Source organism: Panicum hallii, chromosome 9 (assembly GCF_002211085.1).
Source record: "Panicum hallii strain FIL2 chromosome 9, PHallii_v3.1, whole genome shotgun sequence".
NCBI lineage: Eukaryota > Viridiplantae > Streptophyta > Magnoliopsida > Poales > Poaceae > Panicum > Panicum hallii.
The window spans coordinates 71986464-72120237 of NC_038050.1; the positions used below are offsets into that span (position 1 = coordinate 71986464).

A 133774-nucleotide genomic window follows, 5' to 3' on the forward strand; every position below is an offset into this window, starting at 1 on the left:
CTATTGCTGCTTGCTCGGGGAAAGGTGGCTCTGGTCATCGCCGGCCCTGAGCTTCGCACACCGCCGACAGTTGCGCCTCGGGCTCACTAAACCTGCACGCCGCAGCTCCCGCGTTGCTGGCCCGTTCTAGCATTTGTGCCGTGCTCTGCTCTGCCGCGCACGCGTTGCTCCACCCACGCGCTTACACCACTCCGCGCGCTACCGCTTGCTCCGGCTACTCGCCTCCGCGCGAGTGCGGGTCTCGCACCTGCCGCACCCTCGTCGGCTCCCTGTGTCCGCACTCCAACCGAGTCGCCCTGCATCGCCGGTTTCCCCCCGCTTGTCTTGCTCTGGCGTCACTTCTTCCTCGGGCTCACCCGCACCTCAGCCGTGCCGCACCTGCTCCTGCGAGCCGCTCCTCCTTTCTGTGCGCCAACACGCCTCCACTCGCCCGCGCACACGCGCTTGCTTGCGCCACCAGAGCCTGCTTCTGAGCCGCGCCAACCCTGCTGCCACTCGCCTGGGAACCGCCCGAGCCCGCCGCTGCTCACCGCGCGCATCCAACCCGTCAGCGCCTAGCCGGCCTTGCTCCGCTCCTGCACCACCGCCTACGTGCCGCTCACGCCATCGCGCTGCACAGCTCCTCCTCCTCCGCGCCACTGCCGGACTCGTGGGCCCCGATTTGCTGTGCCGTTCCAGCGTCCGCACACGCGTTCCCGCGCTGCTCGCGCCCCACACGTTCCTGCCCAGCTCCAAGTCTGAGCCGTCCCTGCTCCGTTCACCACCATGCGCCAGCTCGCGAGCTACCACGCCGCGCCTGCCTCCGCGTGCTGCCGGCCTGCGACGCGCTTCACCCGCCTGGGCCCAGCTCGCCTGGGCCGCGACCTGGTGCCGCGCCGCCAACGCCACTCGGCCCTGCACACCGGCTCGCACCCGCGGCGCACGCCTGCCCCGCTCAGCCTCCGGCTGCGCGCCGCGCGCTGCAGCCGCGCCGCCCGCACATCCGCTCGGCCGCCTGCTCCCGCGCGCCGGCTCCCGCAGCCGCCAGCCGCCAGCCGCGCAATCGCGCCGCGCCTGGGCTGCGCTCGCGCCCCGCTCGGGCCCTTGCGCGCGCGCCGCTGTGCCGCCGGCCGCTGCTCGCCCAGCGCCCGCTCCTGGGCCGCCGCCCCGGGCCCGCTTGCGCTGGCGCCTGCTCCCACGCGCCGTGCGCCGCTCGCCTGCTGCTATGGCTGTTACTGCCTGTGCTGGATTGGTTGGAGGAAGGGGTAGACGGGAGAGAGAGGAAGAACAGATGCAGTCACCAGTAAATGAAGGGGAGGACCAAATAGGAGATGAACAGAGATAAAAGGAGGAGGAAAAGAGGAACTTTAACAGTGCTGCTGCCGGTGGAAACGGATAAGTCAGAGACGCAGGGGGAGAAAAGAAATAGAGGAGAATTGTGAACAGACTTCCCCAAGGACCTTTTTGTAAATATAGAAAACTACAAGGGCCTATCTGTAAAATAAAATTTCCCGTTGATTTAAAACCCAAATGAAGAAATGCCCAAAACGAAAGTTGGAGAGTTTTTCAAACTCTACAACATTGCTTTAGGGCCCAAGTTCAAAAACTCAAAATTTATATTTTTACGCGTGAAGTTTTGAGTAGAAGTTGGATTTGAATTGCTTTTGTCCTAGAAATGTAATTCATAAAATTTCAGGACTTAAATGCAAGTATTTATGACACGTCATAATGACGGGATATATTCGTCATAATGGTTGGATAGACATGTCATGATGACTTGCACTTTTTACACTTTAGTCCTGAGTAAATTTTGAAAGTTACTTTTGTAAATCAAACATTTGCATAAAAGGACTTGTACTTTTATAAAATTACATAAATATCCTTATTTTTACCATTTTACCCAAAATTTTTACACACTTCAACATACACATTTCCAATGAAACTTTTGGATAAATAAATATATATTTTTACAAGGGATAAAATAAGAAAAACATGTTTACAAAACCACCTTTCACTTATTTTGAAATTACCCTAATCCAAATACATTTTACAAAAACAACCCTAGGTTTTTCTGTAATTACAAAAATACCCTTTTTATTTGCACTTTTAAATTTTCAAAAGCTTCACATAAACTCACATAAGCTTTATATAAACAATACATATTTCACACTAACAAATTATATGCCTAGTTTACAAACACATGAACTGTCACAGGACCGTTCATCGTTAAGAGGGTTACCAGACCAGGATCTTATCGACTACAACACCCTGATGGTCAGGATGTACCCAATTCATGGAATATCCAACACCTGCGACGGTTCTTCCCCTAAGCAGACTTGTTTTCAATTCTTGTACGCGCCGAGGGCACCTTTTTCTTTTCTAGGTCAATATGGTGGCTTTCTGCCATATGACCCGAAATGTAAATTCTTGAATACAATGCGGAGGCTTTGGCCACGCTCAAATTTTATACAAATCGAATACTTGCTACAGGCATACGGGTCGTCGCGATGATAATCGTGTTTTTTCAAACTGGTTAGGCTCGTCTGGTTCGGGTTCTATCTAACTTGTTTGACATGTCCACATGATGGGCTATATCGACTACACCTGAAGTCGTTGCACTCAGGGTAGTTTTCGACTATTTGCTACGGGCATCCTAGTCGTTGCGCCACAAACCGCGCATTCCGGGTACGTTGGATCCCCCTGGTCGGATCTTACCTAACTTACCTGATAAGCTCACGTGACGAGCTATATCGACTACTTTCTGAGTCGTGGCACTCAGATGCAGCATGTCTCCGCTACAGAGCAGACGGGGCTCTCAGACTTCATATAAGGCTATAGGAGGACAAAGGCGGTTTTTTATATTACAAAAGTCATAAACACTAAGGGTTCAATCCTGGACCATATTTTTTACAATTTTTTCAGCTACTGGCCGGACCTCTAGCAAGTACTCGCAGAAGTTTTCATCGGTGCAATCAGCAGTTGCGCCCCCTGCGAGTACTTCTAGCCGAGCCTTTGGCCAGAAGGATTTTACAAGGTCTAAAGCATGACCCACGTATGTTGTGGCGGCCTCGGTGACAAAGTTGAGGATCTTTTGCGGTGCCCCGCGAAGCCGATCAAGCAGTGGTGGCTCATCTTCAGCGCCGTCTTCCCGAGGGTCCACCATCTCTACGAGTTCCTGGGCTGCTGTTTTTAAATCGTCGACTTCTTTCTGGCACTGCTCCTTTTCTTCGCCTAGAGTCTTGATTTGTTGCAGGCAGTCGACAAACTGGTGTTCCATGTCGGCAGATACCTTCCGCAGCTTCTCGACTTCATCTGCACGGCGATTGAGCATGTTCTTCAAATCAGTAAGCAACCCCTCTTTATAATTTAAGAGTTTCTTAAGTTCTGCGGTGATGAGCAGGTTTCAGACCAAGGAGTTATCGACTACGGGTACGATTCCGAGAACGGAATTCAACATACCTTGATGGGCCTTTCGCTGCTCCTTGAGTCGGCCTTGGAGCTCAGTGATGGTTCGCTCGAAGCTGGCCCGCACCTGCATTAGCTCGTTAATTCGCTTGGCGGACTCTTCCAGCTTCACAGCCTGCTCATCGGCGTTCCGGCTCATATCCTGCACGTTTCTGGACGTCAGAGACTGACAACTCGAGCATACAGCTACCAGTGGTTTAGTCCAGACTTACCAAGGCAAACTTATCAATCGCCTTGATCATTTGCCGCACGCGGTTTAGGTCATCCATTGGGAGGTGCATCACTTGGAGTGTGTCGTCGATCTCTCCTCCAGGGGTTGGTAGCACGGTTGCTTCGCCAGAAGTACCCGCACCCTCAAAGACTAATGGCTGCGTGGTCTCTGCAAAGGACAAGTGTTTAACACAGCGACGATTACGGCAGAAGGCAGCTGCATCATCTACCTGCAACCTCCGCGGGCGCGGCAACGGCGGCCTCGACTTGCTCATCACCGCCAGCTTCGATTTCCGCATGATGGAGCTCGGGCGGCGGTGAGTCAAGCAAGGCCACATCTGCCCCCTCTGCTGGTTCCGGTGCGTCGGCTTGCTCGGGCGAGGGCTCGGGGGCTGGAGGAGCCAACTCGAGTTCTGGCTCGTCCAGCGTCACCGCTGCTGCTGATCTGTTCAAGACAACAGTAACGCATCATTACTGTGATTACCATACATGGCTAAGGGCAAGATCCAGAGTATTACTTACACTTGGGATCGGATTATCGTTGGTTTCCTCAACACCAGTTTCCACGGCTTCTTCACCACGGTGTTTGCGGTCGGAGGTGTGCGGGAACCAACCGAGGGCGCTAGTGGCTCGGGCGTGGCGCTCGTCGCGGCGATGCCCATGGCACTCGTCGCCGGTAGCAGGGCTGTCCTAGCTGAGGGCGCGAGCTGCCCCGGCGCAGCACCCGCCACGATGATGGTCACGTCGTTCGCAGGAGAGGACGACGGGTCCGCCCTAGCAGCTCCTGCAGACACGGCTGCTGGCGCATCATTCCCGGTTGGGGATGTTTCGACTACCCTTTGTCGTTGGGGGCTGGGCAAAGAAGACGAAGAACTACAAAACAAAGTTGTTACCAGTATTCAACAGAACAACTTGATACCTTTATAGTTTGACAAGCACTTACCCGGCGAGGTCGGCGGTGCTGGCTTTGCGTTTCCGCATCTCCCGGCGCCGCTGGGGATTAGCGGTGCGTCGTCAGATAACTCCATGGATGACCCGGAGGAGTTGTTTGCTTGCGCCCTCTCCCCGGTCGCCCGGCTGCCCTCGGCCGACTCGTTGCCAGCGGTTCTTGCTCTTTTTGCTTCGGCCGCGGCGCTGGGCAACAAGTGATATGGTCTGGGCAGATCAGGTTGCGGCGGGTAATTCCGATATAACGCCACTCGATCCTGTGACAAGTTCATCAGTCAGTTATACTCCACAATATCAAAGAAGAAGTCGAGAGGTCGACTACTTACTGATGGTGGCCGGTTCTGGGCTGAAAATCCTGCTGGAACGTATGGGACGGTTTCCACGTCCAGTAGAATTCACTTGACGCGAACAAGCGCTGCGTCATCTCCGAGTTCCTCTGCGCACATACGAGATGGGTCTTCAGTTCCCATGTACTCGAATCCTAATGTGTGGCACTGTTGGATGGGTTGGATTCGGTGTTTGAAGAATGACATCATTACGGATGCCCCGGTTACCCCCGCCTCCTTGTGCGCGGTGATCAACTCTAGCAGCTCCTTCACTTGGTCCATCTCTGCCTCAGCAGGCTCCAGGGTCCATTCGGGGCGCTGAACGGGAGATCTGCCTGAACGCGCAGGGAGTTGTGGGGCGTGGTTCGCAATATAGAACCATTGCTGTTTCCACCCGGGGACATTGGACGGGAATTTGTAAGATATGTATTTCTCACTGGCATGTTGCCTAAGCTGGATGCCAGCGCCCCCTATCGCAGATGGATTTTTTGAGGTGGGTTGGGGCTTCATGCGGAAAAGATAGCGGAAAAGAGCCCAATGGGGCTCAATCCCAAGGAAGGCTTCACAGAAGTGGATGAAATTTGAGATGTGGCAAATTGAGTTAGGGTTGAGGTGTTGCAGCTCAATCCCATAGAAATAAAGAAGGCCACGGAAGAACGAACAAGTGGGGAGGGCCAATCCCCGTTCAAAAAAAGAACAAAAAGAGACGATCTCGTCGACATTTTCTATAGGGAAAGGGTCGCGAAAGGAAAGGCGCCAATTGATGAGATCCCTTTCCTGAAGAAGGCCTCCCAACACCAAATTTGCAAGATTGTGGCGAGAACACTTACTAATTGTCCACTCGCCGGTTGCTGCTTGCGCTTCTTTCAAGTCCTTCTGATCGGTTTTCTTCGGTGCCATTTCGAATCTGTTAAGCCACGAGTTGTTCGCACAAGGCTCGGGGGCTACGGTCACAAGCTCGAAGGATCTCGACTACGCAGGGCGGTGGAGGGATGACGGCAGGATGACCGCAGTCCTTCTAGCGGCGGTGTAAGATCTGAAGGCACGGGAAAAACCCTAACTAACTGCGGGGTTAAATAACCAGAGGTTAGGCAGTGGTTTACTGTGCGAAAGGTGAAGCGTCGTACAAGGGGAATACTTGGAATACGAGTGGTTTTTTGGTGGATTTTTTTGGGCAGTTATTTGATTGACCATTTTTTCAGGGTTAATTGTCCCGAAAAAAGAGGTTTTTCGAATTTCGAGTTCAATTTCTGCCAGTTACATCATCTTGGACTATATTTTCTTAACAAGGAGCATTTTTGCCACGACTTTTTGATCCTTTTTTCCAAAATTTGAGAGATTTGGATTTAAGGCTCGGGGGCTGTGAGACACGTGGCATCGACTACTTATTTTTCGAAAGTACTTGAAAAATAAGAAAATAAGACTCAAGACTAATTTGACCCTCAGCCTGATTCTTCGATTCAACCTAAGGCTCGTGGGCTACTCCATATAGACTGCGATTATTCATCGCACCCCATACAAAAGAAAGAGTTCGGGGCATGAGCACCCCATAGCTTCGATGTAGTCAGAAGAGTACTCGAAGAGAAATTTCAAGACGGAGCTTCGAAAGAAGTCGAAGACTGCTTCAGAAGTACTCGAAGAGCCTGCAGTACTCAGCTACGAAGAGCTCGGAGGCTTGTCAGACCCGGGGCCACGGGGCTATGTACATCAAGGAGTCCGTGTTGGGCTAGGGAATAGGACGTGTCCTGTACCTTATTTATGTTGTATTCTACCCGAATGCGGAGTAGAACTAGTCGATACAGAAGGAAGCTACTCGAGTTGTACTTGAGTACGATTCCTAAGCTAGTATCAGGCTAGGATTCATGTAACCCTGTCCCCCCCGGATATATAAGGGCAGGCAGGGACCCCTCTCAAAACAGGAGATCACCAGATCAACACCTTGGCAATACAAACCATCATACAGGACGTAGGGCATTACGCATATTGCGGCCTGAACCTGTCTAAATCTTGTGTTGTCTGCACCTTCGAGTTTCTGATCTCGGCGCATCCCAACCCAAAACTTACCATCTTGGGCATACCCCTCGGTGGGCAGCCGGATAAAACCCGACACCAGGATGAACAGGGCACGACCTGGGGTCAGTGCGCTGTTGCCGTGGGCGCTTGCCTCGGGGGTTCTGGCCCCCGGTCGTCGCAGCAGCAACGGCCGGACCCCCGATCCGTGACTTGTCAAAGCCACGGTTTTTCTTGTTCTTTTTCTTGCCGCTGCCAGGGGCGTGACACTGGACCCGCTCGTCTGAGCGGGACCTGCCTGGGTCGCAAAGTATCATGCACGGCCTTCTGCAGCCCTGGCACATTTGTCCGCCAAAGCGAACAAGGTGGTAACGGTTTCCACCTGATGAGTCGCTAGCTTCTCCAGCATCTTCTCATCACGGGAGATACGTGGAATAGTTCCACGCACCTTGGTGAAGCGGGAGATGAAGGTCCGGAGGGTCTCTCCGGGTTGTTGCCTCACAGCGTGGAGGTGGGCCTCCACACCGTGCTGCTGGTACGCACCGGCAAAATTTGCCGTAAACTGTGCGCAGAACTCACCCCAGGATCGGATGGATCCCGGAGTAAGGTTCATGAGCCAGGTCCGGGCTGCCCCGGTCAAGGCTACATGAAAGTAACTTGCCATGACGGCGTCGTTACCTCCGGCCGCCGTGATGGCGGTGATGTAGACCTTCAGGAATTCTGATGGGTTGGTGGACCCGGCCGAAATTTGGATGGCCAGGCGACCGTGCGAAGGTGGACAGCGAGCGCTGCGCAGCCCACCCCGGACACCGGTGCCTAGACGGGTCCCTGCGGCGCCGGAGCCACCGCAGCGAATTCGGCATCGAGGTCACGGCCCTCGGTGCCGAGCCGGCGACCTCGCGCCCGCTCAATGGAGACACGGGCGTCCTCTCCCGCACGTCTGCGGTTGAGCTCCGCTCGGAGATCCTCGGTCCATACACTCCTCACTGATGGTGAGTGCACAGAACCGGATGCACCGCCCTGGTGACGGCGTTGCCTGGGGACAGACCCCCCCGCTGAACATGGGGAAGCCTGCGCCAGGTTGAGGGGGCGGTCGACGTCGTCACGCCATTGCCTCTAGGCGTCGGGCGAGGCTGCCTCTACAGGAGGGTTGCGAAGCAACTCCCTGGCTGCCATGAGCGGCCCATTCGGTGATGGCACCGATTGGGCCACGGAAGCCCGCTCCACCGGATGCTGCGGGACAGCACGCGCGGCCCCCCCTAGGTGGGGGACGGCATGAGGCGTGTGGCGTCGAGGACGCCACTTCCTCAACCAACAGGAGGTCGTGATGACCGTTTTCTTGCGCCATTGTGGTCTCGAGCTTCGACCAAGTGCAAACCAAACCTAAATCCCCTACCTGGCGCGCCAAATGTTGGAGGAAATCTCCAGCCGGGTGGCGGAATGCACCCGCCTAATCCTAGTTAAGGATGGATTTGGAGGAGACTTAGGAGCGCTTGATCGATTGCGGATGAACGCAGGAAAGGCATAAGGATTTAGAGTGGTTCAGACCGCCAGAGCGTAATACCCTACGTCCAGTTTGCTGTTGTATTGATTGTGTGAGCTTGGATGCCCCTTGGCTAGTGTTCGTATGAACCTGACCTTATCTGAACCGTGTGTTCTAATGGGTGCACTCTCCCTTTTATAGTCCAAGGGGAGTGCTTACACTGTGCGGGGCCCCGACAGGTGGGTCCGGCCAACAGGAGCCTGTTCTATGAGAGATATGGAGATCTTCATCTCCAACTCCTCTCCGTAGTCTTCTCTATCGAGAAGTTGATGTGCGTATCTACAGCCAGGATATGGCCGTGTGCAGCCTTGCCTGCACAGTGACCGCTGTCAGTGTTACCCAACAGTGGAGCCGTGTTGCCACTGTTGGGTGAGAACCTGTCAGGTGAAGGAGCAGCGCTGACCCGCTGCGCCGTTGCCTCCGCGTGCCCTGTGGCAGCGCACGCCTCGGCTCTCCTGTTACATGCCATCATCACGCCCGCGCGCGGCGCCGTGACGGGACTGTACGCCGCTTGCGCACAGTATACGGTGACACGACGCGCCGCCTTGGAAACAGGCAGGCTTACCGTGGTGTCAGCCTACCTGCCCCGTGTGTCAGTGGCAGGCCATACTTTTTGACTTGGGCGCGCCCGGCTCAACTACCGCATTAAATGCTGGTAGGTGAGCTGGAGACCCGCGAAGGGCTACCCGCGAGCCACCCTGCCTTCATGGGCACGTGGAGGCCCCGGGCCTCTAAGAGCACGGGGAAAGTCCGGAGACCATGATCCCAGCTGTTAGGTCCGGACCGTATGCCACGTCACCTAGAAGACGAGGGGGAGATTACGGATGGTGAGACGCTAAGGGTCTGGTACCCTAGAAGGAGGTAACTCTGTCCGTATGTACCGACAAATGGGATGCGTCCCCATCCAATGATGATAACGCTGAATGATGTCATGCACAGGCTTCGTCATGATATCTTGTTTCGTCTCTTAGAAATGTCGTTTATTTTCCGCTGCACTGTTGAACTCTGAAGTGCTTTATTTTATGAAATTGGACTTGGTTTGTAATAATAGTTAAGTGTTGGACTCTGTGATGTAAAATTTATGGAATGTTGTAACAGCTGGGCTTATTTTTGTATGGGTTGTATGTATGCTTTGTTTGGATCGAAATTTCAATGGTTACATCAGAATGTTACCTGACAGGCTGTCGAGTTATTCTGTTTAAAGTACGAGTTAGCCTGAATTATTTTATAATAATAATTAGCGTACCTAAACTGAATTAATTCATACGGTCGTGCCATACCCCATTTCTTGAGCTCCTGCCACTCGCATCTCTCTTTCTGTCTCCACAACCTCGCACAGCTCGTCTTGAGGATCTTCGGCCGCCAGCCCCTAAGAGTTGTAGCGCACCGGTGCTGTCGCGTGGGTTCACGGTGGCTCCACCGCTCGCACCACCTGTCTGAGGCTGACTCCAACAGGCGAGCCATTCGGCTAGGCAAAGGCAGAATGGCTACTATGGGAGCACTATAGCACTAGATATCCATCTCCAACAGAGTAGGATAAAGCAAGGCATTTTGACTAGTAGGGGAGAGGGAAGTTAAAATGCATGCTCTGCCAGACCAAGCCATCCGCGGCTCGACCAACGGTCAGTTGGGCGGGAGGAGAGAGAAGGTTGTGCGGCAAGGGAGAACTCGCCGATTCGGGAGGAGAGAGATTTCTTGCTGTTGGCGGGAGCCAACTACCAGTAGAATGCAGTATGCTTTTGCATATGCTGTTGGAGGTCAGAAAAAATACCTACCATAGTTATTTCCTAACCGATAGGCAAAACGTGTATTTACCTACTCCAAATAGCTTCTTTTGTTGGAGACAGCCTCATGAATCTCCAGCGATCGGTGCCTAGGAGCTACAGCGCGCCAGTCCTATCGCGTGGGTTCGGGTGCGCCTCCTTCAATCCGAGGGTGGCGCAGTTGGTCCGCCACTCGCCAGATCTCGTATGTCACTGTCCGGATGCAAAATCTCCACCGTGCGAGGGGAGATGCAGCGCCCAGCAGTTCGCCGGCCGTGGAGAGGAGGATAGGATGTACAGGGGCCAACCACGCCTCTGCTGCTGCAGATAGGAAAGACAGAATCCGCTCGTGCAGCTTGTGCTCGTGTACAGTGTTTTCCAATGTTGCGACCTCTTTTCCCTCCTTGATGAGTTGATATCATATGCTGGTGGCGCGATACAACAGGCAGGTCGGGTGTGTGGCGGCGCTCCAGGGAGCGTGCAGGGATGGGGGTTGAGGGGTGGGGGGCTCATGTGCTGCGACGGAGGGCGGAACGGATGGGTGAGGATCCACTCACGATGAGCTGCCACGGAAGCGTCCGACGGTGTAGCATCTAGCATACCGACTACAGCGGTGAATAAATCGTTTTAACTAAAATTATAAACATTAGACAAATTTAATTAGTAAATCAAGAGAGCTTCTACTTCTACCAAAATCTATGTCTAATGAGAGTTTGCAACCTAAGATGATAAGTAGCAATTCAATCTCTAGAAAAGTAAAATGCTCAAAGTAAATTGCAAGAAAGAAATTGAGCAAAGAAATAATCAGGCACGAGACAAAAAAATTTTCCGTGGTATCAATGACTTGCCGGTCACCCCTAATCCATATTGAGGTGGATTTAAAGGTTCAACTGCTTCTCTATCAAGAGCACCTCTTGATCTTGAGTCGGCTCTCTTAATCTTAAGTTGGCTTTGAATTAATGAATCTCTCCAAACCTTAGATTCCACTAAATGTGGAGTAAGAGATTAGATCTAAGGGGCAACCCCGGGCAGTGGAGTGGAGACGACGGCGACCCGAACTGAAGCGACGTTGCGGGGGTTGTAGGGGTCCGACGGGCGGGGTGGAGGCGGGACAGGTGGCTCAGTACGCCAGGATCGCCAATGGGGAGCAGGGCACAGAGGAGGTGACGGTGGGCGGCAGCTAGGTTAGCGAGGAGTCTAGGGTTTAGCGGTCAGCCGCGTGGTCCCTTAAATCTTGTGGCGATCCTGATCTTGCGCCGAACAAAAAATAGGCTGGGCCGCGTTGAATATAATAAGAGCTCGAAAACACCTGCGTGCTCCTCGCCGAGCCGACGCAGCCCGTGCGTCGCGTTGCTGTAGCTCCGGCTGCTCGCGCGCGCCTCGTCCCGGAAAACATATATATCTTGAGTAAATTAGTTTCTTGGTCCCAACAAAAGTCCGGCTTAATTTCTTGGTCCCTTTTCGATTGAAGTCGCTTATTTGGCCAAAAAAGAAATTTTATTTTGGTTCTTAGTCTTTCTATTAGTTTGACAAGCTAATGGTAAGCTAACAGTGTTAAAAGCAACGCGAAATGATTCTTTTACCTCCGGTACCAAATGAAACACTACAGCAGCGTATAGTAAAATCATTAGCATTTTAGGTAGATTAATAATAATAAGCAGCCTAAACTAAAATAAGGGTAACTCACCAAACCGTCTAACCCTGAGAGAAGTCATCAGAGCAGATCAGAATCAGAGACGACGGCCGGCCCAACACGAAACGACCTGTACCTATCTCATGATCACGGCAGCAGCTGGAAGATGGACCAACCAGCATGCACGGTAGGCTGCTTTGCCTCGTAGTTGTAGCCGATGCACGGCCACGGCAGCGTTGGCACGGCGCGCACGCACCTGGGAGCGCAGCAGAGGGAGGTAGACAGGCCGGGCAAGCAAGCGCCGCCACGTCCTCGGTCGTCGGCGGCATAGCAGTCCCGGCAGCCGGGGCGTTTGGACGGGGGCACCGGGCACCGAGGGGGAGCGTACGCCGCGGTAGCGTATCATTTGGCATCAGGGATAAAAAAGTCGTTTCGTATTACTTATAACACCGTTAGTTTGGGATCAAGAAACTAATTTACTCAAATAAAGGAAGTTTCTTATCAAACTTCCACTTTAAAATTCGTGCTAGAGGTAAATGGACGACTGAGATTTATACGGGTGGGAGTGAGGGGTGAGCTGCTGTGAACAGTAGACGACAGGTGTTAGGATGGGATTGCCTGGCGGGTGGGAAGGTTTAAATTGATTTGCAATTTTGAAACCCATTTTCCTCTCAAACCATGACTCCGTTTTCGATTCCGTTTGGACCAGTATGCTGTTTACAATAATGCAACAAAATGAGATCTCATATGTATATATTTTACTTATTTTTCTTAATTTAAAACTATCAACATTTGGAATATATTACTTCAACATTTTTGAGAATACCTGTTCAACATTCTAGGTATATTGTTTCAACATGAAGTGTTAACTTGTTTTTTAAATGTTGAATTAGTTTATGCAAAATGTTGAATTTAATCTTTCAGAGTGTCGAATGTATAAGAAATCATAAATAAAAAGTAATTACGGATAATACCTTGCTCATGAATATTAGGAAACAAAAGCAAAAGAAAATAATGGAACCTACATGCTGCTAGGCTGGATGAGTAGTGGGAATCACTGCATAAGTGCATATCCAGCAACACGTAAGGGAAAAACGGTGATAGTGATTGGTTGGACCGTGAGAGCAGGCGAGGTCAAATTGCTGCTACTGCTTATATGGGCCTCCTCCTGGGCCGACTGCAGGCCGTGCGATGATGAAGCTTTCCATCGCACGGAAGATATATAGGGATGCCTCTTTTTAAAAAAGGATTAAAAAATTAAATTTGAAAAAGAGGTTCCGTTTTGGAAATTTTTGAAAAATGGGTGCCTCCCGCCCGATAAACGGGTGGGAGGCGTGGGGCCGGCGACCTCCCGCCCATCTAACGGGCAGGAGGTCCGAAATTTTTTCCCACACCCCTCCCGAGGGCCTCTTTGCGAATAAGAATTCTTATTCGCAAAGAGGCCCCTGAGGCATCCCGCCCGCCCAACGGGCGGGAGGTTCCCATTTTCTTATTTTTTGTTCGAATTTTTGTTTTACAAACTATTTATAATTTATAATTTTTTTAAATACAAGATTTATTCTCCATACTCTTTTGTATACATATAAAATTTTAATTCAATTTTATGAAAAAGATTACTGTATCTAAAACTCGTATGAAGATAATTAAACGATAACATTTTGCAACGTAGAATCCAAATATTACGATAGTACGATACATCAACCCATTAAAAATAAAATAGTATCATACAAAAAATAGTTTAAATATATAGAGTCCACCGAATCAGAAGTATCTACTCCGCCTGTCCCGAACCTCGCGCTCTCTTGGTCCTCCACCCTAGTCTTAGGCCGTCGGCGTATGTGCCCCTCCGAGTACGTGAGTGCATCTGGAGCACGGTGAGGACAAGGCGGAGGAGGCGCCGGCGTGAACGAGTTATCCTAGGACTGTAGAGCTGGAGCGTCATACGTCTGGGAGGGACCAATGATGTCAGGCCCGGCGCCGCCGCCCACCAACTCCGACAAACTGACGGAGCCGTCGTCCCAGTCCGGCACACCGAATAGACCACCGTGTGCAGCAGCTCCCATCGACCAAACATGCTGAGTATAGCCCTGAGAATACGGAGCAGCCAGCGTCGAACCCGACGGGAGAGACGTTTATGGAGCATAGGCACCAAACATCTGAGGCTCCATTTTTGCAGGAGGAGGCCCCATTGCCGTCGAGTGCATGACTATAAAAACAAACGAAATTAGTCGTGTAAATCAAAGTTGATCGAAATGGCAATTATAAAGGACTTACAGCTCGAACTGGCGGCAGTACCGCTGGACGCTGCGTGCGGTGCTGCAGAGGTCGACGGGCCAGCTGTGTACACGTGGGCGGATGCATGAGATGAACTGGAGGCCCCCACGTCGTCTCTGCTGCGACACGTCATTGCACGTAACGCTCGCGTCAAGTTGTCATGAATCCGACGAAAGCTGTCTTTGTACTGTGCGTCCGGTACACGTACTCCACGTTCAAACAACGTGATCTGAGATGCAGCCTCGACCTCTGCGCAGTTGATCAGATCGATCTGCATGAGTAATGGGAAGTAGAGTAATATTATTATCGATTTTTTACAAATAAAGATTTAATAATTGAAGTTGCAAAAGACGTACCGCACCAAGCTGCGCCTGATCACGGTACAAGGGATACGTTCCGAGATGGTCGGCGGGTGCTGATGCTCCGTGTTATCAATACGTGAAAGAGTGATGTACGAACGCGGGCGAGTGTGGTAACAGCGGAGGTATGCGCCGTAAGATGCCTCCATGTGTGGCTGCGGCTCGTCCCACACATCGTCAGGTGCGTCTAGCCACCCTCCTACGTACTCCTGCAGCTTGACAACCCAGTTGACTTCGTTGGCATGATATCCCCTGCGTGAATATCTGTTGCAAACATTTAAAAGATAACATTATTTCATGATAACGGTTATATAATTAATACAAAACGAGTTATCACAAACTTACTCGTGTACGCTGCGCGGCACGGTCTAGAACGCTCGGGGTAGGAGAGGGAAGTGCTGTCGTCGCCCGAACTGACTCATCACTCGCTCGACGCAGTACGGCTCGACGACAATATCGAACTCTAGGTTCGCCTTTGTGAGCCAGTACGCCTTGTCACGTGTGCAGAGGGAGGACAACCCGTGCGGCGCATGTGTCTGGACAGCCGCAGCGCTGTACGGGATCCAGATGACATCCTGTGGCCGCATCCGATCAAATTCGGACACGAACTGCGGGTATGCTTTTCGGACCTGCTGATGTGCCCAGCTCATCTGCAAAATTACACAACTGCGTTGGTACTTTGCATATACAGAAATGTACAACAGTAAATTAAAGAGCTTACCCGTCGATCGGTCCAAAGCGAACACATCGTGGGGCTATTCTCGTGCCACAGCCCATACATCTCGGGCGGATAAGGCTCCTCGCTGACTAGGGGGCGTGCTATGGTGAATCGCTCGTACGACCATAGCTGCAGCAGAAGTGGATAGCCTGTGATGACGACGGTCCTCTCCGTCTTGAAACAGGCGTAGCAAAGGCCTCGGTACGTGGCAGCAAGCACTGCCGATCCCCAGCTCCACCCAGGTACCTGGCCCGGCTCCGCATCCGCAATCGCGCGCGCGTACTGGATGAGAACCTTGTCCACATAATTGCCGCCAGAGTTGCAGAAAAGAGTCCAGCCGAACAACCACAACACATATGCCTCCAGGCAGCGCGACACCTCGTACTGCCCAGCCAGAGGGTGGAGATTCTGAGCCTGAAATATATTTGTTCAATGCTTAGAGGTAGTCACACATGATTCAATTAAATTAATTAAAAATAATTCTACATACCCTATATAGTATTACCCAACCCTTCACGGGGCCGGGCGCGTCAGGTACGTCCAAAAAATGTGGCGGGTTCACTAGAGCAAACCGCTCCTGAAGCTCCGCCCTCCAGGTAGGTGGCACGGCAACCGGGCCAACAGCTTCACCCGCAATGGGAAGCCCGAGTAGGTACGACACGTCCTGCAACATGGGGGGCCATCTCTCCGCACGGCAAGTGGAACATGTGCGTCTCCGGATGCCACCTGTCCGCCAACGCCGCAAGTAGAGAGCGATCCAGCTGCATCCGCTTCTTGGCGCCACCGTCTTGGCCGTCGTCGGCCTGAAGCATACGTGCGAGTGGCAGCAAACCAGCCTCACGTAACCTGTATATTTTGCATTGTGGTTACAATTATCGTACAAGCAATACATTCATTCCGTAAAAAAATACAAAGTATCACCTGTCAAGCCAGCGGTCGTCCAGGTGCAACAATTCCTTTGCTACACGAGGGCGCAACTCGTGAAGCTGTTGTCCTCCACCGCTGCCAGGTACGACCTGTGCCGTTCGTCAGTGTTCGCGTCAAGGAACTCCGGTGTCTACGCCATATCTGCATGAAAAATATAACTCCCCTAAGAAATATTTCTAAAAACTATTAAAATACTAAAAATTATTCAAAATATAACTACCCTAAGAAATATTCCTACAAACAATTGAAAATACTAAAAACTATTCAAAATACTAAAAACTATTCAAAATATAACTACCCTAAGAAATATTTCTAAAAACTATTGAAAATACTAAAAACTATTCAAAATATAACTACCCTAAGAAATATTTCTAAAAACTATTGAAAATACTAAAACTATTCAAAATATAACTACCCTAAGAAATATTTCTAAAAGCTAATGAAAATATTAAAAACTATTCAAAATATAACTATCCTATCAAATATTCCTAAAAACAATTGATAATTATACTACTAGAACGAGAATATACCTTCAAACCGACGTGTGAACAGGGCTTCGCCGCTTCCTCTACTCTCTTTCTTTTTTTCTTGATTTTTGCTGAATAATATGGGAATTTGGGGGTAGGTGGGGGCTTATATAGTGGTGGAGGAACGTCCCGCCCATTGGGCGTGCGGGATGCCCCTTTGGGAAACCTCCCGCCCGTTGGGAGGGCGGGATGCCCCTCGAGGGACCTCCCGCCCGTTGGACGGGTGGGATGCTGCCGCGGCCGCGTCAGGGTTCTGGAAAAAAATTTCGGACCTCCCGCCCGTTGGATGGGCGGGATGTCGCCGGCCCCACGCCTCCCGCCCGTTCATCGGGCGGGAGGGACCCATTTTTCGAAAATTTCCAAAACGGCACCCCTTTTTCGAATTTAATTTTTTTAGCCCCTTTTTTTAAAAAAATCCCCCCTCGTCCCCCCGGCCATGGGTTTGTGCTTCGGGGTACTATACATCGCCTAGGCTATAAATTCATCATCCATCGTCTGGAGAGAGTACGCACACGGGCTGTGCTGTAGTAAATTTAGCCCATTAAGTATTCTGACCAAATCTGCACGAGTGTTGGTGCAAAAGCAAGTGACGTGCGGCGTGCCTGCACATACGTGGTTCACTCCGGGCGTTCGGGATTACCCGAAATTTCGGGTCGGTTAATTCGGGTTATAATAAATTCGGGTTTTGAGAACTGCTACCCGAAATTGTACCCAGTATTTTAATACCCGAAATTTTGGGTACCCAACATTTCGGGTTCGGGTTCAGGAATACCCATACTACCCGAAATCAGCACAAAGTCGATTTATATAGCTGAAAATTAACAAAAAGCAACAGCATAAACAACACTCCAGCACCCATACATTATAGTTTATACTGTTTATAGTAGCAATACCAATACATTGCCAAGCAGCAGTAATACTTTAATTTAAAGTAGCAATACATTCCAGCACTAATACTTTAAAGTAGCAATACATTCCAGCTATACTTTATAGAAGCAAAATATTGCAGCAGCAACACATAATTTAAGATGTACATGTCCCAGCAGCAGCAATGGAGTTGCTTCCCGTTGCTGTTGCATGTGTCCTTGAAGTGGAAGCTTGTTGTTTACCTTTTTCTTTTGCACCAAATTCCTCAATTAATTCTGCAAGGAACCAATGTACAGTCAATAGTGGAATAAAAAGGATTGACCAATTTACCAAATTGCAACAAATAAATGAAGGAATGTTTTAACTTATTCCATCATGGTTAATTCCTCGCTATTCTCTTTAATGTCAACGGGTATCGACCATCTTAGCCAATCTTGTATACATACTAGTGCTTCAAGCATGAATGGAGTAAGGGAGCTTCGGAAGTCATCTAGAATGCATCCACTTGTGCTAAATGCCGACTCTGAAGCTGCTGATGAGATAGGTATAGCAAGAACATCGCGGGCCAAATGAGACAAAATTGGAAACCTCTGCTCAGATGCCTTCCACCACACTAAAAGGTCAATCTTCATTTCATTGTCTTCAGTTTGTTCAGCAAGATATTTGTCAAGTTCAGACTTGGTATTGTTACTTGAAGCATTGCCTAGTTTCATCCTCTTAGCAATGACTTCCTTCAATTTGCCCCCTCTACCTCCCTTTGATGCTACCGGATCAATTACATCAGATGTCGCTTCAGCTGGACCATACATTTTCTTGTATTCTTCAAATAACTCATGAACACAAGTGTCAATTGCTTCCCAAACTAGTTGTCCCCTTTCCTCACCAAATATCTCTTCAACAGATATCTTTGTGTATATAGATAACTTGTATCTTGGATCAAGACAACCAGTAACAAAAATCAATAAATTTATATTATCCTTCTCCTTTCCCTTTCCCCTCCCCTTGTCATTCACAATTGTATTGCTATTGCTGGTGTGCCAAAGTCCCCAATATTTGTCAAATTTATCTTTCATTCTCCTGCCCATAGCTGATTGCACAATATCTGTACTATTCAGCCAGGATTGAATCAACAAGTGCACTTCTCCAATCTCATGAAAGAATGTATGTGAAGGCCCTGTTTGTTTCTGCTTATTTTGGATTTTGAAGGCTCGATTTTAGAAAATCCAAAAGTCGGATGACTCCTAGAATTGCAGCTTTAAGCATGAGACAAGTGGAGTTCCATCTTGTTGGGACGTCAAGCTTCAAAAATGGCTTATTGGTCAACTTCTCTTCCTCTATAAGTTCCTTAAATTTAACTATTCTTGAACCTCCATTTCGAATATACCTAACAGCAGCTCAAACACACTTCACAGAGAGGTCCACTTCTTTTAGGCCATCTTGCACGATGAGGTTAACAATGTGTGCTGCACACCTCATGTGCAAGTACTTGCCATTAGCAATATTTGTTCCGCTTAGTTGCCTCCTCAAATAATCAATACCAGTGTCATTGGCACTTGCATTGTCAACTGTTAGTCATTACTCTCTCTAATCCCCATTCAGTCATGCATCTGATCACATTTTTACCAATGTCATCACCTTTGTGCCCCTTCACCATGAAGAAACAAATCACTTTCTTATGCATTTTCCAATTACCATCAATAAAACTAGCAGTCACGGTCATGTAGCCATCTTGTTGCTGAGAAGTCCAGCAATCTGTTGTTAAGCATACCCTTTGATAAGAGTTTTTGAAGAATTTCTTCAGCTTGGCTTTCTCTTGGAAGTAGCATCGAACTGTATCTCTAGTACATGTTCTTCTAGATGGAAGCTGAAAACGTGGGCATGCTTTCGCCATAAACTTTCTCAATCCTGGTTTCTCACCAAAGCAAAATGGTTGCTCATCTTCTATGACCATATCAGCAAATGCAGCCCTAAGTTCATCTTGATCAAACCTCCAAGTGCCAATTCTTTGTTGTTTGCAGAATACCTTGCGTTGGATCTTTGTTAAACTTGTGTGGATTGCGCTTGCAAACATTGAAATGTCTCTTCAAAGAAGATGTATCATTTGCCTTTGTGTCAGCCTTCATGGTACGGCTGCAATATTTACACCTAGCAGTTCTAACAATACCCTTATCATCTTTAATCTGAACAAAGTGCTTCCACATCTCTGATCTTGATGCCATCGGTTTCCTTCCGTCCAACTCAACAACTGTTTCTACCGACTCAACCTGCGATGCCTGAGTTCCTACTGCCGCTGACTCAACCTCCATATCTATCCGCGAATTAGGTTCTGCTTCTACCATCTATATGAAAAAAAATGAAAAGGAACAACGCTAGATTGAGGGCTCGAGGTTCTGCTTCTGCTTCCTCCATATCTAGCACGGGAAAGAGAAGAGAATAGGGAGGTCCTGGTCGCCGGCCGGCTGTGCTTGAGCTGGGAGGGGTGGTGCCGACGCGGGGTGGGGCGGCATGGTGGCCGGTGGCAGCGCGAGGTCCTGGGCGCATGCGAAGACGAAGGCACCCACTCGGCCACTCCTCCCGCCTGGGCGACCTCGCGCGGGTTGCGGCGTGAGGGGCACCTGTGCGGCTGTGCGGTGCTTGACTGGCCGGTGGGCGGTGGCGACGTGAGGGGCCGGTGGGTGGTGGGCGGTGGCGGCGTGAGGGCCTGAGGGGCACCTGTGCCTGTGCGGCTGTGCGGTGCTTGACTGCTTGCTAGGGTTGCGGGTTGCCTGCTGAATGCGCGACCTGATAGTCTGATACTGGGCCGGCCCGCCGCAGGGGAAACAAGTGGGCGAGTGGCAGGCCTGTTCGGGTATTTCGGGTACCGTGGGTTGATACCCAAAATTAATTCGGGTTTTCGCATATGTCACCCGAAAATGTTGTTCGGGCTTCGGGATTCGGTTTTTTTGATTTCGGGTTCGGGTTTTCTCGGGTTTGGGCTTCGGGTTCGGTTTTTATGCCCGGAGCGATACCTGGTACGAGGAGGCGTGACCAAGTGAGTGACGTGCGGTCAGGTTGCAAAGTCTAGGATGTTTTTTTCTTGTCTTTTTGCTTCTTACTCGTTTCATTTTCTTGATCGGGAGAATCAAACTAAATTGGATGTAGGGGTTCCCCTTCACGTTTCTTTTTCCCTTTTACATTTCATTCCTTTATTTTTGTTCTTTTATTTTCCCTTTCGATCATTGGCATAATTATTTATTTCCTTTCTCATTCTTTTATATTCCCATCAGCAGCGAAGAGCCCGTGGAATTTCATGATCGAGACGCTTTATGATGATGATGGCAGCAAAGATGGATGGTTCTCAATGGAGATGTGCTGAAGTTCTGGATCAGTCACGCCTGACAGATCATCCAAGAGCATGCTAAAGTCGATAGGGAGACAACTAACCACTGAGTCTCCATGCAAGCTGGCCAGCAAGGAAGCCATTACCTTTGCTAAAGCATGGAAGTCTTCGGCGCGGTTATCATCGTTGAGGGCATATCTAGCAACTGGATGCTTGAACTTGAAAATCCCCACTTCCGACACAACAACCAGATTTTCCAGCGACAGCTGACCAGCTCCTACTGTCCAGCCCTCCTGATGGGTACTGGCGACGAGCTCTATCAGCGAGTGAAATGAGAACTTTCCACTCTCGCTTAGAAGCCATGGTCTCTGGGGTTTTGGAGTTAGGATCATATGCAGACCATCATTTGGATCACTGGCTTTGACAAGAATTGGAATTCTTGTGAAGTATGTCAGTGGAGCCTCACACTTCAGCTGGTTGTGCCCATCTAGGAGCTGGATCCGCCTACAATTAACAAACTTTATCACCCAAAAATCCAAATTAAATCGGATAAAACACACTCTGTTCAATCCATCAACTTAAAGAAGAACCACACAGCTCATTATAATCAATCCACTAGCCAAAGAAGAACCACAAATCTCACTCTAAGTCTCAATCAATCCACTAACCAAAGAAGAACCTGTAGGTTTAGTTAGGGTTTGCTTCTCACCCTGGGTATTTGGGACGGATTAAGCTGGGGAAGCTGCTGCAGAAGTGTGGGCGTCTCGAAGGCGGGTCGGAGAGATGCTGGAGACGGAGAGGAATAGAGCATCGAGGTGTGGTGGCGGGCGTAGGGGAAACAACTCCCGCACCTCGTGCAGCACGAACCTTGAACCAGCGAGCCCCCATCGCAGATGGGGCACGAGGCCGTGCCCTCCAGCATCGAGAACGAGTAGAATCGCTGCGGCTGGACTCCCGTCGCGGAAGCCAGCCCTCGAGGGAGGCGGCGGAGCATGACGCCGCCGCCGATGATCGGGTTTTGCGTGGTGCCTGTGTGATTTGGGGGTTTTGGGCGGCGCAGCCTGCGTGATTTGGAGGTTTTGGGCGCGGCAATGTTGAGTGACCAAGAGGATTTGGGGGTGTTATGCTGGAGGAGGGGACGACCGGGGTCTGTGGAGCGGCTGATTGCCTACCGCATGGGCTCTAGCCCACTGGTCACGCACGGAGCACATTATCTCACACCTCATCACTTTCCTCGACCTGCCGACCGTCCACCCCACTCAGGCGCTCACGACATCCTTTCCGCGGGCCACGCATCACCTGCAGGCCGAGGAGCGTAGGAAATCCTGCACGCAGCTGCCGCTTTGCTGGTAGGATTCCCTGAACAAAGGTTACTGGAGTAATTAGGGTGTGTTCGTTTCCTCCCTCTAAAGTTTAGACCCTGTCACATCAAAGAGAATCTTATCATTTAGAAGTATTAAATAAAATCTATTTATAAAACTTTTTACACAGATGGGTGCTAATTCGCGAGACAAATTTAATGAGACTAATTAATCCATAATTTGCCACAGTGATGCTACATTAATCATCCGCTAATCATGGTCTAATATACCTCATTAGATTCGTCTCGCGAATTAGATCTGGGGTTCTGCAATTAGTTTTGTAATTAGACTTTATTTAATACTTCTAAATGATAAGATTCTCTTTGATGTAACCCCTCTAAAATTTAGACCCTGTGAAACGAACACACCCTTAGTAAAATGCAGCCGTGCTTATGCTCTGCTTGATCCGTAGTACAGATTACCAGGTGGCCGTTGGAGAGTTCTGTTATTTTTGCCCTGGGTCTGCTAATAGCATGTGTGCATCGTACTGAGCGCGCTGCTGCGCTGGTAAAGATTCTTTTCTGCGCTCTCGTGCAGTTTGAGAGGCTTTTCAGTTAATTGAAAGGCAACACTAAAAGTGCCAGGCTGCGAGTAAACTGAACAGGGAAATGCAATGGAAACAAAAGCGTGCCCGGAGGAGAAGATGTGACGGGGCACCAAGAATTGCAGTGTCGGAGGAGAGAGCAACCAGTGCGCGGTCCGCTTGCTAGGTAGCGACCTGCTCGCTGGGAGGAGCCAGAGCCCGGCGTACGCAAATATGACGATGACGATCTGAAATGCGATCCCAACCGAACAAGAGCACAAGGAACAGTAAGGCCTGTTCGGTTACCTCCATTCCAGACCTCTGCTGGCGTGGAATTAATCCAGCTGACCATTTGCAACTATAAATAAACCTGCCATTCCAGGCACCAGTTCCCAAGTAAACCAACGGGCCCTAAGACTATCTCCAACCGTCGTTCTCTATATACTTCTCTATATCCTTCATTTACAGAATTCTCTACAAAATTCTCTCCTCTATATCTTATTTCTCTCCAACAACGTTTTCTGAATCTCGTTCTCTATACATTAAACCCTATATTAGAAACGTATTTTGTTCCAAATTTTTGTACGTACGTATTTATCATACCTCAAATGCTATGGACATATTTTATTTTTATTTAATTCAGTGTTTAAAATGTAAAGAAAAAATAGAGAAGAGGAGAGAGAGTCTGTGTATATAGAGAAAACCTGTAGCGTTCTCTATTTTAAAGAACCATTTAGAGAACGCTGCTGGAGCAATAGAGAACGGAATCTTCTCTGTATGTAGGGTAGAGAACGGTTTAGAGGGCACCGTTGGAGATAGGATCGCTTCAGGGATGGGCGCCATACCACGCCAATGATTCAGACCCGATAGATAGGCCGAGAGAAACCCCACCACCGATTCATTTTCATTCATGGAGGCCGAGGGTATGGCGTCGCAGGCGAGCAGGCTGGCAAGCCCCCAATGATTTGCACGAACCGATCCCTGCCGTACGGCCCCTCCTCCAGAGAGTCAGAGACTGATGGATGGATGGATGGATGGACGACGCGCATTGAACGCGCGAGATACAGGATCGATCGCCCGGTCCCGTCCGAGCCAACCGGCGCCAAATGTCCCGATCGCACGAGCTGGGGCCTCGACGCGACGTCGTGCGGTGCACCCGCCCCGCGCGCGCGCGCGCGCCAAGGGCGGGTTGGAGGAGCAGGACCCAGCGCCCCGTCCCCACGCACGGATGGCACAGCCTGCCGGATCCCCAGCGGCCAAGGGCGAGGGATCGAGGAGCTCGTCGGGCGGGCGGGCGGGCGGGCGCTGGGTCCGGTGCGCGACGCCGACGCGCGCGGCCATGACGGCATTGAATTGGGCGGGCCGGGGCGTGAGCTGTGCGCGAGGTGGGCCGGCGCGCGCCGAGCGGGGGCGCCGCGGCGTGGGGCCCCAGGCACCGCCGACTGGGGAGCACATGTCCGCGCCACAGATGGCGGGCGCCACCAGCCAGGGCGTGCCCACGCACTGGCAAGGGGACCAGGCTCCATCCACATCCAGGTGGTAGTACTGCGCGCACGGGGCCTCCTCGTCCCATCGCCATCGGCACCCTCCCGCTTCCAGCCTTCTTCCATAATAAGCTCGCTTCCCCACCAATGTAAAAGAAAAAAAAGGGGAAAATCCAACGTGCCCACTCCGCCAGTCAGCCGGCGGCAGCTTGCACCATACACTCCGCTCATGGCAGGGGCAGCCAAACCACCCGTGCGGGCTCTACCAATCATGCGCGGTGCCCCCTCCTATATAAACGCACCTATCCAAGTTGCCATGATACACCATCACCATTCACCGAGGCCGGCGCCAAGTCAAACACCGAGCTACAAGTAGCCCATAACGCCGCGACGCCGGGAGCTTCCGCAGCAGCCGAAGCACGCCGGAGAGCAGCGCAACGCAAATGGCAGTGGGATTCCGCCGGCGGCTCACCGCGCTCAGCGTCCCCAAGGCCGCCTTGCTCCGCCGCACGCGGCACAAGAAGCTCTCCTACTCCCGCGTCCGCTCCAACAGCCTGCCCGGCCGCTTCCACCCCGTCGTCGCGGGCCTGCACGAGTCCGCGAACGCGCTCATCGCCTGGACGGAGGAGCCGGCGCAGGCCAGCCCGGCGTGGATCGGCGACGGGGTGACGCACCTGGGCCGCCTCCTCGTGGGGCTCACCGACCTGCTCCACCACCCGCAGGCGCAGGACCCGCTCCAGCGCCGGAGCAAGACGGCGCCGTGGACCGAGCGCCTCCTGGACGACCTCCTCCTCCTGGCCGACGCGCACGGGTGCTTCCGCGAGGCGCTCCTGGCGCTCAAGCAGCTCCTCTCCGAGGCGCACGCCGCGCTCCGACGCCGCGACGCCACCCGCCTCGCCGCCGCGCTCCGCGCCAGGCGTCGGTCGGACCGCGACCTCGCCCGCCTCGCCTCAACGCTGCGCTGCCTCGCCCACCGATCCACGTCCGCCGCGGCGACGTCCGACTCCAGCGAGGCAGCGGTGGCCGACGCCGTCGCCGCCGCCACGTGCGCTGCGGCGGCCGCGTCCGCCGCCATCTTCGCCGGGCTCGCTTCCGCCTCCGCCTCGTCGTCCTCGCGCGCGATGACGTCCCCGTTGGCCTCTCCGGCGAAGGTGGCTGCCGTGCCGGTGTGGTGGGTGGCCGACCTCCTTCGGTGGCGGCGGCGTACGGTGGCCGTCGCCGCCAGCGAAACCGGACCTGGTGCAAAAGAGGTGCCTTTGGAGGAGTGCTGCAACGAGGAGGAGGAGGAGAGGCAGGCAGCCATGGATCGGCTGCGGAGGCTGGAGGAGTGCGTCGTGGCGGCAGAGGACGGCTGCGAGCAGGTGTACCGGGCGCTCGTTAACGCGAGGGTGTCGCTGCTCAACGTGCTGACGCCGTGCTTTTGATCCATCCGGCGGTGTTTTTGGGGGGAAAATTGCCTTCAAAATTAGCACTCAAGACTTCAACCTTAAGTAGAGTGATGTTACCAACCAATTCTTTTTTCGTAGATCGTGTGCAAAATGTACATGATGTATAGCAATCGTTCTGAAATGGAATGAAAGTTTTAGTAGGGGATTATTCAGATAAAATCTAGCTCATAATTCATAACTGCAACTTCTCTTCAAAATGTCACGAAAATGTTTAAACTCCTGTATCAGATAAGTTACTCTGTCGTCTGTTTCTAAAAAATTTTTATGTAAAATCCATGCAGCCCATACAGTGAGTTCATGTAAAAAAAATACAATTCTACAATTTTTTAGACTAACCGGTGTGGAAGACAAATGACTTAGGTGCGGTTAGTAACCATAAGAGCTCAATTAGGTCATGCAAAAAAGGTTACTCCGATGTGTAGTTCTTAGTCAAAAGGTTACTCTGTTATTTGTTTCTTAGTAAAAAAAAACGTTCATGTAAAATTCAGATATTTAAACTTTGGTCATGCAACGCATAGAAATGAGTAACGCACGATTTCACAAGACTCGTGCTCGCAAGCTCTTGGCCTGCTTGCGATGTAGTAGCACCAGTACAGACCAATTCAACCATAAACATGCTTCAGTTGTTGGCTATGAACGCACATTCATATACACGTCAGGGTTAGCTATGGTCTTAGTTGTTAATTTACATGTGAATCTAAGCGACTAAAGTTTTAGATGGTCGTTGGTCTATATGAATCTAGATGACAGGTTATTCTGATCACTGTTTCCAATTTGAACTTTGTGCACTAAACGAGTCCCATTGCATTGAGCATGTGCACCCTCTTCTTTTTGTTCACGTGCATTTCCAATCATGAAGTGGATCTTTGTTACGTCACGTAGGTCGTTAGGCCGGTCCGGCGTCACATGGATTTTAAGTCAAGGAGTTAATGTGTTGCGTTGGACCGGTCTTAACGAGCCTCGATTCTAAGATGATCTTTGTATTTTTTGTATTATATTGAAGCATGTTGAATACTTAAATAAAGATTACAACTGCCCTGGTCTCTCTGTAGAGATGTTTGGCAAATCTCGTTACTGCATTTCAGAGGATTTCTGCAGAAATCCTACTGTTTCATGCAATGGGAATCCCCTTGACACTGCTGTGATTCCAAATGTTTGCTGAACTCTAAAGAAATGTCCGTAACTCGGAAGCTTTTTGCACAGATCAGATTTTCTGCTGTCCAAAACAGCCGCTGAATTGATCCAATCGTGATCTGCTGTTCCTCTTGGTATTCAGAACTTCAAATTGCTTTCTCTGCATATGACTCTGCCTGATCACTACCTAGTAACACATAATGGTTGGACTTCACCGCAAAATTTTGAAGTTAAGGCCACTTTTGGAAGTGGGCAACGGTGCTTGAAAATTGCAGTTCCTTTCAGCCTCTCTCGACTTTCTTTTAGGGAACTTCATCAGGTTATTCATTTCTTTATAGTTCTCCAATTAAAGATCTCTCTGCTGCAGTGGTCAGCCATTTCAGCCAGGCTCGTATTGAGGGAGAGAGAGGGGCTGCGCAGCCCAAACTCGCTACGGCCCACGACGTCCTTACGTCTTAACGGGTTTTGCCCTCTGGGCCACAGCGAGCTACGACACATGAGATGGATGGCACGACGACGTGGGGCGCAAACGCGATGGTGGCTGGCGCGCCTCAATCAGGCTGCCCACACGTACACTTGTCGGTGACCAGGACGGCAAAAGTACTACTGACCTTTGGGCCCTTTTCCGCATGGCACATCGTACTTTCCCAATGTTCCCACCCGCACCGTCGAGGACCAGACATAAACACACAAGCCAACATGTTTGCTGGAATTATAGAGCCATCTGTCAATAGGGTTGTCTTTGGAGATTACAATCTCTTCCTTTCCCTTTCCTAATCTTTTTCCTTTTTTCCCGCTAAACACGATGTCTTTGGGCCTCAATTGGAGGTAGTACGACGTGGCAAAGCCCGAAGTTGCCAGTGGGCCGAAGCGGAGAAGCGAAGCGAACACGGTGGCGCGCGCGCACGAGGCAGACGCGACGCCCGAGAGGGGGGGAGGACAGCCAGCAGCAGTTGTACAGCGCCGGAAACATGGCGGTGCTGCACAGTGCTGCTGCGGTCACCGGTCACATCACATCCCCAGAGTTACTGCCTGCTTGCCCTGCCTTGGGTCCTCCTCGCACTCCGTACGTACGTCCGGCCGGCCGCCGGGTGCCGGACCCAAGGGCCGAGTTCGGGTCATATTGCTTTGCTTGGGTGCCCGTGGTGGCCGGCGGCCGGATCCTAGCGTGACATTCAGGTAGTTATGGTTAAAATATACTAAATTCTACTATAAAGTGTATATGTTTGATCTTGTGTACGTGTATTAAAAACTTCAATGTAAAGGTAAAAGGGTATTTTTGTAATTTTAAAAAATTTAGGTCCTTTGATGCAAAATGGTGAGAATGGTAGGTAAAATCAAAATATATAAAGCGTTATTTTGCAAGAAGCAGGTACTTACTTTTAAACCTTTGTGAGAAGTGAAACTATCTTAAGGATTCAAGTGGAGTGTAGAATTTAAATAGGTTATCTTCGAAGTTTAAATTTTTGCTAAGTTTTAAATTAGATTCAAATCCTTAACTCTTTTGAAACTGAACCTTAAAGAAAAGTTATAGATCTTGCTAAGCTCTACACTTTTGCTTTTGGGCACATTTTCATTTAAGCTATGGTTTGAAAGTTGTTTTGGCTTTACACTGGAGTCCCTGCACTTTTGAAAAATTGCAGCAAGGTCCCCATCGTCTACCTCCAGCCCCTCCTCTCTCTTCCTCTCTCTGTTTCTCTCTGCGCCCGACCCCGCCGCCTTCGCCGGCCGTTTACCCGAGCTCTAGCTGCCCCGCGCCACGTGCCCCTCCAGCACCGCGCCCCCCGCTCACCACCCCGCGCTGGCCCTCTCCCTGCCCCTCCACGTCGCGCCGCCGCCGCCCGAGCCGCCACGCGCGCTGCCGAGCTTGCCAGGAGCTGCTTCGCGCGCGCAGTGCTTTCCCTGGCCTTAAAACTTGCCCAGGAGTTCCTCTTAACTTCTTTTACCCATTCCCCACGCCGTATTGCTTCTCATTCCTTCCTCCGCTCGACTACTCCTCGCCGGAGCTACGCCGCTGCCTTGGTTTGCCATCGTCAGCCGCCTCTGTCGCCTCCCACCCGCGATCCAGTGCTCCAGTAGCACCGCCGCCACCCACTGATGCTCACAGACCCGCCCAATTTCAATTTCCCGCACTAGAGCAGCCGGACCACCGCGCCGGTGAGCTCGAGCTCCGCCGCCGCTCGGTCTCGCCGTCGTCCCGACGTTCCGTTGCCTCTTAGCCCCTGCCAAGCACACCACCAGCACCACATCATCCCGAGGAAGCTTTCTAGCTACTTCCCCGCCGCTCTCCTGCCCTCCAGCCACCGGAACGCCATCGCCGCCCCTCGGAGCCCTGCCGCCCGCCCCTGTTCGCCGTCGACACGCCGCCTCAGTCCCTCTCTTCCTCAAAATTGGCCACCCCCGTGACCGCCGTGAGCTCCTGAACCTTTTCCCCTACTTTCCCCTCGCCGCCAGCGAGCCCCCTCGCCGGAATTTGGTCGCCGTCGATCGGCTTCTTTGTTTAACCCGGCCAAGGACCCAATTGCAAGGATTCAAATCTTTCTAGGGGTCTTTCTGTGGAAAATCAGTACCCCCATTTCAAAATAGTCAACTTTAAAAATCTATAGAAATTTGTAGAAAAATCCAAAAATTGCCAAACTAGTTTTGTTATACTCCAGAAATCTTGCTCTACAACTTTTCTTATTGGAGTTCAGATTGAAACAAAATGTTGTTAGAGTTATTTTAAAGTTTAGCAAAATGGTATCTTGAGTATAACTTTTGCATGCTAGCTCTATTGCTTGTGAATTTTGGTGAGTAGCCTGTTTAGGGTATGAGTAAGCTTGTGTGCAAATTTCACTTGCAGTTCTGAATCCTAGCTTGAACTAATTTAAACTTATGCAAATCAAGGTTGAAATGGTTTAAATTTATTCAAGCATGTTACTAAGATTTTCATGCTTAGATCTTTTTACCATGTGATTTTCTGTAATTGAGTAGTTCATAGTAAATCTTTCAAGAATTTATGGCACTATTTTGCCTAAGGTTTGAATTTAAACTTGAAATTTGAACTTAATTCAAATGCTTTAATCTCTTATTTCAGAAATTTATAAAAAATTCATAGTAAGCTCATCTGTTAGAAGTAAGCTTACCCATAAAAATTAAAGGGCATAGCCTTTGTGGATTTCAAAATAAAAAATCAAACTTGTTAACCTAATTCAATTAATCCAATTAATTATGATAATTGGACTAAGATACAAATAGTAAGTTTGAATTCAAAGTTCTTATTTTATGAAGTTATGTTTATCAATTGGTTGGATTGCAACTTTATCGTGAAGTAAAATTCTTAACTCAAGAACCATCTAATTCAAATTATTGCATATCATGTAGAGTCAACGACACTCAACGACGGAGACTACGAGCTAGTCCCGGAACATGAGCAAGGGTTTTCTGAAGACCAGGCGAACGTCGTCGAAGATTTATCTGAAGCTCCGAACCAAGGTTCGGAAGTCCTTGACATCCCTGACCCCAGCCCCGCTCAAGAAGGCAAGCCCCGATGCATAACCCCGTATTTTAAATTACTACACTTATACAGTTTTATATTTATATATCTATATTATGCATTAAGTCTAGGAGTTGAAATGGAACCCTAGATGCATGAATCCTAGGAACCTATGTATTGTGCCTGAGTCTTTATCGAATAAATGCTCTGCTAATAGGACCGGCAGAAGTCGAGTGATTTCCTGTCACTCGCGCGATATAGGAGTTGAATATTTATTATTCTGCAAATCACTATAAGGATGATGGACGGGGTCATGTGCAGTGCCATGACTCGAAAGGTTACCCCGTCTGTGTTGATAAAAGTTGATAAGATCGTAGTGTGTGGTAGCTGTGGTTAAGTGTTTGAAAGTACTAGCCACATGCCGCGAAATATGGAAAGCGGTGAGCCTAGTAACCAATCGGCCCGAGGAGTGGACATACCCCCACCACTCGTAATTTGGTTTTTCGCACACGCACCGACGTGCGGGAGTACGTTTCGCACAGCGGACAGGAGTACGGTCGTGTAGTCGCACTATAGACGTGCGTCCTGCACATTGGATGTGCATATGGTCCTACAGTCGCTTGTGGTGGCCCTGATCCACGAGTCGGAATGAAAGTCAAATGGTTGCTTCGGAATGATCGTTGGATATTCCAAGCGTGTGAGTTAGGTTACCCTTGCAAGGTTATAAAACTCGATTCAGAATCGTCCGTTTCTCGCGGAGATTGAGACTGCTTGTTCCTTCTGCCACATAGAGAAAGAATAGTAACTATTGTTGGAATAATTTTGATGGATGCTAATCTCTACCTTGCTTGTCTAGAATAGGTGCTTACCTAGAATGGTTAATGCAACTAGAAGCTGAAAGCTAAAACATGAAAATTAGATCATACTCTTTGTTGCTTTTCAGCTGAAATTAAACCTAAAATCATTACAAGCCTTCATAAGTCTAGTTACATGACAAAATATACCATGAAACGGGTAAATCTTGCTGAGTATTAGCATACTCAGTCTTGCTAGTCTGTCTTTCAGGTATGGCCTGTGTGAACCAAACGGATAGTCCAGCCTGGCCATCCTCTGTTCCGTTTGGCTGCTCCATGGTGTGGGATCCGTCCCCGGCTGGCAGTGACCCTCCGGAATGACGCCATGTTTCGAGCTGAGCGTGGTGTCAACTTTCGCGATGTGTGTAGTCGCGTGTTAATTTCTTCCGTTGTAACTCTAAATAAGCTTGCATAGCTTGTGGTTTAAAACAATATTTGTATAAGTTTACTTTAAGTTCGAAATAGATTGTAATAAGGTTTAATATTTCTGTAAATTAAAAGTTAGCGAGCTGTGGTGTGATTGTAAACTCGCCTTCATGCGAGGTAAACCTACCTCAATCCTGTGTAACCGTGGTTGAATCGGGCGGTGACCCGACAGACCAATGGGTTGTTCCGTTAGAAGTGCGTTGAGTTAGTATCGCCTATATAGTGATGACTAGCACACTTGAGCCGGAATAATTCAAGCGGATTGGTTCTGCCACACCTAGTGCCCGGATGTACACGTTGCAGCAGCGTCGGCATCACCCACGCGCGGGCGGGTGCCCATGGTGGCCCACGGACATCTCTGCTGCGGTTGCAGCCGCGGCTCATGGCAAATACGGCATTACGATTGTTGAGCAGGCGCTCCGATGGGCGTCGGATCTACAGCGGAGCGACGGCAAGGGGTGCTATGCCAGCGGCGGTGGTCAGCGACGGTCTCGACGTGTGGCGGTGTGACGCGTGCAGTGGAGCCAAGGTTCGGCCCTATGTACTGCCTGGCCGGAGGGGGTGGCCGACGTAACTGTGCGGCTACCACGTGCAGCCGGTGCGTTGATGCTCCTCTGAAGAGTCTTTCATGGGGTGACGGGACAACGACAGTCGTGAGCCCTCGATAGGATGAGGGCGACCCTGCTCGGCCATGGCGTGCTGCTCTATACCCGGAGCGGTGCCATGGCTACAACCGAAGACGCCGTGCATTGCTGCTTGTGCGAATCATCAAGGATTTAAATAATGGGGTGCGGTCTAAGGGCAGCAATGGTCAACGGTGGTGTGCCTCACCATATGTGCGAGCTGCTAAGGGTTCAAGCAACAAGGTAGATGGTTAGTAGAGTCGCTGGCGAAAGCATTGCCGGAATCTAGCCGGTCTCAACGACGACGACGTTCTTGGCGCCGTTCACCTCCTTGGAGGCGTTGTCGCTGCGGTTCTATCTCTCCTGCACTTGGCCGGTGCTTCAAGTCGATGACTGATGTGCAGTAAAAGTATTGCGCCCGGTGGGCAGGGAGGTGCCCATCTAATAAAGTTTATTGCAGGCTCGCTGTTTCCAAACTCAATGCGTGATGTCGTGAGTTGTAGTTCTTTTATCAGCGGTTATGCCACATTTGAGTCCTTGAGCTAGTGCATATTGTTAGTGTATGTTGTTATATGGGGTCATGTTACAAATCACCTTATGCTAAGTAAATGATGTAAAACTTTGGTTATCATGCGGACCGTTAGGAGCCATAATGAAATGAAATAAGGTGGGGATGCTCTCCTCCGTTGATTAAAAAAAACTGTTAGAGCTCGACCAAATAAATAAATTCATCAGCAAAATCAAGGCACTGGAATAAACCACGTACCATCAAAAATCCGGTTACGCTCGAGCAAAAGCAGGCAATCTTAGATTAAAAGAGATCGATGAATCGCGCGGCGAAACAAATTGAACCAATAATCGAATAGAGAGATGGAATAAAACGCATTCCCTGCAGCAGGTGTGGTTGTGTGGTGCGGTTCGGTACATGTCGTTGTCCTGGTCGTATCTGGGGGGATATTTCCCTTCTCCCGTTCGTGCTTAATCATTGACTCGGATTCGGTGCTGCTAACCGCGTGCTTTTCTGGCGGGGGAGCGGGTAACCAATCGTTCGGATTCAGTGAGGGACGCAGGAGCAAGGAAAAAGATGCATCTGGATTCTGATGTCTGAACTCACTCGTCTCCTCTCCATGGGCGGCAGTAGTCCTTCTATAGCCGCTCGTCTGAATTCTGATGGGGTGTAGGAGTACTTACTGCTAGAGTACTGTTAACTGATGAATTGATGGATGTGTGGTGCAACGCGAATCAGGTGCCGTCGCAACTAAGCTCCGTCGTCGACTGCTCTGTCTATAATGTCGGCACGTACAATCAGAAAGAGATGGCTCCTAGGTGTAGTAGGAGGAGCTTTGTTAACGTCGTTCAGCATCCGCCAGTGCTATAACCTTTATACGCATTTTTTTTTCCTTTTCAGAGCCACTTCACTTTACTCCTCCTCCTCCTCCTCATCATCAGTCGGTGATGATCGATCTCCCTCGCATCAGCTGCCAACACGCCGCTGTTCGTCGGAGCTTTCCGAGCAAGTTAAGTAGCGCCCACTTGTGTGGAAAGTTGGAGCACATCTCTAAATCAAATTTAAGATCGATGTCGTGGCAGATGTAGATACAGTATTTCACACGTTCCTTTTTCATCTTCCTTTTTCACGACTCAGATCAGTGCTAAAAAACTCAAGCATGGAAGACAAGAATGCGCCGTGTTATTTAAGCTACTCCTGGCTAGTAGCACCTTAATTAATCATAGCCCGCCACGAATCAGCACGTGCTGCAGCTTACCACAAGCAGTAATAAGCTAATAATAAATCTATACGTAATAATAACCACCAGTCCACCACCACCCCTAAATAAAATCAACGTGTACTCCCGTGCCACGCCACCTCAGGCTTGCTACTATTGTTTAATCTTAACCGGGGCTGTCACCTGCCTCAGCGCACGTGAGCACTGCCAGTGGAATTCATCAATCTCTTCGAGGAAAGGAAACCTTTTGGTGGCTCTAGGTTTAGGGCACACCAGGAGGCAGCACGAGAGGCGGTGGAGAATTGGAGAGAAGCAGATCGCCAGGAGGACGACGACTCGCTGGCGGCGCAGCCGATGCTGAATTGTTAATGGAGTTCGTCTGTTCGTGCGTGCTCTTGGCCTCTGTGGGCATCTGGGCAAGCAGTGACAGCGTGCAGCAAAGCAAGCCAAGCTCGGCAGCCTGGCAGCAACAAAAGCTGCTCCTGCCTGCCTAATCCTCGCTAAAATAAACGCGTCCGTATCGCCACCGCTAGTGGCCTGGGCGTGTGCAGTACGTGACACCGGCGACATGGTGGCGTACGTTGGCCGTGTGCGTGCCAGGTCAGCCGCCCTCATTGAAAATTGGGCCGACCTGTCCTGCATCGGTGGATGCTTTGCTGCCCTGTACCCTTGTACTTGCCCCAGTGGTAGTGGTGACCCCCATTGTTTAGGTGGAAAACAGCCGATCAGCGTGAGGCGAGACGAGTGCTTAGCATCAGTCGCCTGACGTGCTTCAGATTGCTTTCTGAAAATTGATCAGAACATTTTCCAGCACTGGCCTGAAAGAAAAGAAACGGTCTCTTCCTTCAGATTTGTGCCGGCGCAATTCTCTCTTCAGGTTATCAGTCACCGGCGACAGTGTGGAAACCGAAACGCGAAACCTGGTCACGGTTTGCTTTTGGTCTGCTGCGTACACAAAGGTTCAAACCGAAAGCCAGCGGAGCCATTGCCCGTTGCCGTGGCAGCAGACCGGCGGTGACTGACCTGACCTGGTCAGCAGGTCAAACGAGGTCACCCGGGAGACTCGAGGACTTGAACTGTTCCGGTCACGCGGTTGACTCGTTAAACAAATCGCCGTCATCCTTCTTGTGAAACACAGAATTTCCTAGGAGTACATCAAAAATGAACTGTACTTTCTGCGCGTGGATTGTTGAATTCAAAAGTCTAGTTCAGGTGCAGGTGGTTTCATAGCTTGGGGTCAGGGTTCTGAAGACTCGACAGCTAGCTGTCTTGCTGTTCAGACACCTTCCTCGGATCCGTCCGTCTTTGCTGATCTGAAACGGTTCCTTAATTTACTGTAGCATTTTAGTTTAGGGGAGAAGCAAAAGAAAAGTAGCTTTATTATATCCTGCTGAACATTTCACCACTGACTCAAGGTAAACATTTCGCTCAGGCATATAGAAAAGAAAGTCATTGTGTCTGCTACAGGTATTCCACTGCTTCAGGCTATGCTCTTCACTTCTAGCAGGTATTTACAGCCATTCAAGCTTTTTTAGCAGGTTTTTACTCAGTGCTTGGCTTATGCATTTCAGTTGCAGAACCCATGGTAACCGTTCTTTTGACCCGGCCAAAAAGAGGTAAACGTTTCGCTTTAAACTCCTGCTAAACATTTCGCTGAAGCATACAGTAGCAGAGAAAATCATTCTGTCAGTTACAGCCGTTTCCCTGCTTCAGGCGACGCCATTCAGTTTTAGCAGGCATTGACAGCAATCGAACCTTTTTCTTAGCAGCTTTTTTTACAAATTGCTTCGCTTGTGCATTGCAGTGGCACAACTCACAGCAACCGCTCCTTTGGCCCCGAAAAAGGCCTATGGGTGTTCTTTCATTTTCACTAAAAGAGAAAAAAAACGGCTAAAAATGCCGCGGCGCCGGTTGCCGAACGGGCGTCCGTTTCGTGCCGGGTCGGGCAGCCATGTAGGTCTACGTCGATGGCCGTGTCCTGCGTGTCGCCAAAAGGTTACGCGGAGAGCCTGGCACCGCGGCGACACGGTCGCCGGATGCGCGGGGCGCTGCTGCTGACGGCGGGGCTCTCGGAGACGCGCTGCGCACGACACCTCCAGCCAGCCCCAGCCCAGGGCCCCGGATGGCTGGCTCCGGCAGCCTGACGCGTAATCCGGGCAGACAGTTTTGCGTGGCGCGCTCGGCTCCTTCCCTATCCGTCCACGACCTGCGTACGGCGTGCCTTCTTTTTTTCTTTTCCGAACCCGTCAATCGGTGCTACTAGTATGAAAACACCTAAGAAACCGTTGACCCCAGCAGGGTGCGATAGAGCATGCTCAACTTGCTCATAGAGTACTGAACATAGTACTCCTCTCGACACAAATGGGAAATTCTCTTATCCTTGCAAAAATACATCCATCATGGCTGAATGTTTCTTTCCAGATGTAAGCGACACATCTAGCTGATTGCTGCCAACACGGCCCCAGGATTACAGGCAGTGGAGCAAGGAAAAAGGAACAACAGTGGAGAACCTTTAGAAAGCAAAATTCGGAGCATTTGAAACAATCCATATGGAAAGTTACTATTTGAACTATCTAGAATAGAGCATTTGAGCAATGTCATATGGAAAATTTTATAGGTGATCAGATCTATTGGCGTTATAATAGTGCCACGTGATTTAATTCACATCTGACACGTGTGATCACACGCCAATCCAAATTTTATCCGTTACTATTGACATTGCTCCTAGATTTGAGTAACTACATTCGGACGTTAGAATTGAATTGAAGGTGTATATACGTCATACCGTATCTAATATGGGTAATGTAACTTTAAACATAACCGAATTCACTTCACACCTACTTGGATCCAGATCATGTATTGTATAGCATGTGTGTGGTGGCAATCATACCATAATTTTATCCGTTACAATTAACACTATTATTCGTTCGTCACTTTAAGTAACGTATGTGAACCATTACATGTTATACTATCCATGCAACGTAGCATCTAAACTGGATAGTGTGATCCATGTAATCTAATGACACTGTAACGCCCTTCGCTTCAAATTTCAAATTGCACGCCACTCATATAATACAAATTTTCTTTGTTAACATTATTATTATTGTGTGTTAAGCTATGAATTTTGAGAGTTGAAACTTGTTGAGACTCCAAGAGTGAGATCGTCCTCGTAGGTAGGCTAAGACAGCGACGCACCCGGCGCGCGCACGCACGGCGGCTTACCGCGGCAGCGAAAAAGGGGACGCCACCCCATACAAAGGCAGAGCCGCAGAGGCGAGGCGACCAACCCCCAAAGCCAGAACAAAACCACCACCTCCTCTTTCTCCTCTCGCCCCTGCTCCGCTGCTCGGCAAGCCAGGGGAACGGGAACCCAACCCCACACACCACAGGCGAGCCCCACGCAGACGCGGCCGCGGCTCAAGCCACCCCGTGGGCTCCGATGGGCTGCTGCCGCTCCTCGCTGCGGACGGGGACGCTCCCGGAGAAGAAGCCGCCTGGGAGGGCGGCGGGGGCGCTCCCCCCGCACCGCCCCTCCCTCTCGCTGAACCAGCACCAGGCGCCGGCGCCCTCCGGGGCCCGCGCGGCCGCCGCCGGCCGCGAGGTGCCGGCAGTCAAGGAGTTCTCGCTGGCGGAGCTGCGCGCCGCCACGGGCGGCTTCGCGCCGGAGAACATCGTCTCCGAGAGCGGCGAGAAGGCGCCGAATTTCGTGTACAAGGGCCGCCTCGAGGCCACCCGCCGCGCGATCGCCGTCAAGAAGTTCACCAAGATGGCCTGGCCCGATGCCAAGCAGTTCGCGGTACGCCTAGGGGCGGGCTCGGGGTCGATTACCGTAACACCCCCCCCCCCCCCCGGGGGGGGGTGGCGATTCGGGATGGAATTCGCTGCAATAAACGCCTTGCTTTTGCTCGCAGGAGGAGGCCAAGGGGGTCGGCAAGCTGCGACACTGCCGGATGGCCAACCTGATCGGCTACTGCTGCGACGGGGACGAGCGCCTGCTCGTCGCCGAGTACATGCCCAACGACACGCTCGCCAAGCACCTCTTCCACTGTACGTTTGCTCGACCATTGGTCCGTTTCTCATAGGTCGCTTTCTGGTGTCTGGTTGGTTGTGGATATCTCGCTGGCCATTTTCGGCAAATACAGCCTGCGATGATTTTTGTCTTCGTCTGATTCGATCCCTGATTAGTGTGGAAGTTGGCAAAAAAGACGAATCGGCGTGTTCTAAGCAACTGCTGGCGCTTAGCAGCCTCCCGCATTTGGTGTACCGAACGAATGATTGGGCTACGCTTTGTCATATCCGATTCCTATCCTATCCGGTTGTTGCTGGCAGGGTCGTTGTGCGAATCCATTGAAACCGATCAGGACACAGGCTGCATTAGACACGTGTTATAATTCATTGCTACAGCATTGGCCATTGGTCTGTGTTTAGATGTTCTGTTCGTTGTTTTGGTCTTTTGGATGGATGACTAGAATTCTCTCAGAGGATTTCAGCATGGACGCCTTTTCAAAAAAAATAAATCATTCTTGGTTGTATATTGTTACTGGAAGACATAGGAATTACGAAAGCAATTGATGTGTTCTCTGGAATGCGTATTTGAAATTAAGAGGTTGATGCATGAACTAGATGTTTGGATCCACATGACTTGTGTTTTATGAACAGCCTATCCCTAGGGTGTATGGGCAAGATTTGGGTTTTGTTGGTAATGGTTACAAGTGATGCTGAATTTTTATGGAAATTAAACATTGAGGGCATCGTGCAGTTTCCTCTTTTGTTAATCTTGACTACATTCACCTTTTAATGGGAAGATGATTTCAGACAAGTTAACTGTACAGCACCATGCATTAGTTCATTAAATGATATTGCTTTTACCCTTTTCAGGGGAAAACCAGACACTTGAATGGGCTATGCGTCTAAGAGTTGCATACTACATCGCTGAAGCACTGGAGTATTGCAGCACTGAGGGAAGGCCTTTGTATCATGACCTAAATTCATACAGGGTTCTCTTTGATGAGGTAAGAAACTATATCTTTCTGTTTTCTTTATCCTAAAGCCCTAGATTATTTTTTTTGTAAAATTGCCAATATACTATAATATCATGAAGAAGAGGAAACGAGGCTAATATATATTTTTTTGGTAAATATCTCTGCTACAACTGCATGTATTTCTGGGTTCCTCTGGGAATGGTCCCTTAGGATTCCATTGAGCTTTTACCCTCTGCATGGATGCTTCTCCGCTTCATCTGAAATTTGAAGTGGAGCTGTGGAGGGGTCTGCTGCCATCTTTACTCCAACTCTACTACTCTAATAGTTGGAAGGAAATACATTATCAAAATAGAAATGTCAACTCTTTGTCATGAGTTCTCTAAAAACATTTATATTGATCTGAAAATTTATTAGGAACCTTATCAGTAATGCATTTTTGGATGCTGTCGATTGCATGTTACAGGGTGTTGCATGTTTCTCTTAACTTGAGTAATCCTGTGTGAGCTGAACAACCACTGTAATTTCTTTTTGCAGAATGGTGATCCTCGTCTTTCGTGCTTTGGCCTCATGAAAAACAGCAGGGACGGGAAAAGTTATAGCACAAATCTTGCATACACACCTCCAGAATATTTAAGAAATGGTAATATGATTGTATCTGTATTTATGGCCTAAATTTTCTTCTTTTGTTTGCGTATTTAGGGCATTTCTTAGAAATGGTATACATGTACATGGTAACTACTGGCAATAGAATGGCTAAAACTTTCATACTGATTGGATCAATGGAACACTGCAAATTGCTAGAAGATAAAATAGGGGACAAACTGGTTTCAGATTTTTGCCCCTCAAGATGTCGATTCACCGAATGCTTTATGTAAGCACCTATAGGTAGTTGGCTGAAAACACGTGAGGTGATTGTGATTAGGATCAAAGTCCACAGGATATAGTCTTGAAATAGAAAAATCAGAAGTGATATCATTTTAGAGGTATATTTCTAACTTCTTTTGTTGTTCTAACCCGTGCTTCTTCAGGAAGAGTTACATCAGAAAGTATCATATACAGTTATGGCACTATACTTCTGGATCTCCTCAGTGGAAAGCGTATACCTCCTTCTCGTGTAAGTTTTTATTGTTAATAGCTATTTACTTCCTTGTTGCACTATCCTTGCTGACCCACTTTCGGAAAATACCTTTTGTATTCAATATTATTCTGTGCATATCTCCTTTTTGTAACTGCCACCAAGTGTGTGATACTGAGCATCTGTGAGAGAACATATTTTTTTTTCGAACGTAACTTGGTAACAAAGTTGTTAGGTTAGCCTGCTTAAACCATTGACAGTTAGCTTTATTGCACTCAGGCTTGTGATATGATAAAAGGCAACAATCTCCAAGTACTGATGGACTCACATTTGGAGGGCAACTACCCAACAGAAGAAGCAACCACAATGGTTGATCTGGTCTCTCAGTGCTTACAATATGAACCTAGGGATCGCCCCAACACCAAAAAGCTGGTTTCTGTTCTCGAGCCCATGCAAATAAAATCAGAGGTAACCTTTATGCTTTATTTTATCCTCTTCAAAAATGCTTCATATTATATACCATGCACCCTATGTGCTCTAGCATTGATTGTTTGCTTTATTGTGATGTGATTCATGGCATCCACACAACTGTTATCTTATTGTAACAAGGCATTTTCTGTGCTTTCTTATGAGTGCTACGTTTTTATTTCCAAATTGCAAACAGGTACCATCCTATGAGATGCTTGGCATTCCAAAGCATGAAGAAGAAGCGCCTCCCACTCCCCCTCCCCCTCCGCAGCCACAGCACCCTCTTTCTCCCATGGGTGAAGCCTGTTCTAGGATGGATTTGACGGCTATCCATCAGATTCTAGTGAATACACATTACAGGGATGATGAAGGGACTAATGAGGTAAGTATCAGAGCTTTTCTGTTGCTGTCTGCTGACCTTTCTTCGGAGTATTATCTAAGAAAATGGTACCTTCATTGCAGCTATCGTTCCAGGAATGGACACAGCAGATGAGGGACATGTTGGAAGCTAGGAAACGTGGAGACTTTGCTTTTCGTGATAAAGATTTCAAGGCAGCCATAGACTGTTATACTCAGGTGGCACATCTTTCTTATATCAGGAACACTTTTATTATGTTCTAAGAGGTTGCAAGAATGCAGCTAATTCATTTCGCTACCCCTCTTCATACTGCAGTTTGTTGATGTGGGGACGATGGTATCACCAACAGTGTACGCGAGGCGGAGCCTGTGCCACCTCATGTCTGACCAGCCTGATGCCGCCCTTCGTGATGCAATGCAGGCGCAATGCGTGTACCCTGACTGGCCCACCGCATTCTACATGCAGGCTGTCGCCCTCTCGAAGCTGAACATGCAGAGCGACGCCATGGACATGCTGAATGAGGCTTCGCAGCTCGAAGAGAAGCGGCAGAAGAACACCAAACCTTGAAAGTCCTGTCCGCTCGGCGTCCCTCCTCCGGCTCCAAAGGTGGTTTGTGTTGAGACATGCTACTCAGTGGTTCCTAAAAGTTGTGGTTAGCTCCTGTTCCCTGGGTTCGGGGATGTAATTGGATGGATGGTGTGCTGTAGAGTTTAGTCCTGTGATTGTTAACACCTGGTTTGGCATGCTGCATTTTTTTGGGCTCGTGTACATCTTACATTGACAAAAACCGAAACAGGCGGAATGCAAGGGGATTTACTTCTGGTTCGCCGAACCTAGAGATTGCTTGTGCTCCCGTCAGCTTGTTGGTTGATCTTGTATGTCATGCTGACTGCTGAGTTGCTGACGAACCTTGTGCTGATTGTTCAGACATGGAGAAGAACATCATTTTCATTTCGACAGACAGTGAAGTTCTCAGCTCTTTCTATGACATTGCAATGCAACAACTTTGGAGGCTCCGGTCCAGGCAGGTGCATGTCTCTCGGCGCCCTGTAGTTGACTTGCGAGTCCCCTGGCCATCTACAGCGCTGCCGGTCTGCCAGGTGCCAGCTGAGCAGATGGTGGACGGCCCACGGGCAACTCTCGGCAACCGCGGCAATTAGTGTGTGCGCGCTGTGAGCAAGTGATCGCCGAAGTCGGACGAGGAGGCATTGGAGCTGGATCTGTCTGGATTTGGTGTGCATCCGCCATCCAGGCAGGCAGGCAGCTAGCACTCGTTTCCGTACTAGAACATCTGGCACACTTTACGCGCCCTATCATAACAGTAACAATTAAATGCACATTTTAACATAGACATAGCTAAATATTTAAACAATTATATGATTATCGTATCCCAAGCAGATAATAATACCAAGATCTAAAAATACGCACAAGAAATAATGTTGATACCATCACACGACCTATTCAATTTCAGTACTAAGATCCAAACAATTTTGGCTCTGTACTGAATTGAAGCATACATTTTTGCAGCAAAGAGAACCATATTTGCAGGATCTATGGTGGCAATAAAATTAGGAGCAATGGTTATATTAATTATTGTTTTATTATTCAATACCTACAGCTATGGATCTAAGCTATTAGATAAACATACAAGATGCAGCACCATATTAACACAAATGGCAGTGTTTCTCATGCTAAGATAATGCACTGTACTAATTTAAATCTTTCTTATTCCATTTCATGCAGTCACAGGCTTGCTCTATCATGAAGGTTGAAGTAAGGATTCAAATTTTATCGACTTATTGGGATATTTTTTCACATACTTTTTCCTACCTCATACATTTAAATATTGTACATAAGTGCATATGCAGTGTACTGAAATTTCAGACCTAGTAGAAAACAATGTGCTGACATTACACAGTAGAGTTTGCTTTCTGCAAAATGTGCACTGATAGGAATTATCAGAAATACCATCAAAAGCTAGTCAAGATTGAGATGTAGGATTTGCATCGGTTAAATTTTTGCTTAGTCATAATTTCCTTACGTTATGGTTGTCTGTCCTAAAAGTCATACTGAATCAAAATATTTGTTCTACCAAACTAATGCATGTCTTGGCTGCTCTGTAAACATTAGTATCAATGCTAATATGACTAACATACTGTAATAAGCGATATGTAGTGCGCTGTATCTGGTGTAGGTTTCGGTACTCAATAAGGTGACGATGTGGCCGGGTACACGCGCCTAATTGAGCTGGCAGCAACTACACGTGCGTGTAGAATAGATTTATACAGAGAGAGAGAGCCGCCAATGTGCTTTTCTCTATTTTGAAATTTGAACTTCCAGAGCTTGCAAGTAGATCTCTATTCATAAAATGTCGAGCAAGTTCCTTCTGAATACTTGTAATCTCATAGCGCCATCCGTCATAGATTAAATGGTTTCTTGTAGTATAATTTAAATTAATTTAAATAAATATAATAGAGCCGGGTTTTAGACAAAAGCCCACAGGCCTAGGCTTTTATAGAAAGCAGATCGTCTGACTGTGCCGGGTTACCACTTTACACGTGATACAGATTCAAAAGGCATCAACAAGACAGAGAAAACAAGCCCCAAACTGAGCAGACTAGCGCTAATTGAGCATCTCCAGCAATGATCCTCACATCGGACTTCTTAATTAAGTAAGGGTTCCCTTTATATTTTGAGGGCTAATTTTTTACTTCAAAATTCCAGTACTCGAGTAGTGGCCTCTAAATCTCATCCTTTTCTTTTAATCTAGAGGGCAAGAGCCATTTGTCAGTAGTACGAGCTCCCTGGAGACCCTCCAGGAATAGAAGGTGGAGGAAGAGATCTGGAGGCCTTCCTAAATGAGGATTTTAGTAGAAAGTCTGCTAGAGTGTGGTTTTTTATTTTATTCTCCAAATTTAAGATGAAGGTTTATTTAGAGAGTCTGCTAAAGTTGCTCTGGATCGCCAAGACAGGCTTTGCAGCGTCAAACATAGTAGAACCGGCCAACGATCCCTAACGCAAAACTAGCAACCAGTGGGCCTAAAGATAGCATACATGTTCAGAAGCTCACATCGTTGATGTTCACCTATACGCATACTCGATGTACATATGCATTCTGCAGGAATCCATGGGGGAGTACAAGTCACCATTGGCCAATCAATTATCAAAAAACAAATTTAACCAAACAAGAAACAAACTGACCATAATTAATCCTTAAACAGTCGTGCATTTAATGCCACTCCGCTGTCAACGCTGCTCCGAAGCACGGGCCGATCTATTCCCGTTGAATTCCAGTTCCAGAAACTCCAGAGCACTCCGCTGTCATCCCTCGCCTGCGTCTATCTGTACAGACTGCAGCCTTCGTCTTCCTCGGCTCCTCCCAGTCCCATCCTCTCAAATTGATCAACCCAGCTCAATGCGTTGCTAAGTATACCGTGACTGATTATACTAGCTACACTCAGACATGCAGCTAAGCTTGGTCAACTTCATCGTACCACTGGTGAGACACGCATAGATTTCCATCCTCCGATCTTGCCTGATATCCATTTCTAATGGTGTTGGTGCTTCTTGATTCGGCAGCTGTCCAAATCTGCAGCGAAAGGCGGCGGTGCTCGGTGGCGCCGGGCCGTCGGAGCGAAGGGAGCGGAGAAGGCCGCGGCGAACGAGCTGCCGCCGCTGCAGCTCCTCGCCATCCTCGCCGTGATAGCATGGACCTTGTTCCTGTACGTGCAGTTCTCCGTGCTCAGCGCCGCGGTGGAGGTGGAGGTGAGCGATGGGGCTGGCAGCGCCGACCCGTGCCGGGGGCGGTACGTCTACGTGCACGACCTGCCGCCGCGCTTCAACGCCGACATCATCCGCGACAGCCGCAAGTACCAAGACCACTGGGGGGACATGTGCGGGGTCGTCAGCAACGCCGGCCTCGGCCAGCCTCTCGCCGACCGCGCCGACGGCGTCATCACCGGCGAAGCCGGGTGGTACAGCACGCACCAGTTCGCGCTCGACGCCATCTTCCACAACCGGACGAAGCAGTACGAGTGCCTGACCAACCACTCCGCCGTGGCGAACGCCGTGTTCGTCCCGTTCTACGCCGGCTTCGACTTCGCCCGCTACCACTGGGGCTACGACAACGCCACCAGGGACGCCGCGTCCGTGGACCTGGCGAAGTGGTTCATGGCGCGGCCCCAGTGGCGGCGAATGTGGGAACGCGACCACTTCCTCATCGCCGGGCGGAAAGGGTGGGACTTCCAGAGGAGCAACAACGTCGACCCAGACTGGGGCAACGACCTCCTCGCCATGCCGGCCGGCCGGAACATGTCAGTGGTCGTGCTGGAGACCACACGTTGCTGCACGGCAGCGACTACTCCGTGTTGTACCCGACCCACTTCCACCCCGGGCTGCGGCGGAATCGTCCAAATTAAACCGACTTAAATGCGCTAACTATTATTTTATTAATTAATCAAGTTGCTATGCACTTAAAATGGTTTAATCTGGCAGTCGATCGAGTAAATCCCAATAAACCACGGATAATCTTGATCGAAATGTACACCAGAAATCTCGCATGATGACAAACGTAGGTAATACAAGCATGACATAATTTTACAAAAATAGAGAAGATATTTACAAAATAGCTTTCAAATTAGGAGCAATATAAGAAGTAATAGCAGCGGAAAAGAATCTACTCTAGAGAAAATTTTTAATAGAGAACAGATAAAATAAAATGATAACTACGAAGACGTGAGGACGTCCAACGTGAATCCTTGTTAGCTCCAACCATCAGTTGCTATTTACCTGATAGGTCAATAACAAATTCGGAGCAACTAATACTCAGCAAAACTTACCGACTAGTGGTATATACTTAGCCAACTCATAGCATGCAAGACTTTTGGCTAGTGGATTTGTTTTGCCAAAAAGCTGCTAAAAATAGTTTCTTATTTTCAATATTTTAGCTTAAAGTTCTATATAGGTTAATAATCCACTAATATGTGCAGAATTACTAGAGCAAACATGGTACAGCATTAAATCACAATCCAAGGTAACCATCATCATATATAATCCATGTTTCATATTATTATACTATGATGTAACGCAGTCATCAAGATTCTCTTATCCGAGAGCGACGACAAATCGATTCGATTTAATCCATGCAAGGAAAACCTAACCATACGATGTATGCAACCCCGTTGAGTCACACGCATCAACAATTCCCGTCGACCACTACCAAATGGTTGAACCGTCCCTCGACCCGCAAGTAGCTAATCCCCACTAATACCTACGACGGGCCAGCCATGAGTTACTGGCTGGCAACTTGAATGGAGAAGCAGGTATCAGCTCAAACACTAGAGTGATCGAGGTACTCAGTTTACCGGGTTCGACCATCTCCTACTTCCAGCATGTGATTAGTATTGTTCAAACTTGATCAAACCGGGCCAACAACAAACGGTCCTTAACTGACACGGATGGGGCTATATATCCCTACCAACATCACATAGACCATTTTCATCCCCGTCCGGTCCCGATCTTTTCATGTGAAATAATTGCAATAAATAAGTTACCCATAATGAGAAATCCTATAGCTCGCGAATAGCTCGCGAGTGACGGGCAATCACTCGATTTCTGCCGGTCTTAATTAAGCATGGCAAAATTAGCGACCTACACATACTAGTATAGCTTAAAGAAACCTAGGGAACATGCATCTATGGTTTCATTCAACTCCTATGAATTTAATGTATAATTAGTTAATTAAGATATTGTATAATTTTAAATTAGTGAGTTATGCTCCGAGGTTTGCATGCGATTCGACAGAGAGTCAGTTTAGTTAGCTTGCACCGTCTCGGGGAACATCTCCACTCAAGGCATGTACTCCAGGGATCCTTCCATCTTCGGGATTCATTCACCAAACACCATCTTCTGGTCGGCTCCAACATCAATCATGCTTCACGTCTATGCGTCGTACATCTAGCTAACGTACCTAAATGAGATGTAGCAATGCAAGATGTATAAATGCATGGAAATGTCATAGACGATGCATCACAAGAAGGCAATCAAGACAGGCACAAGGTCACGAGCACTCATGTGAATGGAGGTTAACTAAACATCACACAAGTCTACCATAAAATTGTTAAAGCACATCAGCATAGCACGCAAGTTAAGTTATTGACGGGAAACATCTAGCATAAGCATTCATTATTTATTTATTTTTTTTGGTCGGACGCCGCCGTGTTCGGGTGGCAGGACCGGGTGCGCGGCCAGCGGCGGGCGTGGCTCATGGCGTTCGTGGGCGCGCCGCGGCCAGACACTCCGGTGTGTTGGACTTAATCCAGGTAGTGACACGTTGGCGTTCTAGTCGTTAGCGTGATGGAGTCAGCGGGGAGCCGTCTTCAGGAGCTCATGCAGGAAGTGGCCGTGGCGAGAGCGCTGGGTGTGCGCGTGTGTGTGGGTAAAATAACATGCGATGTGCGTGAGTTTGTTTTCTTTTTTTTGGATCGTGAGTTTGCATGATTCAGTTTTAGCTGCTAGTGTAAGTAGTATTCAGTTGTAAATTTATTTTTGAAACATTCCAATCAATCAGAGAAAATAGCTCTATCCTCAGAAACAATTCACAGGTGTGTGCAATTGTGCTGATCCTAGGCTCCTTTCCAACACGGTGAACATCCGGGTCCGGGATCACGTCATCGCGCAGTGCAACGCGTCCAGCACCTTCGCCATGCTGGGGTGCGCGCGCTCCCCCGTCAGCCCCCAGTGCCACGTCCCCGGCGACATCATGCGGCTGTTCCAGAAGACAAGCTTCTGCCTGCAGCCGCCGGGGACTCGTGCACGCGGCGGTCGGTGTTCGACTCCATGGTGGCCGGCTGCATCCCGGTGTTCTTCCACACGGCGTCGGCGTACAAGCAGTACCGGTGGCACCTCCCCAGGGACCACCTCAACTACTCGGTGTACATCCCGGACGCCGACGTCCGGCAGCGCAACGTGAGGATCGAGGCCGTGCTCCGGTCGATCCCTCCGGCCACGGTGGAGCGGATGCGGGAGGAGGTGATCAAGTCCATCCCGAGGGTTCTGTACGCCGACCCCAGGTCGAGGTTGGAGCCTATCAAGGACACGGTCGCCGTCGCCGTCGAGGGGGGTCCTCGACACGGTGGCGCGGATCAAGAAAGGTGAGTACGTGGACAGCGGCCAGCCAGTCAGCGAGGACCCACCGAACCTGTACGTTTCGACATAATCGAGGTTCCGGCCTAAATCCGTCGTCTCAAGAATGATGACGAGGCATCGTCGTTAACTCTGCCGGTGTGAGAAAAAAAAAGAGGGAAATGCTGGACAGCCAAATCAGTACACGAAAGTGTTAGTTTTTGAGAAACTACAGCAGGCAAAGATGCCGGCCTGAACGGTGCTTATATTATAAGCCATGAGAGCCAGCCGCTAGATCGTCAGATCGATCTACATCGATGCGTGGGACTAAAGAAATCTGTTTTTTTATAAAAAAAACAAAGAAATCTGAATCTCTGAGCTAGCCCCGGCCCGTGACCTACCAGGGACAACCAAGGGCACAAACAGGGGCGCACAATCAAATCAGATGCAGGGCACTGGCGTTCTAGTTTAATGGAGGACAACTGTACTCTGATTAAAGATCATATCCACAAATCCATCCATCTCCGAGTTCTCAACCTGCCCTCAGGCTTCCGAGTGTGGGGCCGTCGTCTCCTAGCTTCCCTCGACGAGGAAGGAACGAAGGGCACTAGCTGCTCCTTCCAGCAGCACCCGTCACTGTCACTGGAAGGGCGACGGATCAGTTGGATGGTGTCAATCTGGGCGTGCTTTTGAGTAATGATGGCTATTAGCAGCTAGCGGCGATCCTTGAGTGTGTGACGATGTGGATGCCGTCTTCTCTAGGGTTGTGTGCAGCTGCGCCTGGCACGTCGTCTTTTACACGCCTGTGCGTGTAAAATATTAGCCTGGCTAGCTGAAGTCTGAAAATTCAGTTGTGTTTGGAGGCGCAGTTCAGTTGATGCACATATAAAAAGTTTCCCGTCCTTTCTTTTTAGAAAGAAAGCAGGAGCACTGCTAAATCATATAAGAAGGAAGCAGAAGTAGCTTAAGTCTTACAGGTGGTTGTGTATTACAAGGAAACGAAACACACTCATAAAGAACAAACATGAAATCTAGTCTGAACCTAGGAGTTTGGAGGCGTAGGCCATTTAACAACTCGGGGCAGTCAACATGAAATCCAATCGTATCATCCTCTCGTTTGCAGCGACACCAAATTGACCTGCTCAGCAGGCTTCGTGCATGAACGCACTCTCAGGATTGCAGTATAATTCAGCACACAGGACAGGAAAATAAGTGGTGCTTCATATGCTACAGCATTGTTGGAACGTCATATACCACAAATCACCAAAACTAGAAGGATGCCTCAGTTTGGGCGAGAATTCGATCTGTGCAGTTTGCTTGTCTGTGCGAATGGATTCTTTTCTTTTCGCTTCTTTTCTTTTGGAGGAAGCAGGCATTATTTGCTTTTGGGATGAAAATCAGAAGAGACCTGTGAGATCACGTCAGATTATACGAGAGCCGAACTCCTGGGCCGTCTTCATTAAGGCATGCAAACTGGGCCCAACGTCGAGCTGTCGTCAATATTCAGAACGGCCCAGGCAGGAGAAGAATAAAAAGGTGGAGCCAACAGATTCCCACCGGGCCTACAAAAGGCTCTCCTCCACGTGGGCGACAACAGACTTTTTTTAAAAAAAGGGTTTAAAAAATAAAATTCGAAAAAGGGTGCCGTTGGAAAAATTTGGAAAAATGGGTACTACCCGCCCGTTGATCGGGCGGGAGGCGTGGGGCCGGGGACCTCCCGCCTGCTGGATTCCAGGCCCCTCCTGAGGGCCTCTTCGCGAATAAGAAAAGTTTCTTTTTCGCGAAGAGGTCCCTGAGGCAGGCATCCCGCCAGCCAGTGGCGGGAGGTGCCCTTGCTTATATTTTTTGTTATTTTTTGTTGGAATTTATGTTTTACAAACTATTTGAAATTCAGACTTTTTTCAAATACAATATTTATTCGCCACTCTTTTGTATATATATAAAATTTTAATTCAATTTACGAAGAAGATTACTGTATCTAAAACTCGTATGAAGATGGTTAAACGATAACGTTTTGCAACGTACAATCCAAATATTAGGATAGTACGATACATCAACCAATTAAAAAGAAAATAGTATCATACAAAAATAGTTTAAATATAAAAAGTCCACCGAATCAGGAGTATCTACCCCACCTGTCCCGGACCTCGCGCTCTCTTCGTCCTCCCCTCCAGTCCTAGGCCTATGTGGTCCTCCGAGTACGTAAATGCATCTGGAGCACGGTGAGGACGAGGCGGAGGAGGTGCAGGCATGAACGGGTCATCCTGGGACTGTGCACCTGGAGCATCATACGTCTGGGAGGGACCAATGATGTCAGGCCCGACGCCGCCGCCCACCAACTCCGACCAAGTGACGGAGCCGCCCACCCAGTCGTCCCAGTCTGGCACACCAAATGGACCACCATATGCAGAAGCTCCCATCGACCATGCATGCTGAGTATAGCCCCGAGAGTACGGAGCAGCTGGCGTCGAATACGACGGGAGAGACGTTCCTGGAGCATAGGCGCCAAACATCTAAAGCTTCATTCTTGCAGGAGGAGGTCCTATTGCCGTCGAGTGCATGACTATAAAAATAAACGAAATTAGTCGTGTAAATCAAAGTTGATCGAAATGGCAATTATAAAGGACTTATAGCTGGAACTAGCGGCAGTACCGCTGGACGCTGCGTGCTGTGCTGCAGAGGTCGACGGGCCAGCTGTGTACACGTGGGCGGACGCATGAGATGAACTGGAGGCCCCCACATCATCTCTGCCGCGACACGTCAGTGCACGTAACACTCGCGTCAAGTTGTCTTGAATCTTACGAAAGCTGTCTTTATATTGTACGTCCGGTACACGTACTCCACGTTCAAGCAAGGTGATCTAAGATGTAGTTTCGACCTCCGCGCAGTTGATCAGAACGATCTGCATACATAATTGGAAGTAGAGTAATATTGTTATCAATTTCTTATAAAATAAGATTTAATAATTGAAGTTGCAAAAGACGTACCGCGCCACGCTGTGCCTGATCACGGTAGAAGGGTGTCCGAGATGGTCGGCTGGTGCTGATGCTCCACGTCATCAATACATGGAAGAATGACGTATGGACGCGTGCGAGTGAGGTACCAGCGGAGGTATGCGCCGTAAGATGCCTCCGTGTGTGGCTGCGGCTCGTCCTACACATCATCAGGTGCGTCTAACCACCCTCCTACGTACTCCTGCAGCTTGACAACCCAGTTGACCTCGTTGGCATGACATCCCCTGCGCGAATATCTGTTGCAAATATTTGAAATACAACATTATTTCATGATAATGATTATATAATTAATACAAAACAAGTTATCACAAACTTACTCGTGTACGCTGCGCGGCACGGCCTGGAACACTCGAGGTAGGAGAGGAAAGTGCTGCCATCGCCCGAACTGCCTCATTACTCGCTCGACGCAATACGGCTCGACGATAATATCGAACACTAGGTTCGCCTTTGTGAGCCAGTATGTCTCGTCACGCGTGCAGAGGGAGGACAACCCGTGCGGCGCACGTGTCTGGACAGCCGCAGCGGTGTACGGGGTCCAGATGACATCCTGTGGCCGCATCCGATCAAATTCGAACACGAACTGCGGGTATACTTTTCGAACCTACCGATGTGCCCAGCTAACCTGCAAAATTACACAACTGCGTCGGTACTTTGCATATACAGAAACGTACAACAGTAAATTAAAGAGCGTACCCGTCGATCGGTCCAAAGCGAACTCATCGTGGGGCTATCCTCGTGCCACATCCCATACATCTCCGGCGGATAAGGCTCCTTGCTGATTAGGGGGCGTGCTATGGCGAATCGTTCTTACGACCATAGCTGCAGCAGAAGTGGACAGCCTGTGATGACGGCGGTCCTCTCCGTCTTGAAACAGGCTTGGCAAAGGCCTCGGTACGTGGCAGCAAGCACTGCCGATCCCCAGCTCCACCCAGGTACCTGGCCCGACTCCGCATCCGCAATCACGCCCACGTACTGGATGAGAACCTTGTCCACATAATTGCCGCTAGAGTTGCAGAAAAGAGTCCAGCCGAACAACCACAACAGATATGCCTCCAGGCAGCGCGACACCTCGTACTGCCCAGCCAGAGGGTGGAGATCCTGAGCCTGAAATATATTTGTTCAATGCTTAGAGGTAGTCACGTATGATTCAATTAAATTAATTAAAAAATAATTGTACGTAACCTAAATTGTATTACCCAACTCTTGGCGGGGCCGGGCGCGTCAGGTACGTCCAAAAAATATGGCGGGTTCACTGGAGCAAACCGCTCCTGAAGCTCCGCCCTCCAGGTAGGTGGCATGGCAACCGGGCCAACAACTTCACTCGCAATGGGAAGCCCGAGTAGGTACGACACGTCCTGCCACGTGGGGGTCATCTCCCCGCACGGCAAGTGGAACGTGTGCGTCTCCGGACGCCCCCTGTCAGCCAACGCCGCAAATAGAGAGCGGTCCAGCTGCATCCGCTTCTTGGCGCCACCGTCTTGGCCGTCGCCGGCCTAAAGCATATGTGCGAGTGGCAGCAAACCAGGCTCACGTAACCTGTATATTTTGCATTGTGGTTACAATTATCGCACAAGCTATACATTAGTTCCGTAAAAAAATACAAAGTATCACCTGTCAAGCTAGCGGTCGTCCAGGTGCAACAACTCCTTTGCTGCACGAGGGCGCAACTCGTGAAGCTGCTGCCCCTCCACCGCTGCCAAGTACGACCTGTGCCGTTCGTCGGTGTTCGCGTCAAAGAGCTCCGGTGTCTGCGCCATATCTGCATGAAAAATATAAGAACCGTAAAATATATTCCTACAAACAATTGAAAATACTAAAAACTATTCAAAATATAACTATCCAAAAAAATATTTCTAACAACTATTGAAAATACTAAAAACTCCTCAAAATATAACTACCCTAAGAAATATTCCTAAAAACTATTGAAAATACTAAAAACTCATCAAAATATAACTACCCTAATAAATATTCCTAAAAACTATTAAAAATACTAAAAACACCTCAAAATATAACTACCCTAAGAAATATTCCTAAAAACTATTGAAAATACTAAAAACTATTCAAAATATAACTACCCTAAGAAATATATCTGAAAACTATTGAAATTATAAAAACTATTGAAAATATAACTACCCTAAGAAATATATCTAAAAACTATTGAAAATACTAAAAACTATTTAAAATAGAACTACCCTAACAAATATTTCTGAAAGCTATTGAAAATACTGAAAACTATTCAAAATATAACTACCCTAACAAATATTCGTAAAAACAATTGATAATTATACGACTATAACGAGAATATACCTCCAAAACGACGTGTGAACAGGGCTTCGCCGCTTCCTCTCCTCTCTTCTTCTCCTCCTTTTCTTTTTTCGTTAATTTTTGCTAAATATTATGAGAATTAGGGGTGGGTGGGGGGCTTAAATAGTGGGAGGGCGGGATGCCCCTCGAACGGGCGGGATGCCGCGTCAGGAGCTTAAAGTTTTCTTTCGCGAAGAGACTCCTCGCGGGGGCCTGAGAAATATTTTTCGACCTCCCGCCTGTTGGATGGACGGGAGGTCTCCGGTCCACGATCGGGTGGGAGGCACCCATTTTTCGAATTTTTCCAAACCGGCACCCTTTTTCGAATTTAAATTTTTTTAACTTTTTTTTAAAAAACTCGGCGACAACAGTCCCGAGGACTCTGCTAACTCAGCCCAGTCCCGAGGTTCAGGTCCGCTACCGGCGGCCCGCCGTGCTACTGCAACGTCAAAGAAAAGAAGGGGAAGAAAAGGAATGAAAAAAAGGGAGAAATGCAGAAGGGCCGCTCTCAAAGCAGCAGCGGCGGCGGCGGGAAAACAACCGGGCATCTCACTTGCTTGCCGATGAACGGCACCCAAGTCTTCCTCCTTGGCTGCATCAAGATGACAGGTGTGGTGATGTGCTGATGTCATCTGAAGTACACGTATGCCGATGACTTGTCACCATGCTCCATACTCTATCGCCCACCTAAAACATTAGTCATGTGATGGTGTCATACACGGAGTGTGTTGCCATAAGATATGGTAATTGACTTGAGAAATGTCTGACAGTTTGAAGTCCCAACTTCACCACAATACCACATCTGTCGCCCTGGACTACTGGACATCGTCCGAACGGACGGAAACTTTTCCCCAGCGCGCACATCGCCATTGCAGCGTGTCCCGGGACCTAGAGCGCCACATGGTTCGCTCTGCTGCGTTCGCTTCTTCGTCTGTTAATACTGCAGCATGCGTGGTCACCAAACTTCTTCAGCTCCAAGAATCATGACACTCTATATATGTTACTCTTTTAGTTGTGTAGTAGTTATATCTGATTGAAGAGGATGACATAGACCAATCACCTAATAACTGTCAGAAAGGCGGTAGAAACTTGAAGTCCGCAACGGCGAGACCGTTGGTGTAGGTTGGTCACCAATCTAGCACAGATAAATCAACTCGTGAAGCCGATGTATACTTGCTCCCCCTGTTTAATAGCCGCGTGTTGCAACCTGCTCCAGCGTATTGGATAAGAACCAGGAGGCCGAGAGGTATGCATCGTACTCTCTGATTCTGACCGTAGCTATAGGCATCTTCAGCCTGGCTAAACAGATGCCCGTTTCGGTACACTGTACCTACCAAGGAGACGACGATCAGTCTCTCTGCTAGTTTTTTTTTGTCATGAAATTTCTGTCTGCATTATATGAAATTTCGGTACACTGTACCTACCAAATAGACGACGATCAGTCACTCTTTCACTAAACAAAAAAAATTTGGCACTGCTAGCTTTGCAACTGCTCACTAACTCCAAGATTTCGTGCCCCTATAAGACAGTGCAACCATTCTGATGGCCAAACCAGAGCTGCATTGCGCCCTCTAATAATGAGCTGAGAACCCTGGGTGATTGGACAGGCTCAAACATGATGTGATGTTCTAGTTTAAGGACAGGAGCAGAAGATACTGGTGGCAGTGGTTTTAAAAACATCCAAAATAGCATTCAGATTAAAATTTGAATCGTCCGTTTGGATCGCTCCTAACAACCAGATTCGAGTCTCCAATTTTTGTACTGGTTCAACCCGTATGCATGACCGGTCACGCGGCAGCAAGAGGCCAAGTGTATGCTGCTCATTTCCTAAGGCGGCAGGCAGACAGGCAGGCAGGCACAAAGGGACAGCGAATTGTGTCACAGGGCCGGCGCCTGTGTCTCACTCAAGCACCGCTTGTTCTGTCCGGCTTCGCTCCGGGAACATTCAGAACTTCTGGTTCGCGTCAAGGAGAAAACTTTAAAGAAAACATCCATGGCGCTGCGCAGCAGCTACAAGTGTTGGACCCTCGGCAATCAGGACGCCGCCGATCGATCGATTGATTGATGCTGCACGCTTTGATGTACGGCACGTCACCTAACCATTCGATTGGAATCTAAAAGAATGCCCAGGCATCTGATTGCCCTGGCCTTCAGGGGAAAAAACACCTGTGACTTGTGAGCCCTCAGGCCTCCTTTCTAGTCACCTACCAAGAGGATTGATTGCACGGTGCGACGTCCTCCCAGGTGTCACGCAGTACGCTGCAAAAAATACGGGATTTTCCCATCTCATGATCTCATCTCCCTTTCACCGGCCGGTACACCGAGTTTCTACTGGCCGACCTGACCGTCGTCGCACACTGCGCACTGTGGACTTGTGGCGTGCATCGTGGCAGCGACGGGCGCAACCACCAACCGTGCTCGCTCGCTCGCTCGGTCGTCGTCCGCGTGCTGTTCCGCTCTCACGGAATCCCGGAACGGCTAACGACTTCGTGCCCTCCAACACACCAACCCATTTACAACGAACAGGTAAAGACATGCAGGCACCGTAAGCAACGGACCGACCATCAACTGTTCTGTACATTCACAGGTCAGCTCACACAAGGCAGGGACGAAGGAGAAGCACATTGCCGGTTGCCAGAAGCAACGGGCCATGTGATCCTGTTGAATGAAAATCGCTGATCCGCCATGGCTGGCCCATCGCCGATGGGGAAGTAAGTAGCTGTTGCTTCACGTTCAAGGCGGCGGCGGCGGCGGCCGTCAGACGACTCGTTTCATTTCATTATTCTTTTTTTTCTTTCCAGCCTCCGGGACGCCTAGGCTACTACTTATCCGACACATCAGCAGCTCATGTACATGGGGATTTGGACAAGGAACAGAAGCGAAGGTGCCGAGGGATTCGGGCTCTGATGTCACTCCGTCAGTCCTGTGTTAATCGTCTCTCTCTAGTCCTCTGATCAACGCCCCGCCAAACAGGCAGTGTCAAGGAGGAGGCTCTTGTCTTCAGGGGGGACGCTGGGAGCTTGGGCTTCGGCGAGCACGCCGTCACCGTTTGAGTCACTCCCACTCGTGCGTGTCGCAGGGGTAGCAGCCCTCCTGGGCGATGTCGGCGATCTGGACGCCCGTGTCGTAGACCTCGCCGGCGCGCCACCGCCGCGGGAGGACCTCGCGGTCGGCCCAGACCCACTTGCCGTCGTACCCGCCGGTCACCACCACCCTGAGCTGCAGCGGCCCCGGCGGCGCCTGGCTCGTGCTCCACGCCGGGCCGTAGTTGCGCGTCATGAACTTCCAGTTGGACGAACCGACCTGTCCAAAGTCCAATCAGAATTAGAATCCAACAGAAGTGTCAAGCGAACACGATGCCGATACACCGACGATGCTGCTGCGGAGAGCAAATTCGGGACGGTAGAATCTTCGTTTTTTACCTGCGCGACGTCGACGGCGACGATGTCGGTCTGGCCACCCTGGTAGAGGAACCTGACGGTCAGCTCGGCGGGGGCGCGGCTCTTCTTCTCCACCCTCACCGAGAGGTTCCGGTGCTTGTACTCGCACGGCACCCTGCACATGGCGCAGCGGCGCTGACAAAAATTGAGCCCTCCGGTTTCCAATTCAATTCAAGGAGCCGGGACAAAAATCCCCTGCTCCAGAAGTGTTAATTTACTTTATGGCGGCAACCACCCAACGCGAAAAGAAACGGATGCTTCCTACAGTACTACTCTTTTACTCACCTCTTGTACTCGACATCGACGGTGCGCAGCTCGGCGAGGCGCGCGGCCATGCCGGGGCGCGCCATGGCGGCGAAGGCCGGGCTGCTGAGCACGAGGTCGGTGCGGTTGGTCCTGGCGCGGTCCGTGACGACCACCCGGGCGCCCGCCGCGGCGCAGAGCTTGCTGTCCTTGCACCGGACCTGCACAGAACGCACGCCGAATCGAATCACTGGTTTCTTTGTGGCGACCGTTCCCGGCCATGGATGTGGAGGAGTTAGTTACCTGGAAGCAGGCGCCGCAGCCGACGCCGGCCCGGTACAGCGCGGGGCCCGCGGCGGCGAGGAAGCCGCCGCCCATGGCCGCCGCCTCGGCGCCGTACCCACAGGAGCCGCCTGCACGCACGCAGTCGAACCGATCAGAATCAGTATTCAGAAACCAGTTGCGAACCATGCGAAGAAACATGGCTAGGTCGGGCGATCGGCGCGCGCTGCGCCGCCGGCGGGAGGCGCGTACCGGCGAGGGTGAGCGAGGAGGTGTAGTAGGAGGCCCTGGAGCGGCGGACGCAGCGGTCGCAGGCGGACGCGAGGAGCGGGGTTAGCAGGACGAGGAGGAGCGCAAGGGAGGAGCAGGAGGCAAGGCGGACAGGGACGGCCATCTTCCTCCACTTCGGCCTTGGCGGAGAGTGGGTCGGGTCGGTCGATCGCTGCTTGAATTGGCTCGGCTAGGCGGCCTTGTGCTTCACGACTGCTTTTATACACCACCACCACCAGAGCTGAAGCTCGCAGCATGGTGTAACCGTAACTAGGGCGTAGGTGCCGGAAGGAGCAACCCGTACAACTAACTAACCAGGCTGCGGAGGATACGTCGACGGGGCGAGCGAGTAGGAGCGCGGTGTACATCACGCACGCCAGGCAGCAAGGAGGCTGCTGCTCGAGCCGTGCCAAAACGGAAGGGAAGGGCACCGACTCCACCTTCACGGGCGGTGGTGTAAAGGCGGACCACCGCACGGCCTCGAGGCTTGGCCGGAGGTATCGAACGTGATTTCCCTGTCGCCGCCAAGTACAGAGAGTGCTCGTGTGTCATGGAACAACCTTTTGGGTCAAAAGCTTGCCGTAACACAAAGGTACAATTAATAGTCGAGGACATGAGGGGCTTCATATACGTACAAATGCACTAGCATGAAATCTTTGCTACCCTCGGTGTACCGATTCTTGTCTGTACGCGGAATTTGCTTTTGAATTTCAAAGGAAAAGGAAACTGCGCTGCTTCACTTGAAAAGGACACGAGAACAATTTTCCCTTAAGAAAAAAAAGGAACGGATATGAGAGCCACTACTGGCTATCTTCATCACTGACTCAGTTCGCAGCCTCCTTAGCAAGGCCTTTCTAATTAATGGATTTGTTCGGATGTGAATCTCAAAGTAAAATAAGAAACTGTAAATTGTACAGACATAGCTCAGAAAAAAATGTAGAAATGGACACAGATATAATTAATCGGATTATCAGTGAGCAATGATCGGCAGGGGCGGGTCGCCAAGCTTGTGCCGGCTGGTGAGCTTCCCCTTGTGGCTGAGCGTTGGATTTATTCCATTTCTGGTCCACCCATTGTCGAGTCCGTTCTCCATCATTGCCTATCTTCGCCATTAGTTAAGCCACTAATCAGCATAGTAATCAAGAATCAGCTTCACGAAAAAAATGAAGTGGAATAGTGTCAAGCTGACAAGATGAGGAGGCAGCGGTGCCGTGTGGTCTTGGCGTTCGTGCACGATCGCGGCATTGAAAATCCGCCATGGTGGGGGTTGGTGATGAAGAAGGTGTGCTGCTAGCAATCCCCTTTCTTCAGCTACAGCAGACGGTCTTCGTCGACTGGTTATTTTGTGTGAAAAAAAAAAAGATTATGCCCGGGTGCTCGTCGGAGCCGCCGCCACAGCCTTCTTTCCGTTTCTCTTTTCTTTTACAACTCCGACCGACCAGTGGGCATCCAATCCAAGCATCGGCGACTTCACACTCGAGTCGAGTGCTCCACCGCCGCAGAAATATCAGAGACACTTGAGGCACAAGATTTTGAACCGGGTGGCGATCGCCTGCATCATCCTTTGGAGTTTTTGACATAGATTTGACAGGTTTCGCTGCATCCGAGTGATGACCGGCTGACTGTTGGATTGAGGTTCACATGGAGTGTTACACTCGCTGGGGAGTCTTTGTGCACAATGTTTGGACTAGAATGTTCAAACATGAGATCTGAAAGTGTCTCGCTCGCTTCTGTGACACAGCATGCAGCATGTATCGTCAGTTGAGTCTCGAGCACGTTTGCAAACATGTGCTTTCACAATCATGCAGTACTGCTGCAATATACTTTCACAATCATACAGTAGTATTGTTGCAGAATACTTTCAGATACGCACAGTGCGAGCATGCCTAACCTAGTGCTAATTTTGTATGCATACCGTATCGACACCTTTTTTTTTTGTGATAGGTATACACCTAAAGCTGTGGTCATACAGACAGACATGTACTCCTGCTAATTTTATAGGAAAAAGCAGGAAGCACTACGAAATGGAGCGGCAGAAAGGGAGAATTCAGGGGGCGTGCGTGCAGAGAAAGGCCGGGAAGAGACAGTTGAATCGAACACAATAGAGCGGAATGGTCGCCTTTGCATGATGTGGAGGGGAAGCAAGCAACGGCAGCCCCCCCGGCCGGAAAGGATCAGGCTTATCATGTACGGCATGCTTGATGCTTCTCACACACCACACACTAACACAATGCAGGAGCAAAGACCACTGGTGACCCGCGCAGCCACGCCACACGGCCACACAAAAACTGAAAAAGAAAGTCGTCAGTGCTCATATGATATGGTATGGTATGGTATGGGTGCCATGATGCATGCATCATATATGCTCCCTTCAATGAGGGACGGCGACATCAGTTTTGGATAATGCCGTTGTGCAAGCATGAGCGCATCACGTAGTGTGTATTTTAGTTTATTCCGTAGGCCATAACCGAAACAGCGCGGAAAACTAAAGGGCCAATCATTTAGATCTGTTGGGGATGGTTTATTCTTTCTTGTGTGCGTGTTTCTGAAATGTAGCAGCAGGAGTCCTAGAAGATAGCTGGGTGAGAGGCCTAGGAGGGAAGTTGGAATTTCCGAAAGCTTTGTTGGGAAGCCAAGAGGGATGCAGGCTTTGTATGTGCAAGCTTCTTTTATATTAGTGACCGTTTGGTTTGTAGGAACCCTTGTAGTGGCATGTTTCCGGTGTCCAAGAATCATGGTGGGAATAGTACTGAAATTGGGTGATGATTCAGCAATTGCAGTTGACATGCACGCAAAGCCTAACAACTCCATTGACCGATCAATGAACGTGCTATCGGACTGTCCTTTCGCTAAAGTGTAGTTGCGTCGATTTATTTGTTTTAGTTTGGTTTTATTTATCAAGACACTATTTGTCCTTGAATATGGCAGGCATGACATCAAGCAAGGTCCATTGATGATCCACGAGTTCCATAATCTAAGAAAAGAAATCCAAGATATACCCTCCCATCGAGTTTCCGCACGGCTTATGATGCGGATTTGTCAGGCAAGTTTAACTTCCCATCAAATTTGTGCATTCGACGAAATCCATCCTTAATACTGCCCGGAAAATGTGCAAATTGTTCTGCATAAATGCGTTGCGCATTGCCCAGCAGGTCAGCAACTCGACAGATCAGCTGCAACCAATCGAACTGATGATTTTCTTTTGGATACATAACATGAGGCACAAGCCTGTGCGGCATCATGGCTGCCGGCGGGTGTCCCTTTGTTCAGATACCAAGCATGCCGTACACACTGTCCTGTCTTGAGCATCGTTGCGCACGTCCTGCACACAGCTCGAGTGTCGCGTATGCTCCGTGCGAGTGATCTCATCCTCCACCACAGGAACAGTCCAAGCGGACACCAGCTCGACCTGGAATTTCCATGGCAAGCATACGGCACCGGACGCTACAGGCTCGCAAACTGCTCCGCTTCCACTTGGGCACTTGGCCTCTGAATTCGATCGCACCGGTCGATGCTTCCATGCGGCTAGCCTGTCACCCCTCGGCCCCTCGTCGAAGGAGGAAGTCGCTGGTCCCTGGTGGCGGCGGGCGCCCGTGACGCTACGGGACACGGGGCGCCAGGTGACGGCCAGGTCGGCGAACGGCGACCCCGGCCCGACCGGCGTTTGAATTTGAACCCGCGACGCAAGCACGCACGCGCGCGCCTGGCATCGGTTGATCCAGTCACTAAGGGGCCGGAGAAGTTTATTCGCGGAGTCCCGCACCGCATTGACGGGCGCGACCACTCTGATTTGGACGTTCGGCTCGCCGGACGCCTGGCCGGCCGTAACGCGCTCACGTACGCCAACGCTTGCCGAGAGCCCGAAACGGCCCGCCACCCGCCGGCTTGTGCACGCGCGTGCGGCTTCCTCATCCTTCTCTCCATTTCTACCACGCAAGTACTGCTTGCCGGTGCTGGCGAATGCAGGCTTCTTCACCGCACCTCCCAAGGTCGCGTCGCGGCACCGTGATCCGGCGACACGTCGTGCTTTCTGGGAAGGCTCGCCGCGTAGGGCCCTTGCTGGGGTCCGTACTGTGGACCGGCCCGGCGTCCATATCCTGACATCCATGATCCATATGGATAGGGATTAGTAGGCAGATTCTCCGGTGCCGTCTGCGGCTTGCTGAGGTTCAGGCGGTTCAGTTGCAGCTGTCCTCTGGCCTGGCCTGCTTCCAGACGATGCCTCCGGCCCGGCCCCGCCGCAGACGGGACACTGACAAAACCAGACTGTTTCCGGCCCGTACGGCCGTACGTACTCCTGCGGAGGCATACGCGCAGCCCCGTATTATACATGCATCTGCCAAACCCAATCGAGCTTGGAAACCTCGACCTGCACGGCAACCTATTTGGCCCAGGACCCTGCTCTCTGGCCGGGGGTCTCTGTCGAATCCGGCTTTGGCTCCCGGCTCCCCCTGCTTTCCTCGAGTCATTCTCCATTTCTCCTTCCTTTTCTCCAAACGGTGATCTGCGTCGACGTCGTGGAGCTAGCTTGGTTACGCGCCCGTTTAACCGACCCCCAGCGGTCGGTTTCGCCTTTATTCTGTCGGAGATGGGATCGGAGGAAAGAAAAAAGCAGCAGGCGTGCGCGCCGTAGGCGCCGAGCCCATCCCGGCGGCGCTGCGCGATGGCGTCGATGGAACAGCAAGGGATCGCCGTGCCGGCAAAAATATTCCTTGTACGCACACGTGTAGTGCCGTGCAGCAGCTAGTATGGTACCCTGGCCTTGCTTAGGTCACCTTGTGGCCTTGGGGGCGCGGCTGCCAATCAACTGCGCCCAGCTGCCGACCACCCACCGGCGCTCGCACGCATGTTTTTTTTCTTTTTCTTGAAAGAACATGCATGGTTTTCGAAGGGGGCAGATGTCCACTGGTGGACTGACGGTCGCGCACTTGTTCATATCGCATAAACAAATCAAAAGACCCCCCTAAAGAATCACTGTATGCTGACAGAGATCTTGGCGCTGGTGTGACAACAAAACAACGAGGCTGTTCGTTGGATTGGACTCCTAGCCGTCCATTTTTCACGCTTGTGAAGAGTTTTTTTTTGTTTTTTGTTTTTTTGCGAGGATGTTTGTAAAGAGTAGCAGTAGTGGTGGATTGACTGCATGCTTCGGAGATGGGTAACTGACTAACTGCCCGTAGCCAAGCCACTTTGTCATGCTGCATTTGGCAGCCCACGGCCCACTGGACGCCATCAGGAAGGGAGCTAGTGAACGGCCCACTAGGACAATGCGTCAGTGCCCTGTGAGTATCCGTGCATGGAAAAACAAAAATAAATAAATAAATACATCTTGTGATACAACACTGTAACTCGGAATTATTTACCAGGTTAATTAGTCAGCGCTAGGTACAGACGCAACAACCTCGTACATGAACAGCTTACACAGGCAAATCGCTTCAATGGGATCTTCAGTTAACACTCGCCAGTACTAGGAAAGTGCAGAGCTCACTGCTTCTTGATGCCAATACAGTAAATTCGGACCAATGCGACATCTCACAATTTGGATGTGGCGAGCTTGATGAGATCCTTCCTCAGTATCTTGCCGGACGCGTTCTTGGGAATTTCTGTCACAAATGCCACCTTCCTAACCTTCTTATAAGGCGCTACCTGTGAGCATCGCGTATACAGCAGCAGGTCAGAGAAATTACGGCAATTAGGCAGACGCCCGCCTATTTATGGCTGTTCGTTGGACCGATCTGGCGGTTCATGAGTCGCATTTTCCTTACCTGTTTCGCCACAAACTCCATCACATCGCGCCCTGATAAGTTGCTTCCCTTCTTCCTGACTACGTAGGCCATCGGGAACTGGCCGACCTCCCGATCAGGAAACCTGCCAAAAGCACTAATCCATTCAGAACCTGAAACAGTTAAGACGCCAACAGGGTGTTTACTGACATCTCGATGCCACTTACGGTATAACAGCCACATCTGCGATTTCTGGATGTGTCAGCAAAAGAGCTTCCAACTCTGCCGGAGGCACCTGTCCATACACGAGTTATATTTCAGATGCCAAGAAACATTACTACTTCAGAACTTCAGACTACAAAGGATCTCAGCACATAGATATCAGAATGCCCTCACTCCTCAATGATGTTTACCTGATACCCTTTGTATTTGATCAGTTCCTTCAGGCGATCCACCACGAAGAGATACCCATCCTCGTCTATGTAGCAGAGGTCCCCAGTCTTGAGCCATCCGTCAGGTGTCAACGTTGACTGTGTTGCCTCTGTGTTCCTGAAGTACCCTGGGAAGATCAACAGTGCATGTTCATCAGGTATTAACCTCCTGTTAGGGTTCTAAAATGAAAGAGAGACTATATTCTGGTAACTGAATCAATGGAAAGTAACAACTGAATGTTGATGCTCCGAAATCCTGAACATTCTATCACATGTTTGGGAGAGAAAAGAGTCAAACTTGAAATCCTGCAACCCGTGTAGGATAGCAATCGATCCCGAACATATGGATATTTCAGTTAATCGTGCTGTTTTGCAGTGCCTTGCTTCTGCTTACACTTCTGCCTCTTCAGAAAGCCAAACCCTGATTACTCGTCCAGATCAAGATATTTAACCAGCAAAGTTGCAGTGTAGGATTAACCATAATCGATACTAAGATCTAAAATGGTGCTTTTTTTAATTAAAAAACGGTGCTCTTTCATACGATGTTGCTGGGAGCATGGGGACCGGTCAATAACTGTTTATTGACAGGTGAGACTAGATGCTACAGGTACATATGAAGGGCACATTCCCTGCAACTCGTTCTAACTGTATAAACTGACTGTATTTGTGAGATAAGTTCCACCTCAGTACAAATTTAGCGGCCTGGAACAAAATGATCATGTGGAGAGATTCATGTTAAATACATAGGAACTTTGTTGTCTAAATACCAAAAGCAGCAATTCCATTACTCTCTGACTTGTGCATATTATGTTCTAGTACTCTACTAAAATGGTTGGAGCTCATTTCTGGACTCCACTTAAAAAGGTGAGACTGTGCAAAAGGCATCCAGAAATTGTGAATTGAACACGATAGCAGTCCGGAACAGCTAACACAGTTTACTGACATATGGGAGAACATCAAAATGCAATTGGATCGCTGATATTTAACAACTCCAGTAGTGACTGCAGCATCTTAAGATAGAAGCAAATCTCACACATTTTTAATAGACATCATGCTTCATGCATGTTGGCTCATGGTTGTTTCCTATGCGTATATACAGAAAACTCGACCTCAGCATCGACATCTGCAAAGATGTGCCTTGGCTACTTGTAACACTGATTTGTTTTCTTGCAAGCTATGCAAGTATTATACTCCAACTTGCTTATCTCTAGACAAATGCTTATCGCAATTTAGAACACGTTTATTCAGAGTTGGTCAAATGCAAATACAGGCATGTCTGGGTATCTGAAATTAGATATTAGTCATGAATGACATAAAAACTAAATAATGCGCGCACGTGATTCCCGATGTTACCTTTCATGACGTATGGCCCCCGGATCCAGAGCTCGCCGGTGCGGTTCACCGGCAGCGCCTCACCGGTGTCCGGGTCGACGATCTTAGCCTCGGTGTTGGGCGACAGCAGCCCAGCCGTGCCGTAGCGGCGGCTCTCTTCTGCAGAGTCCGTGGACGCGCCGATGGCCGTGCTCTCCGTGAGCCCGTACCCCTGCAGGATCTCCACCTGCGGGTACTTCTCCCTGAACCCCTCGATGAGCTCCTTGCTCAGCGGCGCCCCCCCGGAGAGCACCTTGCGCAGCTGGCCGAGCGGCAGCGGCTTGGGGTGCGCCACCATGGCGACCAGGATGGGAGGCACGAGCGGCAGGTAGGTGACCCCGTACTCGTTGATGGCGCGCAGCATCTCGGGGAGCTCGTACTTGGAGAGCACGACGATGGTGGCGCCGCAGCCGAGCAGCCCCGTGGCGAAGGCGACGAGGCCGTAGACGTGGAACATGGGCACGGTGCAGAGGAAAGCCTCGGTCCTGTCGGAGCCCTCGAGGCGGAACCGCGTCATGATGATCTGCACCATGGAGATGAGGCTCCGGTGCGTGGCGACGACGCCCTTGCTGGGCCCCGTGGTCCCCGAGGAGTAGAGCAGCGTGGCCGGGTCGTCCTGCGTGACGCGCTCCCTCCGGCGCGCGGGGTCGGGCGTCGTGGCGGAGATCTCCCCGACGGTGGCGACGACGGCGTCGGGGTCGGATGGGAGGCGCTCGGGCTCGAGGAGCACGACGCGTAGGCCGGCGGGGAGCTTGGGGAGGAGGTCCCGGGTGGTGAAGGCGAGGACGGGGCGCGCGTCGGCGACCTGCTTTGCGATCTCGGCGGGCGTGTTGAGCGGGTTGGCGGTGGTGAGCACGGCGCCGAGGGACATGGCTGCGAGCGCGGCGACGGGGAAGTGGACGGAGTTCGGTGAGACGACGAGCGCAGCCTGGCCCTTGCGGAGGGACAGCGGCGGGGCGGCGAGCGCGGTGGCCGCCCCCGCCACGGCGCGCCAGAGCTCGGCGAAGGTGACCCGGCGGCCCGTGGCGGCGTCGACGAGCGCGACGGTCCCCGCGTGGCGGCGGGAGGCGAGGAAGGTGACGACGTCGAGGTCGCGGTCGGCGGGGAGCGGGACGTCCGCGCGCTTGCTGCGGAAGGAGCGCGTGGCGGCGCAGTAGCCGCTGCGCGGGTCCACCGCCGGCGGGGCCATGGCGAGAAGCGGGATCGGATCGCGCGTGATCTGCCTCCCTCCCTCGGTCTCCCTTGGCCCCCCTGCTGATCGACCCTCTCGGCTCTCGCTTCCTCGCCGGGTGGTGGCGCCGCCTCTGCTCTGCTGGTCGTGCGATGCGAGTGGTTGGTGCAGCGGCGTCAAGCTGCGTCTGCGGGCGTCTCTCTGCTTGGTCTGACTTGTACAGGCGGCCGTGGGCGTGGCAAGGTCGCCGTCGCCCTCCTCCGCGTTCAAATGGTGGCTGGTGGGCCCTCTGGAAAGCGTGCGGCATGTGCGGAAAAACATACCGAGAAAGTGGTTGGCGAGGATGCCGCGGACTGACTCACAGTTGCCGGCGTTCGGTGGGACTGGACTGCTGGTTGCTGCTGTCGTGCGGCTTTCGGGTGGAAGCTAAGGCTATCTCTCCAGCGATATCCTCCAAATTCCATCCTCTATTTCCATCCTCCATATCAACTTCATTCCCTATACCAACTCTAACTCCAACGATATCCTCTATTTGCATCCTCTATACCCCCACAATCTTATTTTTCTATCATTTCTTCCAACGGCCGTTTCCACCGCCCCGCGCGCCTCCGCCCGCGCCCCGCCGTCGCCCCTGCTCCGCCCCGCGCCGCACCGCCGTCGCCCGCCCCGCGCCCCGCCGCCCCAGCGTCGCCCCTCCCGCGCCGCCCGCCCGCGCGCCCCTGCCCCGCCGCCCGGCCGCGCTCCTGCTCCGCCCGGCCGCGCTCCTGCCCCGCCGCCTCCTCCGCCCCCCCTCCTCCTCCGCCCCGCCCCTCCTCCGCCCGCCCCTCCTCCTCCGCCGTCGGCCGCTCCTCCGCGCCGCCGCTCCTCCTCCGCCCCGCCGCGCCTCCGCCCCGCTGCTCCTCCGCCCCGCCGCGCCTCCTCCGCCCGCGCCCCGCCGCTCCTCCTCCGCCCGCACCCCTCCGCCCTCCGCGCCCGCCGCCGCTCCTCCGCGCCCCTCCTCCGCCCCTGCCGCGCGCCGTCCCGCCGCCCCGCCGGCCGCTCCTCCGCCCCTGCCACGCGCCGTCCCGCCGCCCCGCAGCGCCGGCCGTCCCGCGCCGCCCCGCGCGCCGTCCCTCCCGCAGCCGTCCGCCCGCCCGTCCGCCGCGCCCGCCGCCCGTCCGCCGCGTCCCTCCTCCCGCCCGCCGCGTCCGTCCGCCCGCCCATCCGCCGCGCCCGCCGCGCGTCCGGCCGCCCGTCCGCCGCGACCCTCCGCCCGCCGCCCGTCCGCCGCGCCCCTCTGCCCGCCGGCCCTCCCGCGCCCCCCCCCCCCGGCAGTTTCTTCCCGCGGCCGCGCGGAAGGCGCTGGCGGAGATGCGGTGGAGGGCGAGGCGAATGGAGGACGGCGCTCGTGACTCCCTCTGTGCGGGACGCAGCCCCCCTCCCCCATTTTACCGCACGCTTTGGAGAAGGCCGCTGGAGCGTCCGCTCGCTACAGAATCCTCCGTTAATACGGTAGCGAACCGTTTACAGCGTGTCGCTGGAGACAGCCTAAGCTGGCCGGGGAGCATGCTCCACTGCTCCGTGCACCGGGCGAACGCCGACGCCGCACGGGTCTGGTGGCATCCTCTGGCCATCCTGGATGTCCGGTGGGGGCGCCGGACGGCCGGAGCGGTGATTTCTTTCTGCGCCTCCGTGAGACCGTGACGATGCTCCATTTTGCTTCTGCTGTACGGCTGCGCGCTTTGATGATTGCACTAACCGCCGCATATGGTTCCCGGCCCAGTTTAAGCAAACGTACGGCGTCAAACTTTGACTCTCAGCAGCCATCATGCTGCCGAGGCAGCACGAAACGCATTGTTGTTGTTGTTGTTCGCGCGATGAAAGCGTTGCAGGTAATACAAAGGTGCCCAAGACGATATAAGCGCCATCTGAGCCTTTCTTTTTGTTGGAACAAGAAAACAATGTCTTCTGTAAGTAAAAAAAAGAAAGAAAGAAGGCAAGCCGTTCGGCAAGAATGGCAGGACGACAGCCCTGCGTCAAGAGAAATATAGCATCTCTCTAGTTGTCCCCGAAAAGGTGCCTACACATTTGCTCATACGTGAAAGGGCACCAAGACTAGCCCAAAAAAGACACAGCAGCACAGGGATCGAAGGCGCACACTGCACACACACCTAAGGCTGAGTCCAGTGGCTCACCTCACTCTCGCCCCGCCACGTTAACTTCCGCCCCCACTCTCACCCCACCCCTCCAATGCAGAGGCTATAGTGGCAGCTTTTACTTCTCTCTCGTCCACGTCAATTTTTCTTTTCCAGATTTAATTATTTCACTCTCTTTTGTTCGCGTACGCAAAATAATTCAATAAACTAATTTTATTCAACTTAAAAAAGTTACCGATTACATAATAAATAAAAAATTACATAATAAATAAAAAATACATAAATCTAAGGATGACTATGTGTCAGGGATAGATCCTCTGGGTACCGCAAGGAAGCTACCCGAGAGCTAAAAGAAGTCTGGTTCCTACTAGGATTCCGCTGTAATCCTATTAGGACTCATATGCTGTAATCCAATTAGGACTCCTAATCCTACTAGGAATCCTGCCCCCTGGGATATATAAAGGAGGGCAGGGTACCTGGATAGGTAGAGCAACTAGAAGAGCAATTAGAGCCACCAAGAGGGAGAGATCCAACAGAGAGCCGCCTACAGGCAGCTCAACACCCAAGCGCAGGGCGCAATATTCAATACCACCAAACAGGACGTAGGGTATTACGCTACTCTAGCGGCCCGAACCTGTCTAAATCTGTGTCTTGTGTCCTTGCGTTCACCTTCAAGTTTCAGATCCGGCGATCCCTCACCAAATAAACACCTACCTTAGGATATCCCTAGGTAGGCCGACGGTAAAAACACCGACAGCTGGCGCCCACCGTGGGGCCGATCGTCGCGATCATTGGGCGAATTTGAAGGACCTCTTCATCAACATTAATCCACTCAAGGCGGCGGATTGCTACTTCATGCATATGCATCGGCGGATCGATTCATCGAGTTCGAGTTCGGATCCTTCAGCAAACGGCTACATCGACCTCGACTACTCGGCTCGACTTCACCTCGCGCTGCAGCGTTGATGCACCACGGCCGCCGACCTCGATGACCCGGTTCAACTTCGGCTTGTGCCGCAATGTCCGCATGCAGCAGCGACGAGTTCGACTACTTCAACCTTGCGAGAAGGCTTGGCGGCCCGCCGACGACTAGTTCGACTACTCGTCTCGGCTAGAAACTAGTCGAGAGCGAGCCTCACAGCAACGACTACATCAACTACTCGTTTCGACTTGAAAACTAGTCAGAATCGACTCTGACTAGTCGAGCTTCATCAACAAACCGTCGCAACTCCATCCACGAGCTCCACGGCTTCGTCGACATTCGTCCACGAATCAAGCTAAGTAACTTATACCTTTTCCGACTTGTTCTTCACAAGATCGGCTACCTTTTGGGGTATGCCTCTCGACGGGTATGAAACCATCGGGGGCTACACCATGATCGGCTACCTGTCTGTGTACTACTCTCGATGGGCAATGAAACCCTTCCGAGCTACACTTCGTCGACTGCTTATCCGTGTACTACTCTCGATGGGCAATGAAACCCTCCAGAGCTACACTTTGTCCACTACTTTTGCGCACGGCGCATCCTCTTTGTCGCATGACGACTACTTTCTGCTCGTTGTCTCCTCTTAATGGTCGCTAATCTGCTCGAGTAGCAAATGCCTTAATCCGTGAAGCCTCGGGTCCCCAGTCATGACCTAAGCGACTCGTACATGATATGAGCGAAGGCAAGAGACCTAAGCGACTCGTACATGATATGAGCGAAGGCCATAAGACCTAAGCGACTCGTACATGCTATGGGCGAAGTCTAAACTGGGACCGGGTGAACGTAAAGGGTGGACTACTCGGGAGATTTAAATGGCCTAAGAAAACAAGAGCTCGACACAGCAAATTTTACACCGAATAAATTTTGGTGTCTTCACATTATTACTGAGTATTACTCGGCATATTCGCATTATGCTACATAATATATGCATTGTCTTTTTTCAGGTCAAGCTTCGGCAACAACCCTCCAGGCAGTACAGCGCGCCATCACAGTTCCGCCAGTTCCCAGGCTCGGGGGCTGGGCGCTGCACACTCCTCGACATGGCTCCTTCGGCTCTCCTAGCTCGTAAGCTCGGGGGCTGGACGCCGCAAAACTACTCGAAGACGACTCATATGAAGACTGAGAGTGCAGAAGAAACCCTAAGTCACCGCGCGGTTAAATAAACCAGCGGGAGGCGAAGCGTTTCATTGTGCAGAAGGCGAAGAGTAACACCAATGCCACGATTCTTGGATCCTTTTTCCAAAGTTTAGATTTGGATTCAAGACTCGGGGGCTGCGGGATATGTAGCATCGACTACTTATTTTTCGAAAGTATTCGAAGAGTAAGTAAAGAAGACTCAAGACTAATTTGACCCTCAGCCTGATTCTTCGATTCAACCTAAGGCTCGGGGCTACTCCATATGGAGTGCGATTATTTATCGCACCCCATACAAAAGAAGGAATTCGGGGCATGAGCACCTCATAGCTTCGATGCAGCTAAAAGAGTACTCGAAGAGGAATTTCAAGACGGAGCTTTGAAAGAAGTCGAAGTCTGCTTCAGAAGTACTCGAAGAGCCTGCAGTACTCAGCTACGAAGAGCTCGGGGGCTTGTCAGGGATAGATCCCCTGGGTACCGCAAGGAAGCTACCCGAGAGCTAAAAGAAGTCTGGTTCCTACTAGGATTCCGCTGTAATCCTATTAGGACTCATATGCTGTAATCCAATTAGGACTCCTAATCCTACTAGGAATCCTGCCCCCTGGGATATATAAAGGAGGGCAGGGTACCTGGATAGGTAGAGCAACTAGAAGAGCAATTAGAGCCACCAAGAGGGAGAGATCCAACAGAGAGCCGCCTACAGGCAGCTCAACACCCAAGCGCAGGGCGCAATATTCAATACCACCAAACAGGACGTAGGGTATTACGCTACTCTAGCGGCCCGAATCTGTCTAAATCTGTGTCTTGTGTCCTTGCGTTCACCTTCAAGTTTCAGATCCGGCGATCCCTCACCAAATAAACACCTACCTTAGGATATCCCTAGGTAGGCCGACGGTAAAAACACCGACACTATGTGCCCACATATGCTCAACCAAATCTTACTGGAGTTGTGCATACATCGGTGAATCCCTCATCTCGGTGTCTATCTGAATTCTGGCAGCTAGACTTGGTGGTGCATCGTTGTGAATCGCCGGACCGACATTGGACGCAACTGTCTCATAGATCTCGTCCAAATTGGTATCACGCTCGTCATCGATGATCATATTGTGTAGGTTGACACATGCACGTATGATCAACCCAAGAGTACGTTGTGAGTAAGAGCATCCGGGAACTGCTATAATGTTGAACCTAGACTTGAGCAGTCCAAACGAACACTCGACATCTTTGCGCCAAGCTGCTTGAACATTTGTGAATACCTGATGCTTCTCACACTGCGGAAGAGTAATACCCTTCATAAACACCGGCCAAGAGGGGTAGATGCCGTCGGCAAGGTAGTAACGCCTATTGTACTCATGTCCATTAACCGTAAAGTTCATTAAGGGTGCTTCTCCTCTAAGCACATCAGTGAATAACGGCAACTGATTGAGTACATTGATGTCGTTGTTGGACCCGGCCACTCCAAAAAAAGCATGCCAGATCCAACGATCATACGATGCAACGGCTTCTAAGATAATGGTGGGATGTTTTATGTCCCCCCTTGTGAATTGCCCCGCATATGCCACTGGACAGTTTCTCCACTGCCAATGCATGCAATCGATGCTTCCCGGAAAGCCACGCTCCTCGGCTTTCGCTAGTAGACGCTGAGTATCCACGATATTTGGTCGACGACAAAACTCATCCCCGTAACAGCGAATGATGCCTTCACAGAATTTCTCTAGATAATCTAATGCAGTTGATCTAGCTAGCTTTAGGTACTCATCTATCGAATCCGCAGCGCCTCCATAAGCTAACAAGCGTAAGGCCGCGGTACACTTTTGTAGCGGAGAGAGACCACGACGGTTGCAAGCATCTTCTCTTTGGGTGAAATATGGAGAGTATTCACCTAATCTACGCATAATACGTAGAAAAAGTTGACGCCTCGTTCGATACCTTCGCCGAAAGTAATTCGGAGGATAAACGTAGTTGTCGGCGAAGTAGTCTTGGAACAGCCTATCATGGGCACCCTCACAATCACGCCTGATGTAGCGTCGACGACGTCGCCTTCTGCTTGACTCGTCTTCAAGATTGAGCATCGCCTCCTCATACTCCGCTTGGAACGCATGGATCATTTCAGCCTCCATTCCTTCACTCGAATCCGTGGTAGATGAAGACATGGCGTTGAGAAGAGTGAAATTGAAGTGTGGATGGGAGAAATGAGCTCAAATGGGGTGTGGAAGGAGTGAAAATCGGGTGGAGTATTTATAGGGGGTTGGAGATGAAATTTAAAATTTTTTGCAATTTTTTCGAATTTTTTGGAGTTCAAACGGTCAAATAACGGCTAGTTCAACGGATAGTCCACGTGGTCCAATCAAAACGCGCCACGTCACGTCCTCTCGCCCAGAGCCCGCCGCGCCAACGTACCGCCTCGCTACCGCCCGCCTACCGCCCCGCGGTAGTGCTACCGTCTTCTCTCTCCCTCTCGCCTACCTCTCACCTCACTCTCGCCTGGGCTGTGGCGATAGGGGGACGGTATCGCCCCCTATTGGCACCAGCCTAAGCATAGCTCGCCCCCTATTGGCACCAGCCTAAGCATAGCTCGGATTCTCGGAAGGAACGAACTTCCTACACCAGATCTCTGAGTCATTTTCTTTTGATGAACCATCATCCAGCACGAGACGAAGGCAATGCAGTCTGTACCTGCACAGAACTGAGCTGAAGCTTCACCAAATGCAAAAAATAAAAAGGTACAAAACTTGCTTGGGCCAACAGCCCAATTTGAACGTGTGTTCAGCCCATGAATGAAAAAAAATGCAACCACGGCAACACACGCCATCGCCACCGTCCAGTCCAAGTTGGCCGGCCGATGTCGCCCCAGGATCCAGAATCCCATCGCCTTATCCACTAACGCCCCCTCCCAGACCCAAAACTTCGCCGCGTCCGCTCCACTCGCGCCAGCACCACCAGTCCACCGTCACCACCCCTCCTCCCGCCGGTTGCTCCAATGGAGGCCGTCCTACGACATCCATCGCTCTCCCGCCTCAAGCCACCGAACCCGAACCCTCCTCACAGGACGCCATCGCCATCCCTCGCTTCCCCTTCCCTCCTTCGCCTCCGCGCGCGCCGGCTAACCGCCGCCGCGGTGTTCCAGGACCAGAAGCCGAAGGGACCAGCAAGCAAGGGAGGCGACGACGACGAGGCGTACGGAGAGGTGGACCGCATCGTCTCCAGCCGCACGGTCAAGAACCCTGTGTACGCGGAGGACGGCCCGGCCACCACGTCCGTCGCCACGGAGTACCTCGTGGAGTGGAAGGACGGGCACGAGCCGTCCTGGATCCCCGCGGAGGCCATAGCCGCGGACGTCGTGGCGGAGTACGAGACGCCGTGGTGGACGGCGGCCAAGAAGGCGGACGCGGACGCGCTGGCCGCGCTGCTCGCGGACGAGACGCTGAAGCGGGACCCGGACGCGGAGGACGCGCAGGGGCGCACCGCGATGCACTTCGCCGCGGGGCTGGGATCCGAGGAGTGCCTGCGCGCGCTCGCCGCGGCCGGGGCGGACCTGGGCCACCAGGAGTGCGCCGGCGGCGGTCTGACGCCGCTGCACATCGCGGTGGGGTACGGCCGCGCCGCTGCCGTGCGCGCGTTGCTGGAGTTGGGCGCCGACCCGGAGGCTCCCGACGGGCAGGGCCGGACGCCGCTGGAGCTGGTCCAACAGGTGCTCGAGAAGACGCCCAAGGGCAACCCGGCGGCGTTCCAGCTCCGGCAGGGGCTGGAGGCGGCGCAGAAGGAGCTGGAGAAGGCCGTGTACGAGTGGGCCGAGGTGGAGAAGGTGATCGACGGGCGCGGCGAAGGCAAGTGGCGCGAGTACCTGGTGGAATGGAGCGACGGCGGCGAGAGGGAGTGGGTGAAGGCGCCGTGGGTGGCGGAGGACCTGGTGAGCGACTTCGAGGCCGGGCTGGAGTACGCCGTGGCGGAGGCCGTGGTTGACAAGAGGCAGGCGGCGGCGGAGGAAGACGGGGAGGAGAAATGGGAGTACCTTGTCAAGTGGGTGGACATTGAGGAGGCGACGTGGGAGCCCGCCGAGAACGTGGACGCCGAGCTCGTGCAGGAGTTTGAGCAGAGGCAATCAGGATCCGGTGGTGGCGATGGCAGCGGCACTGCACCATGATCATGATCATGAAGGTGGCCATGTATGATTCCTCTTGGCATTCTTCTCCTGATGCTTGGATTGAGTTGAGTCCTCTCCTGATTCATGTATCAATAGCGATTTGAATTTTGTAGCAGGATGGAACCTTTTTGTGAGTGTCATATTTAGACAGAAATTTGCAGTTTCAGCAGATTTCATCCCTGCCCACTCCGGAACTGATTACTTCTTTTAATTCTCTCTTCGGATCAGAAGAACTCTTGCTAACCTTTTTTCGACACGGGCTCCACCCCATTTCCATTTCATTAACGGAAATACCGAGAGTACAAGAGTATTTCCGAAACAGGCTCAAGAGAGCAGACTAGAACTCTTGCTAACCTGTTCCTCGGACCTGTCACACATGAAGGCATCAGTTTTGCTAGTCTGCAAAACAGGATGCAAAAAGATACAATGGTAACATTGTGCAGATCTTTACAGGATGAGTGGATGACATCAACTCTAGAATGGTCGAAATGCTTCACAGATTCATCAGCTCCAAAAGAAGGAACGAAGAAATCTTTGCAGCAGCATTTAAAAGAAAGGCAAAACTCTTACATACATACAGAAATGTAATATGTTCATTCCATTAATGAATAAATAAAAAAATCATCTCTCGCTGAATCCATCCTCGCACATCTGATGCCTTGGGGGCCGCGCGCGGGCCGCCTCCACGCCCATCTTCTTCGGCATTGCCGAGGCCACTTGGGAGGCAGGCAGCGGCGGAGGAGGACGGGGAGGAGAAATGGGAGCACCTTGTCAACTGGGTGGACATCGAGGACGCCATTTGGGAGCCCGCCGAGAACGTGGACGCTGAGCTCGTGCAGTAGTTTGAGCAGAGGCAATCAGGATCCGCCAGTGGCGATGGCAGCGGCACTGCTCCATGAAGGGGCCATGTACGATTTCTCTTGGCATTCTTCTCCTGACGTTTGGATTGAGTTGAATCTTCAAAGTATGGTACCCACGCCATTCATGTATCAATAGCGATTTGAATTTTGTAGTAGGATGGAACTTTGCGAGTATCATATTTCGACCAAAATTTGCAGTTTCATCAGATTTCATTCATGCCCATTCGGAAGTGATTAGACTACCTGTACTGTCTCACATGAAGCCTGAAGGCATCAGTTTTCATTCTTGCTAGTCTGCAAAACAGGACGCACAAGGTCTTACAGAACATCGTGCAGGTCGAGCCCTGAAGCAGTGGACGCAGCATCAGCTACACAGAACAACACATACAGAAATGCGAAGGAAGAATTCTTTGCACACAGCATTTTTTAAAAGAAAACTCTTAGATTCAGAAATGCGATATGTTTTTGCATTAATGAAGAAATAATAAATCATCTTATTGCACATACAAAAATCATCTCTCGTTGAATCCATCCTGGCACATCTGATGTCCATCTGTCTTAGTTTACTGAACTTAACTGCATAAACAAAAGGAGTCTGGCCTCTGAAGTATACTTTACCGGACTACAGCAAACGAAATGCTCCGGTGAGATGCGCTGCAGGATGGCAACAATGAAAAATCAACCGGAAATTCTCTTTAGGTGGCTACGAAGTACGAACTCGATCTTAGGGAATCAATCAGCAACCTGCCAAGAAAAGATTCAGAGTATGTCACACCCCGCGAAAATTCGACGAAAAGAAATCAAAACAAGTGATGCTCCCGCTGAAAGGAACCAAATCGACGGCGGCATCGTCCCGGGGGAAGAGGCGGCGTACGCGACGCAGCAGCGCGGAGGCTAGAGCAACAAGCTTGCTTCTGAATGATGAATACATTTCGAAGGTCTCGGCTCCGGCACCGGCAGCGGTGGTCCCCGGGGTGCCGTCCGTCCATCCGGCGTACCCTCCCGTCGGTGTCCTCGGGCATCTCATCGCCGTCGTCCACAGACGGAGCCGGCGTAGGAGCGGAAGGGGTTCTCTACCTGGAATAGGGGCGGCGGAAGCCCCGGCTAGCTCGCCAGCAACGTCGGCCGCCAGCCGCCGCCGCCGGCTGAAGGGGAGCGAAATTGTTCAGAAACCCCACTAATCGCGATCCTTTTTTTTTTTCCATAAAACCCCCTAAATTGGACCGCGAACAGTAATCGCGATCCATTTTTTCTCATAAAACCCCCTAAATCGGATCGCGATTAATAATCGCGATCCGGATTTTTGCAGAACCCCCCCAGATTCCATTCTTTGTGCCTACTACCTCCTCTCTCTCTCATGGCACTTCCGTTCCCGCCGTCGCCGCCGCGGGATTCGCCGGTGAACTGCGACCGGCGGTGCAGAGGGATCTTCCACCCACAGATACCATCCTCGTGTTCGTCCGCCCTCACAACGACGTTGCACTGCACAGCGCCGCCTCCGCTCTCCTATGCCCGTGCAGGGCCGATCCGCGTGGTGCGTGATTTCAATCGAGCACGAGTCTGTGAAATAGCGGTTAGGACCTTCAGTAAATGGAGATCGAGGGAGGTGACAGTGAACACTGGGTTTAGGCTTGTACCTGGTTCAGTGGATTGTCTGGAGATTTCTTCCACAGCTTCCAGATCATGTCTTTGTACTGATGCAGAGTCAAGACCAGGTTTCTCTTCCTTGAGCTTGGCAAGCTCTGCTTCTTCAAATGCCTGCATCAATGTGCGCATTTTTTTTTCAGAACTCCAGTACGGGAACTACGAGAGGGAGAAATTTAATTTGGCAGGAGCAAGCAAGAATAGCTGATTGGCTATCAGTATCAGACATTCAAATTCCATTTCACAGCTCGTCTGGAACGGAAATAACCATACTACCTTGTACGAGACCTTGAGGCGGCGCTCGGGGTGGCGATCCGGCGCGAACGCGGGCTCGGCAGCGATGGTCATTTTAGCAATCGCGTCCTCCACGGATCGCGCCTCGATGACCGAGTCGTCCCTGTTGGTGTTGGCGACGAGCACGACGCGCCCGTACTACTCCTCGTCGGCGGTGCGCGCCTGCCGCTTGTTGGCCGCCTCGGCCTCGCGCTGCAGGCGGAGCCGCTCGTCCTCGCGGCGGCGCGCGAGCTCGGCCTCGGTGACCTTGGGCACGGCGGGCCCGCCCACGCGAGCGGCCTTGCGGTCGGGGCGCCGCGCCGCGGCGGCGAGCTGCTGCTGCTCCAACTCGGCGAGGCGGCGGTTCTCGGCGCGCTTCTCGGCGTCCTCCTCGCGGCGGCGCGCCGAGCGCGACGCCGGGGCCCTCCGCCGCCTGCCAGTAGGCCTCCTCCTGGGCGCGCGCCTCCCGGTCGCGGCGCTCCGCCTCAGCCGCGCCGCGCGCGGGCCGGCTCCGCCTTGGTGTTGACACCCATCTTCTTCGGCATTGCGGAGGCCTCCACGGCGGCGCGCGGTTGAGCGAGGTGGGAGCTGGCTGGCGACTTCTGGATTCTTCTGACGCTTGAGCCTGAGAATTCCTCGAGCCAGCCTGTTCGATCCACGTGTCATGTCTCGTTACTGTCAGCCGTTCGTCCAGGCGGAAAAGTGACCACGACGACAGGCTTACGTGATGTGCCCAACCGGTAACCGGGCTTCATGGATCAGCAAATAGGAATTGTTCATGAATTTACTTGTTATAGGAGCTGGAGTAATTCAAACATAATTTCAACATGAAGAGGCTATCCAATGTGCTCCAACTGTTGTTTACTCCTATGTCAACCTTTTTTTTGGCAACTCCTATGCCAAAAACTTCATATAAACGGGTATGGCAGTACAAATTAAACTTCATATATGTCAAATGAACAAGCGCGCGTTCTCATAGGATTACACATTTACAGTAAACTAGGATCTACATACAAAATGGTTGTACAGCAGGCTGCCTTGGGGTTTGTTTGCTCTTCTCGGAGAGCAAGTAGAGTTGCTACAAATTACAGTAGTTAGTTGTTAAGTAGACTATGCGTCCTTCGGATGCAACTGCTCAAAGTGCACATTTTGGGATATTTGATGTCTAAAGATTCCATCCAGAATTCCAGACTATTGGCTCAGGAAGCTCCCAGTTTCAGTTCGGACAACTATAATATTAATTCGGCAGTATTTCCTTGGATTGCTCTGTGCCCTCAGCAGCGAAGCCTGATGCTTCTGCTAGAACTTCAAGCTCCTGATCACCGCTCAGAACCTGAAAAGGTACAGAATCAACTCGTAAACAAATGGGGCGAATTAAATCTGAGGGCAAAGTGAATGCAGATAGATAAGTGTCTTTCAATTGTGAAACAACAGCCGCCATGCCCGAAAATTAGCATCATTTACTTTGCTCTATACAAAAAGTGAAGTAGAGAAGTTGCAGACATGATAATGGTCTACAGAAGGAACACATAGTGTATTTGTGAAAACAACAAATTTCCAGGGAAATACCTTTCCATTGATGAACCATGTTGGAAAACCTTCAAGACCAGCAGCTTGACATTCTTTAGTCATTTTCTTTCCCTTACCAGCTCCATTTGGGAAACATTCCACATAGTCCAAAATTTTTGTAGCTTCACGACCAAACATCTGCATGAACATTTGTTAATCTTGAAAAGTGGTTCTTGGCTCACTTTCTGGTGACATTAATACTTCCATTTTGGAATTTTGGTCAGTGCAGCAAATAACAAACAAGACCATCATATTACAAGCACTAGAATAGATTGTTAAGCAAGTTCGGTATCTACAATCCCTCACAACAGAATAATGTTCTACAACGGTGTAAACATTTAGTACTTTGTTAGGTAGAATCAATAAGGTGAAAGAACGTGTACCTGTTTTTGTTCATTGCAATGAGAACACCAGAATGCTCCATACATCTTAGCACCTATAGAGTGCAAATGTCTAGCCAATGAAATGGCAAATGGGGATGATTCGGTTGTTATCTCTGTTTCATATGGTTCTAATACAAAATCATCTGTGCTGCATAAAATGAAAAATGAAATCTTAAAGTCATTTCCAATGGTAACAAAATAAAGCAAAGCAGCAAGGCAAATGAGTGATTGTAGCCAAATGAATTAAACGCTTAATGTTCATCATATGTGTCCCATGATTCAGTATATAACCAATTCAGGTAAGAAGAATGTATGTGGCATCAACAAGGAAGCCTCACCCCTTCAACTGAGTAGTAGCCGAACTGTATGAGTTTGTCAAAGCTAGAGCTATAATGACAGCTACAGCTAACTGAATACCAGCGAACTTCTGGATACGTTCGAAACCGAAGTCCTGGAAGTACAACACTGAACATGATTACTTAACTGGACTACATGGTTATAAAGGTTCAAACGAAAAACACATTGTTTTATTTGAAACCACATACCTTTACTCTGATGAAAAGTAGAGTGAACGAGAGAAATGCTGACAACATGCAGTACGAACAGGATACCCCAACAAATTTAGTGCTTAGAATGTAAAGAAAATAAGCACTCGCAGTTGCCATAGAAGTAGCAATCAGAAGCAATGTTAACTGAATATCCAGGTCGTCCAATCCAGGGAGCAAGTCCGTTCCATTTTCTTGCAGAGAAAGTGCTGTAACCAAACCATATGCCACCAGACCAACTAAGGGAAGAGGTATCCCTGTCAAGTTCAAGAGAGACCAACTGCTAAGTACTTAAATAAAAAGGGCATATCATTGCGTGTTTGTGATTATGTATTTTATTTATCAAATTAGACCAATGTAGTTTAGTAAAAGCATATGGTCGTTTCGCAAAAGAAATACGATAATCAACCACTGCTTGGAATTAAATGCGGTTAGCTTTATAAACATAACAGGAAGCAAAGCACATCAAAATTGTCTATACAAATCAGTCTAAATCTCATGAGCCCAATGCTAGAGTTAGTTTACATTTACCAATAAGTGGTCAACAGCAACAGCCAAGAGATTGCCCTAAGCTCCAAGAGATTACCAAAGACGGCCGAATAGTCGCTGTCGAGGACGTCGCCGCAGCCTCCGCCGCTGATTGGGCAGAACGCCTCGGAGCCCGTGAGCTTGAGGTACGTGAGGTAGCCGGTCTCCAGGAATCCCAGCCCAGCGACACCCGCAGACCAGGCGCTCGTGGAAATGCCCAGCAGAGACGAAGGGGACGCTCTTGCGGGATTCTCCGGGGGGCGGGGCGGTGTCGGTGGAGCGGCGGAGGTCTGCTGCTCCTGGGAAGAAGGCTCCGAGCAGCACCTGAAGCGCGCTGCTCTCTGCACGAAGATGGACAACACGAAACTGGATAACGCCACGGAATTGGCGAACCAACCACCTCCCTAGAGGAGGGGGAGATGACGCTAGGACTCTAGGAGGCCGGGGGGGGGGAGGAATTTTACCTTGATGCGCGAGGACGAAGAGGTCGTAGTGGCGACGGCGAAGCGAGTCGGCGACGGGAGGAAGGAGATGGCGAGGGCTGCAGAGATGGTCGCCATGGGCGGAGGTGAGAGTGGTGACCGGTGAAAGGCGAGGCGACCTGGCTCCACCTCAGAGCAAAGCTCAGAGCTCTCTGGACACTACGCTTGACTGTCTTGTGGGCCTACAAGTATCGGCAATGGATGGGCCTGCCAACCTTGGGCCTATTTCGGTAATGCATAGGCTTCCTGGGTGAGCCTATCATTTGATCCATAAACAGCCCTGGCCCATATAACGAGGAAATTAATGAACAAAGGACCCATATATAAAAAAAGTGAACAAAGGGAAATCACAATACAAAAGAGTTTATGTCTGGATTAATTGATATTTTATACTAAACCATAATTGATACTGATACAAATACAGCCACAAAAAACCATGTCTCATTCTATATATACAGCCCATGATTATAGTAAATTGGACACAAAATGACGAGCAGCTGCCCCCGAAGAATATTCAAGCAAAATGATGGTACAAGAAGCCTTGTTTAGCAAACAATGAATTGCAATACCATCCAGCTGCCTATGCTGAAATAAGGTTTGATTGGTGAATGGCTTCACACTGCAAACTTTTTGTTTGTGTGTCCACGTACAAGTGTCAGGTAGAAGCTATATCCTGCAATTTGCCGCTGTAGGACGAGGCAGAAAGACAAAAGTATCATTTTCTATGTGCTCAAGGAATATATCATCTGAAGTGAAGGGCGAGATAGAGAAGCAGTGACGTGGGGAAACAGGGAATAGGAACTCACTGCAGTAAACAAATTGGTTAAAATCCAAACTCACTCTTCCTTGCTTGCTTGTATCGAATGAATTGAACAAGTTACTACAGAAATGAAGCAAGTAGATTAGTAAACCATAAATTTTACCACAGAACACATGGGAAATACTGCTTTAAAACTGCAATTCATGGACAGCATCCTAAAAAGTACTACTCATCATTCAGAGAGAAGTAATAACTAATAATATAAATCATAAGATGATAGCAAGTACTAAGTAAAAGACCAAAAATGCTCAATATTATTTGATATGAACTAAAAGAATAGAGCAATCCTTTTCCGCAAACAGCATAACTAGAAGGTGAAGAATTTTAGGTACCACAGAGTACATACCGAGCTGACTGCACAAAAATGCAAAGTGATATAAATTCATCCAAATGAACCATCCCCTTCCTGCTCTTGTCAAAGCTCTGCACATGCCAAAGTATTGGTATTGAGCATTGAAGGCAGTGAAACTAAATTTGAAATCTTGAATGGAAAAAAAAACATTGTATGAAGTCTAAGCTGTGTAGGTAGGAAATTAATGTTCTAGCAAAAAACAAAGAGGAAGGGGTCAAGGGAGTAGTATCTATATTTTCTGAGAGACAGTGAATAAAATGGTAAAGATTATGGGTTCATGCTATAGCAAAATCTGCATCGGCTTTATGCCCCTGGCTTCAGTTGTCAACCACCCATAGAAAGCTGACACTGACAGTCCAGCAACACAAAGTTGGATAAATAACTCCTCTTACCAAGACTGTAAATTAAACAGGCTCAAGATGCACTCTTTAAAGCAAGACTTGAATAATCATGGGGCAACTTTACAGTAGAACTGAACAGGAATTACCTCACAAACTGTGTAGAAAGCAGGTGAATCCAATGAGAAACCAAGTTTGATTAATGCCTGGAGTGAAGATGAATGTAGTTAAAAAGGAAAGGTCTATGAAATGTTGCTCATACAAGGAAAAGAGGTGTGTAGGAAAAGTGGTGTGTGTAACCAACACAATGAACTAAAATTGTTGAAGATACACATATTAACTAATCAATACAGGAGAAATTATTATATTACCTCATACACCTCCTCAAGACTGAGAAATCCACGACCCCTGAAGTTAACGAGAAAGAAACTTAAACAAGAAAAACCGTGTGCATATGTTGTAAATGAAAACACGCATCTTATAGTATAAATGAAAGAACAAGCATAAAAATAATTGTCCAGCATGTGTCATTTGTTTCCTAAACAAAAAGCCAGCATCGAGGATACTAACAGTGCTTTGAACTGAAACAAAGCACTTCGGTGCTATGGAAGTATGGAGTGTTGTTGGATGCATGGAGGTGGTTATGGACAGGGTCATGGGGAGATGGCCAAGGAAACTTCATATTTCAAAAGGAAATACAGTAGTGTTTTCTAGCTTACACATTGATTTATCACCTTTCTAGCCTAGCTACAAGATATCACATATGTCCATAACAAAATTGGTTATAGGTTCTTAAGAAGCACATTAAAAGACTCTAAAAGTCATGAAAAATGTAGACTATGACAAACGCTTAAGTAAGCACACCAACATTTTCTGTGCCAGACATGACACCATTTCTATAACACATGAAACATAATACCTTTCTAGGGTGGAGAAGACACTTTGCACCTGCAAATTGAAAACATAAAGGAAATACAAGAGAGTCAAATAGGGAGTTTGCTGCTCGGGATGCATTACAATGAGTCCATTATTCTAAGGTATACCTATACATTATAAATTATAACTTTGTACATCATATAAGGCCATTTCCTTTTCAAAACGAAGCTTAAATAGCACTCTCATAGGCCATTACACTTTCAAACGAGACATGTGCACATTGTTGATTACAAAAAGAAAAAATGCAGTATAAACCCTTGAATCATTCAACAAAGTTGCATGAAATGCTTGCATCAGTTAGTAACGCTAATTCCTAAATGTGCAGCAGATCCAAGTATAGAGCCCAAATACCTTTTGAAGGAACTTGTTAAGAGCCAGAAACTCTGGGAAAAAACGCAGCAATACAATGTGTCAGGTCAAAGCAAGTTAATATTTGAGCTCCATTAAACCAGCTCTACATTTGCGTATGCAGAACTGTGAACTAACCTTCGAAGCTCATGGTGCCGTTCCGATCAAAGTCATACATCCTGCACGGAATCCCGTCCCAATTAGGCTCAAGTCAACACCAAATCAAACAATTGAACAGCAAAAAAGAAGTTAAAAAGGAAAAACCAAGGGCGAGATGAGAGTGACCTTATCATCTGCTGGACGACGGAGAGGGGGAAGTCAAGGTTGCCCACGGCGAGAGCGTTCTGGTGGGCGGTTCGATAGTTAGCAGTCAGTTCCTCTAGCAAGTGGGAGTTGGTAGGGGTAGAATTGGGGGAAGAAGCTGCGGAGACGAGGATGGAATGGAAACGGACCTGGAGCTGAGGAGCGGTGATGTTGCCGGTGCGGCCGGCGTCCACGCGGTCGAACCACTCCCGGAGCACCACCGCTTTCTCCATCTCCGGCCTCCGATACCGGCGTGGGTGTCAAACCAAGTTTCTCTCTCCTATAATTCTATGAACACGAGACGGGGAAACAATGTCCGGCCATACGTTTCGAGATATTTAACTATTTCCCATGACTCTTTAAAAAACTACTCATACAAATATATCTACATATTTACCACTGAACAGTAAATTAGTCTACAGGGCTGTTTGATTTCTGACCTAACACGCGTCGGCCGCCGCACCTTAACCACGGTGCGGCACCGTACGCCACGAAGCAAACAGCCCTTCACATCTTTTGCCATTTTCTTACGTGGCGAATGACCACGTCCTCACGCCAGTGTGGTTTGAGCATGTCAAATGACCATTATACCCTTGCCTCCCTCACGTTAGCCATCCCCCCTCTCTCTCCTATCACTGACCGCGTGGACCCACATGGCCAGGTCATCTTCAACCTCTCTCTTAACGCTTCCCAGGTGCATGGCTGAGCTCCTGGAGCTCGCCGGAACGGGGGCTCCGGACACCGTTTCAGAATCCGAGGGCATGGGGAGGCAGAGGAGTGAGAGGGGTTTCCTTCGAGGATTGAGGCACAGAGGGGAGGCTGCCATGGATGCTTTTCTGGAGCTCGTGGGAGGCTCTGTACACGCAAGAATGGAGAGGGGCGTGGCTTAGGGGAGGTAGAGGAGGGTGCGGGGGTGCTCACCGTCGAAGCAATCGAGCTGTTGTGGCCTAATGCCGGAGATCGACGAGGGCGTCCGTGGCTCTGTTCGTGGAGCAGGGAGAGAAACTGAGAGACGGAGAACCGGCAGAGCTACGCGGAGGTGCTTGACGCCGAGGCCGCCCATGGAAAAGTGCGCCTCCTGCGCCCAGGAGAGGAGCATGTCGGTGATGGGCACCGGCGGGTCGACGCGCTCGCCGGGGAAGAAGCGCGGCCGCGGGAGGCTGCTGCCGGAACGTATCTGGGTGGTTGGAGGTAGGAGAGGACCGGTGGGTCCCACTGTCCAGAGAGACATAGAACGGAAGAGTGAAGCAAATTAACGCCGGTGGACAAAGGAAGGGGCAATGATGTCTTTTCGATGGCCGATCCACGCTGGCGAGCCGCATCTGCAAAAAGGCAAAAATGTAGACTAATTTACTGCTCGGCAGCAAATATGTGGGACGTTGATAAGAGTGGTTTGTCAAGGAGTGCCGTTGGTAAGGATGGTAGATAGTTAAATATTTCTATATTTTGAGTTGTTTCCAGTATTCCTAGTGCATCTTTCCAACCACGGTGTAGTCGGCGACGGCTGGTGCCGTGGTTTTCGGCCAGGCGAGGTTTCGTGTGCTAAGGGATTGCGACACTCGGCCACATCTTTGTGATCATTTTTCAAGTTTGGATAAAAGATATTGTAGACTGGTCTTGGCGATTGCCTGCTTCTCGTTTCATGCATACGTGCTTGGGGAGTCACTAGCTCAGTCACATGTCTTTTATCCCGGTTCCTGAGCCTCGAAGTACGGCACCAATAGACAAGGTGATTTAGGAGCTTGCTACGGCTAGCTGGAGTAGGTTTCTGTTATTTGAGGATCTGTGTGCTTATCTTTGATTTTTTTTCCAAGTTTGGATAAAGAATTCTTGTAGGCTGACCTTCGTGGCTCGCTAATCATTTTCTACGTACGTGCTTGGGGAATCAATGCTTAGTCACATGTCTGTAATCTTAGTCCACGAGATTTCGAATATTTACATCAGTTGGCTAAGGCTGGTCACTGTACGACCAATTCTGGTGAGGGGATGGATTTACGTTGGCTTCAGCCGCATGTTGATTTAGAGGCTTGCAACGGCTAGTCGGAGTGAGTTTCTGTCGTTCGAGGATTCGCGTGCTTATTTATGTGTCTTTGAGTTTTATTTCCAAGTTCGGACAAAGAATTCTTGTAGGCTGGTCTTCATGGGTTGCTGATCGTTTCCTACATACGTGCTTAGGGAATTAGTGCCCGGTCATGTGTATGTAATCTCAGTCCTTAAGCTTTCGAATATTTGCACCGGTTGGCTGATGCTGCTCACTGTACAACCGAGTCCGGCGATGGGATGGATTTATGCTGCTTCGACCGAATCTTTATTTATTCTGAAAATATCCAACCACCGGAGCACCATTCGGCCTGGACCTGTGGACCAGGTGTCGGAATTCCGTAGTCAGTTCCGTAGCCTCTGGCCGTCCTGTCCAGTGCAGGGCAGCAGTATCAAAAACTTCAAAACACTCGAGTGTACCTTAGGCTTGGGCCTGGGATGATCCTGGGCAGGATCAGACATTGGCTGCCACGGAACACTAAAGAGACCTGATCTCGCAAAGACCTAAAGAGAAGCTGGTGTTCCACCCAGAGAACTGAAGAAAATGAAGGTTTGGCTACAGGTATGTTTACAACTGACCTGATCTGGTAAAAAAACAGTGTAATCGGAAAATTTAATTTGGCTACAATGCATAGAAGAACCAAGAGTTGATCAGGTGGGCTTATTACTTATAGTTTCGTAGTAGACTTTACGAAGTCAACTCCAGGAAGCATTGAAGCAAGAACATAAGGATGTATATATTCATCAAAACTTGAATTCATCATCTACATCTGACAAACCATCTGGTGGGTCATATACAATCATATTGGGGAAAAGCTCCAGAAAATCCTGCTTTATCTTCTCCCTCAGTTCTGGGTACGGGACCAGCCCTTTCAGGATAACACGGAATGGCAGCGATAGAGGTGGGTCAGGGGAGCTCCTCATGTCCTGGTAGATTTCCATTGCCAGATCGATTAAGTCAGCATCGCAGAAGGCTCTCACAATGTCACCATAAGTGTGCTGATCAAATAGCACGTCTTCAGACTTGAGATCTGCCCAGACCTACCTCGTCTCATCAACCTTCTTGTTCCTTGCCAGCATGTACAGCATGTCTCGGTAGAAGTACATGTCAGGACGGTACCAGATTTCTTTCCGCACAACACCATATATCTGCAACAACAAATCGATACTTAATCATCCAGAAGACTATGCCAAACTTCAGATGTAACTGATTGATGTTCATTAAATGCCTACTATGCTCCAGGAAACACCGAACTTCAGAGACACCAAACTTGGGAAACACCAACTCTACAAAGCGATAACAACATAGGAGCTTCTTCAAGCTGGGGCAGTCTCCACCCAGAAAGGGGAAACTGAGGATTCACATTCATTAGCCGTTCTACTGAAATTGAGGATCTCACGCTTTTCTGGTCACTTTTGGTCCAAGTCAAGGACTCAGTCAGACCAGGCGAAAAGGTAACAAGATGATTAGGTGTTACATAGTTCATCTATTGGGTATCAACTCAATGAAATTTTCTGAACTACTATCTCGTATAAATTTCCATGCCTCATCTCTAGTGACTCGGCCTCATGAGAGACATTTAGGTTAGAAGCCTTGACTAAAAGCATTGCTTATTATATTCAAATAAGATAATTACCAAGCCTGTCAACTCTCATGATCATTGGGCATATGAGTCCAGTTCATCTCAAGCAGCATATGGGTCTTTCAACTGGGTCCAAAAGAGAACAAACAATTGAAAAGCAAAAAAATTGAATAAAACACAAGATAGTAATTCATAGCATGCACCACGAAAAAGAGAGGCAAAACCTCAGTTTTGAGGTAACAGATGTCAAATCGTTAACAGTCACTCATGTTATTGGCAAATGGTCTTCCAAGTAAAAGAGCCTAATATATCCCCCAAAAAATGAACATAAAGAACCAAGTATCCCAGAGATTATGAAAACAATAGTGAATGGCAATAGGAGAGATCTATCAGCAGGTCCGGAAAAGTGTGTTTTAACATCTATCAGCAGGACCAAGCCACATCATGTATATCAGTTAAGTAGATAAACTAACTATTTCCCAGCTTAGCATAGTCAAGAGTAAAATTATGTAAGACCTCCAAGTCAGAGAAATAAATTTAGAGGACTCCAGCATTCCAAAATAAGCATATTCTGGAGGAATCAACGACTACTTTTTCTAGACATGCACAGGAATTCTCACTAATGACTAATGTAGATGAAGAATTCACAGCCAATCACCCAAGAGGGGATGCAGAATTAGGATAGAGAAGAAAACCACGTTTAGTCCAAGGACCTCCTACATCCAATTTCCTCTGCTCTGTCTTTTACTCAAATTTTCCGCTTCTTCACACATCGAAAATTGATTTGGAAAAATCATATGAGAACAACCATTTCCTATCCAGTATGCAAACAGCCTGTCTGCATGACAATAGAAAATGCACAAGAGGTACTTCAGATTCAGCCTAACAAGTGCACTGAAATCCCCATTTTGTATCAAAGTTTTGCACGCTGTTTCTTTCAAGTAAGTCCATTCTTATAGGAGTACACGGTAGACAATAGTGAAGCAGAATGTAGAACACGCAGCTTTTACTGGGATGGGAGTGAAAAACCTTCATGGAGAGGATGACGTGATCCTGGCGGAGCAGCTCGGCGAGGACGGCGAGCAGGTCGGTGCGGAGGAGCCGCGACACGCGCGAGCCCATGAACTGCTCGAGGCGCGGGTGGCCCCCGGCCGTGGTAAGCGCCGCGAGCCGCTTGAGCTGCGCCACCGCCATTAGGCCCTCCTTCCCCATCTCCTTCTTCCGCCGCCATATCGACAGGCTTGGGCTCGACGCGGCAGTCGTGGAGCATGGCCTCTGGTGGAGGTCTACCTCGGCGGCGGATTTTGCGGCGGCACAGGGCAGGGTCTGGAGGAGGCGGCGGTGATGGCTGTGCCGGTGCGGGAGGAGACGGGAAAACATTTGGAAGCGACTGGAGCCGTTGGGCCTCGGTGGAATGGCGTAGTTCAATTGCATCTCTTATGCACGGCGTGGCCCACGGGCCAGTGAACCCATGGGGTAAACGCGTCTGTCTGTCACGCCTTCAATTGGATTGTGACGTCTACGTGCATTTCCGGGAAAAAAAGTTGTGCAACAAAAATGGAGAGCAGACACCATTCTCTCTCTTCTATTTAAAGGAAAAAAATAGACACTATTTCCTCCAGGTAAATTTAACTACACCAATATACTGCCGCCGGTGGGCTTGTGGTGTTTCCACCCTACACAGCACCAGCAAAATCTGTTTAGCAGCATTGACCGAAAACATGAGAGACAGATTAGTTTCTTCCCAGCGACGACTGCTGCGGTGCTGCTTCACTTGGACTGAAATAATGCGGACGATGGCGGACGGGGGACGGGTTTCATCGGCAAGATCTGCAGCCGACTATATCAGAACATCAGAGCATCCTCAGCAGATTCACACGGCGACTTATCGCTCATAGTGTCCAGGATCACTTTTCCGAGAACAAATCGGACCTCAGCAGGACTCCCATCTTTCAGCGACCAGTAATCGATCTTATGCAACCATCTTCGCTCATCATGTGAGGTCAAGTCAGAATCAAAGGACCCAAATATTTTCAGCAACCTGTTCCTCTCTTTGTTGGATGCGAGCACCTGGAACAAAAACCACAATGTATAACACAAAAGACACGAGTAAACAATAGCCCAGGCCGTCGGGCGGTTGAGAAATATGATAAAGAAACACTTACTACTCCCGAAATTTGTGGAGGCTCTGAGAATCTGACTAGTGATTGCTCCAGAGCATCAGAACATGTCAATGTAAGTACTGAAGAATTGACTAGTGATGCTAGGTGTGATGTTTGTTCCATAAGATCATCCAGTTTGGTCTGAGAAGGACCCAGTGTCTCTGGGACAAATGGAACTTGGGCTCCAGCTTCTTCTTCTTTCAGAAATTCAATTGTGCTTTCCCATGATCCGAAATACAGAAGTGCAGCAAAAGCTCTTATTACCAGGGTGTCTTGTGGAGAAATAACCAGTGCAGTGTGAAATACCAGCAATGCCATCCTGCAGGATTCCAGATGTCATGGGCGTGGCAGACAAGATATGGTACGGAATATCAGTGTAACTCAATTTAGAAACAGATAAGCTGTGGCTGTGCTTTGGCCTTGATGGGAAAACTGTAACGTACTATAGAGTGCACAGGCATTTTCCACAGAAACATAGGGTAAAGTCTGATACTGCTGCAAAGTCATGCATATATCTTAATATTATGATCTAGAAATCAAGGAGACGCCAATGATTATATGAGCATGAGGTGATGATACCAGTTCGAAGTCAGAATAGCCACTGGACTACATTATATACATCCAAATCTACTAGAACATTCCCTAATAATGGCTTAAGTTTGCATCACTAGAAATCATGAGCAAGATACGGACATAAAGGAACCACTATAACAGCCAGTTCAGTGAAAGCCAAATCAGCTGGCCTATCATTTTAGCATACCTAGTACTCATTTCCTGAGAAGTATACAAATAAGCACAAAGGCATTTAAGGTTTCTTACCACAAAGAGCAGTGGCATGGCCGGTCTGCAGAGAATAATCTGTCAAGATTAGCCAATAGTTTCTGCAAATTTGAAGCCAACAGCATGAGATGACATATTAAGCCATACCATAAAAGTCAAGTATCACATCACATTAAACTAACATGAAGAACAACTATATAACCTTTACTCATACATGTGGTAACAAAAAGTCTGAAAGGATATCAATAGGAAATAAATTCTGAAGCAACATATATATCATACTGTTGATAGATGGCACAGAAGTAAATCATTATAAAAGTTTATAATCACTAGAATATTCAAATGGTAGGCCAAAAAAAATATAATAAGCCCTTCAGTTCAGATTGCACTATTGGGAACACTCTATGGTTACCCCCCCCCCCCCTCTCCTCTAATTTCCTTTTACAGAGGGACCAAAGGATTAAAAAAATGGACAATGAGCCAATGTAATCCTTGTTTATTCTAAAGCAAGATCAAACATTATCAGAGTTACTCACCATAAGCATCAAATCTTTGTCACTTGACCTACCCTTCATCTGATCAGACAAATATGCTGCCTAAGACATAAATTGCCATTCAACGTTGATAAGTGAGCTGAAAAATGACAAGGCCATGACAAGGAATATACTTTTTTAGCAACAGGATTGCATTGTTAAAATTACCTGGAAAGGCAGTAAAATATCAAGTATTCCATATTTTCTGAGTAACCTAACAGAAGGTTCTGCTGCCCCATAAGACATTGTATAGTTCATTTCCATCATCAGCCTTGCCTACACAGTAGATGAGGCCAAACGCAGAACTAAGAAGAAAAATATATAAGAGAATATGCATGCAATCAGTGTTTTAAATAGTGGGCTATAGCGGCTGAGCAGAGCTCTCGCTAAATGTTGTAACCCATTATTTAAAAATGCATACAATTGTTACTTTACTTTCAGGGGAGTTAAGAAAGTAAACCTTGTCAATATTAATTATAGACGAAGAAAGATCGTGTATCGCATTAGAAGTGTCACTGGAAAACTGGAAACCAAGGCGAGCAGCAATTCTCAAGCCACGTAGAATCCTGGCTGAAATATATTGATATATAAATTTTACTGGGCGAGATAAGCTAATATCAATAAACGTGTTCCTTAAACACCTACCAGGGTCTTCCATAAAAGAAATATGAGCAGGAACCACTGTACACACCTGATTGTACATTTAAGAAGTTAGGCAAAGGGAAAAAAGGGGAAGAGAAAGCCAGCACACTGCCGAGTCCATGCTTAAATAAAGATGGAGGTCAGTGACTATTACTTTGTTTTTTCTCATATCCCTTACTCCATTCACGTAATCATAAATCTTGTAGTTCATTGGGTTAAAGAATAAACTGCCATACAAATATTACACCATTGTTATGAAATATCTCCTGCGATCCCTCACAAAACAAAAGAGCATTTCTTGAGGATTAGCACTAGAATTGCTTTTCGAGTTTCAAAGATTACCCATTTATTGTGAAGTCTCTTCTCATAGAATTATTGCAGCGCAGGATATCCCCATCATCATAGCCATTCAACTCTTCCAAATAATCTACCTCTTTACTTTTATCCGCACGTTTACCAACTGTTCGAAAGCTTGAGACCTGTTAGAACAAATGAAAAATAATGTGAGTGAACATTGCTAGAAACAATCATGTGGGCATGATGGTGATGTTTCTATGAAGAACAAACCTCAATCACTGAGTCATTCATTTTAAGCAGGCATATTGGAAAGCGTCTGCCTACAATCATACATCGCCTGAATATATTTTTCTTAATCTGTAAAGAACAGAAGTGTGTCAATTACTCAATGGAGAAAGGACATCAAAACTTTCAGGAAAAAGGACACATGATGTCTGAATGAACCAAAACCTGTTGGAGACTTGCAGTGGTAATCACATCAAAATCTTTAGGTACCCTTTTCAGTAGCAAATCTCTCACACATCCCCCGACAAGATAAGCTTCAAAACCTGTAATAAACTTTTACCTTGAATACTGCACACATTCTTATATGCATTCAACTGGTAACAACTATATGTTTTATGATTTAAATAAGAATATTAATGCCCACACAAGGAATCCAACCAAAAATCAAGAAGGCGAAGACACTGAGTAAATGAGTTTCAAAAGCACCTCGCCATAAATTTTGAAACTCTTGCTGCTTTCATCTCAACCATAGATTTAGAACAAATGATATACATGAATGGATGGCAATGGCAACTGAATCGTGATAGAATAAGACATAATTTTATGCATCACGGGGACGTGTAATATGGAATTGCCTTCTTTTATTTGCCCTTGTGAAATGTTAGAGCTGTTCAGCTTGTGTACTTAAACAACAGAAAAAGGGGGAATAAATAGAAAAGAAGCATACTAACAGATTTCACTAATTTCATAATCTATGTAATATAGTACTCCTCTGTCCACTTTTTATAAGTTCAACTTTTTTACTACAAATTTCTCTTGAAATACTATGACTCCAAATATAAGGCACTCTAAAGAAAATATACATGGGATGACTATCAGACTGACATATCAAAACTCTCGACTCACAAAAAAATGGTCAAGAGAATAGTTATACACCTTCTCGTCTGAGCTTTTTTAGAACAAACAATGCATCTTTAGGTATAGCATCCAGGTTAATGCCAAAAGCCCTTGAGTCAAAATGTCTCCATGTTGAAGGATCCACGAATCCTGCAGGAATTGAAAACTTTGAGATTTACAAGCATACACCAGCGTGGCAACATTGAAAACTGTCTTTTGTTGACGAAGCTTTACGTGCACCATTTTACTTAAAATGCAATTGTTACTAAATAGATTTATACAGTCCAGTAGGTCAAAACCATCCAGCGTGAATGTGACCAAGAGCGCTATATATATCTAATAAATCAGAAACAAGCTCTCCAGCATAGCGCGACGAATAACAATCGCAAAAGGACGCTAGTGATATAAATACGATTTACACAGGGGAGCAGAAGTATATGCTCCCTGTAGCCAGCACAGGGCCCATCAAGAGGGATGAAAATATCACCTGGCCTGAGTAGCCTAGGCGCGGAGGAAGAGCCGCCACCATTCCGCCGAGCAGTGCCGTCACCTCCCTTATCCGTGCTGTACTGCCGCGACTGACAGCAACACGTCGACGTCAGCAAAAAGAAAAGGGAAAGCTTCGATCGAGCGCCCCGCCGGTGAGGTGCTCGACGAAATGCTTGAGAGAGGGTGCGTCGCAGAGAGGCGGGTTTGGCGACTGACCAGGAGACTGGAGGCCGCGGAGCGCAGGCGGGAGAGGAGCGAAGACGAGGAAGAGAGCGAGGGCGACAGGTCAGCGCGCCGTCGCAGCGTCATCATGACATGGGCGCGCGCGGGCGGAGGAGCGGCGCGGTAGGGTGGATCGCTGGTGCGCCGCTTCTTCCGAGCAGAGCAGGCATCCAAAGAGGGAGGGGGTGTTGCGGGGCGGCTGCCGCCTGGACCCGCCGCCGTGGGTTTTTGCCAAGAGCAAAGAGCCAAAGAGGCCGCAAAACTGCCTGCCCGGCCCGCAGCGCAACACTGGGCGCCTGGGCCCAATTGCTTCGGACTTGCATCAGCGATGGGGGTCCTGTCGTCATGCGGAAGCGCTATAATTTATCCATGGTTTCGACTTTATTTACCTTCGCTAGATAACACATATTAGGGGGTTTATTAAATTCAGGTAGGGGTTTCTATTTTTATATTTTGTACTCATATATTATGTTTATTTTTTTGCCACGTGTACAAATGTAAATTGAAGTTTACACTTGGGTCCTTGGAGCTCTAGCTTCGCTTTTGCAGTTTTGCGGTGTACGAGTATGTTCATGGGATAACTTTATATTTATATAGATTTGTTTATGTACTCTTTCCATTTTAGAATGTAGGTTTTTGAGGCTCATAACTTATATCTAGGTATATAGCAAGCAAGCACTATAAATTTATAAAGAAAAAGCTAATATGATTTATATTTTGGAGCGGAGGAAGTACTATATTTCGCAAGAAGTACTCACTTTGAGTTTCAATGGACCTCAAAAATCAGAACTACACATATTGACTTGCGACCATCACTCACTCCTATCTTGGTTGCTTCCATGCTAGGAGAAAAATGCGCGAATCAGATAGCCTGTATCCATCGGACACCGTCTCGAATTTGTCTCGAACTCTGTGGGCAGATACAGTGGGTGTGTTGGATCCTCCAGGTTACCCCGGCCCCCGGCGTCTCTTCCCTGGATTTCTTATCACTGGCGCAAAACACAAAACAAGTTGCATCTATATATGCTCACAAATATGAAACCGAGACTGCAACTGCATGAGTTCGTGGCATGCACAGCGAACCCTTTTCTTTATCGGAAAAGCTTTTCCTTTAACTTAACGGCTCGGCGAGATCACCGGCCACCAGGCTCTCCATGCCCGTAGGCACACCGTCCCAATACAGGTCCGAGTTTGGAGAGCACTTACAACCCAGGAAGCAAGCTCATGAGCTACCTTATTACATAAACGAGAACAATAGCTCATAGAGAAAGCAGTAAAATTAGTCGTTGCGATCTCCTTGATTTCGTGGATGAGACCTCCGGTTGGTGCCAGGGAAAAATTGCCCGTTCCCACTGCCATCTTCAAGAGCATGGAGTCCGTCTCGGCAATCACCTTCCGCATACCACGATCGCCCGCCGCTTTCAGAGCTGCCAAGCAGCCTAACACCTCTGTGCATGCATTGCATATGGCACGACACCGGCACACCTGCGTGTATCACATCTCCAGCAAAGTCACGGATAACAAATCCCCACCCTCCTTTCTTGGTGACAGGATCAAACATCTCCTACTGGTTTTGACCGCTTCTTCAGGGTTCTCGGTGTCCTGCTATTCTCCGTGGCCACGACCTTCATCAACTCCTCGGCTTGATAGCGTATGATGCACTCCTTTCTCTTCCAGTTCCCAGATTGCTTGTAGCACCTCCGATCCATAGCAGATGTTTTCGTCGCCAGCCGTGCTCTCACCTCCTCCAGGTTCAGTTCATGCCACAAATGTTTCACAAATTTGCGGTTGCAGAACAGGTTGCCCCCAACTCCATCCCTCGCCGGATCAGATTAGTTCTTAACGGCAAGCTGTTGTGTCCCAATCTCCACAAGAAACGCTTGATTTTGCCCGGGCATGCCAACTTCCTGCATACTACCTCCTCAGCATCTCCTTCCTGATGCACAGCGAACCTTAAGCACCGCGTACAGTGTTCAACATGGCACGTTAGACGTTACGGTTACGGACTCGCGCTGACGGTAGCTAGCGGCAACAAGACTAGAACCTTCTTCCACTGGCTGTTGCTCATTTCAGTCCTGACATGTGGGCCCCCCCGTAGCCGTGCTGCCCCCACACTCCCACAGCACGCAAGGGATCACGGCCATCCATCCCTGTCGCGCAGTTACGCCCGCCGTTAAATCCCCCGCCTCCCCACCAGAGTCATTTATTCCTCCCGTCCCCGTGTGGGCGTGCCTGCCTTCTTCCTCCTCCCCCACGCCACGAGCCCGATCCCTCCAGCGCACGCGCTCTCCAAATAGCGAAGCGGAAGGGGACCGAAGCCACGAGTCCACCACCCCTCCCACCGCTCCCCCGTCGCGTCGCGCGAGCGCACTCCGAGAGCCGAATCGGAGCGCGAGGCGGGCCCCCCCCGGGGCGGATCGAGGCTAGGGCATGGGCGGAGGGGACGCCGACGCCGACGCCAACGCCGGCGGCGAGCCCGCGGCCGCGCAGGCGACGCTGCACATCCGGTGCACCAACGGCTCCAAGTTCGCCGTGCGGGCCGACCTGGGCGCCACCGTCGGGGCGTTCAAGGCGATCGTCGCCGGGAGCTGCGACGTGCCGGCCCCGCAGCAGCGGCTGATCTACAAGGGCCGGATCTTGAAGGACGAGCAAACCCTAGCCAGCTACGGTGCGTGCTTCCCCTCCTCTACTGAGAATGCTCTCGCCTTGGCGCGTGATTTTCCCTGATTGTGCTATGGTCGATTTGATTAGTTGGGTCTGTGCGTGAGCTGTGATGTTGTAGTCCTTGTTCTCCCCTGCTGGCGTGTTAGACGACGCAATGCCTGTTAATGTGTGTGTTGCCGGGAGGTCAAGGAACAAGGATGTTGGTTCCGTCGAGACGTGTATGTACGGAATGCTCCGTGGTAGATGCAACATATAGGATACTGCAGGGAGGGTTGCGTGTTTTGATTGTTAGTTCGCGGTAGCAAAGATGCAGTACAAGAGCACTACATGTTGCTTTGATGACTGACTGGAATATAGTTCTGTGTATGTTGAAGCCATGCCAACATTAGCAAGTTGTATATGAAGCATGGCGTGTACTACGCCATGCCAAGTATAAGTTATTGGTTTTGCTGCATGGTCAGGGTAGTAGAGTTATAATCAGCAGCTGTGGGGATCTTATGCATGGCATCAAGATAGCATCCTAGTGACCTTTGACTTGGATTTTGGAAAGTTCATCATTTTAATTTTTGAGTTCTAGCCGATAATTTTAGTTGTGTTGATGGCAAATGATTCTTTTCAACCATTATTGTTGTGGTCCACGTGTAAGCTGTAAGTGATAGTAGTTACTTTTTGTCGTCTTTTGATGTCAACATGAACCATCCTTTCTATTTAGCGGGCCAGTATCCACGTGGCTGTTCCCCAATAAATAGAATTACTCTAGATGAAACAGAAAGATATGCCTAAAAAGTATCACAGAACTTCAGTGCTTTACAAATTTGATCCATGCCCATCGAAACTTTTTGCACCCAACCTATTTTTATCTGCATTTGCAAATACCTGATCATATCTATATGGGTTATCTTGATGTTACCTTTATATCTAGTTGTGCTCTTCCTGGCAACATTTGCAATAACAGAGATAATTTGTCTATTTTTCATACTGCGAGTTTAGAAGCATTTGATTGGATATGTCTCGTACAACATCAAACATTATTATTGTTGTTTTGTTTTTGTGCTATCACAATAGATTATGTAGGTGCTTTGTGTTGCATCTTTGATTCCTCAATGCTTCATGCGCCTGTGGAAGCTCAACAATCCAACAGTTTGGCTGTTAAAACATCATAGGTCACCGTGATATATGTTGAGCATACTCAGTTGGTAAAGCTGAGGTAGAATGTTGTCATTTGTCGAACCGTACACGCCAAACATGAAACTTGCTTAAAATTTGCTTATGCTGCATAACTAGAGTTCTGTGTTAGAACATCAAATGTTGATAGGTGAGAATCTGTGGGAACTTTATGGAGGAGGCAGTTTTTTTTTTTAATTTGTGCCTATTCAAGTTTGTATTCACGTGCACAGGAACTTTACGTTGCCATTTACCACCAATTAGAAATCAGTACTTTCTGAGTTTGGTTTCCAGTTTTGTTCACTCTTGTAACCTTGTATTGTTTTCCTTTTTGAAGGTTTGGAGACAGATCATACAATTCACATGGTACGAGGTGCTGCACCACCACCAGCATCAACTGCACCTGCAGCTAACCAAGAAACTTCCACTACTGCTCCTGCCAGTTCCCCAGCAGCAGGATTGGGTGGCTTGTTGCCAGGTCTGGGTGCTACAGGGGCTGCTAATAGTGGAGGGTTGGGTTTGTTTGGATCTGGGCTCCCAGAATTAGACCAGATGCAACAACAGCTAGCTGACAACCCCAATTTGATGAGGGAAATAATGAATATGCCAGTCATGCAGAATTTAATGAATAATCCTGATCTCATACGCAATATAATAATGAACAATCCTCAAATGCGTGAGCTCATTGATCGCAACCCAGATCTTGCTCATGTCCTCAATGATCCAAGCATCCTGCGCCAGACTGTTGAAGCAGCTAGAAATCCTGAACTTATGAGGGAGATGATGCGGAACACAGATAGAGCCATGAGCAACATTGAATCTTCTCCAGAAGGTTTCAACATGCTCCGCCGCATGTATGAAACTGTCCAAGAGCCTTTTCTGAATGCAACAACAATGGCTAGTGAGGGTGATCGAAATCCAAACCCATTTGTAGCTCTTCTAGGAAATCAGGGGTCTAACCAAACAAGGGACGCAGCCGCACATGCACCAACTACAGCTTCAGACCCTGCAGCAGGGTCTCCAGCTCCAAATACCAATCCACTTCCGAATCCCTGGGGTTCAAATGGTAAAGTTTTGGATATTCAATCTTTTTCTTGTTGGTGGTTATGTGTACTTTTGTTCTATCTAAGACTTAAAATCGACAGCTGGATCTGCCCAAGGAGCAGCAAGGCCCCCTCCTGCTAGCAACACCAACACAAGGAGTGCTACACCAGGTGGTCTAGGAGGGTTGGGTTCAGCAGATTTGGGAAGTATGCTTGGTGGTGGCGCTGATGCTTCCTTTTTGAGTCAGGTTTTGCAAAACCCAACTATGATGCAAATGATGCAGAATATTATGTCTAATCCTCAGTCCATGAATCAGGTATGATGCTTCAAGTGCTTTTGTTATGAAATATTTGATGAAGTGCATGTTTCTTGTCCGGCCTTATAGATAAGTATTGATACCCCCTCGATGCAGTTGCTTAATATCAACCCAAATGTACGTAATATGATGGAATCGAATACTCAACTGAGAGAAATGTTTCAGAATCCAGAATTTCTTCGCCAGTTGACATCTCCTGAAACATTGCAGGTGATCAATTATACTGCTCCAGTTGCATGTGCATCACACAATTATGTGGAATTCTAAATGGTCTTTCTTTTGTAGCAATTAATTTCATTCCAGCAGTCCTTGATGCCACAACTTGGCCAACAGCAAGCTGGACAGTGAGTATCTCACTTTTGATCTCCAGCTTTTTTATATATAAGACACTATATGCTTGTTGAGCCTAAAAATATGAGATTGGGATTTTTTTCCCCATTTGTTCTGATATTGCGATGTATTGCTTTATGCACCTACTGCCTTTTGATTTATTGTTGTTGTTTGATTCAGGGAGCGTACACAATCAGGCACTGCTGCAGGTACCTACCATATAACTTATCTGCAGTTAGAATGGACTCTTCCAGCATTCATTTGCATTAGGACTTATTGATGGTTGTTTCTTTACATTCTATGATAAACCACAAGATCACTTTGAGCATGCTTTTCCAATGCCATTTTAAATACCAGGAGTGAAAATTTCAGCATGAGATAGCAACCTTAAGTGAAAAATAGGAAAATAATTAAATGTCCTCTGAGACCAAGTGGCTACTAGGAAGAAGCCTGTGGTTTTCCTGATTTTTTGAGCTGATCTGAATCCACTTGGATGGGATTGGATGGGATTCCTAGTCTTTGCCCGAATACAATTTTATGTCATTCTTGGAGACTTGAAGTGAATTAAACTTGCTTAGGCAGTTGAGTGCCTTTCTGTGGATTTACATATGCCCTTGTGTTTAACAATTTGTGGAACTTGAATGCTAGGCAATGTCAACCTCAACACCTTGATGAACATGTTCAGCGGGCTTGGTGCTGGTGGTGGCCTAGGTGTTCCAAACGCCCCTAATGGTTAGTATGCATTTCATATTCTTATCTGTTACTGGAGGAAATAATGTTGCAGAGCTACCAAATGTGACCTCTTGAAGATTTTTCTTTGTAATGGATGATTTCTTGAAGCTTTCACATTAAGCGAGTACTCAAATTTTGCAGTGCCTCCAGAAGAACTGTATGCAGCACAGCTAGCTCAGCTCCAAGAAATGGGTTTCTTTGACACTCAGGAGAACCTCCGAGCCTTGATCGCTACCGCTGGAAATGTTCATGCTGCAGTGGAGCGACTTCTCGGGAATTTGGGCCAATAGAATGTGATAATAACTGCACTCCCATCATATGACCTTGTAGTTGGCATTGTCAGATCCTGTTTGGTTCATTGGTTTTACACCCGGTGAGATTTGAGAGGCGGCATCTAGGTTCTGTGTTCTAAGATGAATAAACGAGTGTGCCGGTGGAACTTTGCATATACAGGGGCTCCGTTGTCATGGTTAAAATTGGTGTTGTTGATACCTTGGGTTGCTGTACATACATACTATTGAATTACCGGGTCTTACTGCAATGTACATGGCCGATGTCTTGTAGCCTCTCTTATGTCTTACTTCTCTAGTCGCAACCTACAGATGGCTGGCCTACTTTGTGTTTGCTGAATCCAGAAAGTGCACTGATTCTTGAGATACAAGAACTGATGATCGTTGGATAAGTTGGGACTTGGTGGAGTCGGTTGCAGGCGAGATGAGGCTGGCTGAAGCTGGACAAACAGGCCCTGAACTATCTGACGTTGCTCCGTACATGATTGCTGCTGCTGGTAACGTCTTTCTTTCAGCTGTTGATGCTTGTGTGAAGTTTGTCTCTATTTTGTTTTTCTCGTGCATGCATTCGTGACACCGAACCGTTTCGGAAGAAGAAAAATCGTGATACGGTCGGTACATTGGTCGCCAAGTAGCCGTGTAACACCGTCTTGTACCGCACGTACAAGGTGAAAAATCTCGGGAGCCGTAGCTCCGGGTGCAGCCCTCTCGCGCCTTTCCGCCGGCCTTTGGGATGGTGGTTCGGCCACATGGCCATGGGTTCCGCCCGCCTAACCGTGCGACCTCGGCGTGCCCATGCTCTCTCGGCGGCAGTGTGAACGGCATCAGGCTAGCGAATATGCCCTCTCCCCGTCGCGTTCACACGCCCGGGCGGGAACGTCCGGTCTCCATCATCTGATGACGCTCCGTCGGCCCCAAGCGCAGCAAATTTGTGCGGCGTTTTTTCTGGACGGGTGTTTCTTTTTTTTTTTGAGAGAGAGTGGTAGGAAAAACTCACTAATCAAACACAAAGTGCTGGGTACAAACGCCATCAGGCGGACAAGTAAGCCAAACACGTCGGCCACACAGAATCTTAAGTGTGGATGAGGGCATGAGGCGCGGCCCATGTCCACCCATCCCGGCGCTGGGGAGGCGTCGTCGGCACAGGTAGCCCCCACCCGGCGGCAAGGCCCGGAAAGATCGGGCGCGCGACAGAAGCCGCTGCGCCTCTTGTTCGCGCCATCTATATAGCCGGCGTTGTGTGGCAGACACCTCGCGTACGCAGCTCGCACGGCCCAGTTCCCCCCGCCATCCATGGACCCCTACAAGGTACGCCGCCTGAGTCTCTCTCTAGTAGCCAGCTGGTGGTTGATCGGTGGGTGTTTTGTTGGTGCAGTACCGGCCGTCGAGCGCCCACAACGGCCCGCACTGGAGCACCAACTCCGGCGCGCCCGTATGGAGCAACGACCACTCCCTCACCGTCGGCCCACGAGGTAATTGTTTAAACTTCCTTCCTTCCTCTTCATCGTTCCATTTCCCCCTTGCTGTAGCTGTAGCCTGTAGTTCACTGCTGTATTTCGTGGCGAAAACTACTCCTAGAAAGCGTATTGGTTTGCGTTCTGCCTGAGGTGTCGAGCGATCTCCCCAAGTAGTACTGTGCTGTGTAGGGATGCGACGGTTTTTCTGATTAGTTTAGCTGAAGGGGCCGTTCTGATTTAGTACTCCTAGAAAACGTCCTACTGTTTGCACACGTCCTCCTCTTGTTGCTTGATAAGGAAAAGATGGAAAATAGAAGAAGAAGCTAAATTCAGAAACTACCAACGATTGACTATGAGCTGAACTGATCGGAAGTTCAGAACCAAAGCAATCAGCAGAAACCCCCATTTCAGTCTCGCGTGTAATTTGATGATCGTAATAACTAATAACGACTTGATCAACTAACTGAACGTTTGTGGGGTAATTATATTAGGCCCGATCCTGCTGGAGGACTACCACCTGGTTGAGAAGCTGGCCAACTTCGACCGCGAGCGCATCCCGGAGCGCGTGGTGCACGCCCGCGGCGCCAGCGCCAAGGGCTTCTTCGAGGTGACCCACGACATCTCCCACCTGACGTGCGCCGACTTCCTGCGCGCCCCCGGCGTGCAGACCCCCGTGATCGTGCGCTTCTCCACGGTGATCCACGAGCGCGGGAGCCCCGAGACCCTGCGCGACCCGCGCGGGTTCGCCGTCAAGTTCTACACGCGGGAGGGCAACTGGGACCTCGTCGGCAACAACTTCCCCGTCTTCTTCATCCGCGACGGCATGAAGTTCCCGGACATGGTGCACGCGCTCAAGCCCAACCCCAAGACGCACATCCAGGAGAACTGGCGCATCCTCGACTTCTTCTCGCACCACCCGGAGAGCCTCCACATGTTCACCTTCCTCTTCGACGACATCGGCATCCCCGCCGACTACCGCCACATGGACGGCTCCGGCGTCAACACCTACACGCTCGTCAACCGCGCCGGCAAGTCGCACTACGTCAAGTTCCACTGGCGCCCCACCTGCGGCGTCAAGTCCCTGCTCGACGACGAGGCCGTCACCGTGGGAGGGACCAACCACAGCCACGCCACCAAGGACCTCTACGACGCCATCGCCGCCGGCAACTTCCCCGAGTGGAAGCTCTACATCCAGACCATCGACCCGGACCACGAGGACCGCTTCGACTTCGACCCGCTTGACGTCACCAAGACCTGGCCCGAGGACGTCATCCCGCTGCAGCCCGTGGGGCGCATGGTGCTCAACCGCAACATCGACAACTTCTTCACCGAGAACGAGCAGCTCGCCTTCTGCCCGGGGATCATCGTGCCGGGCATCTACTACTCCGACGACAAGCTGCTGCAGACCAGGATCTTCTCCTACTCCGACACGCAGCGCCACCGCCTGGGGCCCAACTACCTGCTGCTCCCGGCCAACGCGCCCAAGTGCGCACACCACAACAACCACTACGACGGGTTCATGAACTTCATGCACCGCGACGAGGAGGTCGACTACTTCCCGTCCAGGTACGACGCCGCCAGGAACGCGCCGAGGTACCCAATCCCCTCCGTCCCGCTCACCGGCCGGCGCGACAAGACTGTGATCAAGAAGGAGAACAACTTCAAGCAGCCCGGGGAGAGGTACCGCGCCATGGACCCGGCAAGGTGCGTGCTCTTCATTCTACTGAACTGATGAACTGCGGCATGTGTGCTTGAACTGAACTGGACTCTACAACTGATATTTGCAGGCAAGAGCGGTTCATCAAGAGATGGATCGATGCGCTGTCCGACCCCCGCCTCACCCACGAGATCAGGAGCATCTGGCTCTCCTACTGGTCTCAGGTAATATGATTAATAAGCCCAGCATCTTCAGATAATAAAATACGCATCTCCATGCATGCTTGCTCACTCCACATTCAAAAGGAAAAGATATCTGAATTTCTGACTGTCTGATCGATCGATGCAGGCCGACAGGAGCCTGGGTCAGAAGCTTGCGAGCCGTCTCAGCGCCAAGCCGAGCATGTAAGACCAGCAAACTGTGATCCACTCATGGAAGGAAGCCAACCTGAAACTGAATCCAGGCCCTCTAGCTTATCGGCGAGATCGAACCTGCTGATGCTACAAATATTCTAGCAGCATGCATACTGAGTCTCTATTTTGTAGGAGGACTCTCCATATGGTTCCGTCACATTTCTGTATCATCATCATGTAATAATTTGTACAGCACAACAGGCCTTTGCTTTTCCACCTAGCCAGCTGAGCTGTGCTGCGAGAAACCTGTGCTGTAAACTGTTTTGCTACGGTCTTTGCTTAAGTAAGACGGGCGGCTTTGGCCCTAAAATTCTAAAAAAATAATTTGTACTTGCAGAGACGTTCCCCCGGTCCCAAGCCCGCGATGAGAAAATATGGAGGGTTGTGTTAGGTTTGGCGAACCAGCGTAAAAATCAGCCACTCCAGTGGAAATGAAACCCATAAGAAATTCGTTGGGGCGTAACCCTCTTAGCGACGCGCTACATCGGAATCCGGGTGTGGTGTTAAATGGGCAAGGGCCGGGTCGTCATCCCCTCAGGGGCGCGTCGTATCGTGATCCGGGTACGATGATAAGTGAGCAAGGGTCGGGTCGTCGCAGCCTCTGTGGCGCGCTACATCTGCGTCCGGGTGTAGTGAAAAATGAGCAAGGGTCTTTGCATTTCTCTCGACGAGTGCGAAGGGTAAGGAAGCTAGCCGAGCCAACTAGGATTCGTCTAGATAGTTGGAACGTAGGGTCTCTAACAGGTAAGTTAAGAGAACTAGTCGATGTAGTAATTAGGAGGCGTGTAAATATCCTATGCGTGCAGGAGACTAAATGGAAGGGCCAGAAGGCGAAGGAGGTGGAGGGTTCTGGCTTCAAGTTTTGGTACTCGGGGACAACTTCGGGTAGGAATGGTGTATGCATCTTGATCGATAAGAGCCTTAAGGATGGAGTTGTAGATGTTAGGAGGCAAGGCGACCGGATTATCCTAGTGCGGTTGGTCATTGGAGATTTGGTTCTGAATGTGATTAGTGCCTATGCACCTCAGGTAGGTCTTAGTGAGAGCTCCAAGAGTCAGTTCTGGGAAGATCTTGATAGCATGGTTAGTACCGTGCCTATCAGTGACAAGCTCTTCATAGGAGGAGATCTCAATGGCCATGTGGGTGCGACTAATGTAGGATATGAGCGAGTACACAGGGGTTTCGAGTATGGTAGTAGGAACGAGGGGGGGAGGATGTTTTGAATTTTGCGTTGGCCTACGACCTGCTGTTAGCGAATACTCTCTTTAGAAAGAGAGAGTCCCATCTAGTGACCTTCCATAGTGGACAATACTCGAGCCAAATCGATTTTATCCTTGCTAGGAGAGAGGATAGACGTGCTTGCTTAGATTGTAAGGTGATACCTGGGGAGTGTGTTGTCCCCCAACACAAGCTTGTGGTGGCGGATTTTCGTTTTCGGGTACGTACCCACCGGGACAAACGTGCCAAGATTGCGAGAACGAAGTGGTGGAAGCTTAGAGGGGAAGAGGCACAAACGTTTAAGGAGAGGATGCTAGGCGAGGGGCCTTGGGAAGAAGGAGCAGATGCAGATGATATGTGGCTAAAGATGGCGACATGTGTTCGGAAGGTGGCCTCAGAAGTGTTTGGTGTAAGTAGGGGAGGCAAGCAGGAAGTGAAACAGACTTGGTGGTGGAATGACGAGGTGCAAAGGGCTATTAAGAAGAAGAAGGAGTGTTTCAAACGCCTTCACTTCGACAAGAGCGCAACCAACATTGAGGGCTATAGATTAGCGAAGAAGTCTGCAAAGCGAGCTGTAAGTGTAGCGAAAGGTCAGGCTTTTGATGACCTTTATCAATGGCTAGGTACGAAGGAAGGAGAGAAGGATATTTATAGGATAGCTAGGACCCGCGAGATGAAGACAAGGGACATAAACCAAATCAAATGCATCAAGGATGGGACAGATCGACTTCTGGTGAAGGATGAGGAGATCAAGGACAAATGGCGAGAATACTTTGACAAGTTGTTTAATGGCGAAAATGAGGGTCCTACCTTCGAGTTGGACGACTCATTTGATGATACCAATAGACGCTTTGTGAGGAGGATTCAGGAGGTAAAGATCGGGGAGGTTTTGAAGAGGATGAAGGGAGGTAAAGCGATGGGCCCCGATAGCATCCCCATTGAGGTGTGGAGATACCTGGGTGTCGGAGGAATTCTCCAGCCGGGTGGCGGAAAGCATCCGCCTAATCCTAGTCAAGGATGGGTTTGGAGGAGACTTAGGAGCGCTCGATCGGTGTGCGGATGAACATAGGAAGGACGCAAGGAATTTTAGAGTGGTTCGGGCCGCCGGAGCGTAACACCCTACGTCCACTTGGGAGTTGTATTGACTGTGTAACCATGGGTCCAAACTTAGCCTGGGCTTATGCTCGTGTATCTGAACCTCCCTTCCAACGAGTACACTCTCCCTTTTATAGTACAAGGGGAGCGCTTACAGTGTGCGGGGCTCCGACAGGTGGGCCCAGCCAACAGGAGCCTGTTCTATGAAAGATGTGGAGATCTTCGTCTCCAGCTCCTCTCCGTAGTCTTCTCTTATCAGGAAGTTGATGTGCGTATCTGCAACCTGGATACGGTCGTGTGCAGCCCAGCAGGCACAGCGACCACCGTCAGCGTCGCCCAACAGCGAAGCCGTGCTGTCACTGTTGGGATGTAACCTCCAGTCAGGCGGTGAAACAGCGCTGACTCGCTGCGTGCGTACTGTTGTAGCGCACGCCTTGGCTCACCTATTTACAGGCCATCATCGCGCACGCAGCACCGTGATGGGACTGTACACAGTCCGCGCACTGTGCACGGTGATACGACGCGCCGCCTTGGAAACAGCCGGTCTTATACCATGGTGTCAGCCTACCTGCCCCGTGTGTCAGTGGCAGGCCGCTCTTTTTGACTTGGGCGCGCCCGGCCCAGCTACCGCATTAAATGCTGGTAGGTGGAGAGGTGATCCGCAAGGAGCCTCCAGCCGCAGGCACGCGGCAGGGCCAGCCCCGATCCCTCCGCAGGACGGCACCTGGCAGCGCCGGACCCCTTCCCGGGGAAGAGGGGGGGTCCGGACCCCCAAGGCCGGTCGGAGCGGGCTGGCCTGCGATGGGCGGACCATCACACGTGGCACCCCCGGACCTCCCTGAGGAGACCAGGTCCACGGAAGCTACCCGTGGGCTCTTCCAACCTTCCTGGGGACGCGGAGACCCCTGACCCGGGGCAGCACGGGGAGGGTCCGGAGACCACGGTCCCGGCTGTCAGGCCCTGGTCGTATGCCACGCCCCCTAGAAGCCGAGGGGGAGATTACGTATTTGTGAGTTCTTAAGGGCCTGGACACCCTAACAGGAGGTACCCCTGCCTGTATGCACCGACATTGGCCCCCGGGCCCACCTCGGGAGAGGGACGAACCCGTAGGTGGGGCCAGATCCCAGCACCGCGCCGGGTGGACAGTTTGTTCCCGCCGGAAAAGGGCACGGATGTCTTTTTGCCCAAAGCGGGATCCCCGAGGGGCCCGTCCCCCGCCCGCGCCGTGCGCGTCAGGCGGTTCAGATTCTTTTCTTATTCGAGCCCGTCCCACGGCCTGGGCGGTTCGGATTCCGCCTTTCCCCCTTTCCTCCAGCGGTCACGCCTTTGACTGGCGGGCCCGGGCCCACCAGTCATTGGGTGTGAGAGGAGGGGGCCTGGTGTAGACAATCGTTCGGCTTCTCCTCGGTCGCCGTAGGCGCGAGAAGGCAGCAGCCTTTTGCATAAAAGGTATGCGCCGAAGGGAGCGGCTACCTTTTCGCTCTTGCCAACAACAGACGCCGCAGCGCCCCTTCATCTCCGCATCTTTTCTGCGACCAGCCCCTTTGCGCTCGGCTTCCTTCTCTTCTCTGTTCCATTGCAATCCATCCCCAGCATTCACCATGTCTTTGCTTCCTTTCCCACGCCGATTCCAGAGCCAGGTTCAGTTGGACGCGGTGCGGCGCCTTCTGGGATGGACCGCGCCGGCGCAAGCCGGGAAGGTCAGGGCCGGCAGAATCCCCCTCGACGACCTTGCCGCCGGAGAGTTCATCCTTTTCAACTCGTACATTATGTGCGGGTTGGTTCCTCCGCTCTCCTCCTTCTTCCTCCTGCCCCTGGAGGAGTTCGGCCTCCAACTTCATCATCTCACCCCCCCACTCCGTTCTCCTCGTGGCGGTCTTCGCCCATTTTATGGAGATGTTCGTGGGGGTGCGCCCCTGCACCACCATCTTCAAACACTTCTACTCCCTGGTCGGAACTGGGAAGGCTAAGCGTGGCGAGATCGGCGCTTATTACTTCCAGCTTCGGCACGGGGATGGCGGGCTCCTACATCGCCGCCTTCTCCAGCTCCAAATGGGAGGACTGGCGTGAAGGCTGGGTCATTGCGGTAACCGACCCCCACGACCGCCTGGAACTGCCGGCAGAGGGCCCCCAGAGCAACCGGAGCACCTGGAAGGCCAGGCCAACAATACCATCGGAGCTCGACCCAGTGCTGTACCGGATCAAGAAGCTGGCAAGGGGCGGCCTGACTTCCATGATGGTGCTGGGCGACTTTCTGAAGCGGCGGATCGCCCCCCTGCAGCAGCGGTCCCGGATGGCCTATGTGTACACGGGGCTAAATGACTGCTGCAGGATCGCGCGCGGGCCCGGCGGCGACTTCACCAGGGCGGAGCTGGAGGCGGCGGTCCGGGCGATGACCGGCGAGGTGTTCGTTCCCGAGTCCCTGGTCCTCCCGAGCGGGGTGAAGGCCCTGTGCGAGGACCAGGCACTACGGTTATCGGTCCTGGCGTCGATGCCGACCCTGGACGAGGGCGGCCTGGCGGTCCAGCAACTGGGGGGCGACCCCAACCGCGGGCTTCAGATCCCTGGCGCCACGCCGGACCGCCAGCAACGCAACAACGATGGCGCGGGAAAGGAAAGGAGAAGGTGCCGGTGCCAGAGCACCGGCAGAAGGATAACGCAGGTGCTGCCCCGGCAGAAAGACGCGGAGAGGCTCAGGGGCCGGCACCCGCGCGGAGCAGCCAAGCCGAGGGGAGCAAATCCCGGAGGCTTCAGCGAGGCGATGGCTCCTTGGTCGGGGAGCCGATGCCCAAGCGCCAGAAGACGGCGGGGGTGGAGGAGCAGAGCGGAGCTGCACCACCTCCACCACAACACCGGCCACCCCCGAGACAACAGACTCCTTCGCCACCACCACCAGAACGGCGCCCGGTAACGCCACCACCACCGCCCGAGGCCAAGTCACAGTCCCCATCACCGCCACCAGAAGCTCCTATGGCCGGGGACACCCACCAAAGGTCCGGGGGGTCCTCGGCAGGGAGGAAACTCCCCCGAGCGGCGCGAGGCAGATGGGAGTGGTGCGACTACGCGTAAGCATCCTTCCCAGAGTTTTTCATTATCTCTCTTGGCTTCTGGTCCTAACCGTATTGATGATACGGCAGGCCACAGTCTTCAGATGCTCCGACCGGGGAACCCGGCCCCCAGCCAGCACCGGGACCTGACGCGCTGACCCCAGGTGGACCCCCGCCCGGAGCTGCTCCAGAAGCTACTCGCAACCTCGGCGACCCCTGGTGCCGTCGCCTCCGCCGCTTCCGCTGCCTCCGGTGCCGCCGCCTCTGCGGCCTCCGGGGCTGTGATCTCCGCCACCTCTGCTGCCTCTGGCGCTGCAGCCTCCGCCATGACAGCGGCCCCTTCAGCTGCTGGCTTAGCTGGTGGGGGCCCGGCTTCGTCGTCTGAAGCTTCTGCCGCTGTCTCCATCGCTGCAGCGGCTTTGGTGGCCTCCTCCTGGGGGGCAGCTTCGGGTCGTGGCGGAGTGCCAGATGTCGGAGGAATTCTCCAGCCGGGTGGCGGAAAGCACCCGCCTAATACTAGTCAAGGATGGGTTTGGAGGAGACGAGCGCTCGATCGGTGTGCGGATGAACACAGGAAGGACGCAAGGAATTTTAGAGTGGTTCAGGCCGCCGGAGCGTAACACCCTACGTCCACTTGGGAGTTGTATTGACTGTGTAACCCTGGGTCCAAACTTAGCCTGGGCTTATGCTCGTGTATCTGAACCTCCCTTCCAACGAGTACACTTTCCCTTTTATAGTACAAGGGGAGCACTTACACTGTGCGGGGCTCCGACAGGTGGGCCCAGCCAACAGGAGCCTGTTCTATGAAAGATGTGGAGATCTTCGTCTCCAGCTCCTCTCCGTAGTCTTCTCTTATCGGGAAGTTGATGTGCGTATCTGCAACCTGGATACGGTCGTGTGTAGCCCTGCAGGCACAGCGACCACCGTCAGCGTCGCCCAACAGCGAAGCTCTGCTGTCACTGTTGGGATGTAACCTCCAGTCAGGCGGTGAAACAGCGCTGAATCGCTGCGTGCGCACTGTTGTAACGCACGTCTTGGCTCGCCTATTTACAGGCCATCATCGCGCACGCAGCGCCGTGACGGGACTGTACACAGTCCGCGCACTGTGCACGGTGATACGACTTGCCGCCTTGGAAACAGACGGTCTTATACCGTGGTGTCAGCCTACCTGCCCCGTGTGTCAGTGGCAGGCCGCTCTTTTTGACTTGGGCGCGCCCGGCCCAGCTACCGCATTAAATGCTGGTAGGTGGAGAGGTGATCCGCAAGGAGCCTCCAGCCGCAGGCACGCGGCAGGGCCAGCCCCGATCCCTCCGCAGGACGTCACCTGGCAGCGCCGGACCCCTTCCCGGGGGAAGAGGGGGGGTCCGGGCCCCAAGGCCGGTCGGAGCGGGCTGGCCTGCGATGGGCGGACCATCACACGTGGCACCCCCGGACCTCCCTGAGGAGACCGGGTCCACGGAAGCTACCCGTGGGCTCTTCCAACCTTCCTGGGGACGCGGAGACCCCTGACCCGGGGCAGCACGGGAAGGGTCCGGAGACCACGGTCCCGGCTGTCAGGCCCTGGTCGTATGCCACGCCCTTCAGAAGCCGAGGGGGAGATTACGTATTTGTGAGTTCTTAAGGGTCTGGACACCCTAGCATGAGGTACCCCTGCCTGTATGCACCGACACTGGGCAAGAGAGCGGTAGTATGGTTAACTAAACTTTTTAACCTAATTTTCCGGTCAAATAAGATGCCGGAGGAATGGAGGAGAAGTATATTAGTACCGATCTTCAAGAATAAGGGAGATGTTCAAAGTTGTACTAACTACCGGGGGATTAAGCTGATGAGCCATACGATGAAGCTTTGGTAGAGGGTTATCGAGCATCGCCTAAGAAGATTGACAAGGGTGACCCAAAACCAGTTTGGGTTCATGCCTAAGAGGTCGACCATGGAGGCGATTTTCTTAGTACGAAAGTTGATGGAGAGATATAGAGAGGAGAAGAAGGACTTACACATGGTCTTTATTGACCTAGAGAAGGCGTATGATAAAGTACCGAGAGACGTCATGTGGTGGGCCTTGAAAAAACACAAAGTCCCAACTAAGTATATTACCCTCATCAAGGATATGTATAAGGATGCGATGACTTGTGTTCGAACATGTGATGGGGATACCAGTGACTTTCCAATTAAAATAGGGCTACATCAGGGGTCAGCATTGAGCCCTTATCTATTTGCTTTGGTGATGGATGAGGTCACAAGGGACATACAGGGTGATATCCCCTGGTGTATGCTCTTTGCTGATGATGTGGTGCTAGTTGATGAGAGTAGGGCAGGGGTTAATATGAAGTTAGAGCTGTGGAGACACACGCTAGAGTCGAGGGGGTTCAGACTGAGTAGGACCAAGACCGAGTATATGATGTGCGACTTTAGCCCGACTAGGCATGAGGATGGGGACGTTAGCCTCGAAAGTCAAGTGGTGGCCAAGAAGGATAGTTTTCAGTATCCAGGATCAATGCTTCAGAAAGATGGAGACATTGATGAAGATGTTAGACATCGAATTTCAGCCGGTTGGTTGAAGTGGCGGCAGGCTTCGGGCATCCTCTGTGACAAGAAGGTGCCACAGAGGCTAAAAGGTAAGTTTTATAGGACGGTGATTCGCCCGGCGATGCTATACGGTGCTGAATGTTGGCCTACAAAAAGGCGACATGTCCAGCAACTGAGTGTAGCGGAGATGCGTATGCTGCGTTGGTTCTGCGGGCATACAAGAAGGGACAGAGTCCGGAACGAAGAGATTCGAGATAGGGTAGGGGTGGCACCTATCGAGGAGAAGGTGATTCAACATCGGTTGAGATGGTTTGGATATGTACAACGGAGGCCTCCCGAGGCGCCGGTGCGTAGTGGAGTTTTAAAGCGGGGCGATAATGTAAAGAGAGGTAGAGGTAGACCTAGACTAACTTAGGACGAGACGGTTAAGAGAGATCTTAAGGAGTGGAATATCGCTAAGAAATTAGTTATGGATAGGAGCGCTTGGAGATTAGCAATTAACGTACCTGAACCATGACCTTTGTTACTTTTTGTTTAACCCCTAACTCTTCCTTTGGCTTGTGCCCTTTTTGTGTTTCTTATTCTTGTTTTCTGTGGATTTCATCTCTAGCCTATCCCAACTTGCTTGGGACAAAAGGCTAAATTGTTGTTGTTGTTATTGCAGAGACGTTCCCCCGTAATATGATACTATATTTCTGTATTCGTGATTGTTGTAAGCGCACCTTATTAAATTCAGAATAAATTTCATATAGTAAATTAATAAATGTATATGTTAGTACGGACTGTACAGTAGCATACTATCACGACATAGGCAAATTATCAGAAAGAAAAGTCATCTTGGGCCATTAAATGGGCTTAACTGTAACTTTCTGGCCCAAAACAAGGCCTTCATGGAACTATTGGCCCACTCGAGCGATCTAGCAGCTGCAACTGCAAATCCCGAATTTCCGAGTGAACGAGCACCTTCTTCCCAACGACACAGGGTTAATTATGCATGCTCATCAGAGCTCTGCATATATATATTTTTTTCCATGTCGTACTAACACAGTGAACCATAGCCCAGGTTTTTTTATGGGTCTAGGCGTCTAGCAGCTGCAACCATCCTTGCGCGCCTCTCTCTGCACTCCACTGAATCCACTAGAAAGCAGTACTGGGTAGCACCCCGAACAAACAGCAAGAGATGAGACAGACTGAGAGGAGGAGCAAGTCGAATAAACAAATGAGCAATGAGCAAATAGCTAAAAGTCCTCTCCGCTTCTATTTATAAGGAGGAGGATACAATTATTTATATTTATTCTATTGGTGGTATCAAATATTATAAGTAGGTCCTCAGTATTTATAAAGGAGTCCTTGGAACTTATAAACAGGTCCCTGGATGCGGCAACTAAGTCCTTAGACCGCACAAACAAACCTTTAAACCCCTAACTTAGTCTCTTTTATACACAAAAGGGTCCCTAGCCTTAGATGATGGTCTAAGGTACATCCCAGCAGTAGCCCCTCAGCTATTCGGTTTTGGCTGGCACAACGAGACCAAGTAGTTGATCCTGTTAAAAAGGCTTATCTACAATCCAAACCTCGGTTGCAAGAAATGTCCTTTGCAACCTAGACATATGTGCCTTGCTAAAAACTCCATCCTAAAAACCTGGTGGAGGAAAAAAGGATATGGAGAAAAGAACACGCACATATTTTGATTTACACAAGTGTCAACTTCAGTTCCTACAGAACTTTGATTTTGTGGGCAGCTTCGCTCTTTAGCTTCGATCAGCGAGTGGCTCCTCTTCTGATGTAGTTAGAGTAGTCATGGCCGAAGGTAGCCGCAATCAGTGACGTAGTCGGAGAAGTCATGGCCAAAGGTAGCTGCAACGTCTTCCAGTCTTATATCTTATCTCCGGAGCGCCGGACAAGCCTCCACTGTCTAAGATAGACTAGTCCTTCAGTACACCTCCAGCCCCTCTTAGCTGGTGTTCGTGAGATAAGTTTTGCACGTAGTGGAAGTAGTCAACATAGATGACATAGAAGTTAAAGTAGTTGTAGTAGTGGTCGAAGGTGATGCTTTGTCGCCGAGGTTCCAAACTCGGCTTGGCGCGGAGGTTTCGAGCGAGGGTTCCGCAGCTTGGCATGCAGAGATGACGGGCACAATTTTGCGCGCGAAGGCTCCGCAGCTTGGTGTGCGGAGGTGGCGAGCAATGAATTCAGCTGAGGTGTCTGCATTATTGCCTAGCAGCTTCATTCTTGAGAAAACCAAGTTGGTTAACGAAGTGAAAGGAGCGTATTCCAAGTTGGTTAGGTGCGTGCACGCATAGCAACATAGCACATGAATAAAAAATGACGGTTGCTTCGTGCCCTGAATGCTAGTTGTATGAGCTCGTGTGGCAAATAAAAGAAATAAGATGATTAAAATCTAAATTTTCGTTCTTGCAACAAACCATCGAGGGTTCGTGGATTAAAGTAATGCATATGAGGAATGAAGCGTGACCTTCGAATGGTTGCATGCGTGATATCACGTTGAGCAGTGGTGGCATCATTGGCCGCTCTAGGAGCTTCACAATACCGTGGGCGCGTTTGTCACAGAGGTTGCGCGGAGGTCGATGCTCGCCACGGAGACCAAGCTTGCCGGAGAGGTTCTCGCCTGACGCAGGCGGTCCGCAGAGGTCGGCGCTCCCCGCGGAGGTTTGATGCTTCATGCTCGCCAGTCGCCACAGAGGTTGAGCCTTGTTTCGGAGATTGTCGCCTAGCAGCTTCTGCTGGCTGACTCTCGCGAGATGTTGTGCAGAGGGACGGAGTGGTCCGCAGCTTTGGCCAACACGTGGTGCTGCTGAACGAAGGTAACACAGAGCTATTGCTCGATGATGACGGAGTTGTTCGAAGCTTCGATGCATGATGTCTAGCGCGTCCTAGCCTTGGACGGCAGCCTGGTGTCACGCTCACGCCCACACAGCAATTTCGTGCCATGGGAAGCAGCTTCGCATGCTCTTGTGATTCTGGACAGCAGCTTTGTTTTTATTTTTGTGGAGATTAAACCATCAATTATAGGCAGGATTAGAAAAGTCTGTCTGCACAGGCAAGTTAAGACAACACATAACCTTCGCTTGGTGGAATTGCTTGAAAGTATTGACTCAATTGGTTAAGCAAATGGTTACTTATCTGGTGATATTATACCGCCGAACGAAGGTAATGTAGCAGTTTAAGCCTTAGAGAACCATCGATGGTTGACTTACCATCGGTGTATGTGTGTTGGAGAGGACCGGGCCTTGGCCTAGATACGCTGCAGCTTACCATGCTGGCTGGCAGCCTCGCGTCATGAGCCACCATGCAGGTTCGTCTGTATCTCCATGCCTTTGCTATTTTCTTGCCTTGCAGGCTCCCGCATGTTATGCAGCTTGCATGCAAGCGTCACGTGAAGATGATCAGATAGCTCGGGCCGGTGGTCCGCATCCTCGCTTCTTTTTCTTGGTTCGAAGCTTCGCTTTGCAGCCTGCCGGCTGCGGCAGCTCTTTATTGTGCCCAGCCACATGACCTCCGTGAGTTGATCAGTTTGCCTTGGAGATTATGCCAAAACCGGTGATAGACATCAAGGCATTAGGAATAACATGGGTTTTATATATTTTTTTTAAGCCAAATGGAAACCAACGAAGGTGACATGACCAAATAGTTTATGCTGGGGAGGAAGAACACAACCTTCGTTCCTTGTTTTTACTAAAGTAGATTTCGTTCTTGCCTCTTTTAATTCTTATGCATAGGCTACATCGCTGGTTAACATAGCTCCATTTGGATTCTGACATGAAGTGCAAGTCAAGACCGAAGGCACTTCTCTCTTTTGGTGATACATCGTGAGTTTTTCTTTCATGCGAAAACCAAAATTGCTGCCCGAGTCAAAGTAGCCCCTCGAGCCCAAGTGGTGGTGATCACTTCTCAACTCAGCCTAGGAGCAGCCTTTCTCTCCACGAGTGTGCAGCCCTTGGTCTGCAAACAAAGGTTCTAATCCGGAATGTTAAGGTCCCTTTTGGGATTGAGGATAGAACAAATTTAATTGACATCAGATTGAGACAGCCGTAGACCGCCTCTTGACGAGAATGCTAGTGTTGAATCAGTGCATCACCCTCGTCAAGCTCATAACCTTCTCTCGGTGATAGGCACTCTATCGCATTCACAGCTGGAAGATTATAGGTGCAATCTGGAGGAGATAGACCAGACGAAGGTTGGATGGACTTCACTACTACCATTGGATCAAATCAACCAGAACCATTTTTTATGAGAAGGTTAGTGTTGAATCGGGCCATTCCCCCTATCACCCTCATAACCTTCTCTTGGAAAGAGATACCCTATCGCGCTTACAACTGAAAATTTATGGATTCCTAAACACTGAACTTGAGATAATGCCTCAAATGAAGGTTAAGGAAACTTAGTTTCTTCATAAGAAGATTATTGCTGAACCATTTGTTTCCCTCAACAAAGTTATAACCTTCTCTCAGTGAAAGATGCCATACACACTTACAATTGGAGGCTCCCCAACACTTTACAGGCTGAACTTGAGACAATGCACTGAACAAAGGTTGAGGAAGCTTACTGCCCAACCATCCTGTTGCCTTCAACAAACTCGTAACTTTCTCCCAGTGAAAGATGCCATATCGCATCAGGTCACTTCTTATTTTTAGAAGGCGAAGTCTCATTGTAGAGGTCACAAGCCTATTAGCTCCTCGAAGCTGATCTTTTCTCTACCATGCATGAAGATGATGTGCTCATGCGATGAGATGATTTGATATATGCTTTTGATGCGTATGAATGGATGAATGCATTTGCATAAATATAGCCGAAGGTTTTTTAGCCTCTGGTTACTTTTGAACCATGAGAGCCTCTTGGCTTTCGAGTGCTTATTGCACTTTTGCTTTTGAGCTGAAGGTGTTTTGGCTTCGATACCCTTAGGTTCGACAGCGTCTTGACTTTCGAGTGCTTATTGCACTTTTGCTTTTGAGCTGAAGGTGTTTTTGGCTTCGATACCCTTAGGTTCGACAACCTTTTGGCTTTCGAGTGCTTATTGCACTTTTGCTTTTGAGTCGAAAGTGTTTTGGCTTCGATACCCTTAGGTTCGACAGCCCCTTGGCTTTCGAGTGCTTATTACACTTTTGCTTTTGAGCCAAAGGTGTTTTAGCTTCGATACCTTAGGTTCGACAGCCCCTTGGCTTTCAAGTGCTTATTGCACTTTTGCTTTTGAGCAGGAGGTGTTTTGGCTTTGATATACTTAGGTCCGACAGCACCTTGGCCTTCAAGTGCGCGTTGCACTTTTAGATAAGCACGCAAAGTTCGCAGGGTATGAGAACTTTGCTAACTTACTCAATCTGAGCATTCAAGATGTGATGGTCGATGTTTGTAACTCTTCGTTGCTTCGACCCAAGACAAACTGTGTTCTTCTGCAGAGGTCACTAAGGGTAGAAAGCCAATAAGATGATAATCTTCGTTATGACCTTCTCCGAAAGTTTTGACCTTCTCTATAGATTAATGAAGGTAGAAGGTCATAACCTCTCCGAGAGTCAATAGAGATCGAAACTAATAAGTTGATAATTTTTGTTATAACCTTCTCCGAAAGACCTGACCTTCTCTATGGATCAAAGAAGGTAGAAAACTAATAAGATCATGACCTTCTTTGGAGGTCAATAGGGATCGAAAACCAATAAGTTGATAACCTTCTCCAAAGCCCTGACCTTCTCTATAGGTGAAAGAAGATAGAAAACCAATAAGGTGATAACCTTCTCTATAACTAAGTATGATAACTGCATTTTTGAAAGAGAAATTATCCGAAAGAGGGGGGTTAGTGAGTTGATTTCACTATATAGAATAAACTTAGTTGGATAACGATGAACTTAGAGAGCTTAGAACATGCAGATATAATAATAGATAAGTAATAACAAGTGAAGTTTTAAAGGATACACCCTGCAAATATAGAGGTTAGTGAGAGAAAGTTTCAATAAATAAGATGAATATGGACTTTAAAGAATTGTCTCGTAAGCAAGGTAGAAAACCAATAAATCCAAAACCTTGTCATGACCTTCTCAGAAAATAGTGAGTTTTTTCATCATTAGTGATAGAAAACCAACAAACCAATGATCTTCGCCATGACCTTTGAAAATCATAACCTCTTCGGAGGTCAATAGAGACATAATACAAAGGAGGCAAGGACCTTCGATATAATCTCCGTAGTTAGTATTGCTGAGAAATAACGCCAAAGCACTTTGAAGATCGATGATGTTGCACATGCTTAGAAAAATATACTGGATAGTCCTGCCAGCTTTGTTTGTTTGATGGTAGAAAATATCATCGTCAAGTGACAGTAGCGGTAGCTAGTTGCATCACTTTGAACCTTCGATCACGGGACGGAAGCTTCTTTTCCTGTCTCTTCCTTTCATTTTGCTGTTTCTTTTTTCTTTGATGATGATCGAAGGCTACCAGCCATAGATCTTTGACTTTTTCGACCAGCTAGGGACTGTCGATCTGTCATTTTGTTTTTCTCTTTCCCTCATCTATCCAAAGTACTTTCAGCTTTTGAGGTATTATTTGTCTTAGCTTGGCGGTAGCTTCTTCGCTTCAAGGATTTCTGGGCGCAGTAGTAGTTCTGCGTCACCGCAGGGGCACGCCGGCACGGTTGCAAGTTGCGACAGCTCCGCAGCACAAACAGGAAAGATGCTTCGGTCTTCGTTGGCTTCTTGAGAGGAGGTAGAACACACACCAAGACGCGGATGGTGCTGCCGCCGTATGCATGAATGCTTGCTTGCTTTTTTTATCTAAGGTTCTTGTGAGAGGAGCAAAAAACCAAGCGAAGGTTCTTGCTAGCAGCGCATGCTGGGATGAGCATCGCTCACGAAAGTGACGCTCTCTTGCCTCCTTGGCGAACCAGGTTGGGCGAAGCTGCTGGGCTCTGCTTGCTGCTACTGGGTGACATGCGGCCAGGAAGCTTTGGCTTGATGGTGGCGGCCAGGTAAAAAATCTTATCCCTCAGCTCCGATTGCATGGAATGTGGTAACACGAAGGTGATCTTGGAAGTTTCGGTGCCGGACCATCGGAGCGGCTCGTCGGTCGTCGCTGCATGCGGCTTCGCTGCCGGCGTGAAGGTGACATGCATGCAGCGGCGGAGTACGCGACGAAATCGTGGTATGGCGAAGAAGACAGCAAAAAAAATTGATGACAAAATAAGTGTTCAATAAAATGATAATAAATACTTTAAAAATATCGATTATTACAATCGCAATTAAAATCTGGCAACATAAAAGACAATGAGTTAATAATTTTATATATTTATTCAAAGAGTACAAAAATAGTAAAATAAACAATACACGTACCTCTAAACGCGTCTAGGAGACCTAGAAAATTGCATTTGCCTATCTTTCTTTTTTTGAAATACCTTTTTAATTTGTTGAAGATCAAGACCTTTGAATATTTCTCTTTTGATGTAACACACCATCAAATCATTTAACCACCCATCGGTTATCTTGTTGCACAATTCAGTTTTAATAATCTTCATAGCTGAGAATGCCCTTTCAACTGTTGTTGTCGCCACCGGTAATATCAATGCCAACTTAATGAGACGATAAACCAATGGAAAAACAATATGTCTCTCAAGTCTAACCATTATTTTTGAAAGGCTTGCAAGATCATAACAAACTTTGAATTCTTCAAGTCTCCGCACATGAATGATGAAAGTTTGAAGTTGATCTTTTATGGTCTTGCGGTCATCAAAAGAGAAGTCATCATAATAGATATCCGCAATACGAGCAAGTTTCTCAACAGCAAACTTAGAGAATGAATCTCTAGGGTCAAGACAAGAAAATCCAACAAGCAATTCTGAAGACCGCTCATTAAAGCGGTGATCAAACTCCTTGGTAAGAGCATCAATTGCAGCATAGAAGATATCAACACGAAAATAATGGTCTTGAGTGATATTGTTTCTCCCACCTTTTCTTGATCGACCAAATCGTGATACTTGATCACTCATATTTGGTATTGGGATACATTTTGCAAGGCAGAAGGCTTTTGTTTCTTCAAACAATGGTTCCCAACCTTCACTTTTCAAATTATTCAAACGTATCATCACATCAATAATCAAAGATATAGCTTGAACAACATTTTGATCCTTCCTTTGCAAGATGAGTGAGAGCTCATTTGTAATACGAAGGATTTGCAACATCATCTTCATGATAAATACAAAGCTGAAAGACTCCATTATTTGTACCAATCCTCCTGCTCTAGATGGATTGCGCTCATCTTGATTCACAATTTCTAGCACTTCTATTACTGAATCCCACATTGAGTCAATACGAAGTAAAGTCTTATAATGAGATCCCCATCTTGTATCTCCAGGTCTTGCCAATGATATTTCTTGTTGTTTACCTCTTCCAGATGATATTTCTCCACTCTCTAATTTAGACAAGAGATTCAATCGATGTCTATCAAGCAATAAATCCTTCCTTTTACATGAAGTGGAAGTGCTGCTCACAATTAGTGTCACATACTCAAAGAAATCTTCAATAGATGAGGCGCATTTTGAGACAGCAACAACTGCCAATTGCAATTGATGAACAAAACAATGGATATAGAAAGCAGAAGGGTTCTTATCTATAATCAATTTCCGAAGACCATTAAATTCTCCTCTCATATTGGAAGCACCATCATACCCTTGCCCTCGTATATTTGCAACAACTAAACTATGATCATTTAACACTTGAAGTAACGCTTTCTTCAATGATTCCGATGTTGTATCCTTGACATGCTTGATACCCAAAAATCTTTCTATGACTTCCCCTTTTTTGTTCACAAATCTAACAACTATGGCCATTTGCTCTTTGATAGATATATCACGTGATTCATCAATAAGAATAGAGAATAGATAACCCCTCATTTCTTCCTTTATTGCCTTTGTGATTGCTTGTGCACAAGAGTTTGCAAGGTTTTTTTGAATCGTGCCGGAAGTCATTTTTGCATTTTTTGGACACAACTCACCAAAAGCACGTTTCACTTCCTCATTATTTTCCTTGTACCAATCAAGCATTTCCAAAAAGTTACCCTTATTCAATGAAGTAGAAGTTTCATCATGCCCCCGAAATGGCTCACCTTGCAATGCAAGATAAGCAACAATACTCAAGGAAGTTTCCACTCGGGTTTCATATTTGACTGATGCATCTTTCGTATGAGTTGACACCCTATTTCTTACACTTGCTCTTTGGATATCAAAATCATGATATGATGTTGCTGCAAAGTTATGAATGCTACTAGGCCCACCAACATGTTTTGGAAATGCTAAATAACCATTCTTCCATTGCGAGAACCCGATTTTTTTAAAAGCATCATGACCAAATTTCTCTTCTATTCGATCATGTCTAAAAAGATAGCAATAGAAGCAATAAGCTTTATTCTTCTCCACACTATATTCCAACCAATTGTATTGCTTAAACCATTTCTTTTGAAAACTTCTACTATCATTCGAGGTAGAAAACTTATGATCCATTGGTTGAAAAGGACCTTTAGCTATAAAAGCCCTTCTAACTTCATCTCTAATATTAGGGGCAAAACAATCAATTGAAATATGAAGTCCTGGATCCGATATGATATAGTCCGGGTTGAACTCGGTTATACCTTTTTGAACCTCTGCTTGAGCAACTTCATCTTCTACACTAGTTGTTGCTTGAGCAAATTCATCTTCTACACCGGTTGTTACAAGCGCAAAATTATCTTGCCCATCTTCAACCTCTTGTTGAGCAATTCCACTACCACGAGTACTTGGTTGTCTACTTGAACCACTAGAACCAGTGCCAAAATAGCTTTTTAAATCTGTAAAAATGAAATCAATTATCAGTCAATGTAAAAGTGAAATGAATCAATCAATTTTTTGCAAATCACAAGAATACCTTTTGAGATATCTTTCCTTTTCCCTTTCCATTACCAGCCATCTTGCTACACAGACACAACTAGCCAAACTGCCAAGCACTAACACAACTAGCCAAACTCGCCGCACAGAGATAGAATAGGAGGTATGTAAATAAGCACATAATTTTCACTAGAAATGAGAAGCATCCTACATAGAAGCAAGCATATAGACGAGAATTGGAGGCGATGGCTTGCTACCTGTCAAAGCACTGTGAAAGGTTGAGGCACTGAACGTAGGGGCACTACAATGCGAATCGGCAAGGAACGTAGCATGGAAGCGGTCGAAAAAAAGGGTTAGACAATGTTCAGGTTCGGCTGAGACATTTTACCGAACACCCTAGGCCGGGAGAGGGGGCGGCGGTGCGGGGGGGGGGGGGGCAGGTGCGGCGGCGCGTGGGGGGGGAGGGGGCAGCGGCGCGCGGGGGAGCAGGGGCAGGGGGTGGCGGCGCGCGGGGGGAGCAGGGGCAGGGGGCGGCGGCGCGGGGGGGGGGGGGAGGGGGGAGCAGGGGCGGCGGCGCGGGGGGGAGGGGGAGCAGGGGCGGCGGCGCGCGGGGGGGGGAGCAGGGGCGGGGGCGGCCTAAATTTTTCTCCCGAGCGTAGGTATGACTGTTGCCATACCTTGCCATATTAGAAGCTCCGCCACTGCATGCATGCGAGGCTGCCTCGTTGCTTGGCGGAATGATGGCTTCGTTGCCGTGTTGCGTGACAATCACTGTGCCGTTCGGAGGTGATGCATGCATTCGGAGGTGATGCATACATTGAGAGGTGACTACAACAGCTTCATGCATGCCTTGGACCACCGATTCTATGAACTTTATGCTTTGCATTCAAGAACAACGAAGGTGAGAAGATTTAAGTATTTTAAATGGAGAGGTGGCGCGTAACCTTCAACTAGTGTTTAGACTCTGTATTCTCCTTGTATGAAACCATCGGCGTGGTTGTGATTCAGCTTGGTGTGCAGAGGTTTGTGCTGCTTGGCCGAACGGCAATTTCCAGCGCATTTACACATGACCTCCGATCCGCATGGGCTGTGCATGCACTTGGGCTGCCCCTGGGCCTCCATGTAAGCTTCGGTGCTAGAAACACCCAACGTTGATGCCAGTGCTACGGCGCTGTGCAAAATATACGGACGAGATAACTAATCCAGCGAAGGTTAGGTCATGACTGTGATGATGATTGCCAACTTTCTGGGCACCTTCGATCTTGGCTTAGTAGCTTTATTGCACACATATGAGACAGACGTTCTTGCAAGTGAGCTTGGACAGTTAGACGACAGTTTCTGTTATCTTGTACGTTGCTCGGACTGCAAGCTTCGCTATTGTAGTTTACATTGCCGCACTCATCATTTCTTGTCAATTCATGAGGGAAAGAAACGCCGAGCGAAGGTGACGCCAAGCCGAGAGCATCCATTTGCGAGGTGTTTATTTTTTTACCATCGAAGGTGTTCATCATGATTTTTTGGACTGTCATATAATTAGCTAGTAAGCTTTGAGCCTGCTGTTGCCTTATATGCGCGGATCGACGTTGTCGGCACTTGTTAAATCAGTAACCATTTTCTCGGACGGCTTCGAAGAAATAATGACGGAGGCGATGTGACGCAGCTTTGCTCGCGTGCTGTTGATCGAGGGTGGCGTTGGGATGACAATGATGATTACCAACTTTCCTGGCACCTTCAATCTTCATCCTTTTTTTTAAAAAAAACCTGGCACCTTCGATCTTGGTGTCATTGCCTGTGTTCATGCTCATGAGGTGAGCTTCACTACTGCCTGAGGTTCGCATGGATGATTTGATTGATTATTGGCCAACCACCCTTGAAAAATGTGTGAACGAAGGTGAGGGTTGGAAGCCCCACATCAACCCACACAGTGCCGCTAGCTTCGATTCAAGGAAGCGTGGACACCGCAGCGATTATACACCGTGCATCACGACGATACGGTCGCGGCGACTTCATGGCACACCGGCGAGGCGGCTGTCACGACCCAAACTAAAATCACGTGGCTAAGAAAAATAACAACTGCATCATGGGCATCATCAAAGCATAACCAAGCATCATGAGCATGTGTTGGAGTAGTGAGATTAATTTTTCTTGCCTTGTTTGAGTAGAGGTTGTGAAGAAAGTTCAAATTGTGCTATATAACTGTGCTCCCAAATATTTTATTCAAATACTAGATTTCAAATGATGATTTTTAGATATTTTTCCTCAATTTTTAGATGTCTTTTTCGATCCATAAAATTCTTGGAAATTTAGAAAACTGCAGTTTTGGATGAATTATTGTGGGCAATATTTAATGAATTTTTGAGTGTTTGTTGTTGCATTATGTTCTTGGTCGTGTGATCTTACTTCAGTAAAAATTGGTGAATTTTGGAGCCCGAAAAGTACCAGTTTTAGATTTTTGAGGTTGGGCCTTTCATTTTCGGGTATTTTCCCTCCACCCGGGCCCGCACGTCAGCCGCTCCAGCTCTCCCCGCGCGCCTGGGCCCGCGCGTCAGCCGCCCCCTCCGTCTTCCTCGTGCGTCCGCGCCCGTCCGTTGGCCGGCAGCGCGGCGGGCGTCGCTTCGGTGCCCGCCGGTTGGCCAGCTTGGCCCCGGGCGGGAGTTACCCCGCGCACCCGGCCGCCCTCCCCTCTCCTTCCCGTCCAACCCCGCCTCTTCCCCTTCCCGGCCGAACCCTAGCTCCCCTCCACCGCAGCTTCCTCCGCCCGCAACCCCCTTTCCGACGCTCGCCTCCTCCCGCCGCCGCCGCTCTCCACCGCGCTGCCGCCCACAGCCTCGCCCCGCTCGCCTGTGCCGCGGGCGAGCACCTTGGCCGTGCCGCGCTGCCGGTGCGCGTGCGTCCCCGCCCCCTTTCGCGCTCCCGCTGCGTCGCCGCCCGTGGGCCGCCGCGGCGTGGCGCCGCGCGCGCGTCCGCGCGCGGGCCGCGTCGCGGGCTTGCGCTGGCCGCGCCCGTGGCGAGTCAAGGCTACGGCTGGCCTTGACTTCGCCTGGGGCATGCGCTGGCCGCCTGGGCCTGCCTGTCGGCGCTCAGGGGCGCTAGATCCGGGTGGATCTAGCGCTTGCCGCCCCTTTTTCTTTTAGTTATTTATTCTGTTACTTGTAAAATGTTTAGAAAATTGTATAGGTCTCTAAAAATGGTGAAATTTGTTTTGTTTGGTTACTTTGTGATAGATCTACCAGGAAAAATTAGGATTAAGTATGTTAGAGCCATGTATTTTAAGTTATATTTTATCCTTTCTAAACCTAGTTAAATGCTTAACTTATTTTGTGATGCTCCAAAAATGTCAAATCAAGCTTTGTTAGAATCCTCACTAAAAGTTCTAGTTAATGATGCAGATTGTACAAGTGTTTGCATGCTGTTTGCTAGAGTTTTGATGTGTTTACCTAATTTCTGCCTGCAAGGTTGTTTAATACGTAACTTCTGATTGAAAAATGATAAAATGATAAAACCACTTCTGTTACCTTTGTTATCATGTCTTTTGTCTCTGGTAATTCTTTAAGAATTTATGAGAATGCTTCGAGTACCTTTTAAGATTTAACTTGATTCTAGCAGCTGAAAATTATAAATAACATAAGTAATTCCACAAAGATATTTTTGCTGCAATTTCAACTCTCATGAGTTTCTTTTGAGATCCCATGTGTGCATAATTTAAATCGTGATTTATGCTTGTTAAGTGTCTTGTTAAGCAAATTTCGCCCTTGGCCCTAGAATTAAAATTAGTAGTCAAGCTTGTTGTGTCATGGTCGTTTTGCTTCCGTGTTGGAGTATATTTTTCTTCTATTGCTATATCATTGCATGTCATCTCATTTTCATATCATTGGCATCATCCTAATGCATACATCTCATTCATGCATTATAGTGACCGAGACGCCGGAGGACACACCCGTTGAGCCCACCGAGACCGTTGAGACCGAGCCGGGAGCCGAGTTTGTTGTGGAACAAGAAGAAAAATCAAGGCAAGCAGCTAAGCATGATCCCTTGATCCTTTTAACTTGATTAGACTTAGTTATCACCATGGGTATTTATGTATATTCTATATGTTTAATTATTGCATCGTCGATCCTATTTGCTTGTCATGACCTTCCTTGTTTTCGCTCCCATATTCTTGTCACGTGTAGTAACAACTAAATGATCTAGCAAAGGCTTAGTCATGCTTAGAGTTGGCTTTTAAACTTGCAAGAAATATTGGAATAGGGTTACCTTGTTCACTACACTACTTTTAGTATGTACGCGCTTAATCTTTGTGTGTCGGAAGATCGGAAAAGGGGATTAGTGGGATGGTTATGTCATGATTCGAGCGGAAGGTAGAGCCTAGGGAAAGGAGTCTCGGAGGCTTAGTCCACTCGAATTGTTTAAGGACCGTCCGTAGATGACCTCGAAAATTGAGCACTTATCGTACTACTACATATCCATTCATGGGGTGGATAAACCGATTACCCTCTAGTTCTAATTGTTGATGCAAGGTCCTAGATGTGTGGCCGTAGGGCTTTGTAGAGAGTCTTAGGGGTGTCCCCGGTGGACCTAGATAACTCTCCGCGCAAGTTAGGCGTGATGTTCAACGGTTACAACTTGTCGGAAAAGGTTGATGCGGACCCCCTTGCTCAACGTGATCGGTTGAGTGAGTCGTATGGTCCTTGCGTCGTGTGGGTAAAGATGTACACCCTTGCAAGGTTCTTGAATCAATTCGAATTGCCGCGCTCTCGGTTATGAGCAAACTCTTTATCCTACAAATTCTTCGTAGAAGTTTTGGTCCTGTGGGTTGGATACATGTTACCTCTTGATGATGCACAATGATTGATTAAATTAATTAACTAAAACTTGAGATGGGTTGGGCAAGTTAATTAAAATGCTAGGAAGTTATCTAATAATACTTAACCCTAAAGCCTCTTTGTAAGCCTTCGTATGCATACTCCTTGGTTATTAATTATTCGCATAAGTCTTGCGAGTACCTTTGTACTCATGTTGCTTTATTATACTAAGTTGCAGGTGAGCGGAAGTGGTGTTTGGCCATTTCTACCCCACCGATTCCGGCGTGGGTGAAGAGTAGGCCGATGCGGTTATAATGGTGTCCTTGAGCAAGACGCTATTACTTTATCTCGTTATGTTTTCCGCTGCGCTATCGTATTTGGGATTATCATGTTGAACATCAAACTCTATGGTTTATATCCCTTTCTAATATTATTTGTGAGCCCGAGGCTTGTATCTCGTATTTGAACCTTTAAATTTCATATTTGAAAACTTCCCTTATATTAATGTTGCAATGGTTAGTTGTTCAACTTTATATTAAAACTTGCTCTTTGTGGATTATCGGTGATGTATGGGCTTGTGACGGTATATGCGTGTGTATGATTCTGGACATATGATGGAGCACATACCGGGACTACCGGATTTAGTATCATTTTTTACGAAGGATGGGTTGGTCTTTTATAGTTTGGATGTGGGTTAACCCGTGGCGCGCTATTAGTGCGAGCACGTGTTAGCTCTCATCTTTACGAGAAGAACTGACGAATTCGCTTAAAGTGATGTTAAATTGGGCGGTTCTCACAGCGGGGAGGCAGCTACATCAGCTTCCAAAGCTTCTTTTGAGTTACAGACGGTTGTGTCTTGATTCTAGGAACCTTCGATTGCATGTACAGGTACCATCGGCGTGTTTATGCTGCTGCTGGAACTGCTGGCTACGGGGATGGTGGAGTCCACGGTCGAAGGTGCAGCTGCTAGCCTGTCTTTGCTTCCGGGTGGCGGATGAGCTTCGATGCGAGATTGGCTGATTTCTTTGCTCACGTAAACCGGAAATTTTCTATCATTGACTTGATAACATCAATAGTGGAGTGGCCAGTCATTGACATCGCGCTCTTCCTCTTAACCTTAATATCATCTCTCTAAGAAAAATAAGGAATGATTTTCTTGATCTTCTTTGTGGGTGTAATCGAAGTTTGTTTACCGGAGCTGAGACCACGGTGGGCGCTATTGTTAGGATAGCGTCCTGAATAGACGAGAGATGAGATAGCATGAGAGGGAGAGCAAGCCGAATGAACAAGTGAGCAAATGGTCAAAAGTCCTCTCTTCCAAGTCGTAGGACTCTATAAGGAGGAGGCGGTTGCTTATATTTATTTTATTGGTGGTGTCAAATATTACAAATATATTCCTAATATTTACAAAGAAGTCCCTAAAACTTACAAACAGATCCCCGAACGCTGCAACTAAGTCCCTAGACCTCACACACAAGCCCTTAAAACTCTAACTTAGCCTCTTTTATAAACAAAGGGGGTCTCTAGCCTTAGATGATGGCTTAAGGCGCATCAAGCTCGACTGAAGAATAGTTTTTTTCCTCGCAAAAAAAAGAACAATAGTTTTTTTTGAGGGCACTGAACAATAGTTTTTGGCAGGCACTACCAGCGCACTGCCTGACTCCCACCGGCCCGTCCAATGCACCATCAGTGCATCAGTTTTCTTAATCACGAATCCGCTCCAATCATGCATGGATCGATATAGTTAGGGCGAACTCAAAACCTATGACGATCGACGACGAAGACATCACCGAACTTAGTCTTTATCCACAAATAGAAGCCGTACACGAACACCCACGACGACTTGGATCAGTGATCGTGCCCCGCGAGCTAATCTAATCAAAGCACCCAACGCGAGCCGCATTGTTTAGATGCGCAAAGCTTGTGCGAGTTGGAGAATAAAAACAGATCTGGATAGGAAGGCCACACGGCCAGGCCATGATTGGCACAGCTAGACGAGCAGACTTCCCGGGCAGGGAAGAATCTCCATTGGCTGACGCCAGCGAAAGAATCTTGGACGAATGGTAGCTGGGATTACAGACTGAATCATGCACAGGATACTAATAGTAAAGTGAAGAATCACAAGTGCTCCTTTCATTAGCCTCGGTGGTGGCTCACGGGAGGCACGCCAGCGGCTAACTTAATCGCTCTATCTCCGGCCACCATGGCAGGATTCGTATCTTGGTTGGGGAAATAGTTTAGTGTCAGCGCTGGATATTATGCGCCGAGGTCAAGCTCCGTGAGCCACTCGATTTGTTTAGCTCGATCGGTGCCTGCTGCTGCTTTGGTTGCATGCATTGATGGCGAGGGGGCTTAGAATAGATCGACGGAGAGATGCAGCTAGCTGTTGGTTGCTGCGTGCTTAGTGCGCTTCACTGAGCTAAATCAGCAAATAATAGCAAGTAATCTGAGACGAGTCTCTATGGGCTAAAAATGCGGGCGCGGCACTTCGAGGGGTGGGGGAGGGTAAAGCGAGACGCGTGGGGCGCGTCTCGCTTAACTAAAGCAAGACGCGCGCTGTAGGAGCGCGTCTCGTTTTACTTTACTGTTCTGAGACACACCTGCATGATGAGACAAATGCCAGACGCGCCTTTGCATGGCGCGTCTCAAATCAAGTTGAGATCTTAGAGGCGCCTTTGCGTGGCGCGTCTCGCATTAGTTTCCACCTTCGAGACAAGCCCCGCCTGGGGAAAGTAAGGCGAGACACGTCTTACTAAGGCGCGTCTCGCATTTGTCTTGCCTGCCTTACATTACATTAGTTCCCGGCTCCAAGAGTAACAATACATTATATTTCATATCTCACAATACAAATCATCTCACAGATGCAATAGACAGGCTCCAAGAGTAGCAATACATTACATCTCATATCTCACAATACAAATCATCTCACAGATGCAATTGGTCTAACTAAATCCAACAATTATTATTAAATCAATATTAATTATTACATGGATATTAAATCAGGCAATGCAGCTTGCTTACTAGCGCTAGCTTGGCTTTCTGATTCCTGTTGTTGGTTATCGTGCCACAGCAGCTTACGTTGGTCGAGTAGTTGCTGCAGGGGAGGCAGCCGCCGAAGCAGCTAAACAGCTTTGACCAGCTCGGAAATTTCATCTTGGACCAGCTCGGATTTTGTGAGAAAAGAGAAATCGATAGAATCCTGCCACTAAAGCAAACAAAAAGAAACTTCGTCCGCGGGTTTTGTTGGTTTGCTGATGCAAATACAGGCAGAATGCGACGATTCCAACAAATACATGTAACAATGGGGGTACCCGATCCTGATGCGCGGAGGATGTTGGTGGTGATGGGCGCTATGGTCCCCGTGTCGGCGCGCTCCGGGAGAAGCCCGCTGGTGGCGGTCTCGAAGGAGACGCCGCAAATCTGCCGGTGGTGGCTACCGCCGTGATCTCCAAGGCGGTGCACTCCGGGAGTGCGGCGGTCTCGGAGGATGCGTCGTGGAGGGTGATGCCGAGCGCCGCGGTCTCCGGGACATTGGTGGGGAGGGGATTTTGTCGGTGCTCATCGTTCAGCAGTACATCCCGTGACTATTTCTTTTCTTAAATAGTAGGAAGGGACAAATGCGAGACGCACCTTAGTAAGGTGCGTCTCGCATAGACAAATGAGAGACGTGCGTTTGGGTGGCGCGTCTCGCATTAGTTCCCACCTCCGCCCCGCCTGGGGAAAGTAATACGAGACGCGCCATTTGTCGCCACCTCCACCGCGCCTGGGGAAAATTATGCGAGATGCGCCATGCAAAGTCGCGTCTCGCATTTGTCTATGCGAGACGCGCCTTACTAACGCCCGTCTCGCATTTGTCGCCACCTCCGCCCCGCCTGGGGAAAGTAATGTGAGACGCATTTGTCAGTGCGGACGCTGAAGGATCCGGTGGAGGAGGAGCAGATGGTACTCGACCATGACGGCCAGCGCACGGGGGACAAGAACCAGGTCCATGGAGCTCTTGCCAAGCATCATTTCCATCCCCAAGAAGCTTTAAAGGTATGCATCTGGTTCACACAGCAACCCTCGGGTAACGCATGTGGGTTCTATATTTGCAACAACATGCTTCTAGTTGCAGCGGTACTGGATTTCACGGTAAGAATTGTCACGTGTTCTAATTAAGTATATCTGTCTTCATCTTGTATTCTAACTGCTTGTAATTATTTTTCGAAGGACGAAGATGATTATTTCAATCATACGCCAATTGATAACATGAAGGATATCCGAGAGAGGCTAGCGGGGTTCCTCACGATCGAGGTGATCAACCCAAAGGGGGAGTTCCATTTCTCATAGCACGGCAGGCGAAATTGAGCTAGATTGAGACTTAGCTTTGCTTTTCTTCTATTGTTCTTGTCGATGATTGTTGTTTTGAGTTAGGTTGAGCCTTATTTTGAGTTTTGGACGAGGCTAATTGCTGTGGATGATTGTACATGTGTTATATAATACTATCTTTGCTTGTGTGTTTCGCACTGTGTGAATTGTATGGATGCATGCGATGATTGCGGTGAATTCTATGAATTGAAATCTTTTGCAGGTATTTGATTGCGGCTGCCAAATCCTGGCTAGTTTCAGGATGTAGCCGGAAAGAAAAAAAATGCCCCTATTGGGGGCTAGACTAATGCGAGACGCGGCTTACTTGCTCCCAGGGAAGCCTGTGTGAAGCAAAATGCGAGACGCGCCTTAAGGGAGGCGCTTCTCACATTCGAGTCTAATGAGAGACGCGCCTCCCATAGGGCGCGTCTCGCAATTGGCTTTCAGGGAAGCCTGTGTGAAGCAAAATGCGAGACGCGCCTTAAGGGAGGCGCGTCTCGCATCTCAGTCTAATGAGAGACGCGGCTCCCCTAGGGCGCGTCTCGCAATTGGCTTCCCCGGCGCGGGGGGGGGGGGGGGAATGCGAGACGCGCTCTAGGGAAGGCGCGTCTCTCATTTTCGTAATATGAGACGCGTGGGAGGCGCGTCTCAGATTACTTTGTAATTTGAGAGGCGATAATGGAGACGTGACCTCTGCTCGTCTCGTATTTTGCCTGGTACTGCCTGGGACGCGTCTCAGATTAGAGATTCTGGCACAGTGCTTGCACGCGCAAGAACTAGTGATGAATCTGCAGGTGCATCGTCAGACCTGTCGTACTTTCAGGTGGACTTACTGACCAGCCTCGTTAACGGAGAATACTTTGATTCTGCAGGATCCGGCCGCTAGCTGGATGGTTTGTGGGTATCATCAAGTGGTTGAAATAAGATGTGCTTAAACCAATCAGCAACTGGTTGCGGATTTTGTAATTTCGATGTTAACGGCATATGGGTAATATTTGTATGCAGATCGAGTATCATGCATCTCGGTGTGCGCAAAACCATGTGAGCCTTCTTGCACATATATACAGCTAGCTTTTATTTGTTTTGGTTGTATATATTTCTGAATCATTTGTTTTTCCCGGGAGTGTTTGGTTTCTGAATTCTGCTGTTTGGTGAATCTGTGTGTCTGAATCACGTCTCAGCAAATCTGAACACACCGTGTTTTCAGTCTAGAGAGGTGTAGAAAATAAAGTAGACTCAAGCTGGCGAAGAAAAAGTTGGGATCTTTTGACGTCACAATTAATAAATTTGACAAGTTGTCCCGTCAGTTAGCAATGGAGGGAAGGAAGCATAATGGGACAGATCGCCTTTGCAAGCTGCGTGCCGCCCACGGGTGCTGGTGCCAAGCACTACCAACCTGTATGCATTCAGGTCACGCTCTCCAGCCTAAGGGTGTGTTCGGATCCGGGGGTCTAAAGTTTAGAGGGGTCACATCAAAGAGAATCTTATCATTTATAAGTATTAAATAAAGTCTAATTATAAAACTAATTGCAGAACCCCAGTGCTAATTCGCGAGACGAATCTAATGAGGTATATTAGTCCATGATTAGCGGATGATTACTGTAGCATCACTGTTGCAAATTATGGATTAATTAGGCTCATTAAATTTGTCTCGCGAATTAGCACCCAGCTGTGTAAAAAGTTTTATAAACAGATTTTATTTAATACTTTTAAATAGCAAGATTCTCTTTGATGTGATGGGTCTAAAATTTAGAGGGCTGGAACCGAACAGGGCCTAAATATTACAATTGAGCCAATGATCAAATAAAACATCCTCAGGAAAAAACAATTCTATTGACTCAGAATTATCATAGTGGTTAGTATAGAAGATCTGCCTATCATAAGTTGAAACCGCGTATCACAAAGAGACTTGTTTAAACGTCAAAAAAAAGAGAGAGCCTTGCATTGTTTAAGAGGGAAAGAGAAAACGACCCCCATATATATACCTTTGTTAAATAAACAAACTGACCCATCACCTTGTTACTAATTCTCTATGGACTGATGAAAGCAGCAAGCATAGCCGTTGATCGCCCGCATCTATATGCAGACGTATTACGGAACCAGCAGCCTTCACCGTCCAATGCCAATGAAGCAAGTAGTTTCCCTCAAACAGACAAGAGATTCAGACGCACAGATTACTGGTAACAGAAACTAGCACGCAACAGCTTACCGTGAGCGATCGACTAAACAAACACGCATGCCTATCGCATTACCAGCTGATGCAGCCGCCACTAGAATGTCAGTGGCTTGCGTATCATCATCAGCTAGCCCCGCCCTCTCTGAAAATCTACTCTGTTCAGGTACCAGAAGTCTCCTCTCCCCGGCCACGTTCAAAGCACGTATGGCGTGGTGGATGGATTCCAAATCCCCATAAAACAAACGAATTCCCTTTGTTGGATCTTGGACCATGATTCCATGTCATGCGGAAACCCTAATGACCACATCGCCACAAGAACTGATCCTTTTCTTTTGTCCCACAATTACACGTAAAAAGTAGTACGGCTCTTGTTTCTCATCGATCTTGCAATCCCTCCAAGCATTATGTTTCATTTTTAAGAAAAAAGATTGGAAATGAATTTTAGGTGGGAAGAAGTCCACCGTTGAGCCCTCAAATGAAAATATAGCGGTGTACATGTTCAGATAATTAACCATGAGGATCATCCGCTAGGGAAGAAAATTAAAGTGCCACATTTAATACTAGAATACAGGAGAGCACTATGTATATAGTATATGTTTTGGACCATCAAATGTCTGCAGCAGTGGATCTTATTAGTTGATGGCACACTTTGCTCTCAACTAATCCCCATGGCAGTGCAGACTTACAGTTTGGTAGTTAAATATGTATCAAGTGGAACGAAGTGGTACCAAAAGCAGCTCTGATCAAGTCTGAACACCGGATGCCTTTTCTTCACATGAGTTTGGCTGTACTAGTTCACCAACCCCTTATTTTTGAA

The 133774-nt window shown here is 49.4% G+C and overlaps 11 protein-coding genes and 2 pseudogenes across 15 annotated transcripts; 6 read left to right on the top strand and 7 right to left on the bottom strand.

Annotated features, from left to right (window-relative positions):
* Positions 1-17763: 17763 nt before the first annotated feature.
* LOC112877222 lies at positions 17764-22051 on the bottom strand. Of its 3 annotated transcripts, none has more exons than XM_025941453.1 (3): positions 21578-22051; positions 21015-21372; positions 17764-17824 (listed from the first exon to the last, which is right to left on the bottom strand). In XM_025941453.1, the coding sequence occupies exons 1-3, from the start codon at positions 21754-21756 to the stop codon at positions 17819-17821; spliced, it is 543 nt and encodes a 180-aa protein (XP_025797238.1). In that variant the 5' UTR covers positions 21757-22051; the 3' UTR covers positions 17764-17818. The 3 variants fall into 3 exon arrangements, with proteins under 3 accessions (XP_025797238.1, XP_025797239.1, XP_025797237.1); XM_025941454.1 differs by lacking the exon at positions 17764-17824 and adding an exon at positions 20410-20923; XM_025941452.1 differs by lacking the exon at positions 17764-17824 and having other exon boundaries at positions 20410-21372.
* A 2582-nt stretch (positions 22052-24633) lies between these two features.
* Positions 24634-25815, top strand: LOC112872673. Its single transcript, XM_025935746.1, has 2 exons — positions 24634-25444; positions 25487-25815. Exons 1-2 carry the CDS (start codon positions 24680-24682, stop codon positions 25658-25660), a joined length of 939 nt encoding a protein of 312 aa, XP_025791531.1. The 5' UTR covers positions 24634-24679; the 3' UTR covers positions 25661-25815.
* An 11383-nt stretch (positions 25816-37198) lies between these two features.
* LOC112876705 (serine/threonine-protein kinase BSK1-2-like) lies at positions 37199-41644 on the top strand. Its single transcript, XM_025940872.1, has 9 exons — positions 37199-37719; positions 37835-37970; positions 38802-38935; positions 39440-39545; positions 39934-40019; positions 40260-40448; positions 40645-40830; positions 40911-41024; positions 41122-41644. Exons 1-9 carry the CDS (start codon positions 37363-37365, stop codon positions 41371-41373), a joined length of 1560 nt encoding a protein of 519 aa, XP_025796657.1. The 5' UTR covers positions 37199-37362; the 3' UTR covers positions 41374-41644.
* Positions 41645-44269: 2625 nt separating this feature from the next.
* Positions 44270-48022, top strand: LOC112873438 (annotated as a pseudogene).
* An 8139-nt stretch (positions 48023-56161) lies between these two features.
* On the bottom strand, positions 56162-57950 carry LOC112872599 (expansin-like A1). The gene is made up of 5 exons (XM_025935654.1): positions 57464-57950; positions 57233-57342; positions 56972-57150; positions 56669-56801; positions 56162-56549 (listed from the first exon to the last, which is right to left on the bottom strand). Exons 1-5 carry the CDS (start codon positions 57603-57605, stop codon positions 56301-56303), a joined length of 813 nt encoding a protein of 270 aa, XP_025791439.1. The 5' UTR covers positions 57606-57950; the 3' UTR covers positions 56162-56300.
* Positions 57951-62780: 4830 nt separating this feature from the next.
* On the bottom strand, positions 62781-66399 carry LOC112877735 (4-coumarate--CoA ligase-like 4). The gene is made up of 5 exons (XM_025942093.1): positions 64989-66399; positions 63618-63763; positions 63432-63499; positions 63247-63349; positions 62781-63127 (listed from the first exon to the last, which is right to left on the bottom strand). Exons 1-5 carry the CDS (start codon positions 66193-66195, stop codon positions 63014-63016), a joined length of 1638 nt encoding a protein of 545 aa, XP_025797878.1. The 5' UTR covers positions 66196-66399; the 3' UTR covers positions 62781-63013.
* Positions 66400-73317: 6918 nt separating this feature from the next.
* On the top strand, positions 73318-74818 carry LOC112874111 (probable signal recognition particle 43 kDa protein, chloroplastic). The gene has a single exon (XM_025937287.1). It carries the CDS (start codon positions 73412-73414, stop codon positions 74573-74575), a length of 1164 nt encoding a protein of 387 aa, XP_025793072.1. The 5' UTR covers positions 73318-73411; the 3' UTR covers positions 74576-74818.
* A 1039-nt stretch (positions 74819-75857) lies between these two features.
* LOC112874115 lies at positions 75858-78163 on the bottom strand (annotated as a pseudogene).
* Positions 78164-78277: 114 nt separating this feature from the next.
* On the bottom strand, positions 78278-81101 carry LOC112874112 (thiol-disulfide oxidoreductase LTO1). Its single transcript, XM_025937288.1, has 7 exons — positions 80842-81101; positions 80436-80718; positions 79850-80106; positions 79643-79755; positions 79305-79452; positions 78922-79059; positions 78278-78685 (listed from the first exon to the last, which is right to left on the bottom strand). Exons 1-7 carry the CDS (start codon positions 80935-80937, stop codon positions 78590-78592), a joined length of 1131 nt encoding a protein of 376 aa, XP_025793073.1. The 5' UTR covers positions 80938-81101; the 3' UTR covers positions 78278-78589.
* Positions 81102-81206: 105 nt separating this feature from the next.
* Positions 81207-84305, bottom strand: LOC112874116 (sorcin-like). The gene is made up of 10 exons (XM_025937290.1): positions 84106-84305; positions 83939-83997; positions 83792-83832; positions 83657-83688; positions 83289-83317; positions 82741-82777; positions 82519-82575; positions 82026-82102; positions 81666-81739; positions 81207-81545 (listed from the first exon to the last, which is right to left on the bottom strand). Exons 1-10 carry the CDS (start codon positions 84187-84189, stop codon positions 81526-81528), a joined length of 510 nt encoding a protein of 169 aa, XP_025793075.1. The 5' UTR covers positions 84190-84305; the 3' UTR covers positions 81207-81525.
* A 2403-nt stretch (positions 84306-86708) lies between these two features.
* On the bottom strand, positions 86709-94032 carry LOC112877545 (CCA-adding enzyme-like). Of its 3 annotated transcripts, XM_025941870.1 has the most exons (16): positions 93821-94032; positions 93603-93693; positions 93155-93265; positions 92444-92541; positions 92264-92350; positions 92039-92175; positions 91851-91923; positions 91700-91745; positions 91515-91624; positions 91223-91330; positions 91058-91117; positions 90561-90622; positions 89745-90060; positions 88609-89649; positions 87634-87705; positions 86709-87145 (listed from the first exon to the last, which is right to left on the bottom strand). In XM_025941870.1, the coding sequence occupies exons 1-14, from the start codon at positions 93914-93916 to the stop codon at positions 89425-89427; spliced, it is 1620 nt and encodes a 539-aa protein (XP_025797655.1). In that variant the 5' UTR covers positions 93917-94032; the 3' UTR covers positions 86709-87145; positions 87634-87705; positions 88609-89424. The 3 variants fall into 3 exon arrangements, with proteins under 3 accessions (XP_025797655.1, XP_025797654.1, XP_025797656.1); XM_025941869.1 differs by lacking the exon at positions 87634-87705; XM_025941871.1 differs by lacking the exons at positions 87634-87705; positions 92264-92350; positions 92444-92541; ... (1 more) ...; positions 93603-93693; positions 93821-94032 and having other exon boundaries at positions 91851-92057.
* Positions 94033-96039: 2007 nt separating this feature from the next.
* On the top strand, positions 96040-100644 carry LOC112876050 (ubiquitin domain-containing protein DSK2a-like). The gene is made up of 8 exons (XM_025940087.1): positions 96040-96494; positions 97992-98720; positions 98800-99014; positions 99111-99224; positions 99300-99358; positions 99525-99553; positions 99993-100076; positions 100218-100644. Exons 1-8 carry the CDS (start codon positions 96257-96259, stop codon positions 100364-100366), a joined length of 1617 nt encoding a protein of 538 aa, XP_025795872.1. The 5' UTR covers positions 96040-96256; the 3' UTR covers positions 100367-100644.
* A 918-nt stretch (positions 100645-101562) lies between these two features.
* LOC112875070 (catalase-1) lies at positions 101563-104229 on the top strand. The gene is made up of 5 exons (XM_025938764.1): positions 101563-101674; positions 101742-101838; positions 102315-103527; positions 103611-103704; positions 103829-104229. The coding sequence occupies exons 1-5, from the start codon at positions 101660-101662 to the stop codon at positions 103886-103888; spliced, it is 1479 nt and encodes a 492-aa protein (XP_025794549.1). The 5' UTR covers positions 101563-101659; the 3' UTR covers positions 103889-104229.
* The last annotated feature ends 29545 nt before the right edge of the window (positions 104230-133774 follow it).

Excerpts from the sequence above, each read along its gene's own strand:
- LOC112875070 (XM_025938764.1), top strand. Across the intron at positions 103,528-103,610 it reads CGCGCCATGGACCCGGCAAG|GCAAGAGCGGTTCATCAAGA; the intron begins GTGCGTGCTCTT and ends TGATATTTGCAG. Across the intron at positions 103,705-103,828 it reads GGCTCTCCTACTGGTCTCAG|GCCGACAGGAGCCTGGGTCA; the intron begins GTAATATGATTA and ends CGATCGATGCAG.
- LOC112877545 (XM_025941869.1), bottom strand. The coding sequence starts at position 93,916 with ATGATGACGCTGCGACGGCGCGCTGACCTGTCGCCCTCGCTCTCTTCC. Across the intron at positions 92,542-93,154 it reads AAAAAAGCTCAGACGAGAAG|GTTTTGAAGCTTATCTTGTC; the intron begins GTGTATAACTAT and ends AGTTTATTACAG. Across the intron at positions 91,331-91,514 it reads CTATAATTAATATTGACAAG|GCAAGGCTGATGATGGAAAT; the intron begins GTTTACTTTCTT and ends TCTACTGTGTAG.
- LOC112877735 (XM_025942093.1), bottom strand. The coding sequence starts at position 66,195 with ATGGCCCCGCCGGCGGTGGACCCGCGCAGCGGCTACTGCGCCGCCACG. Across the intron at positions 63,350-63,431 it reads GCAGATGTGGCTGTTATACC|GTTTCCTGATCGGGAGGTCG; the intron begins GTAAGTGGCATC and ends TGCTTTTGGCAG. Across the intron at positions 63,128-63,246 it reads TGGAGTTTGTGGCGAAACAG|GTAGCGCCTTATAAGAAGGT; the intron begins GTAAGGAAAATG and ends CGATGCTCACAG.
- LOC112874112 (XM_025937288.1), bottom strand. The coding sequence starts at position 80,937 with ATGGCGACCATCTCTGCAGCCCTCGCCATCTCCTTCCTCCCGTCGCCG. Across the intron at positions 80,107-80,435 it reads CGACTATTCGGCCGTCTTTG|GGATACCTCTTCCCTTAGTT; the intron begins GTAATCTCTTGG and ends TGAACTTGACAG. Across the intron at positions 79,756-79,849 it reads TACTTTTCATCAGAGTAAAG|GACTTCGGTTTCGAACGTAT; the intron begins GTATGTGGTTTC and ends TTGTACTTCCAG.
- LOC112874111 (XM_025937287.1), top strand. The coding sequence starts at position 73,412 with ATGGAGGCCGTCCTACGACATCCATCGCTCTCCCGCCTCAAGCCACCG.
- LOC112872673 (XM_025935746.1), top strand. The coding sequence starts at position 24,680 with ATGGCAGTGGGATTCCGCCGGCGGCTCACCGCGCTCAGCGTCCCCAAG. Across the intron at positions 25,445-25,486 it reads TTCGGTGGCGGCGGCGTACG|GTGCCTTTGGAGGAGTGCTG; the intron begins GTGGCCGTCGCC and ends GGTGCAAAAGAG.
- LOC112872599 (XM_025935654.1), bottom strand. The coding sequence starts at position 57,605 with ATGGCCGTCCCTGTCCGCCTTGCCTCCTGCTCCTCCCTTGCGCTCCTC. Across the intron at positions 57,343-57,463 it reads CTCCTCGCTCACCCTCGCCG|GCGGCTCCTGTGGGTACGGC; the intron begins GTACGCGCCTCC and ends GCGTGCGTGCAG. Across the intron at positions 56,550-56,668 it reads TCGCCGTCGACGTCGCGCAG|GTCGGTTCGTCCAACTGGAA; the intron begins GTAAAAAACGAA and ends GACTTTGGACAG.
- LOC112877222 (XM_025941452.1), bottom strand. The coding sequence starts at position 21,756 with ATGGGGGCTCGCTGGTTCAAGGTTCGTGCTGCACGAGGTGCGGGAGTT. Across the intron at positions 21,373-21,577 it reads ATCCGTCCCAAATACCCAGG|GCGGATCCAGCTCCTAGATG; the intron begins GTGAGAAGCAAA and ends TGTTAATTGTAG.
- LOC112874116 (XM_025937290.1), bottom strand. The coding sequence starts at position 84,189 with ATGGAGAAAGCGGTGGTGCTCCGGGAGTGGTTCGACCGCGTGGACGCC. Across the intron at positions 83,318-83,656 it reads TTAACAAGTTCCTTCAAAAG|GTGCAAAGTGTCTTCTCCAC; the intron begins GTATTTGGGCTC and ends TTCAATTTGCAG. Across the intron at positions 82,103-82,518 it reads CTTTCTACACAGTTTGTGAG|AGCTTTGACAAGAGCAGGAA; the intron begins GTAATTCCTGTT and ends TGGCATGTGCAG.
- LOC112876050 (XM_025940087.1), top strand. The coding sequence starts at position 96,257 with ATGGGCGGAGGGGACGCCGACGCCGACGCCAACGCCGGCGGCGAGCCC. Across the intron at positions 99,225-99,299 it reads CATCTCCTGAAACATTGCAG|CAATTAATTTCATTCCAGCA; the intron begins GTGATCAATTAT and ends TTTCTTTTGTAG. Across the intron at positions 99,359-99,524 it reads GGCCAACAGCAAGCTGGACA|GGAGCGTACACAATCAGGCA; the intron begins GTGAGTATCTCA and ends TGTTTGATTCAG.
- LOC112876705 (XM_025940872.1), top strand. The coding sequence starts at position 37,363 with ATGGGCTGCTGCCGCTCCTCGCTGCGGACGGGGACGCTCCCGGAGAAG. Across the intron at positions 38,936-39,439 it reads ACAGGGTTCTCTTTGATGAG|AATGGTGATCCTCGTCTTTC; the intron begins GTAAGAAACTAT and ends TTCTTTTTGCAG. Across the intron at positions 40,020-40,259 it reads AGCGTATACCTCCTTCTCGT|GCTTGTGATATGATAAAAGG; the intron begins GTAAGTTTTTAT and ends TATTGCACTCAG.